Genomic DNA, 144179 nt, shown 5'->3' with positions numbered 1-144179 from the left:
CTTCAGCAAATTCTCTCCAAGAGCACAGTAAGGATGAAGATAAATAAAGGAGAGATGCCAGAATGAGAAACTAAATTGGTTACTCCTAAGATGGCCAGTGCCGATGGCTTGCTCTGGGTAGAAAGAGGACATTTCACCACTTGTTCTCCCTAGGGGTGGAAGGGGAAGATCAGGTTGCTTCTCACTCTTGCCCCACCCTGAGGAATGGGCTCGGGGACACTGCAGGCCTTTCTCTTCCCCTGTATCTTTGAGTCAAGGCGCCGTGTTGACCAAATAGGTCAGATAAAGGACTGCAAAAGCATTGTCCGAATCGCGCAGGGAGGATGTAGCCAACATTCCTAGGTGTGTTTGCAAATACGGCTGAGAGAGTAGGTGCAAAATGAGTGATGCTGGCAAAGCACACCCATATGTGCAGACCAGCAGTTCCCTCCTGGGGAACCTTCTGGTTAATGCCTTCCAATGCAGAGGTACCCACTTCCACGCTCAGCTACAGAGGGTGAATTCCACACTCCAAACTCCAGGCAGGGAGGTTCCAAAATAGGATATTGTTCATTATAACAGAATTCTGCTTTTCCTGAACTTAGTAATCCATCAACTGGCAAACTTCCCTAGTACGTATTTTTAAGATTCTAGAACATTCGACTCATTTATTTATGACTAATTCATTATTCACTCCTAAAATCATTGCAAATTCCATTTGACAATTACCCATAGAGTTATTACATCAAGGACCTCTACACAGAAGTCAGGTAACAAAATGGGTTCAAAGAAGAAAACAATTCTACCCGAAGATTAAGACTAACGAAGTAATGAAATTAAATATGCAGCTCAGCTCTGAGTTTCTTGGCAAAAAAAAACTAGAAAGGGGAAAAAGAAAGTTAGGTTGCATATGTCCTGTTATTTAATGAAAGAGAGCAGACAGATCTATCAGGAGATGTTGCCTTGATAATTTCAAGTAGGAATTATTCATAAAAACTGAACTGAAATATGATTTTTTTAGGGATTCATCTACTATGTATGTAGGACCTATCTGTATGTGTAAATGTGCCTGTGGGTATGTATAGATGTATGTATCTATCATCTATAGTCTTTTTGTGTGTGAATTTAAAAGATTTTTAAAAATCTATCAGGCATTTAGCAAGAATTCATCTGTTTCAATTTATAGGAATGGTTGCCTCTCAAGGGAAGAATCTGGTGGGGAAGATGGGGCAAAAGGTAATCCTAGATCCTGGGACATCTGACCACTTACTCTATTCAGCTAGGTGGCTGATCTGATCCTACACAAACTTATTGCTTCATAATTTGGAGCTTTTGGCCCCTAGTGGGGGGACAGGGAATGGATCAGTCTGGTCATGCCAAGCCCGGGATCCAGGTATATGAGGAAAGCTCTTGGGCACCCAGGTGCCCTGAAACCAGAGCACTTCTGTCCAAACCCACCCTGTGGGCCAAGTCTGGCATATGACTGGACACCTGCTCAGTTCCCATTTGGCATTTCAGTTCCCTGCTGGCCCTGGAACCTGGCCCCAAACCACAGCTGCCTGGCTTGGGGCCTGACAATAGACCAACGCCTTGCCAGAACACTCCTTGCTTTCCGGGGGTGGGGGGGCTGGAACTTGTCATCGTTCCCCTCCCCCAGCTGCTGTGAGGGGTCCTGCTTCCGCCATGACACCCCATACGGATCCCTCCGCCACGAGGACACTTACTTCTTGTGGATGATTCTCTGCCCAGAGGTTCTAACTATCCCACACCTCTAGCTTTCTGATTTAACATCATGGAAACTTAGACCCAAGTTCACCAAACCTTGGGTAGTCATGATGTAGATTCTAGGCTGTCCTCCTGAGAAACCAGCTCAGACCAGTCCTGGTGCCTCCCTTCTCCCCATGGATTCGCTGTCTAAAAGGGTTATGAAAGCCAATGGAGGTCTCACCATTCCTCGAGGGCAACCCACGTGGAGGGTGTGAAGGCCTCCCAGCATTAGGGGACTGTTTGTGGGACAGTGACTATGGAGAGGGCTGTCCTTCAAGCCCACAAGCAAAATCAGGAAGGATTACTCAAAATGTCCAAAGTTACCACATTAGAGTGAACAAGGTTTGCTGGCTTCACCTGGCCATGCTGCTCTACAGAGACTAGGAACATATGCCGCAGGACCTCCCCTGGGAGGGAAATGCAAAGAAGAGACCCCTCTAGGTCCCCTTTAAGGTGAGGAGAGCCTTTGAGAGAGCTGAACTATTTCCTGACCCTTGCTTGATGTGAGAGGTTAGGAATTCACGTCAATTCTGAGATAAAGCAAAGTTGGGGGGAAGGGACGACGGTGGGGCTATAACCGTCAACTGTGTCCTGCTGAGGAGTTTCAGATGTCCCCAGCCTGAAGGACTTGTGATCCTTGGGAATCCAATCTGGAAACTCTGCCAAGCCCAGCCCGTGGGGTGGTGCTGCCTGAGGCTGAGGGGTCCCAGAGAGGACCAACCACCAAGGAGGCCACAGGTGATGACTGGCACGAGTAGTCCCATCTGCTTGAAAGGAAGCCATGTTTCTGACTGACCAAAGCAATTCTGTGGTGCCTACGCCATCAAAGTCACTCAATAAACATTCATGCTTTTTCTGCCCACCAGAGAGCACTCAGCTGAGGTGGACAGAGGGACACTTCCCCTGGGCCTGGCAAGGAGCGTGTGCGTGGCAGAGCAGGGCCCCTTTGGGCAAAGTGAAAACATGCCTCACCACACCCCTTGCCAAGGCCAGGTCTCTCGGGGAGACTTTAAGAAGCCATACCCACATGGAAAGAATAGTTTTCTCTGGGTTGACTCTGCCTTCCAGGAAAATATCCCTGTGACAAGTGAGGGGACAGAAGCTGTGTGGTGGGCTGCTGGAGGCTGAGGTCAAGTGTGTGACTAAAACATTGACGGGTCACTGCAGTTTTGCTCTTCAGAGCACCTAACCCACGTGAGCTGGGGCCCTTCTTCTATTAACTTGAGATGCAAGTACACGGGTATTTATTTTCACATAATGATTGAAAAGTAGATAAAATTCAAAAATAGTAAGCCACAAGCCTTAAGTGACTTTCAACTAGAGTGGTAACAAGAAGAATTACATAAAGAAGTACATCTGATTTTAGTATTTAAAGATTTTATTTATTTATTTGACAGAGAGAGAGAGAGAGAGCGCGAGAGTGTGAGAGCAAGCACAGCACGGGGAGTGGCAGAGGGAGAGGGAGAAGCAGGCTCCCTGCTGAGCAGGGAGCGGACGTGGGACTCAATCCCTGGACCCTGGGATCACTACCTGAGCCGAAGGCGGATGCTTAACTGACTGAGCAACCCAGGCACCCCTTTTATCTTTTTAAATTTTTTTAAGGTACATCTGATTTTAGATGTACCAGAAAGCTAAACAAAGAAAAGAAAATCCATTATTTAGGCCAAATAAGACAGGGAGTGATTTTGGACCATTTCCTTATTTTCTTAAAGGAGAAATGGCACACTGACGTCAAAACCTGCAGCTAGGCTCGGAGGGCTGAAGATGGGAAAATCCTCAACCCAACCTCTCCCATCCCCTTTGCCCTGTGGCTACAAAACCATACACCGGCCCGCTGTTGTGGGCTGAGGCTTCTGCCCCGGGGTGGGGTAGAGGGGCGGTTGGTGGCCGCAGTGCTGTGGCTGGAGGCCTGCGACCCGAGGACCTTGATCACCGAAGAGGCAGGGCACCGGACAGGCGCAAAAAGGACAAGGTAGTCATTCAACAGCAAAAATAGTTTCAAAGCCAAGTTTGCTAATACTGCTCAGATTCAGAAAGATGACTGCAAAAACAATAGTTTAAAAAAATCTGGCGGGCACCCGGTGGCTCAGCTGGTTGAGCGTCTGCCTTCGGGTCCTGATCCTAGAGTCCTGGGATTGAGCTCCGTGTTGGACCCCTTGCTCAGTGGGGAGTCTGTTTCTCCCTCATCCTCTGTTCCTCCCCCTGCTCGTAACCTCTTTTGCTCTCGCTCTCGCTCTCTCTCTCAAATAAATAAATTTTAAAAATCTTAAGAAAAAAAAAACCTGGGCACCTGGGTGGCTCAGTCGGTTAAGCCTCTGACTCTTGATTTCGGCTCAGGTCATGATCTCAGGGTCATGAGACTGAGCCCCAAGTTGGGCTCCCCACTTAGCAGGGAGTCTGCTTGAGATTCTCTCTCTAGCCCTCCCCGCCCCCTCTATCCTTAAAATAAATAAATAAATCTTTTTAAAAATTGGTAAAAAAAAAAATCTATATCCATTTTTGAATCATCGTAACCCGTACTTGGAGAACAATCACCCCCATTCAGTGCTGCCTGTACATGGGAATTGGGAAAACAAGCAAGCCCCTTTCCTTACATCCCCCCAGGATGATCTGGGCGCCTCCTCCAGAAATGGACTCAGAAACTCCTACGGTGGGGGCCCAGGAATCTGTATTTGTTAGCCTGTAAGTATAGCAATTTTGAAAACCATTAACCCAAAGGGTAAGAGACCAAATCATTAACATGTATCTCCCCCTTAATCTTGCAGTCCGGCCCTGGAAAAGCACATTGGATTTGGAATCAAAATGCTTGGGTTAAAATTATGTTACTTAGCCCGGAGCCATTCACTTAATTTCCTATGGCTCCATAATTTCTCATTGGCAAAATGGAAATTCTACCCAGGGTTGTAAATATTAACCGACAAAGAATGCAAAAGTATTTGCCATGTAAACTCTACAGAAGTGTATCAATGTTTATGATTATCGTTACTCACCATCAGGGTATCAGAAGTCCTCCCCCCACCCCAGTGTCAGCCCCCTGCTCTAGGCCTACTGCATCCCCCCCCCGGGGACTTCCCTAATCATCACTCTGAAACTCACTCTTCCAGCCCTCCCTCTTAGTTATATTCCGCAGATTATGTACCTTGCTTGCTTAAAATCTTCAAAAGCTTCCTCTTGCCCTTAGAATACAGTCTAAAATCCTTAAAAAAAGGTAGCTCTTTCCCTTACCAAGACTGCTTGAGTGAGGGAACATAGTTTGAAAGGTAAAAGATCCAAAGCATCAGTGCCTGCGCAGAAAATCCCCCTGGGCTCAATGAGCCCCAGGCAACTAACACCCGGCACAGAGGACGCACCCCCCCCACCCCACTATATCAGAAGCCTGAGTCAGGGGTGGGGCATTAGAGGAAGAGCTGTGATATCCCAAGCATGGCTAAAGTCGCCCTATTGTAAAAAGGACAAAGACAGTATTAAAAATGCAAGCTTTGGGTGTGGTGGGCCTAAAAATGTGATTCTAACTCATAGTGTTTATAGTAACATGATTATGTATAATTTGAAGGGTTAGAAGTAGTTCAGTTTCCTAATCTGCAAAAATACTTCCCGATAGGTGTGTTTGTTGATGGAAGTATTTTTAATTTTTTGAAATAACTCCTAATTTTATTATAGTTTTACAGTTACAGAAAAGTTACAAAGATAGCGCCGAGGGTTCCAGTGTATCCCAGAGACTCTCCCCTAATGTTCTCATTCCTACAGAACTGTGCTACAGTCACCAAAAGGAAGACCCCAGCATTGGTCCAACACTGTTCACTCAGCTCCAGATCCTGTTCGGGTTTCTCTGGTTTTCCCACTAAGGCCCTTTTTCTGTTTGGGATCTAATTCAGGATCCCAGGTTGCTTTCATCCTTCTATCTCCTCTGGGTTGTGACCGTTTCTCAGCTCAGCCTTGTCTTTGATGACCGAGTGCTGGAGTGCTGGTCAGGTGTTTGGTTAAGATCTGTCTGCTGCTGGGGCACCTGGGTGGCTCAGTCAGTTAAGTGACTGCCTTCGGCTCAGGTCATGATCCCAGGGTTCTAGGATCGAACCCCACATCAGGCTGTCTGCTCATGCAGAGCCTGGTTCTCCCTCTGCCTACCTGTGCTCGCTCTTGCGCTTTCTCTCTCTCTCTCTCTCTGTCAAACAAATAAATAAAATCTTAAAAAAAAAAAAAAAGGATCTAGCTGACATTTTCTCAAGTGGAGACTGGGTGCTGGGTTTTTTAGGGAGGAAGACCACAGACACCAAGCGCCCACTATCATCTCATCATATCAGGGGTATATGCTGTTTATATGACTTCGCTCTGTGGCGTTGGTGGGAATCACCTTGCCCAGGGGGCACTTTCCTCCATTAAGTTACTGTTCTGCCCTTTGCAGGCTGTGCTCAGTGAACACAGCTCACCGGTTCAAAGTGGGTGGGTTTTTCTTTTATTTTCGGGGGGGGGGGGGGGGGGGTACAGGGGCAGGAGATGATTAAGCTCCACCTCCTGCAGGTTGGGTAGGATCTCTAAATTCTTTGGAGTTCTTCTATAAGGAAGAGTTGTCTCCTCCCCCAACCCCCCATTTATTTATTTCTTCAGTTATTTATATTATATTTATATTATTTATTACTATTATTTGCATCATGTTCTGAACTCATGGATATTTATTTTATACTTTGGGTTATAATTCAATACCATTTACTGTGCAACTCATACTATTCCAGACTTGGCCTCTGGAAACTCCTTCACGTTGGTGCCCAAGTCCTATAGACATGTCACTTTTTTTTTTTTTTTTTTTTGGTCTTTTTTGAGCTTTTTCTTACTCTGGTGTAGTAAGATACTCCAGGATCATCTTGAATTTGCCCTACCCCAGCCCAAGAGTTAATCTTTTTTTTTCCAAGAAGCCCAGGTTCCTTTTACTGGAGAATGGTATTAGAAACCAAGGTCTGGGTGCTAGGTGTAAATTAAAATTTAAAAACATTTTTCATTGTCTGTTTTTAATTATAAAATTAAAACATATTATTGGCAAAATTTTCAAACAATACAGAAGTATATCAACTAGGACATGAAAAAGTGCCACTATTTTTTCCCTCGATCTATTTTCCAAAACTACACCACTACGGCATATGGAATAGTATGTATTTCTGTTTTTTAAAAAATTAGTATATCTTTATAGTGCAACATTTGAAAACTACAAAGCCATAAAAATTAATTAGATTTTAGAATTTTTTCTGTGGTTTATACAAAATACTATGTATTTCACCTACAATGAAAGATTAGTTAAAAATACTGCAGTTCATCCATAAAATGTAACCCTAGGAATCCAATAACAACCATGTAAAAGAAAAATATTTAATGGCATAAGCAGTTCTTCAGAGTATCTCTACACACACACACACACACACACACACACACATATATATATGCAGTTACTAAATAGTATGCATGATTTACCCCTCCTTTTTTGTAAAAAAAAAAAAAAAGAAAGCCATGTATTTGCACAAAAAAAAGATTAACAAGAATATATATATCAAAATGTCATAGTGATTAACTCTTAATTTAATTAAGAGTGCTGTAATTGCAGGTGATTTCACCTTTCTTCCTTCTCTTTATAAGCATTTTCTAAATTGTCTAAAGTTAGCATACATTACTTTTGAATTAAGGAAACAAAGTAATACAGTCTTCACTTCTCACTTCGTGTAGTATCATGGTAACTGAAACTGCCCATTGGAACTGGTACCTTGATTTACACAGTTCTGTGATAACTGCAGCTATTATTAAAGAGAAAACTTTGGACTTAAATAAAACACAGTATGAAAAGAAACTCTAGCCCCTGGGATGGAAATCGAGTTGATATATTTGCTCATTCACTCTGCAAATATTTTAGTGTGCATTTACTAAGTGCCAGGCTCTGCTCTAGGTGCCAGAGATCCCACAGGATTTAGACCCAAGGAAATTCTCCAATGAATTACTTATGAAAGTGAAACATTGAAAACAGCTTTAATGTCAAAACTACATACAGAAATTACATGATCGCCACAGATAGAGTAATACGTAGCCATTAAAAATCATGTTCTAGATCAGAGATACTGACACCAAAAATGTTTTAACGATATTTATAATTGAAAAAGAGCAGACAACAAAAATGCATATAGAGCATAATGCCTTTTTTTTTTTTTCAACTAACAATGCATGTGTATTTAAGTTTGTGTATAAATATTTCATAGATACCCGTAGTCTATCTCTGAGTAAACCACCACTCTCTCCCCAGGTAAAAACTCAGGAAGAAGATGACCTTTGTCTAAGAATTTAATCATACTCTTTAAAGTGAAACTTCAAAGCACCTGCTGAGTCCCTGGGTGTGCAAACAGAGACCAGCAAGCAGCTCTAGGGTACAGGCTCCAGAGAATAGTATTGTTTTGCATAAGAAAAAGGGTATACGTTTGCAGGTGTTCTAAGTGAGCAGAGAAAGGATGCCTGAAGTCCATGCCATGTGCTTCCCTAAGCTTTCAGTCAAGTCACCGTGCAAAGGCTTTGACTTAATATTGTGTGTGAGTGTGTATACAAACCGAGAGTAATGGCTGAGTTCTGTATTGAGGCTAAGACCTGTCTGTCCATCAATGAAGAAAGGGCTCCAAGTGCTCATCAGAGGCAAGAAGTTGACACTAATGAGGGCCACAAGGACATAAACATCATTGAGGAAAAAGGCAATATTCCATTTGTGTTTGGATTTGTATTTCTGGCATCTAGCTAAGTGGCACATTCATTTAAATTTAATTTAATAGGGGCTGGGGTACTGGAAAGCCGATTAAGTTTGCTTTTCTCAACACTTGAGTATATAGTGGCAAGCATTGCAACAGGAAGAGCTGAAGTTCAATTTTGTATCCTTTCTGATTTCATTCTGTCTGACTAGAATCATTTGTGATAAGCACAATTGTACCTCCAGGTTATGCATTAACCCTAACTTCTGACACTTCCTGCCCCCCTTTATTAACAACATCAACAGCAGCCCTCACTCATCACGGTTAAGATATACAGTTGGCTCAATATGCAAAGTGTCGTTCTAAAAGCCTAACCTTTGTAACAACCCATGGGGTAGTTATAGATGAGGAAACTGAGATACAGAAGTTCTATTTCATTTTATTCTTGCTCTATATACAATCCCTGGGTATACTCACTTACCCATATCACCTCAAAGATCACTGATACACTGATAACTCAGACTTAAATATAAGCTCTGTAAGTCTGAAAAAGTCAGTGACTATGGAGTTCTCCCATATATCCCCATTAATCTAGTCCAGGGGCTCCCAAGAGCTAACCTTTAATAAGGACTTATTAAAAGACTGAGTGAATCTAGCCTAGAGCTTTTTGCTCACTTGTGGTTCAGGCATTTCTATTCGCATGCCCCATAGACACCCCATACTCAAAACATCCAGAACACAACTCATCTCCTCCAACTCCTCTCCACACCCAAATATGTCCTCTGTATGGTAATTCTTTTTTCTCCATGAGTGATACCATCATCTCCCTGACATGTAAGTCATGATGCCCTGATTCACCATGTTCAGCCTGTCCGCACATTCTACATCTCCCAAATCCATCTGCTCCTCTCCCTCCCCACCCTGACCTAAGAGGTAATCTAGAGCAAAGTCTCCAGAGATCAATTTCCTGGGTTTAAAGTAAACACAGCTGAGGTGCCTGGGTGGCTCAGTTGGTTAAAGCCTCTGCCTTCGGCTCGGGTCGTGGTCCCGGCGTCCTGGGATCCAGCCCTGCATAGGGCTCTCTGCTCGGCATAGAGCCTGCTTCCTCCTCTCTCTCTGTCTGCCTCTCTGCCTACTTGTGATCTCTGTCTGTCAAATAAATAAATAAATAAAGTCTTAGAAACACTTTAAAAAAAAATTAAAAAAAAAATAAAGTAAATACAGCTACTTCCTAGCTGTGGGATCTTGGGCAACTAATGTCAGTGTCCCTTAGGCTCCTCCTCATCTATATCATTTAGGAATAGTTGGGTTGCAAGTAGCAGAAAACCCAACTCAAATCAAATAGGAAAGGGAATTTTTTGGTTCATTTAACTGAGCTACGGGGGTCCAGCTAGATCTAGGAGCTCATCATGGTACTTCCTCCCTATATTTTATGGCAGATTTTCTCTGTATGGGGCTCTGCTCTCCACAGGCTCCTCCCCCATGATGGTAAGATATCTTCCAGAGCCCCAGTCATGCATCCTAGCCTTTCAACCACCCCAAAGGAAAGAAAGCTTTCCTCATTTTTTTTTTTCCTAGCAAAAAGTTCAAGATTACCTGGTATTGATTAGCCAAGACCTATGACATGGTCTTTCTGGAATCTAAAGCTGGAATCAATCTCACCCAACCTCATGGAACAGTAGTAGTGGCAAGGAGGGGGGTAGTAATCAATGAAAACAGGGTGTTCTTTCCAGGGAAAAAAGGGGGATGGGTGTTAGTGCTACAAAAACAGCAGCTACCTACAACACCACGTGCACACACACACACACACACACATTCACGTGCATATAGGTACACGTACTTGCTGTTTTCCCTATATACAGTCTGGTTGCTTTTCAATCAATTGTCCACACCATTGCTGGAAAAAGCGATCTACATTGCACGTCTAATTATCAAAACACATATGTGTCACAGAGCAGTTACCACCCTAAAGACCTTGTCTTTAGGTCTCAAGCCTTAATCCCGTGCCCAGCACAAGGTTGATGCTTAGGAAATCTGTTGAAAGCAAGCTTCGCTGGAGTGATGACCCATGTTTCATATGGCAAGATAAACCAAGAGAAAACAAATACAAGATTAATTCACTGAACACCAAGATGGGAAAGCAAGGTGGGGTTTCGATTGTATCTTGAAGGATAAAGAATATGCTTATAAATGTAATAGGGTGTCCCAGCTGTGCTGGAGGGATGCTGGGGATGGAAAGCCCAGTTACTAGCAAGAAAAGTCCTTTCCAAGTGTGTAGAATATTTGCTCAGATTCTAGCAGAGAAAGCAAACAGATGCATAGATAACTTAATAAAGTGACAAGCCCTTACCCTCCTCAGAGCTTTGCCCATGCTGGTCCTTGTGAATGAATGGTCTTTACCTTGCCAGTCTCCTTTGTCTCATTTGGGGTTCAACACTAATGTCACCCTCTTGGAGAGATTTTCCCTGATGTTGATATTTAAAGCAGCGCTAACTACATCAGAACCCAGCTGTAATTCCTTCGTTGTGTAGTCACTATCCGAAATTAACTTGTTTACTTGTTTGTTGTCTCTCTTTTTCCATAGGAACAGGAGCTTCATTAAATCAGGGATCCTCACTGTCCAAACAAATGAATTAGCAAAGGGAATCACCCTTCCGGGTTGAGGCAAAGTTCATAAATAACAGGTTTTAAACATGTTCAGCAAGGAAATAACAGAGCTTCAGAAAAAGGTAGCTGTATGGCTATGATTTACAGATATCATGAAATATCAGAAGCCCTGACTTCAATGCTTCTGACCCTTCTCAAACACAGCCCTGAGCCCAGGGCATAGAGGTTGAGCATGCAAGACAAGCAGAGGCCGGAGGGAAGGTGTGGGGTAGCTGCTGCTTTTAGCCTGGGAGAAGACCTTAGGTGGGAGTGGGGCTGGCTTATGAAGATGCAGAGCACCTGGGCTCCTGGGATTTCCACAGGAGGCTGTGGGTACTGAGGATGGGAAGGAAAAAGTCCTAATCTGAATCTTGTTTTAATTATCAATCGATGATGGCAAGGTCTTGTTCAGCTCAACTTCAAAATTCCAGAGTATAGCTACTGGGCACCTGCCATATTCAAAACACTTGTTGGCCCAACACAGGCTAGAGATTTGAGCCAGATCTGGCTCAGACCCTTTAGGAGACACATTCCCTGGGGGAGACAGAGATGCAGGTCACAGCTATCCACAGTCTGAAGATAATATGATCCCATAGTCATTCCCAGGAGTTTGGAATGATCTTACAAAAGAGAAAGATTGGCCAGCAAAGAGAGCTAGCAGGATTAAAACCACGTTGGTGACTGAAAACACAAAATTCAAGGAGAATATCTATTTCTTGGGTTGGGTTTTTTTTTGTTTTTTTCACTAAACTTGTATCAACATGTTTTAACTGGCAATGATATGGTTGGAAGATCATTTCACTAAGACAGACCACAGATCTGAGGTCAGCATAGCTATCAATAATTGGCTTTTGTCTTTTCACAAGCTGAAATATGCTGAAATTCAAGAACTGAGCCTGAATAACTATCTGTGTGACTCGCGAGAGCTGAACAACCTCCACAGGGAGCTGGGCAGAGCACGTGGTGTCCTACAGCCTTGGGACAATGTCCCGGCCCTCTCCACTGTGTCACTGCTCAGTGCCCCTGACTACCCTCTGGGTGTTTCTGACTCTGTAAAAAATAATCAGATAAAAAAAAGCCAACTTCTCATAATCACAACATATTCTCCAGTTGGACTTTACCCAGGACCTTAAATTTTAAACCGTTGAAATTCTTTATCCCTGCTGTCCTTGTCACCAACTTTTTGAAATGGAGAATTTATCTTTAAGGAAAAGCTATGCTTTATTACGTGATTGGTAAAAGTCTTCCATTAACTCTCAAAAGAAACAAATTTTTGCTTTTAAATTTATACAGATTTTTGTATATAATACCTATTATATATGTGATATATATCTCAACAAATATATTCCAGGAAAAGGAAGAATTAAGGCACACTGACATGGATCGTGTCTGTTATTAGGATTCTGCATGGCATATATGGAAGTTAATTGAAAATGAGTTACAAAAAAAAGAAAACAAATGAAAAGAACATGATAAACTTTTATAGAATAACTAATCTATCAAACATAAAGTGGTCATCGAGCACTTACCATATGTTCAAAACTATTCTGCATTTACCCAGGTACAGGACAGACTGTCTCCAGCTTTACTCAGAAGGTGTGTGCCTAAGTTCATTGGTAGGTTTTTGTTTTGTTTCTTTTTTAACTCAGAACAAATTTCTTGTAGGCATAAATCTTTGTTCCTATATGTTGTGTTTAATAGACTTTGCTGAGCCAGCCTAGGGTGTAGCCAGCATTTATTGTTTAAATGGAAATTGTTACCCACGGTTCAGTTTACAGCTCAGGACTGGGACTCACCACCCCCTCCCTCCCCCCAGCCATGAACAAAAACCCAAGGACTGCAGTGGGAGGGGCGGGATCACTACACGGCCTCTTGGCAGTCTTCCGTTTCCTCTGACCTCAACTTCCTGGGTGCTCAGCCCTTTGGTCAGCTCTTAAGGAAAGAAGTGGCCCCCTTTGAGTTTGGGCCCCCCTTTGAATTCTGGCATGGGACTCTACCCTCCTTTCCTGGTTTAGGTTGTCTTGGAGGCATTTTGAACTCCTCTCTTGGACCCATGTCCTCTCCATTGGCCCTGAGAGGTTCAAGAGTCCAAGGGCTGGTCATGATCCTGGGTTATCTGAAAAGAAGGAAATCATGGCTACCTCAGTGGTCTGGGCTAGACAGTCTTCCCTGGCTCCTCAGTTTAAAGTAGACTAGGTCTTGGAGCTCTGTCTTCAGCTTCCCACATCCAGACAGGAAACCCAGGACTCATTGCTTCAGATGACATGGAGACTGAGGCACCAACCAGGAAATGAGAAGAGTAGTCCCAGCAAAGGACCCATTTGCCCAAAGTTACCAACAATCATCAAAGTCCTCTTGGTCAGCACCCAATGTCCATTCCTAGGACAAGCTCAGAGGCAATTCCAGACACAGAGCATGAAGTCACTTCTGTCTTTAGTGGCCATTCTCCACTTCCTGCCTTGGCTGGGCCAGCATGAGGACAGGCTGGATGACTCTGGGCAGGCCTTCTTTTTGTTGGAGTAACACGTACTCCAGCTCCTCTAATTGGGCTGGACCAGTCTGTTGCAGAGATTTCCTTTGGCTGGTTTCCCAAGTAGAGTCTGGCCAGAGAACTCCTGCATGATTCTGATTTCGGGGTTGTGGGTGGGGGATAGGCACTTGGTACATGAAAAATTGAAACTTGCATTTAGTTTTAAAAAGCACATTCAAGATCCTGATATAGCCTCGCTATATCTAAGCGTAAAGATCTATAAATGAAATTGCTTTCATCACTCCTAAAGAACGGTAGAAGGGTAAGTAAGAATTGTCCAGGAGCCAGGAAAAACTGAGAAAGGAAGTTTGGTCCTATTCTGGTAGAGGAGGATGGTGGTCAGGAGTTCAAATTTGGTGTTATAGTCAGGAGTAATTCAGAGCAAGCTCCAATCCAGTGCAGGCACCAAAGTCCAAGAGAGCCAATGGTGGTTTAGGGGAGGGTGCGATTCAGGTAATATTTAAGTTTCTGCAGACAGTAAGAAATCTCGAATGAATTGGGAGGAGTTGAGTCATCAGAAAGGGTTCTACAAGGATTTATTAGAAGCGTATCCTAGCTCAAGGGTTAAAAGCCGGCATCAACCTGAACAAAAGAGCAGACTCACCTGTCAGCTACAGTTAGGTGGGCTACAGTGTTGACTGAGAGCCTAGACTCTGAAGATCCAGACTCAAGGTCTATTAGGCAGTCTAACAGAAGATGGGGTGAAGGCCATCACACAACCATATCACTGGCATTTAGCACCCTGGATCTCTTGACGCAACCATGAGTCATACATAGCTTGGCCGTGGACTCTTTATAGAGCATCTCCTTCATAGTGAGAAGTGAATCAGTCAAGGCTCTTTTCATGGCAAGTGACAGAAACTCAACTCCAAAGTCTGAAGTGGAAAAGAAATCCATGGGCTGGAGAACTAAAACGCGCACAAGTGAAACCTCAGGGGTGATGAGGCCAGGGATTCCAATGACGCAATTCAGGATCTGTTCTTCTCCATCTCCTGCTGTTCTCTCTGTTAGTTTCAATAGTTCGTTCAATAGTTAGCTTCAATAAATCAGTCTATCTGCTGGTAAGATGACCATTAGCACCTCTAGACTTACTTCCTAATGTCCTTACTTCTTCTCGTTGAAAGAGAGTCCCTGCCCAGTAAATTCCAGAGTTCAGTTTTTATTTACCTGGTTTCATCTTGAAAGAATCATTCCCGAACCAGTCACTGTGTCCAGAGGGTTTTGGTACTTTGGCCACATTTACATCACGTTGGGCAGGCCTTCTCCCATCACGTGGAATAAGGAGTAGGAAAAAGATGTCTCCATGGAAAATAATTTCACTATCATCAGAAGAAGATGTAAAGTTTTTTTGGATAGGTTAAAAAAAAAATAAAAAGATGTCTACTACCAGTGACCAAACCATTATTGTTAGAACTACAGGGACTGATAAAGTCATGGTGTAGTAAATTATCCCAGCATGTCCTCAAGGTCTTGTACTTGTTTAATGTTAGAGTTTTTACCCAGGGCTTTTCTCAAAGATTATGGTATTAAATTTTTTTAAATTAAATGAGCTATTTAATAAAAAAAAAAATACTATGGTTTCCATTTCAGGGATGGCAAAATTGAGGCTCTGAAATCTTAAACAAAAGGCCCCTTTAGTAACAAGTAATCTGGGTTGTTGACAGAGTCGGGGCAAAAACCCCAGCTCTAAATCTGCTCTTTATTTTACTCCACTACAGCCGCATTTGGGGGAAATATGATTCCGAATACTGCAGAAGGCTTGACTCTTTCTCTGTGAAGTGATAGGGAGGGTCATCTAATGAGACAGTACCGTCAAAGGAACAGTTCAAGGTTAATCTTGCTGGTCAAGATAACCATAGGGTCTGTATACATATGATGTTAAGCCTGTGTTTAAAATCCAATTAAAACAAATCATAAGGGTCAGTAGTAGTAATATAATAATAATAATAATAGGGGTATCTTATGAGCTCTTAATTGTTAATACTTTTTATGTCTGTGTGCATTTATAAGTTACAAAAAAGATACTTACTTGGTAAAAACACTGAAAACTCCCTCCCAAAATTATTGAGAGGAAAAAAAATCAAGCACTTATAAAAACATAGCTTTGAGGGAAATGGGAATTTTAAAGCTTCCTAATTAATTATCAATGCAAATGACCAAAACAGTCGATGCTATTTTCTTATTGGTAATGGGATGTCAGGAAGAAATATAACTTCATGCATATTTCTGCAGCTTATTAAGGTAGCCGTGACATGTCACATACCTGTAGACAAGTGACTCCAATACTTTGACAGCTGGACAGGAGCTTCAGAGACTCGCAGTCTGATACATGGTAAAGAGAGCTTCTTCAGAGAGCCCAGATGATGCCAAGTTGGTTCCTTGGTCCACAGAAATCGGCAGTGAGCCCGCCTAGGACACCTAAAGGTGTCCACGCTTTCGTTGTCAACTCCAATAATGCATTTACTTGAACTAAGCTCTCCTGCATTTATATATTATCATTTTCGTGAGGGCATAATGTTGCATTTGAAATTCTATAACCATATGGAGATGTTTACAATCTACCATATCCCAGCAGGTTCCCAAGTTTAATGCATTCTTTCACATTTAAATACTGTGAAAGCTGGGGGCGCCTGGGTGGCTCAGTCGGTTAAGTATCCAACTCTTGGTTTCGCCTCAGATCTTGACCTCAGGGTCCTAGGATTGAGCCCTGTGTGAGGCTGCGTTCTTGCGGGGTGGAGACGGCGTGGAATTCTCTCTCCCTCTCCCTCTGCCCCTTGCCTCCCCCCACACTCTCTCTCAAATAAATAAATCAATTTTTAAAAAAATAAATACTGTGAAAGCTTAGAATATTGTTTAAATTGGTGAGTCTTTTTGACAGTACAACAGCAAGTTGAGTCCTCATTAATGAATGTGTTCATTGTGCTTCTTCGGACTTTATCCTCTGTCAAACACAGTGCATGAGATGGTAGAACTTTCTAAAAGAGAGCTCCTGGTATGATTGCTCTGCAACATTCAAATTAGATTCTTCTTGAGGCCAACTGTTCACTTAGGCCCCTTAAAGCACCTCGGGGGCCTTTTCTACGCATGGTGCTTCTGCTCTGAATTCTCCACTTACGCTGGGTATTTTGAGTAGTTGTGCCTTTATAGGGATATAAATTCCATACTCCTCATTTTCTCTGTGACAAGGTTTTCAGCCCAGTGAAGATCATCTCCAACTTTCTTCTTGGTAGAGAACATTTCTGCAGGATAATTGCCACCCTTGGGCAATGCCTTTTGCTAAGTTGGGACCTTATATATAACAGGGACAGGCTGTATCTCTGTCATCTCATTCTGCAGGGCTCCCCACCCCTGCCAAAAAACCACCATAAAACCCCCATTCCCATCCTTCCCCTCTTCCCCACAAAAACTGAACCTAGTGTTTGCTATCTGATTCCTGAATTTTCAGTCTTGGCTTAAAGCATGATGAATAGTTGGAAGACCTGACTGCCAAAGGTGACTGGTAATGACAGATGGGTCCTGAGGCCAAATCCAGGTTCAGCAGGGAAAGTGCCGTGGGGAGGACATGGATCTCTAAAGCAAGTTCCCCAGGAAGAAAACTCTCCTGAACTGTCAACAGTCATTTGCACTTTAGTGGGCAAGAAACTCCAAAAGTAAGCAGAAACTGAAAGGAGGGGCATCAAGAGTAGGGGGAAGGACAGGGAGGGCGTCGTGGACAGCAGGGGTCAGAGAGCCTCACAGTTGTGGCTGACTGTAACAAAGTAAAGGAGCGTGCTTTCAGAACGAGACTGTTAGAGAGTGTTTCAAGGCTGGATTTGAGGTCATTAAGGGACCATGACTGTCCACTCTTGCGGTCCCAGCTGCTGACTACAGTGCTGGGGATATAGTGAGAGCTCAATGAATGTTGGTGAGGTTTTTTGTTGTTGTTTGTTTGTTTGTTTTCTTTTTTTGTTTTTAAGGTTTTATTTATTTATTTGACAGAGAAAGAGAGAGAGAGAGAGCATAAGCAGGGCGAGTGGCAGGCAGAGGGAGAGGGAGAAGCAGGCTCCTTGTTGAGCAAGGAAGCCCACTCAGGGATTGATCCCAGGACCCTGGGATCATGACCTGAGCCACAGGCAGACACTTAACCAACTGAGCCACCCAGGTGCCCCAAATGTTGGTTTTTTAATGAATCTTTAAAATTAGTGAGCATCTGTTTTTTATTCAACTAAGAAAAGCCTCTGCACTGACAAGAGACAACTCCCCAAAACCAGTGATTTTAAGGACTGTACATCTCTGGATGACGTGTGTGCACAAGTGAACAGTAGGTTCATTCTCTGCCTTGATGAGAGCTATGGTCCAAAGCAACCTTCCCTTGGATGAATAAGGGGAATGGATGCAGATGGCCTAGGGGCAGTAGGTGAAAACAGCTGCGGATGAAGCTCATTTCAGAATATCTTCTTGCTGCATCTACCATTCAAAAGGAAGCTTACAATCACTTCCTTACGGAACACCTCACCACACAGTCATACACAGCCACACACTGCTCTTTGAGTGTTTCCATTTATTATCTTCTATTAGTTAACAAAGAGATTGTCTCTACTGGGAACCTGAGGCTAAGAGAGGGGACACCATGCCCCTGTTGTCCCGTCTAGATCGTGGCAATGTTTTCTGGACCCAGTTGGGTGCTCTTCCCAACATGCAAATAGCGAAACCCTAGAAATACTGCTCCACTACACAATCCCCATCTACCCAGGTTTCTGTACATCTTAGAATAGCAATAGTGTTGGGATGCCTGGATGGCTCAGTCATTAAGCATCTGACTTTGGCTCAGGTCACGATCCCAGGGTCCTGGGATCCAGCTCTGCATCAGGCTCCCTGTTTGGTGGGAATCCTGCTTCTCCCTCTGCCACTCTCCCTGCTTGTATTCCCTCTCTCGCTCTCTCTCTGTCAAATAGATAAATAAAATCTTTAAAAGAAAAAAACAAAGAATAGCAATAATGTTGCATGTGCTTTAAAAAATATTTAAATGGAATCAGAGTGGACTTTACAGGGCTCTTAATTTAAGGCGCAGAGGAAGAGGTCAGAGGAAATTTCAAACCACCCACCATGGTTTGCTTCTTTTTCCATGTCATTGCTTCCCTCCGCTTGGTGACTAAGTTATCACCTGATAATACCAATTCCCCTTTTACCTTACAGTATCCTGCAGTTTCTATTTGAGATTATGCCATAACTAAAAAAGAGCTGAAATTGGTCACCCACCTTTCCCACATTTGCCATGTAGTCCTTCTCTACTAATACTGGACTGCGGGAGGAAATAAATAGATCCCAGGAATGTCCATGGTACTGAGATGTGGAGCTCCCTATAAGGATATCTCCACTATAAGGGGTTCATACCATATATCATTAGACACTAAGAACCAACAATAAGGAGGGAAAGGCACTGGCGAGCCCACCAAGGACAAAATCTAACTGGTTGTCAATGTCACATAAGCCAGTTTTCTCCTCTCATCATCCCAGGTCAGAGGTCAGCAAGCTTTTTCTGCAAAGGGCCGGACAGTATCTTAGCTCTGTGGGACATAACATCTCTGTCACTGTTCCACCCAGCTGTTGTGACAGGACACTTGGACGTTCCACAAACAAATGGACATATCTGGGTTTGGCCCACAGCCATAATCTGGCAACATGCACTCCAGATGATAATATAAGACATACTATTTTAAGTGTTATACACCAGATACATTATTTTACTTAACCTTCCCAGCAACATTATGAAGTGGGTACTATCATTTTCATATCCATTTTACAGATATAAAATTTCTCTATAGATTAAAGGAAGGTGCTCCCTATAACAGGCTAGAAATTTATATCGTTGGGGTTTGAATGTGGGCTGGCCAACTCAGAGCCTGCTCTGATCCTTGTAAGGGAGAAGAGTTGATGTGGTGATAGACGGGGGCAGTGGGGAGAGGGCTCGGGGGAAAGGGGCCCACCTGAGAGGAACTTGGGGGAAATGTTAGAAGATGGAAAGAGAATTTAACTGTTAACCTTTGGTTGGTGTTTATTCTATCTGGCTGGACCTGAGATGTATCATCCCCTCCTTTGAGACTGAAAGATACCATAGTCAGTCATGCCTACCCCGAAGTTCTGGAAGCTGGGAAGCTGGTCTTTTCTTAGAATCACCATGCTATTTTATTACCTAGAGGGGCCATGGCTGCTGCGGAAGGTGAATAGTGGCCCCAGTAGAGGTACCAAGTAGTATTTTATCACTGAATCGCGCCTGACAGCTAACAGACTCGTTGGATTGTCCTGGAGACCCATCAAGGTCTCATTCCAATGTCTGTGCCTTCCTCAAGGGCACCAGCCAGAATTAAAGTTTCTTTTGCTTGAATTGGGACCACTCTGCTCCCTGTCACCTAGATGATGTGATACTTTCTATTGTAAACATATATCAGTGGGTCATCCTTCCTATGCTTGTTCCCAAGTTCTGTGAATGGAGGAAGCATGCCTTTTCCTTCTTTCGTGCTTACAGACTTTGATACCATTGTGTGACACTAAATATATGCTTCATTGGCGTAAAGGTAATTCTCCTCATAACAACCTTAAGAATAAAGCAGGGGCAAATGTTATCCTCTTTTGCAGATGAGGAATCTGAGGATGAGAGAAAAAATTACTTGCCTTAGGCATCCACGAGAAGGCGTTTGGTTTAATCTTCATGCATTATATTTTTTTTAAGATTTTATGTATTTATTTGAGAGAGAGGGGGGAGAGAGGGAGCAAGGGAAGAAGCAGAGGGAGATGAACAGGCAGACCCAGTGCAGACTGTGGAGCCTGATGCCGGGCTCGATCCCATGACCCTGAGATCATGACCTGCGCTGAAATCAAGAGTCAGATGCTTAACCAGCTGAGCTCCCCAGATGCCCCCTCATGGATTCCTTACTAGATGGGTCCTGACTGCAATGAAACTGCTCCTGTGTTTTCAAGTTCCTGGTGGTAATGGGTTTCCAGTGGCTCTAACTGTGTATGCAGAAATTCCAAGTTAAAACTTGAGCATTCGTAAACTATGAAAAACGGTTGCTTATGGCAGTTTTCCTAGCCACAGGCATTGTCTTTGCACAACAATAATACCAATGGAGATATTGTTGGGAACACTGACCCCTACTTAAATCCACTCGACAGATGCTCAAACCCTCATTACATTTGCTGTAGATTTGTAAACACAAAATTTCTTTTTCTTATTGAGGTATACCTTCTACAGAACAAAACGTACAGATTTTCAGTGTGTAGCTCAATGAATTGTGGCAATTCCACACCCTCTTTTGTAAACACATAACTTCTTGTAACTCTTAAGTCAGGTATTTGTGCCAGGGAGCATATGGTACATTCGAGACAGAAAGGAGCAGAGACAGACACAAAGAGACGGACCCAGAAAGACAACATAAAGACAGATGTGTGAAAAGGACCAGAACTACTCACCAATGCTGACACAGTGAGGGGCCAAAGATGTAACAACATAAATGCCGAAACTCCTAAATAGCTTTCTTGGAAAAAGAGGTTAGGGACTGCTGAGTGATTCAGGCAGACGTGGGCAGAAAGGAAAAGATGAAGTTTCTGAGATCAAAAGCCAAGTCCCTTTCTTTGACAACTCCATACACACACGCACAAAGATAAAACCGTTCTTATCAAGGAAAAAGCAAACTCTTGGCAGCTAGATTCCTGAAAAATAATTGGTCAGAGGCCAGAACTGTCAAAATGGCCTCAAGGACAAGTCTTATATTCCAGAGGCTGAAATAATTTCTGCCCAAAGTGATAAAGAGATGTGAAAAACAGCACATTAAGACTGAATTTCTGGTCTACTGTATGGATATGCAGGGCAAGCGATCTTTTTTTCTTTATTAAAACTCTTGGGTTTTTAAACATAGACACGCAGACACACCACTACCACCACAACTTTTAAGGTTTTAATTCAACCAAACGAGTCAAAGAGTAAATCATGGTTCCATATGTCACATCCCCAGTAACCACACCGCGTGAAGTCACTAAGACGTCAGTGGTAAGGAAGGAATATTCCAGGAACACGGGCTTCAGGTTATATTATAGGATCTGAAAGTGTGACTCAGTACTTCCTTATCTTATCTGGATTGCAAGTTCCCTGGGTTGGCACACGATTTCCTTAACCAATGATTGTCCTTATATTCCACCAGTTCCATGATTCCTGTGTTATGAAATCAGTAGTATCTCAAACTGCAGTACCACATTGGATCATATTTCCAAAGTCTTTAAACAGAATGCCATTTAACCAGAGAAAAGCTGTAAATCAAACTGGCATGTTCTTTTCACAACTCTTGCCATTTTGCACACATGCCTACAGTGCGAGCTTCTGGAGTCAGACCTTTTGGGCTTAGGTGCTGATTCTACCCTCCAGCAGCTGTGTGACCTTTGGTAAATTACTTAACCCCTCTGTGCCCATTTGTTCATCGGTAGAGTAAGGCAAATAGTGGCTACTTCATAGACATGTTGTGAAGATTAAATGAATGCTATCCATTCATTCATTACAAATATGATTCATACAAATCCTATACAAATACAAATATGTACGTTTTGAGTCCCGAGTATGTGCCAGGCAGTGTTTTAAGCTCTGGGGCAAACAGCAATGAACAAAACAGTCAAAACTAGCTGCCCCAATGGAGGTTACATTCCAGCTCAAGAAATGGACAAGAAGCAATGTTGGACAGTGGTAACAGAAGAGAAAAGAAAAACAGAGTAAAGGACACAGGAGGTAGGGGTTTGCTATTCAGGGACAGCCTCACTGAGGTGACCTTTGACACTCAGCATAATGCCTACACCCACACAAGCATTTAATAAGTGTTACTGTTGTATTACTATCATTATTAATTAGACCCATACTTAGTCAAATTGACTTATGACTAACTCCCAGGGGATCTGAAGAGTGCTACATTTCTGTCTGGGAGATTCTAACTGCCGTGAAATACAACCCCAACTGCTACTATGAGATTTGGCAACAAAAAGCTGTGCTCTCTCCTTCTGCCACCACCCCCCACCCCGCTATGCCCACCATCTCCCCTGATCCTTGACATCTACACAGAAGCGTCATCCTCCCTAAGGCTCCAGTCTGGGCTATGTTGTAATCCGGCAAAGCACCTTATCTTTTTTTTAATTTTCTAGTATTTATCTCTCCTATAATGATAGTCTTACATTATCTGTCTCCCCACCAGACTGGTGTCCATGAGGACAGGGACAGTATATGCCTTGCTTCCCTCTAACCTCTCCCCACTCCGTAGCTAGCCTAGGAAGCGGGTGGCCATGGAGGTGCTCGAGGTCTCCACTCCCCTGGGCCTATGAAAGGAGTTGGTAGGGCACCCACATCGTGGACCTCTGTCCTCTGTGGATGTGTGTGTCATGTATCTCTTCTCATACTTCCACTCCGCATAGTTTGACCTTCCCAGCATTTTCACTGTAGACAAAGATCAAAGCTGATCTACAAGGAAGTCTTTGAAGAAACAGACAGTCACCATCCTAAGTTAAGACCCAAGCATATGGGCCCCTGGGTGGCTCAGTTGGTAAAAGGTCTGCTTTTGGCTCAGGTCATGATCCTAGGCTCCAGGGATCAAGTCCCACATCACACTCCCTGCTGAGCAGGGAGTCTGCTTCTTCCTATCTCTCTGCCTGCTGCCCCCCCCCCCCCACCCCTGCTTATGTGCCTCTCTCTCTTTCTCAATAATTAATTAACTAATTAATTATCAAAAAAAGACCTAAGCTTACTATTCTGGGGAAACAAAAGAAAAGAAGAAACCCCCAAGGGGAGATGGCAGTCTCCCTTGTGCAGCCTGGTATTTTGATTTCCTTGGTACAATCCTATTTGTAGTCATTATTCTGCTACAAGCATCTTGACAAGACAACCCCTCAAAAACTCAGATTTCATGACATATGGAGAAAAGAGCTATCACATTCAGATTTTGAGTTATTAACTAGAAAAGACGCCAAGATGGCTAGCCAGCATATCCCGCGTAAGTGTGCATGTGCACATACAGAGAAGGGCTCCGGGCCCCCTGCAGCCAGGCTGAACAGGTCAGGTCGAGGGGCAAAATGGGTGTGTTCTGACTATTCTCTCCAAGGCAGGTGGCTAGGAAACAGTAATGACCAGAGCCTCACCTCCTTGGGTGTCAGAGCACACACTCCAGTCATAAGAAGAGGAAATCCAGCGCCAAGCAGGCAGAGGCAAGAAATGGTTTTTGGAAGGTGGTCTGGCTCACCCAGAGCCCCAGCAAAACTATTCAGCAGGGCCAGGAGGTGAGTCAAACACAGCACAGCTAAGGGCTGTGTGCCTGGCTTGTAGATTTTCCAACCCCTTTGTCCTAGTCCCCTCTTTAGCTGCTATTTTCTTAAGGTCAGCCTTGATCATTCTCCATCAGCAGGTAAGCAGCGAGTAGAAGAAAACTATAACCTTTAGTTATATACAGGATTCACTTCTCTAAGCTGTTTTTGCTTTACTCTTGGTCCCATCCCCGAATACAATAGATCAGCAAGAACAAATTGTCAAAAGCTTTCTCTTTTCCCTGCTTCTACTTGAGGGCTGGCTCCATGGAGGCAAAGGAGAGCGTTGCTTGAGGGAAGGCAGGCCTGGGTCTGCATTGAAAAAAGAAGGCATTTCCAGGGAGATAAGGTAAAGGGGAGGGTATGGAGAACGGCCCGGGTTCAGGAACTGAGACACACTGAGAAAGTCACTAGAATGAACTGTAGTGCTCTATAGGAAACAGAGGCCAAGGCTAATGAACAGGCTGACATCAGGGAGGAGATTGGACTATTAACGGTCATGGTTTCTGTGTACCGAGCAGATGAGAATCACAGAGCGAGCTGCCAACATAAAAGAGGAAGCCCACTGAAGAGAAGCCAAGTGGGAAGTGGTAGGACGAACCACCGAGGGTAGGTGGGGTGTGGGCAGGGAAGGAGAAGGACTCAACTCATTGGCTGTGTTTCTAGAGTAAGACAAGCGTCTGCCTCCCCTGCACCATGGGGGACCCCGCGTGACATGATTGATTTCACACCCTGTAAAGGAGCATTTAAAAAGAAGCCTGGCTTGTTTTTGAAATATGAGGCCACGGTGTGGCTGACTGTACATCTCTCGCTTATTTTTTTCTGCCAGGCAATTACATTAAGTGCTTAATGTCAATCCAGAAAGAAAAAATGAGGGCACTGTGTTTTGGGGGGGAAGGTTGGGGAAGGGGGGCATACACTGTCTCCCTGCCATCGACAAACACAGCATCTATAGAAAATGAACCCCATAGATCCTGTGTTCTGATGACAATGGCAAGGGAACACATAAAGACCCGAGAGCATGAAGTAATATTAGTTGTGTCAACAATTGCATGTTACAAATGCTGAAGGTGAGTGAAACTTGCCAAGTGTTAATGGAACTGCTGGAAACAGATACAGCTGGGCACCTGCTGTGAGCCACCTGACCTGGCCCACCCTACCTGAGCTGGGGCCAAGCGAGCTGTCTCTCTCCTTTCTTTTCCCTCGTTGGGTCAAAATAAAGGTTGTTCCTGAATGTGTTTTAGAAACTGGCCTGACCCCAGAGCAACAGGCCGATGTCTGAAGCTGGGCTGGGCATCAGATGCCAGGGAAGAAATGCCCCTTGTAGTTGCAAATGCCCCCCGGGGCTTCCCTGCTCCCACGGGGATCTTTCCTCAGGCTGCTGTTGTCCCATCACAGCAGGGTCAGCACAGAAGGGTCACAGCAGAGCCACCAGAGCAATGAGAGTCCCTGGCACATTTTGTGGAACCCGTGCAAAGGGTTGATGGTGAAGGAAATACACAAGCAAATACCCCAAAACTGCTGGGGCTCTTATCTCACCCAGAAGCAAGAGAGACCACCGAACCCAAAGGAGCCCTCCACACCTGCTTGTGAAATTGATTGAATAATTCTGTCCTGCAAGAAACATCAAATAATGGAGATGACAAGGCAAGTAGGAAACCCCCCCAAAATCTATACAGAAAAATACAGGCTTATTTAAAACAGGCTCAAGGAAGGAACCTGATGACACAGAATGATCCCTTTGCATTCTTGTAACTCGATTTTTGGGTTTTGTTTGTTTGCTTGTTGTGGTGGTGGTTTTTTAGAGAGATATCGCATACGCACGTGTGTGCAGGGGTGGGGAGGGGAGGGGCAGAGGAAGAGGGAGAGAGAGAATCCTAAGCGGGCTCCAGGCACCGGGCTCAGTGCAGAGCCCAACCCCAGCCAATCTCACAACCCTGAGATCATTGACCTGAGTTAAAATCAAGAATTGGATGCATAATGAACTAAACCGCTCAGGCGTCCCTGAAACATGTTAGAGGAAAATCCCAGTCATATCAGCCATAAATATTCCAGAATATATTTATAAAAGATTATTTTGTGTTTTTTACAGAAATTTCTCTATGGAATACTGAGAATTTAAACAGAAAAACTGGGAGAGAAGGGCCTCGGGGAGGTGATGACTGAGTTTTGGAAACTCTTTCCCGCCTCCCTGCTTTCCTCTGGGGAGTTGTCCAAAGTCTGGGGTGGGCACATTGGGCTGAACGTTTTTTTTTCGGCAGCCTCCTTAATACCCACTGGTTTCCTGGTCCTGGGAACAACTCTTTCATTCATGGATGGACCTCCAGTGGTGACACCTGTGCAGAGAGCCTGGGTTGTTTCAAGGGTAGAGACTTTAGGCCAAGGCGGGGCCACTTAGATTCTCTCTCTGCTGGGGATATGAACTTGGAAACAGAAAAACATGATCTAGACTGAGAGAAAAGGTCTCCTCAGTTCCGCTGCTGAAAGCCCAGAAGCTGACCTTCCCAAACTTTGGGAATCTTGGAAAGGTTCGTGGTCATCCTAAAGCTTGGGATGGACCAACACTTGATTAGATTCTATGAGACACCCATAATCTTTATTATAAAGATTTCCCTTTTGTACCTCAGCTAGACAGAACACACGGTCACTGTTGCAGTGAAAGGAAATTTCTAGAGATCTGTGTGAAGGGAGAGCATGGCCTAGAGGTGCCAGCAGCACAAGACTATTACAGTGGTGAAATGTTATGACACAAACCTCATATGTCGCATTCACTGCTGTCTCCCCAGCACCCAGTACAGTGCCCAACATCCAGTGATCATTCATTACTATTTGTTCAATCATTCAAATATTGATCTTCCCAGGAGAGAAGATCGTGGAATCTGCCCATGGTGGAGGAAGGCCTAATGTCTTGTTAGAAACACGGGTTTGGCTCTGACTCTGCCCCTTTCTTTCTGGGCGAGTGAGTCACTTAGCCACTTTAGACCTCAATCTCCTCATCTATAAACTGGTGTTTATGAACTTAGATATAATGAGACTCGGATGAGGTCATGCTATACAAAGTGCTTTGTAAACTGTAAATTGTTTGCAAATGAAAGGTGTTATTATCTTTTCTAGCAAGGGATTCCATTCTGCCTCTCTCAGCCTTCTGGCCAGAGAAGACTTTAGGACAAAAGTGGGTGAAGAATTGCCTCCTTCATAATTTTTTTATTCCCCTGTTCCCAGTCTAAGCACTTCTCTTAAGCTTGGGTCCGCTTTGAGGACTCTGTGTTTTAGATTAAACTGTGAGAAGCCTAAGAACTAAAAAGATTATTTTTTTTCTAGAACTCACTGCTTCTCATCCATCTCATTAGGTACTCAAGATAAATCTTGGCCATGTTGCGGTGCCTGGGTGGCTCAGTGGGTTAAGCCTTTGCCTTCAACTCAGGTCATGATCCCAGGGTCCTGTGATCAAGCCCTGCATCGGGCTCTCTGCTCAGCAAGGAGCCTGCTTCTCCCTCTGCCTGCCTCTCGGCCTACTTGTGATCTCTTTCTCTCTGTCAAATAAAGAAATAAAATCTTAAAAAAAATCTTGGTCAGGTCAACTAATCCAGATGTCCCTCTGATAATCATTGGTGTAGACACAGGTAGAAATCCACGCATATCACGACCCTCCCCTTGGAAGACTCACTCATTCATCTGACTGAGTACAGGGGCCTGTGGAAAGCACGAGGTGGAGGATCAGGGGAAATAACCGTCACTCTCAGTAAGGGTTCCAGGCTCAGCTCTTCCCCACCCCCCAGCCCCAGGGGGAGCCACCATTTTGGAAAGAAGCAAGTAGGTTGTCCTAGTACCTGAGTCATGAAACAGCTTGAACTTGTCCATTATCCAAACAGCACAACACTTAGAGAACATTGCTCCATTGTTCTGTGCCCTCAGGTTTCTCGGTGGCAGGCCAACCCTGGACTGTGCCAGCAGGCGCTTAGCTGTGCTCTGTCTGCACCTCCAGTCATTCATCTAATTGAGTACACTGGGACATCATGTCATGATGTTACTACCCAAGGAAACAGGAGTGGGGCTGTGGGGGAAGGGGATTACATCATCATTATTATTGTTATTCACTTATCAGATGATTATTAATTATATTTCAATTAAAGGCTTACACTCTTCATAAGCATGAGCTCATCAGCCCTCCCAATGCCCAAAGGAGGTCAAGAACCAGGAGACGGATGATTTGCTCATGAATGCCACTGACTCGAGCTTCAGAAATTCTGTGATCTTTTCTCCCCTCACCCTACTTCCCACTGGGGACCCGCACTTGTCCCCATGTCAAAGTTGCCCACACTGCCGACCCAACACTCCACAAGTAGCAAGGATTGAATTTTCCTTTCTCAGCCCTTGCATGGGTTTAAAAAAAAAAAAAAAAAAAAAGGCAAAGAAGAAACAGTTAATCACCAGACACTCCAAAGCAGCCAGCTCGCCCTTCCAGATAAATACGCCCAGGGAGGTAACTTCACAGTGGATCCGTGAATTTCAATGAAGCCCTGCACAGTTCTTGGGTGACAGCTTGGCCCGCAGAGGCAGGTGGGGCCCAGCTTAGGTAATCAGGAAGTCATTTGTTAGTGGAAGTCAAAGAACAGGGCGTCAGAGGAAGGACAGTAAATGGTGAGTGGGTGCCCGAGCCTTTCCAAAGGGGCTGTGCCACGAAGAGACTCTAAGTTGAGGGTCAGGGGGCCACAGGCCTGTCACCTTTGCAAAATGCTTTTCCTGCCCCTGTGACAGCATCCCCAAGGTGCCATGTAGCCTGTCAACACCCAGCCAGACCCCAAGCCAGAGGAAAGGTTTCCCTTTAAGGTCAAGATCAAATAGGGGTGCCTGGGTGGCTCTGTTGGTTAAACAGCTGACTCTTGATATCAGCTCAGGTCTTGATCTCAAGGTTGTGAGTTCAAGCCCCATGTTGGGCTCCCAAAAAACAAAAAACAACAACAAAAATCAAGATCATATAGAATAACTGCAGAGTTTAGGAGGTTTTTTTCTCTTTTCCTTTCTTCCTTCTTTCTTTCTCCCTGTCTCTGTCTCTCTCCTTCTTCCACAGAGGATGGGATGGAATCCTGTGGCAGGCAGGGGAAGGAAGGTACAAATTTCCGCCTCGGGCCCAATGCCCCAGCCCACAGTTGCCTCCCTCCGCCTGGCTCCAGCTTTAATAAAACCTGAAGGAAATGGAAAAGAGAGAAGTAGAAACCTGAGGCCCGAAGTGCTTTATCTTGAGAGAGATCAGCGTTTTGGTTAGGGGGAAGGTTTACTAATTAAAAAGCCCTTGAAAGAAGTAAATAAGTAAATCCCCAGTTAGTTATCTTGTGCTAGGCTGGGGAAGGAGGGCGGGAGTCCTGGGCTTTGCTCTGTAAAAGGTATGGGTTTTGCAGAAGCATTTTAAGTAAAGGGAGTAAGGGCTTTACCCCCCCAATCCCTCCTCCCACTAGCTTTACCCAATGAGGCTTGTAGTGATCTCATCTGAAAGAGATAAAGCCCAATTTCCTCAGCCCGGGAGCTGATAAACACCAAGCCAAAGACCAGCTCCGTTCAGAGGGTGACCATTAAAGCTCTCAGGAATCCAACCAGTATGGTGTTCAAAAGGACAAGGACAAACTCATATTTCTCAATGCCATTCTGGGCAGTTGTAAGCACCTGTCCTCCTTGTGGAATTTAACCCAGTGGAATTAGCACCGCCAGCCGCCATGTCTTTATAGGTTCAGCATGTGACCAGTCCAGCGTGTGCATAACCTGCTGATCACAAACACCAAACATGCCTTCATATAGCATTCTGGAGGGAGGGAAAATTCTGCAACAATAAATACGAACACATTTTCTTGGCTGAGGAAGAATCTAAAATTCCAAAAAATTATTTAATCCCACATTGAGGTATGGTGCCTTCTCCCTAAAAAAAACAAAACAAAACAAAACAAAACAAAAAAAAACCACGTGGCAAGGTATTAAATGACACTGTCGCAATTTATTAGTTTTTCAGAGCAAATTCTGTTCTTTGGGGTGCTTGGAAATAGTACAATGTTTGTGTGTGGTAGGAGATGTGGAGACAGAGGAAACAAAGCAAAAGGAAAGAATATGCATGGTCATGCGCTCAACACCAAGAGGCTTCTCAAAGGTATAACCCCAAGAGAAGTGGGGGAAATTGGGTCGGGGATGGGGGCATCCTTGTAGGAAGTCAGCCATACCTTAGTATGTTGCCCTGAGAACATATAGGCCAACAAGACAATTCTCTGTTTGGAACAGAGCTGATCCTGGCTGGAACAGAACATGTGCCTGTGGACATCTGGCGGTTCTTTTCTCTAAGGCATCAAGATCCTTAGTAAGATCAAGAGAAGAGGGGTGCCTGGGTGGCTCAGTGGGTTAAAGCCTCTGCCATCGGCTCAGGTCATGATCACAGAATCGAGTCCTGGGATCGAGCCCTGCATCGGGCTCTCTGCTCAGTGGGTAGCTTGCTTCCCCCTCTCTCTCTGCCTATAAATAAATAAAATCTTTAAAAAAAAAAAAAAAGATCAAGAGAGGAACAGTCTTGTTGAGACTTTCATGGTTCTCACTTTTTTTTAAAGCATGAGAACGTATCTTTTTAACTGAAATTTTTCTTAGAGCTCAATTACATAAAACAGATAAATATGATATTTTACTAATACAATTTTATTTTAAACTTTTATATTTTTAGTGTTTACTTATCCATCAATGAGAACAGCAGAAAGTCTAATGAACATAAACCTGAAATTGGGTGTTAACACTTTGCTTCATATTGATTTCTGCATCCAAGTTATTTCAATTGTGTTTGGTTAAGTTTTGACCATTTAAAAAAAATGTTTATGTATTTCAGAGTAACTAGAAAACCTACTTTGCACAGAGAAATAGATGCAAAGGGAAAGTGTGAGTTTTTTTTAATAGTTTCCTTTCTATCATAGTATACCCTTCAAATGAACTAATCTAAAAACTTAGACAAGGAGCCAAAGCGATTTTATTTTCAAAGTTTAACCACAACATTATTTAACAATGGCTTGCATTTCTCATCATGATATACAAGTCAGCCACAAACACCCCAACCCTCAGTAAGTCTCTAGTAAAATATACTTTGACATGTACCAAGATGAAGAGTCTCAGTCTTTGGTATTTAATTGAACTATATAGTAATGATACACAATTTTCACCTGAGCAGAGTTTTGTTGTGGTTTTTTTTTTTTTAAACTTGGCCTTATTTAAAAAAAAAAAAAAAAAAAAGCCCATGAAAAATCACCAACTTTTTGAATCAATGATGATGCATTTGGCAGAATTTCAAGTACATACTCAAAAGAGGTAGAAATTCTGAGGGTATCTGGGTGGTTCAATCAATAAAGCATCCGACTCTTCATTTCAGCTCAGGTCATGGATCTCAGGGTCTTGGGATCAAGCCCCGTGTATGGCTTCTGGCTCAACGAGGTGTCTGCTTAAAGATTCTCTTCCTCTAGCCCTCTCCCCAACTCACACTAGCACTCTCTCTCTCTCACTAAAATAAATTAATAAATCTCAGAAAAAAAAGTCGAAGTTCCATCCTGAAGAACTAACTTATTGTCCAAATTAATATATTGATGGCCCTCAGTATACAAGACTGTGATATACATTTAAATGAATGTTTTTATTATAGTTTCTTAAATAATTAAAATATATTTAAAACATAAGTTTGTATAAAACATCTGTAGAAATCCCGAAGAGCCTTCCAAGAAATCTACATATCCAGTATGGGTCAAGTTTGGGGTTTGGGTGGTGGAAAATGAGGAGGAGAGGTATATGAATGGTAAAGAAAACAAGGGGCCAAGATTCTAAAGGACCTTATACATGATGTTAAAGAGCTTAAACTAGATCCTGAGAATCGCAGGCAAGAGAATGACATAAGATCTGCATTTTAGAGCAATCATACTGGATATGCTATGGAAAATAATGGATTTAGGGCACTGGGGTGGCTCAGTCTGTTAAGCGTCTGGCTTTGATTCAAGTCATGATCCCACGGTCCTGGGATCGAGGCTCATATTAGGCTCCCTGCTCAGTAGGAAGCCAGCTTCTCCCTCTGCCTCTCCTCCAGCTCGTGCTCTCTTTCTTACAAAAATGAATAAACCTTTAAAAGGCTTTTAATAATTAAAAAAAAAAAAGGAAATAATGGATTTGGGTGGGAGTGACAGGGAGGGCAAGAAGGGAGAGATCCTGATTGGTTAGGAGCTGCTGTGATGTATTTATTTCAGGTGAGGGGTGGTGGTAACCAGTTCTAACGTTACAGCAACATGGAAGGAAAGAACAGGGGTGCAAGTCTAAGGTTGTTAAAGAAGGCAGAGTTAACAGGACAGTGTCATTGGTTAGATGGAGGTGGAGGGATTAAGGAACAGAGGGAAAAAGCAATGCTAATTTGGCTAATTAGCTAATTTAGCAATGCTAAATGCTCTGGAACTGGCCCTGGAGTGGACAGTGTCCCCATCACCAGGACAAGAAATTCCAGAGGAGGTTGGAATGGGTGCCGAGAAAGGAGCTGTGGAGGTCAAAATGTTGGGTTTGAGATGCAAGCCAGTAAGTAGTCACTGAGTCCCTGCAAAAGTTATGCCAAGCGGAGTCTCATGCGTGAAGACAAATAAGCAGCAGATGTCTCTCTCACGGAACTTACAGAAAATGTAAACAGTCTGGTTATAAGGCAGAAAGGGGTCAAGGCTTTAAGGGAAGTACGTATCTTTGGAAAATAACAGACGGTATCTGAAAAAGTTTCCTAGGCCTTAAAAGACGAATATGATTTGGTTTTCTGGGGCTGACAAAGGAGAAAGACATTCCAGGCAGGAACAATAGCGTTAAGTCAGAGATGGAGGGGGAAAAAAATGGATGTGACATCGGTGGGGGAACTAGAGTAATTCAGTTTGGTTTGGGGTAAAGGAGTGCTAGGGAAGGCTTAAAGGCAAACTAGGGTAGATCGGGGAAGTTCCGGACTTTCCTGCTGTATTGTGGGACCTGCTCCGTCTGTGTGGGCAGCCCATGAAAGTTTTTGACAGGGAAAAGCATGAGTTCACGGGTTCCAGTCCCAGGAGGTCTGGTTTGCTCCACTGCTGAGGCGAAGGACTCTGACTGCAGGAGCTGCTGGGCAAGTAATGTCCTCCCGGTTCCCCGCCCCTCCCAGGTACATGTCACTCTTCCTACAAAGGGAAATACCAGCCAGCAAGTGAAACACCACCTCAGTGGGGCCCTATGGGTCAAATCATTCCATCTGAGTCACTAACGCTGCTCTTTAACTTATGGTGGAATCTTTGGTTTGTGGTGTGGGGGTGGGTTAATTGGCAGAAATTGCAGAAGGAGCTGTTCTCCATTCTGATTTTAGGAGCTTGTGCAGAGATTTCAGAAACTCTTACAATACTTTGGGGTCAGCGCCTCATTTGTAAACTTAGAGAGAGATCCTGACATAACAAGGTGAAGTTCACGTCCTGGGTCAGTGGTCCCAAGGGTTCCTGAAGTAGCTTGTCATCAGAATATAAAACCTGAACTTTTCTCCCAATACCAAGTAGATCGGTTGGATAAACACTGAATGAGCAGAGCATGAAAAAGAAAAAAAAAAAAAAAAGGAAGAAATTCAGTGCAGGCAGCTATGAATGCCATCTTAATTCTAACCACTGCCAATGGAAAAACCAAGAGCAAAGAGTCTGGAAAGGTCAAGGTTTTTCCAAATCAGGGAAGTTTCTCTAGGCTCCTCATTCTGTTTACTTTCTGTCTGACTACATCAGACTATGCCATACCGAGTCCCTCTATCTATGGTTAGTTTTACACACAAATACCTATGCACACACGCACGTTAGGAAGGTGACCAGAAAACCACTTGGAGAGTTTTTTTCAGAAACTGTTTATTTAAATGGACTTCAAATTCTTCAGATGATTAAAGGTTTACCCCATCTGAGATCTCTCCGAAAACATTTGGAAGCTTCAATGGATTACTAAACCCTAAATTAGTAGTCTCCAGCCAAATAAATGTATATACATTGGAGAAGAAAATTGTTAAGACTTATCACCAGAGTACTGTAAGTTGGCTAATTGAATTTAAATTTAAAAATTTAAATTCTAAAAAGAAGAAGTTATCATCACAGACACCCAATTAGAAATGACCACTGTCACGAGAGTCGGAGAAGCAGACAACCAGGTGGTGTCTTTCCAGCTAAGACAAGTCAGATGGAGCCATAAGAGGTTTTTCCTATAAGAAGCTAATGGAGAAGCAAGTATCAACCCCCCAAAAGTAATTCGGCATGTTCAGAAGGTCAATTTGTTTTCTCCAACAAGTTACAAATGATGAGCCATAGTTTTTAACCTGGTATGGAGGAAAAAAAAAAAAAAAAAAAAAAGCTTTAATTGCTTTAGCGTTCCAAAGTGCTAGAGACAAAGATGCGTGTTTTTGTCCAAAGACTTTTGACTCCACAGCGAGATTCAGGTTAACTAGGCAGGTCTCCTGGAGAGCCAGTTAGAGGAAGCAAAGGTAATTAAGTATTAATGTTAAATACCTGTCTTTGTATCTCAACTCAAAGTTGCATTTTCTTTTTTAATGCAAGGTTAGCAATGAGTGAACCAATGATGGCAGTTGCCTGCGCTGGGGGCATAGCATAGTTCTTGGGAAGCAAATACCATCTGAAGGATTATTATTGTTTTTAACTGAAACTCCTAATATTGACCCCAAGTATCAACTAGCTATTTGTGGCTTTTTGCTTGAGTTACATAGTTTGGTTCTGCCTTTCAGTGAGTGAAATCAGAATGAGCCAAGCTGCCTGCCTGGAAAATTCAGAACAAACCACAGACTGTCTTATACTGCTCTCAGTGTACGAAGGCTTAGCAAAACATTCTTGGAAACATTAGAAAAGCACCTAGATGCAACAGTGGTTAATTTTATGGAGGCAGCTGGGAGGAGAGTCGCTAGATATTTACACTCTTAGTTCCAAATTCCATCCTGAGAGGTGCTGTTTCCTTCATGACTTCTGGCAAAGGAGGCGAGCATATTAATGAAGCAAAGGCTCAGAAAATGCCCGCTGCCTGTTAGTTATCCTGGAATCTTCCTGGGATGCCTATGGAAGGCTTCAACCAAGACCACATTCCTCTTACTTTTGTTCCTTTTCACGACATTATTATTGGGTGACATGTTTTAATTTCACCAGAATGTTGTGTATTCAATTGATTGTAATCTTATTTTTTTTTAATAACCTATAATGTATTATTTGTTTCAAGGGTACAGGTCTGTGATTCATCATCAATTGATTGTAATTTTAAGGGATATTGCGATGATTTACTCTAACCAAGGAGAAAAAAAAAACCCTGTAAATAGATAAGAATAATGTGGCACAGAAAGTCTATCTGCCTTTCTGCCTATCCTCCTTCTAACGGCTCAAGTCCTACTATCATCTTAGAAGCTTCTCTGGCCAAAATCTGATTCTTGCGGAACAGTAGTCAAGAATGTGGAATTTGCCATCAAAAATACATGTCTGAGTCAAGTCTGGCCTCTACCAATTGAAAATCTGTGACCTTGAATGAGTTATGTGACTTTTCTGAACCTGTTTCCTTTTCTGTAATAATAAATAACAGTAGTCCCTTACTTGTTTCAAGAGTTTAAAGTACTTAGCACAACATCTGGTGCACAGTGAGCATTCATACGTGGTAGTCACTTAGTACTGGTGGTATATTAGGCCACTGCTTTTCAGCCTATTTAAAGTATGTGATAAACTGGAAACTCTCTGTACCAAGGATAGCAAGCAGTGACCTGTAGGTCGCATTGTGTTTAGCTGACACAATGTTTTTGAATGTATGAATGTGATTTCTACATTTAGGCTTGGCATTTACTCTTCATTCAGCTGTCATCTCCTATCATGATTTCTTGTTGCTTTCCATATCTGCATTACATCAACCGTTACTTGGTCCATGAAGGCATTTTAGTTTGTGACTACTGATCTAAATGTTTGCTTTCGTATCCTAAAAATTCAAAGGAACAGGAGGAAAGACTAGTCAACCGTCAATGGCTGTCATCAAGAAGGGGGACAGAAGAGAGAGTGGGCAGAAGAGGGTAAAAATTCACTTCACTAATCCACGTCCCAGGACTTAAGAATTTCTGTCTGTTCCACTTAATAAGCACTTAACCGTAGACTGACTTGTATTATTATCTATTTGCCCATGTTTGTTTTATCTTCCAAAGAAGCCTACAATCTTCTTGAGGACGAGAATCAAGTTATATATGTATATATTTAAGATTTTATTTATTTGAGAAAGAGAGAGTGAGAGAGCGAGAGCACAAGCAGGAGAGAGGGGTGGAGGAAGAGGGAGAAGCAGGCTCCCCACTGAGCCAGGAGCCAGATGCAGGGCTCAATCCCAGGAACCTGAGATCATGACCTGAGCCGAAGGCAGAAGCTTAATGGACTAACCTACCCAGGCATCCCGATCGTTATTTTTTTTTTTTTTTAATTTCTCACACCTACCTAATTTCCTTCCCATAGTAACATTTCGATAAATGTATTTTCAAAATAACACTACGATGCATTCACGGAGCACTTACTTTATGCCAGTATCCTATATCATAAATGCTTTGCTGCATTTATCCTGTTCAATCTTTTCAATAACCAAATGTGGCAGGCACTATTCTTAGCCCTACTTGTTAGATGAGAAAAAAGCTGAAACTTACAAAGGTTATGAAACTTGCCCCAAATAACACAGCTGGGAAAGGGCAAAGCCAAGACTGAAACCGTAGTCTGTCTGGTCCCAAAGACCATACATTTCACCACTTTTGGATATTGCCTCCCAAACAGATAAACCAACCAACATTTCTTGATTAATTAGATGCTGAATAGTTGGACCTGAATGAACTTTTTAAGCTCACTTTTAATATCTAGGTCACTTGGCAATAGCTAGATATTTACTATTGTGGACGTTGGAATTTGAGTTTTATTCAGTCAGCAGAAAGTTTTGCTAAGCTTGTGGCCCCAAGGATGAATGAATGAGATAATGTCATGGAAACAAATAATTATAAAACAAGGTACAACAGCTTTAATACCATTTGGAAAAATGCTATGGAGACATAGAAGGCAAACTCATTTTAAAATGGTTCACCACAGGGGCACCCAGCTGGCTCAGATGTTTAAGCATCTGCCTTCAGCTCAGGTCGTGATCTCCAGGTCCTAGAATGGAGCCCCACATCAGGCTCCCTGCTCAGCTCCCTCTCCCTCTGCCTCTCCCCCTGATTGTGCTCTCTCTTTCTCTCTCTCTAATAAATAAATAAAATCTTAAAAAAAAAAATAGTTCCCCATATATAGTCAGCATTTCTAGAATTTCCACTAAATGCCCGGCACTGTGCTCAGCAATTTACAAATATTTGTTCAACAATCACAACTACTTTATGAAGCAGATTTCACTGTCCTTATTTACCAATAAGTAAAATGAGGTCTGAAGTTGGGACGTGGCTTGGCCGAGGTCACACAGCTAATAACAGGTGGCGGAGCAGAGATTTAACCTCAGATCTACAAGACGCTGAGGTCCATGGTTGTTCCAGCTCACCACACTGTTATTAGCGATGCATCCTTCTGGTCCTTTGCACTACCAGCAAACATCAAGGGAAGCAGTGTGTATAAAGAAGGCTTCATATCTGTCTCTTTAAGGCACTTCTAGCCAGCGGAGCGAACCAGCAGGGTCATGTGGCTGAGTCATCATCTGACTTGGGGAAGAGATTATTTTGATATTTTGCTTCTCACTACCCCCTGCCCCCCACCTTTAGCTAGGTTTTGTGATCCCTATTGCTCTTTAGGCTGATACCAGTGTGTATGCCTGTTAATCTTGTTTAATGGTTTCTTGTCTAGTCACCTTATCCCTTTGTATTGAATGTAACGATGGTCATTTTCGTGTCTGTATTCTTCCCTGTCCTTTTAATGCATCAAACAAGAGAGTCTTGTCATTTAGTTGGTTGTTTGATTTGCCATTCTCATGATGAAGTTTCTAGATGAAAGCCAAAGCATGATCAATAACATTCAGAACATATTTTAGGAAAAGAAAAACCAAGCAAATGTGAAACAATTTCAGGAGACCCTCAGGAGATGCGTTGCAACTGCCCTCCAGCTGGAAAAATTCTAGAGCCTGGCATGTATGTCCTGCGTATCTAACTGAGGAAATGGGAGAGGCGTGCGGGGACTATGCTGCAAAAGGAGAAAGCAAAGAGTTGTTACTGATGGAGGATATTTTGGCATCCTGGAATGAACCCCTCCAATACAAGCCTATCTTCTGGCCCACCAGTTTCATTTATAGGAGTCTATTTTAAAGAAACAGAATTGTGCATAAAACAACAAATGAATGAATGAATGAATGGATGGATGAGGTTGTGTATAGTAATTTACATATCTTTTATGGCCAAAAAAGAGAAATCACTTCGCAGTTTGACAATGGAAATTGTACCAATGAATTATGATACATCCATACAATGGAATGCTACATTGAAACTTTATGTTGTAGAAAAATATTTAATGGCATGGAAAAATGTTTTCTATATATTTTAACCTTTTTATAATAGGAGGTTTCAAGCATCCACAAATTAGTGAGTCTATTATCATAATGGGCCCATTATCCAGCTTCAACAGTTATCTACTCATGACCAACCTTATTTCAACTATAATCATGCTACTTCCCTCCCTCCAAATGAGACACTGAAATCCCAGAGCTCTCATCACCGTACTTGTAAATATTTCAGCAGATTTCTCTAAAAGATAAGGATCTTATAAAAGAAAAAACCAGAACACTATTAATACACCTAAAAAATGGACAATAATGCCCTAATACCATTAATGATTTAGACAATATTTAAATCTCTTTGTCTCATAGTGCTTTTTGCTTTTTTTTTTTTTTTTGAAGTTGGTTTGTTCCAATTAAGATCCAAACAGTCTATAACTTGCATTTGGTTATAAGTCCTCCAAGTTGTTTTTTTTTAAGCTTTTATTTATATTCTTGTTCATTAACATATAGTGTAATATTGGTTTCAGAAGTAGAATTTAGTGATTCATTACTTACATACAACACCCAGTGCTCATCATCACAAGTGCCCTCCTTAATACTCATAATCCATCTAGCCCATCCTCCACCCACCTCCCCTCCAGCAACCCTCAGTTTGTTCTCTATAGTTTAGAGTCTGTTTCTTGGTTTGTCTCTCTCTCTCTCTTTCTCTCTTTTGTTTTCCTTTGCTCATTTGTTTCTTAAATTCCACTATAAGTGAAATCATATGATGTTTGTCTTTCTCTGGCTGACTTATTTCACTTAGCATAATACTTTCTAACTCCATCCATGTTGTCACAAATGGCAAGATCTCCTTCTTTTTTATGGCTGAGTAATATTCCTGTGTGTGTGTGTGTGTGTGTGTGTGTGTGTGTGTGTGTGTACACACCACATCTTCTTTATCCATTCATCAGTTGATGGACATTTGGCCTTTTTCCATAATTTCATATTGTTGATAATGCTGCTATAAATACTGAGGTGCATGTACTCTTCCAAATTAGCATTTTTGTATCCTTTAGGATAAATACCCAGTAGTATAATTGCTGGGTCATGGGGTAGCTCTATTTTCAACTTTTTGAGGACTCTCCCTACTGTTTTCCAGAGTGGCTGCGCCAGTTTGCATTCCCACCAACAGTGTAGGAGGGGTCCCGTTTTTCCACATCCTCACCAACATCTGTTGTTTCTGGTGTCGTTAATTTTCGCCATTCTGACAGGTGTGAGGTGGTATCTCATTGTGGTTTTGATCTGTATTTATTTCCCTGATGATGAGTGGTTTTGAGCACAAAATTTCTTTTGGCTTTTAGGGTCCACCTCCCTTTCCTTTTCCTTGCTATTACAATTATTTGTTGAAGAAACCAGGTTATGTGTCCTATACAGTTTTTACTCCTTAGATTTTGCTAATAGCTTCCCCATGGTACTTTAAACATGCTTCTCTGTGTCCTGTATTTTCTTGACCTCATGTGTGATTTTTGTGGGCTGAATTGTACCATCCGTTCCCCAATTAATTTATGTTCTAAATTAACATAAATTCATATGTTAAAGTCCTAAGCCCCAATATCTCAGAATGTGATTATATTTGGTGACAGGGTCTCCAAAGAGGTAAACTGAGTTAAAATGAGGTCATTAGGTTGGACCCTAATCTAATATAACTCATGTCTTTATAAGACGAAATTTGGACTCAGACTTGATAAAAGAGGAAAGGTAATGTGAAGACACAGGGAGAAGAGGGCTCTCCACAAGCCAAGGGAGGAGGCCTCAGAAGAAACTACTACCCCACCAATACTTTAACCTTGGACTTCTGGCCTTCAGGACTGTGGGAAAATAAATTTCTGCTATTTATAGACCACTTAATCTACAGTTCTTTGTAACAGCAGTCCTAAAAACTAACCCATAGATGATATTGTGCTCTTTCATCAAATGGCAAATAATCCACTCTTGAGTAGGGAATTCTACAGTGGGGGAAAAAAAAACATATTCCAACAGTTACTAAAAGGAAAAAGCCTCTCTATAATAAGAATGATTATCATTTCAGAGTACATTCTGTGCCTGGCACTGTGCTAAATACATTACATTCATTATATTACTTGATCCTTATGACAGCCCAGCAAAGCAGGTGTTTACTGGTACCATTTATAGGTAGTGAGATCAATTCAGTGAAATTTAGACACCACCCCCAGGAAACACAACTAGTTAAATGGCATTGTTGGGACTCAAAGGTTGATCTGAGCAACCAGGCCATCTGCCTACAAGATGCCTCCATCAGTCATTGAGAATCTGGGCGATATCTGTCAAAGAAGAGGACCAGCCCAAATGGCTAACCTCAAACTGGAGAAGAAGGTGGAAAGGTAGATAGGTCTCAGGGAGAAAAAGGGGAGCGGTTGCGGCGGGGGGGGGGGGGAGGGACCCGGCATCTGAGTTCCTAACCCTGATTTTCACAGTTCACTCTGCAGTTGCCAGCAGCTCTCTGATGCTGAGTGTTAGAAAGATCCTAACAGTGATTCCTCTTAGATCATGATGGAAAATCACTGAGGCATTATCTTTCACAGACCTCCTGCCTCGTCCCTTGCTCCCGTAAGCCCACTAACGACACTACACTTCACCTTCACGTTCACAGCTGTTTCCTTCTATTTTCACTTCCTTTGGATCCGATTTCTTTTCAGTTCAGAATTAAGAAGCAATGTGTGGGAGGCCATACAGTGTGGAGATTGAAAGCATAGGCTTCGGATCAAAGCAGATTTGGCATGGTGTCCCTGTTCTGTCCCTTTACCTGGGCCACTTTAGGTGAGGGCCCTCTTCCCTCGAGGCCTTGTTTCCTTGTTTTAAAAATGAAATTAATTATAACACCTACCTCACAAGGCAGCTGTGACAATGCATTCAGTGAGGTAATGCGTATAACGCATACCTCTCAGGGCCTGGAATTTAATAAGGTAGCTTTGAAGTGTGAGCCCTGAAGGAAAGAAGGATGATAGAGGGAAGTGAAGGATGTCAGTTCTCCCCAGCGCCGCCTATCTCTGCCGGGAGTGAAATCCACCAGGGAAAGGCAGGTCACGTGATTCTGAGAGCTTTTTATCACGAGCAGTGCTGGGCCCAAAAGTTTCAGGCACTCTTCCCTTTCCACCTCTGGACCCAGATCACATTTACTCTTTTTCCAGTGACTCTTTAGTTATCTTATCACTCATCAGCTCTGGACAAAGGACACTGACTTGGAAAGTTACAATCTGGTTACAGTTAACTAAGCAAGAGTGAATGTCTGAAAGAGCCTGGAGCCAGTTTCCTCCTGAAATTCCTGGCCACCCGCTTTGGCCTACAATGGGAAATTTCAGGTCTGTTAAGCACGCTAAGATTTTCTTTTCTTTTTAAGATTTGTTTATTTATTTGAGAGAGAGAAAGAAAGAGAGCACACGCAAGCCGGGGGAAGGGCTGAGGGAGAGAGAGAATCTGAAGTAGACTCCCCTGGCCCCCAGCTGAGCGAGGAACCTGACCTAGGGCTCAATCTCAGGACCCTGAGATCATGACCTGAGCCAAAGTCCCTAAGCACGCTAAGCTTTATTTTAGTGTATCAGTCTACGCCAACATTATCTCCCCCACTTCCCAGTGGGAAAAATGCATTAAATTTCAGATCAGCGGGCTGTGTTGATATTACCTTTATTGACGAGACCCAGTATGAGTCAGGGCTGCTCTAACAGCGTCTCTCCGTTGCCTCGCCATCAGCTTCTCCATGCTTGTGCTCCTGCTTGTTGGCCACGTCTCCATGATTAGTGCCAGCACGGGTTCATCTCCCACCTGCCTCATGGTGGACTCCGAGGTTGGGGAAGCGTGACGCTGACTTGGTGAGCCAACATTTCTCTGAGGGGCACTCTGCCAAGCATCCCATGGCCCTGAAATGCCTGGGGTTTTGGGAGGTGCGGCAGCCTCTAGGAAGTGTGAGTGTGGACACTTTCAGTGTGGCCCTTCTTGGCTTTCAAGACCTTCACTCTGCTTCACTCTGGGGTAGGGTGGGAGACAGAGGCTGGTACAGAGAGAGAAGCTCTAGCTTCCTTTTTCGTTTTCTGTGCTTTTTGCTGAGAAGAGTCTGAAGTGATATGTTTGAAGTCACTATTTCCAGAGAAGAGAACCATGTTGTTTTAGCTGACATCCCACAAATGCCATCAAACCCAAACATTCCTGGTAATCTTTGCAGTTCAAGTAAGATTTGGGAGGGCTGTCAGTGGTTTTTTTCTCCCTGAGTCATTTTTTTGGGCTTCATTTCTTTTTTTGTTCATTTGTTTGCTTGTTTGTTTTGTTTTGGTTTTTGTTTTTTGGGTTTTTTTTTCTTTTGCCTTTATTTCTGTTTCTAGTTTTTAACTACCCCAAAAGAGCAATAGAAATTTTTTGGTCAGCAGGTTTGAGGGCTGTCTTCCAAGTAAAATGTTAAAGTGAGAGTGACAGTCCCAGTGAAATAATATTTTATCCTATGAAAATAGTTTGCAAGAAATTTGCATTGGGTTACGTGTTGTATTTCACCAGAAATGTCCTACACAGCTTTTCTGAGGAGAAGTGATGAATAGAGCCCTGGAGGTTTTGATGTTTGATTTACTTTTGTCAACAACAATATTTCAGATGGACTCCATCTCTCATCCAAGACTCTCCAAGCACATGGCATTGACTGCCCAGCAAAATAAAATAAATCCCTCATTCCCCCATTTGGGAAGCTAACTTCAGAAAAATGAAGCATTTGTCTGGTTACTCAGTGAGACCTAGAGTGGACAAACTGAAAAAAATATGTAGCTCCCAACTTTTAGGTCTCGGTAATCAACAGTTAGCTTTCTCCCCCTTCATTTTTGGAAACTTCTGGAATTTCTGGAAATAATAGGATGTGATCCAACTTTTATTCTTTCTTGGTCGATACGAGCTAATGTTACTATGATTAGACCTTTACTTGAAATCACATTTTTCTCAAGATACAGATTCATATATTGCACCTAATTCTACTCATTGACCCATAATTCTCTTATCCTTGATTGAGTCTTAGGCATTGTTTAAAAATTCTTTTTTTTTTTTTTTAAGATTTATTTGAGAGAGCACAAGAGCACATGAGCAGAGCGTAGGGCAGAGGGAGAAGGAGATGCAAACTCCCCACTGAGCAGGAAGCCCGACCTGGGGCTCCATCCCGGGACCCCGGGATCATGTCCTGAGCTGAAGGCAGATGCACAACCAACTGAGCCACCCAAGCGTCCCTAAAAATTCTTCATACAGGGAAGGAAAAGGGAACCAAAAGACACTGTGCACCAGGATATGCAAGGTAACCCATCAGATGTCTATAAACGTGACTTCAGCCAATCCTCCCTCCTGTCTCTAAGGAAGGTATTTTTTTTCTATTATATATGAAGAGATGGGGACTCAGAAATTAAATAATAACCCACTCAACATCATACAACCAATTAGATGGTGGGAATTGGATTTTGACCCCAGGATTCTCTGACTCCAAGTCCATGCTAATTAAAAAAAAAAAATATATATATATAGTAGGCCAAATTCCTTCCTTTCATGTTCTCCCAGAGAAGGGAACATAGAGACACAATGAACCTCTCATAGCTAAAGTTCAAGTGAATACGCGGCCTCTCTGAGGACTTGACTGTTTTCTGTAGAGGATCCAAAAACAGACCAGAACCTTTGCAGAAAACAATTTTGAAATCCCGGTCGCGTGCTGGATAAGAGCTAGGTTTTCATAACTGTCTGGAAATGTTGCTGGCCAATAGTACTATTTGGTTTAAAATTTTTACTTTTCAAGCACGATCATAAGTAAAATCACTTCCAAATTTCCATATATCATCATTACCTCTGATAAAAGTAACATGGTGACATCTAGAATGGGTACTTTCATTCTAGAAGTGGGAAGTTACCAAAAATGGAAATTGGCTACCGGCACAAAATAAATGATTGAAAATCAGACTAGTGCTGGAATCCTGCTTTCCCAATTCCTGATCCCTTATGCTTTCTTTCTGACAGTGTAGTTTCTATCTCCATCATTTTACAAGCCCAAATAGTAGTAGAGAGACTTTCTGTTTTGAGAATGTAACTTGCCATAAGGTTTAATCATCTGACCAAAAAATAATTATTTACTATCTTGCCCTAGAATGGTACTGCTAGCAATTAAGTTGACACATAAAATTAACCATCACAGGAGTCATTCAAGGGCTGGAGCCTTTATTTCAACTCATGCTGCACGGTAAAGGTGATTTAAAGGGCTGGAGAGACTGTCTTTCTTCTTTTCCTATTATCACTCAAAGTTCCTAATCACAACCAACAGAAATCAAATCTGGTTAACTCATGCAAAATGTTATCTATTGGAGTGATGTCAGGTCATTGTCCACATGGATGGGAGGGCTGGTAGAGGCATCCAGACAGTAGAAATGAGCTTGCCACGACCAAATCATACACAGTCCCCACCACAGGACACCACATAACTGCCTTTGCTAAATGACCACTGCCATGGCTATGAACTGGATCTCATCACTCATCTGTCTCTCTGTCACTCATTCAAGGTTGAAGTCCCTGGTGGGAGGGTCCCACAGGTTCAAGCAAACTCTATGCCTTCATTCTGATTCCAGAGGGATGGGATAGAAAACACTAGCTTTCTATTCTGGCTTCCTTTGTGGGAAGTGGGAGCCTGCTTTCCATCTCTGCTGCCACACTGGGGGCCTCCCCACAACTAGGATGTGGATTCAGATGCTGGGAAGCCAAAAAGTAGGCATTGTGCACCACAGTCCTATTGGAACTAATCTGCTATTTACGTGAGTGGACAAAGCTTAGGATACAGTGGACCCAAGGCAAATGAGCCAATTAGCAAGCTTGGCATGGGGAATTACAATCAGAAACAGGAAGCAACATCTGAGAAAGGGCAGCTTGCTAGCTTGTTGATGGCCTTAATGTTTGAGTCCCAAGCAGAAATTTTGGAAACAGTCCCTTAATCAATTAGCTTACTGAAAAATACTTAGTGCACATTGGTTATGCACCTGGTGTGCAAAGAACAACCATTGTGAAAACAAGAGGCCTCCGTCTCAATCCCTTGCATACTGTTTTCACTTAGCAGGAGAGGAAAAGGAGGAAACTGTCATAAGCTGGCTCCTTGCTCTGTCTGGAATCTGTTTCTCCCTACTTCTTGTAATTTCCTGGCTCCTCTCTCCATGTGCCCACAGTTCCCAGGCCTGGGAGCAACACGGGACATAGAACGAAGCTAAGTGTGGGGGTGCCTGGGAAGCAGTCGGTTAAGCATCTGCTTTCAGTTCAGGTCATGATTATCAGGTTCTGGGATCAAGTCCCACATCTGGCTCCCTGCTGAGCAGGGAGTCTGCTTCTCCCTCTGCCCCTCACCCCTCACCCTAGCTCATGCTCTCTCACTCACACAAACTCTCTCTCTAAAATAAAATAAAAGTAAAGTAAAGTAAAAACTAAAGTAAAATAAAATAAAATAATGAAGCTGAGTGTGAATTGAGCCAATAACTATGCTCAGTGATCTCTCTCTGTGCAAAAGATTCTTCACCTGTTTGGAAACCAAATCTCACTGAAAATCTGATGAAAGCTGTAACCCTTCCCCCAGAAAAATCCATGTCTTCACAAAACACCAAAACTTTCGTAAAAAACTTCAAAAACTTCACAAGTTCCCTGAAACGCAAAGGAGTTCAAGAAACCCAGATTAAGAACTTGTATTCTAAGGTTAAGAAAGAAAAAAAACCACCTGCCATAAGTATTACTTCCTTCCTCTACCTTGGGGTCGAGTGTAAAATGGGGAGGAAGGTCCTCTGCAGAGGACCTCTGGGCTCAACCTCCTTCCACCAGACAAGAGTCCTTGGCAGCCAGATTTACTAACAACTCAGTAGAATTTCCTGCCCCCCCACCCCAACTTTATCAGCGCTCTAAGGGAATCATTCATTTCTTTGCCATCCTGCAGTTTTAAACTGTTCAAATGTCCAAAACTTTTTAAATTCTCTGAATAAGATAATGCATCCCAAAAGAGTAGAAGAACTAGTCTATTAGAATAGAACAGCTTTTGAAAGAATCATTTCCTTTCAAAGACCACAACCCTCCTCACCACCCAGGCTCAATACCTCAAAAGAATTCATGCCCTCCCTCTTCAATTCACCTGCTCAGCAAGCTCACTCAATTCTTCCTTTAGAATATTTCTAAATCTCGGACCTAATTTACACTTTTTCCCCCCGCAGCTCTTTCTCTGGCCTCTGTAACCCCATGTCCAGACTACTATAATCAACTTTTAGCTACACTATCTCTAGTTTCTTCTTCCTCCAGTCCATCATCTACAATATAAAGCTGATCTTCCTCAAAATACCCATTTTGTTGAATAAATGCCTCCATCAGACTCCTTTATGTTGCCATTACCTACACAACGCTGTGATGGGTTTGTGCTGAGTTAACATAGCTAATCTGGAACGATATTTCCTTGATTCCCTTCCCTCAAGGGATTCAAGGTGGGGGTTGCCCACAAAGGAAGTCTGCATAATCTTTGGAAGGCAGGGACCGAGGAGAAGCCATTTTCTATGCTCGAAAGGTCAGAGTAGGCCCAGATGATGGCAGCTCAACACATGTCACTGGGGGTTGTCTGGCTGTTGGCCTACAGTTCCCCCAGCTCCCACCAGCTCCCATCTTTCAGCTCCTCCAAGCACAGGGCTAGTCTATGTGTAGCTCTGCGACAAAGGCACCCATTCCTTTGCAGGCCACCTATGTCATGGACGCTGGAGGTGGTGAAAGACAGTGGGGTCAGTTTGTTCTTGAGAGTTTCAGTTTTTCTTCAAAGGTTTCTATTTCCTCTTGCCTTTTTCTGCTTCCTCACCAGCTCTTTTTCCCCACCTGCCAGCCTCTGACCAATGGAGATTTCAAGCCCAACACCATGACAGGCAACGGCCTTGCATGTGTCTCTCTACCAGCTCCCACAAAACAGGAACCAGACGCTCTATCGTAGCTCTCAGAAAGAACCAACCCTACACACACCTTGATTTCAGACTTCTAGCCTCTGGAATCATGAGACAATAAATTTATGTTGGTTAATTCACCCAGTTCGTGATATTTTGCTACAGAACCCTCAGGACATGAACACCTCCTGCCCTCAGTCATCTTTCCCAACCCAGAACCCCTCCATATTTCTAGTGCTCTGCTAAGATCCTATACCCCAGCCTTTTGAAAAGGAAACAGTTTGGGACACCAGACTTTGTATTAGGTACTTTACATTCCTCATCATATTTAATCCCTAGGAGGGGTTCCGTACTATCCCCATTTTAGAAATAAGCAAATAGAGACAAAGAATAGTTCGATACTTGGCTGGGGTGAGTGATGGAGGTAAGAATCAAACCCATGTCTATCTCCAAAGCCAATGCTCTGTCATCCTGCTTTCCTTTGCATTAAGCAGGAAAAGATTCAACCTTCCAAACCTCCTGTTCTCTGACTTTTCTCACCATCTACATTTCCCAAAGGAGACCCTCATGATTACAAGAAGAAACTAACACTTCATAAGTCTCAACCTCTCTTCTTTAGTATCTGGACTCCACATGCTTGTTTCTCTCGTAGAGATATTCATGGAGATCTCAGCGCATCAGACTGATTGTAGGGAATATCAGGAAGAAATGGAAGAAAACTAGGATTTACAGGCTGACTTTAAAGTTGCAATTTTAGGACTTTCACGTGTACGTAGAATACGAAATATGCCAACAAAGTACTGCTTGGGAGAGAATCCTTGGGGGAATCTGCTTTAATGAATAAATGAGTATGTTTGGAAATTAGCTTTCCATTGTCTATAGTAATTCCCCATGCAGGCTTGAAAGCAGTTTCTTTCTTACTCATGAAAAGAATTCCCTCTATTGTCTTATTTGTCTGTTGAGGGGGTGGTGGTTATAGAGAACTTGTTCAGGGAAGGCCATTGATGCTTAATCCATCAGTCAGAGCCAACATCAAAGGGCAGAGGCAGATGCTGGCAGGCTCCACCCAGGGAGGACCCACAACCCAGAACAGGTCAGCTGACCTAGCATCCTTGGATCCTCAGAAGTTAAGTTGCAGGCCTTACTGCAATGAGCACTTCAGCAAATAGAGACTTTCTTGTTACAACCAAAAAGTCCTTGACTTCACCTGTTGGTAGGCTTGGACCCAGGTTCCTGTATGTAGCTCTTGACCTATATGACCTATGACCTTGTTCCTATTGCAGCATCTTGGTCTTGTTCACCACTTTAGGCTGGCTGGTCTCTGCTTGCCCTGCCCCACTCCCAACCAGATCCATTTTCCACCCTGCCCTATCCCTATTCTTAGAACTCTTAAGAACTACATCTTCGGACTCTTACCTTCTCACTTCCATCTGGGTTTGCCGATATTCAAGGCATTTAATACCCCAGATTCCTCAGGGCTGGGCCCAAATCCGGCAGCAACTGTTTTCATCTATCAAAGACCAGCACTGCTGTCCAGAAACCCCATTCCTGGCATGATTCCTTTACCAGATTGCTTCCCCTTTCCTTCCCAGGCTTAGCAGTGGTAACAGCTTCCTCTTACTGCGATCCTGGGGGCATCCTCATCTTCTGCTCCTTCCTTTAGCTCTACATACCCTTTTGCAAGTAGCTCCTTCATTAACCTCCAAGTGTGCTACCTTCTTTCTGCTGGGACCCTGACTGATACACTACCAGGTCTTCAGGATTTAACACTTTAGCAAATAGTAGGCACTCAATTAAAAAATCTGTTGGGGAAAAAAAAGGATTGATGGATAAGGAATAGATGTTGCTTCAGATCTGAAGTAATTCTACTCTTCCTTCCCTCTCTTCTCAGTCACCCTTCCCTCCATTCTTTTCTTAAATGTTTGCCTCTTCAGCTGTTGGTTTGTGACCTGGCTCCCCAGATGTCTCTAGGAACAGTGAAATGAGTCACAGTGACTCATCACTAACCCCGAAAAGAACTTGAGTCTGAAACTTGGGGCATCCGAAATACCTGATTGCCTAAGCCAGGATTTGGATGCTGCCTAAAATGTCAGTGGAAAATGTGACACAAGTGGTTGGTGAGAGAGGATGTTGTCTGTGTATGGAAGTCAGCGAACTGATAAATTAGCGGTACTTCCATCTGGCACAAATGGGCCACGACAGAGTATAAACTGGGCTTGTGGAGGGGAATTCTGGGCCCATACATGCTGTGCCAGAGACTTTCTCATTTGGCATTTTAACATGCTGACAAGCTGTGCTGAAAGGCCATCTAATTTTCGGGGCCCATAATGAAATGATAAAGGAAAGAGAGGTCAGCTGCCCAGGGCCCTTACGTTTTTCTCCCCTTTCTTTTTTTTTTCCCCCTCTTTTAAAAATTTTTTTTAATTTATTTTTTATTGAAGCCTAGTTGAGGACCTGAATAGACATTTCCGCAAAGCAGACATCCAGATGGCCAACAGACACATGAAGAGATGCTCAGCATGACTCAGCATCAGGGAAACGCAAATCAAAACCACAATGAGGTATCACCTCACACCTGTCAGAAAGGCTGGAATCAAAAAGACAAGAAACAGCAAGTGTTGCCCCAGGCCCCTTTTTAGGGAAGGCCACAAAGGCTGAGTTGGTACATCTGGATGGGGAAGGCTGCCTGAACACTGGTCCATATGAAGTTTATCATAAGAGACTGGAACTAATCAGGATCCAGGAAGAAGGTGTTCAGTTGGAACTTCTGTCCTTTATAGGATCAATATTTGAGTATTTGAGAAATAAGGCACTGATGGCTCAATTATCAACAGGGACTTTGACCTCCATTTCTTTTTATCCTAAATTTTTTTTTTTTTTTTTAAACAAAAACCTCTGTAAACATCCTTGCATTGAGCTGGAACATCTTCTGAGGCTTTTAGAAGAAACTCTGACTTTCAATCCCCTCATGTCTTTTGGGCTTTGCTCCATTTGCTGTAAGTATTTGTCGAATGTCAGGGACATTCTGGGCCTTCCGGATCAACATTCCTGGAGGTGACAGGTTAGAGGAGGGGACTCCCTTTGGTCTATCAGACATTCATAGCAGTTATCAGTTGGGGACAGCAGTCAGCTGGGAGTGGGCCAAGCCTGACTACGCATGCTTGCCCTGCTGCGGGAACGAGCGGGGGCACCTTCCCCTCTTCACGTCTCCGTTTTCACCTGACCATAGTGGGGATGATCCCTACATCAGAGCATTGTTTGGGAGGATTAAATTAGGCAGCATGGGCCTGGTATCTAGAATAATCCCTGGCCCTTAGTAGGCCCGCAGTAAGTTGTATCTGTAAGGGTTGCTAGCTGCAAAGGCTCGTGCATTGATTGACCACAAAGACCCCGGCGAGGCCCATGATGACATGAATCACTTTTGTTTCCTGATGCTGACAAAAGAAGTCCCCTGGCTCTTGCTGGGTATAAAGCAGCCAAAGCAGAATGAGTCCTAAGAGCCCCCTTTGTCCCCACAGAGGTCCCTTTGTCGGCCACAAATGCTGCTCTGGCAGTCCTGGCCACCCGGGCCACTGTTACAAATCTGTTTGGGTTGGAGTCCCACCAGTTCACGGCCGCGATGCGTCCAAGAGCCCAGGCAGCCTGAGCGTGGCCACGAGTTCATTCAGAGTGGCCCCAGGCGGCAGGGCTCCTGGCAACTCGGGCTTTACTTCTGAGCATCATCGATTCATTTTGATGACCTCACTCCTCTCCCGGTGAGTCTTCCCCAGGGGCCCTAGCCCACCAACGGGTCAGATGACTTCTGGAAAGACTTCTGGGCCCGGGAAGCAAGCATTATTGGTGTTGGAAGTGCAGATACCTGGCAGAATTCCTTCTTGGAGCCGGTGCGTTGGACAGGGTAGTTGACAGAAAGCTGCTGTGTTTGCTCCATAAGTTGTTAAAGAGAGAAAAAATGGGAGACTTGAACAGCATTTGATAAAGGAACTCATGATGATCAGTTCCTCACTCTGCAAACGCTGACACAAGAAGAGCTGGAAGCTCCCCTCTCCCGCAAAGCATGAGGCATCCCCGAAACTGGGGTGTGGACGGGACAGGCCGGGGATCCACCGGAGCCTCACACTCATTCCCCCACCCCCGGCTCTCTGGGGCACATACCATTTCTACTCTCCTACTTGGAGTGGGGTGAATGATCAACAGAAACACAGCCACGACTCTATAGAATTTACTGCTAGTGAACTCGCAAGCTTTTTTTTTCTCTATTTTTACTTTAATTGTGGTAAAACACACACAACAAAATTTACCATCCTAGCCATTTTTTAAAAGATTTTACTTATTTATTTGAAAGAGAGAGAGGGAGCATGTGGAGGAGCAGAGGGAAAGGGGACAATCTGTGCTGAGCATAGAGCCAGACACGGGGCTCGATCTCACGACGCTGAGATCGTGACCTGAGCAAAAACTGAGTAGATGCTTCACCGACTAAGCCACCCCGGTGACTCCCATCTTAACCATTTTTGAGTGTATCAGGAGTGCTTAGTACGTCCACAGTATTGCACAGCCAGTCTCAAGAACTCTTCTCATCTTGCAAAACTGGAACTCTGTACTCAATAAACAGCAAGTCCCCACTCTCCTGACCCCCAGCCTCCAACTACTGTTGTACATTCTGATTCTATGAGTCTGACTACTCTAGGTACCTCAGCTATGTGGACTCTTACAGTATTTGTCTTTCTGTAGCTGGCTTATTTCTCTTGGCCTCAAGTTCTCAAGATTCATCCAGCTGTAGCACGTCAGAACTTCCTTCCTTTTCAAGGCTGAATAATACGACAAGTTATCTTCTGTAACTGCAGTTTTATGAGGGATCCTCTGAGTATGAGGGAGAGCAAGGTTGGGTGGCGGAGATCCTTCAGGGTCTGAAGTTTTCATAAGGCCTACAGAGATTAATCTTTTTACAGATATATTCTCCTCACCCACAGTTGATATCCACCATCATGGGTTGCCAGTCAGGCCATCCATGACCCTTGATCGCTAACCACAAAGACAGCCTTGGGTCACGCCTGGCCCTCTGTACTGAGTTCTGGGGAGGACCAAGCCTTGCATCTCAGGGGAGAGGGAGGCCCACCACCCCCACGGCGCTGACATTGATTGGTGGTGAGATCCTGAGCCAGTCACTTCATCACTACAGTACCTCTGGGATACCTCTGGGTGTTATGAACCCACACTAAGCTGAATGGACATTAAATGAAAGAGTATGTGGCAAAATTCTAAGCATGGTGCTGCATAGGTTTTCAACCAACGGATGTGAAATATTAATACACAGCAAATTAAAAATTAGATCCCTCCCCTCAACGGGGTAGCACCCACACAGACCAGTGGCTCTCTTCAAATTTTTTTGAGTCAGCGACCCCTTTGAGGATCACATACCCAAAGACTCCATTTGATGTTGGATTTCCAGGAAATTCTTGAATCTTGTGATGTCCATCCACGGACCTGAGGCTTAAGATCAGGAATCTGGGACTAGATGGTGTAGGTAACACAGATCGTGTTCTGCGCAGAGTGAATGAATGGCCCCAGTTCCATACAGGGCTGAAGAGACACTAGCACAGAGGGCCAAAAGAGTCAGGCAGATCCAACCAGGAACACACCAGCACGGATATTCTGACATTTCCCAAGAGCTCAGCAATTCCTCTTCATTCTCCTGTGAGTGGTTCATCGGTCTTAAGAATTCCCTTTCACTCACCACTCTTGGAAAGCACTTATCCTCTTGGTAGCTCCACAATGTAGATACTGAGTGGTATTCCTCTTGTGGCTGGGTTGATTCACTCTCCCACACAACTTTTGTGCCCCTTTCTCATGTCATAGGATCTCTGAAGAGTCTGTCTAGGGCTGAGTGCCTATCTCAGAGCCCCACAGACACAGTCCTTTTGATAAGCTTGGGAGTAAAAAATTGCTCCGGCTATTGTGCTAAACTTTCAGACACACCACTGTCCCATCAGGTGGACTCAGTTCTCTACAGAGATAAAGTCACCCCTTATGTGTGTTTCTATGGCTGCTTGGCATGGTGCAGACAGACACAGCCTTGGGTTTCAAAGGGAATGTTTTTAAAGGCTCAAATGGCTTAGCTCTAAGATCCAGCTACCATCATCTCACTCATAGAGTTCTCGGTCTAAAATTGGGGATCAAAGGCAACAATGCAGGGAACCATCCCGACTCCTGCCTGTCTGCCTGCCTGCCCCCTGGGCCATTCTCCTGCCAGTCCAGGACATGGGCACCTGACAAGCAACTCCGTAAGTGTGAGCTGTCAATTGCAGCCTGCCTCCACGGGCACAGCTTCAGTGCTGTTAAAGATAACACCTCTGCACCCTTCCCTCTGTGGCCTGGTGTGAGCGTTTTACTAAATTCCAGTATCCTTGTAATCACTGTTTCAAGTGTAACATTAAAGATTTATATGGTAACAAAAAGCCTCTTGTCTAAGCATGCAGGGGAAAAACATAGAGGGGGTCTAATCTTCTAATTGCCTAGGAACTGGCAGGTTACCTAGCTCTCCCATTAGAGAACCTTTGATTTAAGTCAAATAGCAAATCTATTAAATCTGACATCTTAGAATGGCTTGAGCAGCCATACTATTACAAACTGCTTCAAAATCGCAGTAATCTGAGGAATCCAGAGTAAGATAAGAAACGAGTCCATGCACACAGCCGGAACTAATAACACAACTCCCCGAAATATGTTAAGCGTTCCGAACCCAGAACTATGGGAAAGAAAGTATTGACCAAAAAGATTTCTACTGTTTCTTCCAGCCATCTCAATTCCAGCAAACTGATTCTTGGTGGCAAGAAAAAAAGTCAGGCTATACATCTGGTTCAATGTGGTTTTTGAGATAACACTTTCTCCCTAATTACAAAATGTGTTTATGCTTCATGGGGAAACCTCAGGAAACAACCTAACAAGGTAAAGGTTACTAATAATCCCACCTACAAGCAATGACAGCTTTAAGCATTTTAAAGTATGTCTGTCTTTTATATTTACGAAGATAGATAATTATTGTCGCAGAAGTGATATACTGATTCATAATGTCGCTTGGTTTACTGATCTATTTATTTCACTTAGCTAGCTAAAAATAAAAACAGGTTTTTTACCAATAGATTTTTTCCCCTTAATATGCCACCTAATGGCTCTATACAGTTTCATCATTTGAATGTATGTTAATGGCATCCAGCTAGACATTAGGGTTATTACAATCCTTTCCTTCACGAATAAGGCTTGCACGGACGTCTCTATGTGAAAAGTTTCAGCTTCATCTCTGACTGTGCTTTGGATCACTTCCTGCAAGTTTACCTCCTGTCATTAACATATACACATACTTGGCGTCTTGGACCCTCTTCAAATTCTTCCTTTGATTCTATTTATTTAAGACTAAGTTTACCACCAAACGATAACACAAATGGAGATATAAACCCAAAGGCACACATATGTCTCCTGTAGACTCAGAAACCTATCAAACATGGAAGCTGTTTGTTAAGGAACCCTGGAAGCCCAGACCAGAGATGAGCTCTTTCCTGAACAGCCAAGTAGAGAACTGAGCTCTCTGCTCATGTCAATGGAGAGACTCAAGAGAAGTTGCTAAAACGCAGTTGCAAATTGAATTTCCAACACAGCCAAAGGCAAATGCTGTTGAGGCAGGTAGTGCAGTTAGAAAAGACACAGATCCCTGTGCAAAAACAATGCATTGTTTACAGGGAGTAATGGGTGAAATTGCAATAGGTGTAGATTAAATTGTCGAAGAAAAAGCCGGTGATGGGAGAATCACATCTGGTTCCATTTGTTTCCTTTCATCCATGTTATGCACGCATACATTTAAGGAGTGAAATCGTTTTTTACGAGGCTGATTATAGAAAACAGCAGTGGGCTGGAGCATTGTCTCTCATTTTCTCCTTGCCAGAGGCAATGGCTTCCTTACCTGCTTAGCTGATTTCTCTTGTCATTTACCTCCATATTCCTAATAGCTACTTTATATGCTTTTGTCACCTAATATTTTTCTAGTGTTTTATTAAATGAGATGATTGAGATTCCTTCTTCATTTTTCCAGATAAGATCATCACACTTTTTTTTTCTTAAAGATTTTACTTAGTTACTTGACAGAGAGAGATACAGAGAGAGAGGGAACACAAGTAGGGGGAGGGGGAGAGGGGGAAGCAGGCTCCCGATGAGGGATTCAATCCCAGGATCCCAGGATCATGACCTGAGCCCAAGGCAGATGCTTAATCTACTGAGCCACCCAGGTGCCCAAGATTGTCAATACTTTCACATTCCACTCTGGAAGATAAGATTTTCACCCTCCTAGCTCCCATCCATGGATTCATGCAGGCTCTCGACAAATTATCTCTCAGTCTGTGTGTGTGTGTGTGTGTGTGTGTGTGTGTGTGTAATTTCGGTTAGATCAATAATCAGTGATCATATTATTTTACTAATACTCTCTGACTACTTTTCTGCACAATTTGTTTTCCCTGGAAATAATCATTATTCCCTTTGCTTAGCTTTGTATGTGCTTACTATTAATTCTCAACCTCAACTTTCCACCAGTTGAGTCAAGACACTCAGTTGTCTGAAGAGGACATTGACTGCATCAACCTTTCCACCATTTTCATCCTGAAGCCCCTTCTCCTGGAGATCCTGACTGTTCTAGTCTGATTTGGCCATCCTCATTTCTCACACAGATGCCTCCCCCTCAACCAGAGGAGTCCCTTTGGGTTACATTTTCTGTTCCCTAAAACTCACATCTTCCTTTTTCTTGTCAATTACCTCAGGAGATTTTCAACAAGTGCTTAAGAATTAAACATTTTGTGAGCCAGAAATTGTTTTTATACTACCCTCTCATTGGATCGATATTTGACTAGACATGGAGTTCCAGTGTAGAAATAATTTTATCTCAGAATTTTGATGGCAGTGATTCATTACTGTCTAGATTTCAGAATTGTTGAGAAACACAAAGCCGTTCAGATTTCCAATCCTTCGTATATGGCCTGTTTTTCTCCTCTGAAAGCCTATAGAAACTTCTTTTGTTTTAAATGGTCTGAAGACTCATGATGATGTACCTTAACATGGGTTTATTTTCACCCACTATGCTGGGCTCCATGCTGTGAAATTTTCTTGAATTAGTCATTATTTCATCCACTCTATTTTTCTAGTTTTATCTTTTCTCTTTTTTCCATCACTTCTGCCTTTTTGTTCTACTTTCTGAGATTTCTCTACAACTTTCTCTTCCAACCCTTAGTGAGTTTACCACTTCAGCTATGGTGTTTTTAACTTCCCCAAAATTATCTTTTATTCCCTTGGTTTTTCCTTTTTTATAGCATCCTGTTCTTCTTTCATGAATGCTTTCTCTGGGAATATTAATTATATTTGTAAGTGTTTTCTCATATGGTTTGTTTCTTCAAGTTGTTGGGGCTTCTTATTTGTTTTTTGCTTGTTTTGGTCCCCATTTTTATTTTTGAAGGCTTACCTCAATTGTCTAGTGACCTTTGGTTGTCTAATCAGATCTAAGAACAAAGCATTAAACCTCTCTTGGAAGCTCATGAGTGAAGCTTATTTGATGTCTGCTTTGGTGTGAGATAATCTGGCTGGGCCATTCCAATAGGGAAACTCTGATGTTAGTATCTTTAGGTCTTTTCTCTTGAGCTGGTCAAATTTCCCAGAGAAGGGTCATCTACTCTCTTGCCTGGAGATTATAGGATTGTGAATATTCCAGAAGGTTATAGAAGAGAGCTAGGAGTCAGTCTCCTTTTTTTATAATATGCTCACTGCCAACTGTGACTGGTATTCCTTAGGCCATAGGCCCCCTCTTTTAGCCTCTCTAGAAAATAATATTATCTTCTGCTGGAACAAGTGAGGAGCAGTCCCTGGGCTACACAGCGTAGGAGAAGATATCTGGAAATCTAATTATCTCTTAAATGAAACTCTAGTCAATATTCAGGTTTCTAGTTTCACCTTCAAATCCAATTCCACAGATAACCATATCATGGATTCCTGAGTCTTTAGGGATTCTCTATAAAAAAACAGGGCTCTTTCTACTAGGATTCCGGCCCCTCAGGTTAACCCAGTTGGTCAACATTCATCCATCTGCATAACAGGTTCCAAAATTTGTTGCTCTTATCTTTTTCATTCCTATCAAGGTTATGTCATGTAAAAATACTATTATTTTATTGAGATTTCAAAAAAAAGAAACATAGGTGCATGTATTCCTAGAAGCAGGTAACACTTTTAAGGAAGAGAAATCCCAATAGGAACAACGACGACTACGACAAACATTCAAAGGGCAATACACAAAGGGGAGGATAAGGGGACAAGATCACATCCTGTCCCAAACTCAGCTCTTTCTCCTAAAGAGTGAAGTACAATGCAACTGTATGGCAGAGGAAAAGAGAACACTTCACAGTAGCAAACCATATTTGGAGAAAAGTTGAGTATATTGTGTGATTTTATCTGCCCTTCCCAATAAAAATAGCTACCATTTCCAGACTGCGTCTCTCTAAGTGTTGGTGTAGATAATTCACCTACATTAACTCATTTGACTTTCATGATGTTATCATGCTCATTTTTCAAATGAGGAAACTGAGACAAAGAAGTTAAATTAGCATATTTAAGATTATAGAGATAAGTGCTAGATTCAAGATTTGCCCTGGAGTCATTCTGACACTAAATATTTGTCCCTGGGCCATATTCATAATATAAACACAGAGGCTATATTTCTAAGATTATACTTAAAATTGACCAGCCATCCATATTTTCCCCACAGGTCTGCACTCCCTGTCCCTCATAATAACATCCACAAACATGTGCTTTGGATTTCTTATTTTTCTTGTTGGACTATTTGCTTTCTTTTCCTTATCACCACGCTGATTTGTTTCTTCAACTTCTGGTTCTTCAATTAGTCAAGATCTGTATCCCTGACAGATGATCAAGGTGTGGTTCATACCAATGTTTGTGGACAATATAACTCAAGCAAATAATATTTTATGGCATACTTTGAGAAATTTACCAGATTAGAAAAAAAGAAACTTGGCCTTATCTTTACCAAATGGATTAATAGCTAAGGACAGGAAATGATTTCTTGTGTGTGTTATCTATAACACAAAAAAATGAGTTTTTGTCTCTTTGAGTAATTAGTTTCTGGTCCCTGCTGGGATGAACCAGGAATTAAGTGCATTGGCACTCTGGTTTTATATTCTGGTTTTACACCTTGAGGTTCTGTATTTTGCTACTCAGTTCTTCTCTTTGCTATGCTAACATCTCTTCCCAGAATTAACAATTTAAGATCTCAGGGCACCTGGATGGTTCAGTCTGACTCTTGATTTCAGCTCAGGTCATGATCTCGAGATCGTGGGATTAAGCCTCTGCACCCAGCAGGGAGTCGGCTTCAGAGTCTCTCTCCCTCTCCTTCTGCCCTCCCCCAGCTTGTGCTTGCTTGCTCTCTCTCTCAAATAAATGAACAAATCTTCAAAAAAAGGAAATAGCACTGTAAGGTATTAACATTCTGCAGTGGATATGGTCTAGTATAAGGCCAATGAACCAGTGCTGCCCTGTTCCAAATTCAGAATGTCACCACTGAATCTTTGCAGTGACTCTATGTACCACGGGCGCCATGCCAGACCTAGGGTGAGCAGAAGGGAGAAGACAAATAAGAAATGATAAAAGAAAGGAGGTCAAGAAGAAATGGAGGAAGGAAAAGGAAACAAAATAAATAAAATAAGGGATGGCCTTGGGTAAGGGTGGCTAATCTGGTGAAGGGGAAAGGTGCCTCGTATCAATTCTGGCTCCTCATCCGGGTTTCCGGATGGGGTCTGGGCAGACCATCCCAGGTTCAAAAGGCTAGAGGCTTCCCCTTTCTTTTTGGCCATAATACGGTTTCTTCAGTTCTTCTCCCCTCAATTTGTCCCATCCTATTTGCCTGTTTGCTTCAAAACTCTACAAATTACATCAGCTTCTGGGCACAATATAGCCTTTAACTGTGATTGGTATAGCCCACAGAGCATTTTTAAAAGTGAATTTGAAGGGTGCCTGGGTGGCTCAGTCAGGTAAGGGTCTGCCTTCGGCTCAGGTCATGATCTTAGGGTCCTGGGAGTCCCAAATCAGGCTCCCTGCTCAGTGGGGAGCCTGCTTCTCCCTCTCCCTTCCCTCTGCTGCTCCCCCTGCTTATGCGCTCTCTCTGTCTGTCAAATAAATAAAACTTTTTTGAAAAATAAAATACAATAAAAATAAAAGTGAATTTGAATGTCTTTAGACATACCTGTGTTTCTCAGTGTCTCCGCCCCACCCCTTGCCTCATTACACCCTCCACTTCTCTTGCTTCAGTAGCCTACCTGGCTTTGAATGCATTTGAGTATATGACCCCTGCCCCCTATACCTTGTGTGCTCTTGTCAGTTTGTTTCATATGTTCCTGTTCTTCACCCACCCCCACACAGTGAAGTTGTTGAAGGCAGGAGCCCTCGATTTGGGTACCTCCCAGCCGCTCTTCTTTTCTCAGCTGTAACAGGAACCATGTGTGTTATGTTAACTGCCATTTATTGAGTTCCTAATATGCACCAAGGCTCTGTCCTAAACATGTAATAACTCATTTACATGTAATAACTCACTTAATCCTAAAACACAATCAGGTGGGGACTCTGAGTTACAAATCTAGGCCAAATTCACTCCATAGAAAACTCAGGACTCCAAACCCTTCTGACTCCACAGCTTGTGACCAATCATCGCATCCCAAGTCAGTTGCCGCCATAGGCCATGGATCGATGGAGTTGATTAAATTGGAAAGATCATGGGGAAGACCAGGAGTCGAGGCCTCTGGATTCCAATCTACTCACTCAGTTCACTCAGCTCCTTGACTCATTTCCTCTGCATATGAAGGGGCATATTAGGCAAACAGTTTCTTGTGGGCCTCAGGTATTCTGTCTCTAAAATGGGTGGCTCAGTCAGTTGAGTGTTCAACTCTTGGTTTCAGCTCAGGTCATGATCTCAGGGTCATGAGACTGAGCCTCATGTCAGACTCCATGCTCAGCAGGGAGTCTCCCTCTCCATTGGCCCCTTTCCCTGCACACTCTCACTCTCTCTCTCTAATAAATAAATAAATCTTAAAAAATAAAATAAAATGGGGAGAACAGACCACATTATCCATCTACCACCCAGAGAAGCCTCTTTTATTTATTATGCAATTCTTCACCAAGAACCAGTTAGGACTGCAGCTCTTCTAAAGAAAGGTTAGGATAAAACACTAAGCAAAACTGGAAAAACATACCTTTCAGAGCAAAGCAATAGCTGACTTTGCAAAGGCTTGGGACTCATTTCTGGGTTTTTTTCAACCTTGTCTTTGAGCACTGTAGGAATGCAACACACTGGGCATAAGCTATTTTCTTAGACAGTCCAGAAATCTGCAATACAAAAGCCTTTGGTATTGCTTTTGAATGCTAGGTATTTAAAGTCCCCAACATAATGACTTATTAATAAAGCTCTCCACTGCTCATAAGTGAATGCTATTAACAAATCCTATTTAATCAGTCAATATAATCAGATTAACTGGAATAAAAGAGGCATCTACATTCCCAGTAATTTGCTGAACTTGCAGTGCACCAAGAGATGTCTATGCTGCAAACCAAAGTAAGAGCATTTTTTTTGAATTTGTGTATGAGAGGTATGACCCATACCCAACACCTTTCCCAGGGGGATGTTGACTTCTGGATTCATCCATCCATTCATCCAGCAAGCTCACCAGGGGACCTGCCTGTCTAGCCAACCCCTGCTGGCTGGATAACTCTCCTTCCTCTGCCTTCCACCTTCTGAAGTCATAAAAGTATTCAGTCTCCTCTAGCACCCCAGAGGCCATGATGGGGGTGGAAGGGGGTAGGGAGGGAAAGGAACAGTGGAACTAGAAGCAGCCTCTTGAGTCATAGAGACAGAGAAGCAGGGGTAGCTACCCGGGATCTATCACTCGGAGCTATCACGGGGGTCCTCCAAAGCCAGAGTTGGTCAGGAAACCTGTTACCACCTCCAGAGCTCGCGGTCTAGTAATTGCCAGCTCCCGATCCCTTCCAGCAGTCTCCTTGCTGGGGTGGGTGGGCCAAGCGGGGAGGAGTCTATCTGCACGGCTCCTTCCCTGGCCCCATGTGCTTGAATTCCTCTTCAAAATTCAGGCCAGATCTCACCTTTGGGGCTTATTCTCTGACTACTCGAAATTTTTTTCCACAAATAGGAATTTTCATCCTAAATTCTGACAACATTCCCATCAGTGAGTCATTTATTAACATGCAATGAGCCTAGATTGTTTACACTCCATCCTCAGGGCTGAGAAAACAGGTAAAGCAAGCATGGCTCCTGCATTCAGGGGGTTTCCAATCTAATGGGAAACCGACTGGTGATATTACAGCTCGGAGATGCTAAATGGCTGTACGGACAAAATTGTGGAAGTGCTTCCTGGTAGTGGGAGAAAAATTCTCTATACCAGTCAGAAATAGAAATAAAATACATCATCAGGGATGACGGTGGGTGCGCAGGCCAGCATACCTTCATGGCGGACTCAGCCATGCTCCACTTTTACCTAAGTATACTTCAACATACCATTCAAAATGCTTTTATTTAGATTTTTTTGTTTCATAATGAACCTTCCTTCTTTCCTTTTACTTCTGGAGCAGAAGCTCTTGGTGCCATATATCTCACCATCCCTCATGTGCCTTACTGGGGCTCCAATTTAGGACTTAAACAGCCACTGGACGGTAATAGGAACATTCCTAAACATTGCCATCCTGTGGCCACAGGAAGCTAGAACCAGAAATGGCCGAGCTGTTGCCATTTCAAGGGGGTAGAGGCAAGCATGTTCATCACCTGCCACCCCCAGAGGATTGCCAACAGCCCTAAAGATGAATTCCTGACTTGGGAAAGCTGTTCCTCAAAAGTAGATCCACAAGCAAAAGTAACCTAGCAATCCCAAGGTTCTGCATCTCAGGATGTGATGTCTCTCAGGAGGGCAGTCTCGGGGTACACGACAAACGAGTCACCTCTTCAGAAAGCTCTCGTTTTGAAGAAAGTTGTAAAAAGCATGTTCTCAGAGGCTGCCCCCAACTTTTCTGGGACAAAGTTGTTGCCTTTTATTTAAAAAGACTGCTTGGAACAACACCACAGATTTTCAAAGATCTCTACGAGGCCCCTTGGAACTGGTAGTTCCACCATTACACACTGACAAGCACTGACCATGGAATCGTGAATAATGCTGCTCGGCCAATGATGCTAGCAAGAGAGGGAGGGGTCTGTTTGTCTCTTGATGAATGTGGCTAATTGTCCCTGAGGGTACCTGGAATTGCACCTGGGAACCCAAGCATGAAGAGAAGAATGGACCTCAAGCTCTGTCAAGGTGCGTGATCTGCTCATGGACACCTGATAGGTAAGGGTACCCACCCGGGTCATTATGTGCCTGCCAGCACTGTACTGGTCTGGTTTAGGTAGCCTGGTCAATCCAGACTATCTTACATCTGTGACAGGCTCAGGTTTCTTTGCTGTGAGTCATTTCCCCCACTCACAGAAATGGAAAAAATTGATGAGACACCTGCCCATTTGGTCATTGCTATAGCTTATCATACAAGGTGATGGGCACATGACTTTGTTAAGCTGACTACAAATGTATCAGATTAGTTGCCAATAGACAAAGAAAGTAGTCTATGCCAACCTCTTCACCCATGGTAATGACAGAAATAGCTTACATTTTCATCACGCTTTTTAAACTATGAGATTAATTATTTGATTGGGAAATTGAGACTCAGATTATTCACATTAACTAAAATAAGAGAATGGAGAGAAGTTTCATAATTTTAAAAGCATAAGATTTGTTTTTCTAGCTTAGGGAAAAATTACTAGTAAGCGTAATATAAAAACTGATTACTTTCTCTTACCTAACAGAAAATGATAGTAGGTCATGCTCATGATTAGAACTCCACTATTTATTCAATTAAATAACCCATTTGATGAGTACTGATGAGGTAGGCTATGTAAACTCTAAAACTGTGGTGGCTTGTGACTTAAACAAGCATTTCTACCACAAGGCAGTTGTGTCACCCTGGGTCACATGCACCTACAGTGCCCCCAGAGCAAAAAGAGATGATTCCAGGCCCGATCACCACTGGCATGTGGGAAGAGGGAGGATTTTGAAATGATATTCAAGAACACTCAAAATATTTTGACAAGCAAAACCAAAAATGGGGGGGGGGAGCGCATTTCATATAGAAGGAACAGCTTGAGCATACACTTCCTGAAGTAGGAACGCATATTTGAAGGAAAACATGTGGCTTAGGTTAGCTAGAATAAAGAAATCTGGGAGATCAAGTTGAACAGATAGTTTGGGGTGATACGAAAATCCCTGAAAGCCAGTGTACCACTCAGGGCTCACTTTCAGAACCTATGGCACAGCATTGGCAGGCCATTAGAAAGAATTTAATAAAGAGGAATTAAATACAAAGATGTTGGGAAACCTGAAGAGTTATCTAGGGGTTGGTGAAGTCACCTTGGAATTAGTACCAACAGGAAGCTGTTACCACCCTTTAAAGGACTGGAGCTTAAGAGCAGAACTGCCCCCAAGGAGAGCTGGATCCCCAGCAGAGCTGCCCAGTAAGAGTGGGACCCACAGTGGGAGAATCTGTCTCATGGGACCTATAACACAGGGAGAGCACAGTCACTGCAGAGACACTGCCTGAGTTGGGTCCATCTAACCTGCTTGAGTTAGAGACACCTCGGCTTCTTCCTCCTGCCCTCCACTCTCACCAGTGCACCAGCCAAACCTAGTCCACGTAAGGGAGCCTGGAAAGACAATTTACAGGGAAAGGGCAAGAATGGATCAGGGAGCAATCCATCAGGCAAGTAACAGCTCAATCAGATTATACAAATGGACTGTATTCAATCAGCCACGAGGGGCCATCGCTGGGGTTTCTGAGGTCAAATGTAAGGGTCATAGCACTGGATGGTGACAGTAAGACCTGTTAGTTGGCTATTTCAGTTATGTAAGTGTGGCAGGCTACAGAATGGCCCCCGGAAGACACCCAAACCTGTCCCTTGGGATGTGTGAATATAACTTTCAATAGCAAAAAGACTTTGCGGCTGTGATTGCATCATGGCTCTTCATATGGGGGCTAATCCTGGACTAAGGACTCATGGGGTCCTGATAAGAGGTGGAGGGGCCACAAGCCAAGGAATACAGAGAGCTTCTAGAAGATGTAAAGGCAAGGAAACAGACTCTTCTCAAGAGCTCCCAGAAGCGACCAGCCTTGCCAATAACGCGACTGTAGCCTATTTGAAACTGATTTCAGACTTTCGGCCACCAGAACCAGGAGAGACTCAATGTGTGTTGCTTTAAGTCACTGAGTTTGTGGTCATTGACTACAGTAGCCATAGGAAACTAGGTACAGTAGCTTTGAGATACAATGGGCCAGATGAATTATAAAGACTCCATAAAGACTCCACATATAAAGACTCCATATTCCTGGGTATCGTGTCCAGCCCTCCAGACCAGAACCACTCTTTCTCTCCAGTGTAAATCTTCTGAAAAGGTAGATTACCGCACAAGCTCCCAACCATGTGGGGATGCAAGGTTCTGCGGGCACTGAGTGGTCTGTTTTCCTCTGCTCTGACTGCCGGGGCCTGCACCAGGCCTCTGTCCCACATTCCACACTGGCGGTACACTGTTCTCAAAATGGCTCCTGGCCTTCATGCCCTGGTGAAATCCCCTGCCCTGGAGTGTGGGCCAGGCTCTGTGACTTGTTTGCAACAGATAGAACTTGGCAAACATGAGGGGATGTCACCTCCAAGATGACAGGGTAAAAGACCTACAATTTCCCTCTGGCTTGTACATTCTCTCCCCCTCCTCACCTCCTCCCCTTCTCCTCACCCCCACTACCCCATTCCCCTGTAGGTACGTGTGTGTGTGTGTGTGTGTGTGTGTGTGTGTGTGTGTGTGTGTACCTCTCAGAAGCCAGCGACCAGATGCGTCCAGGAGACCTCCCTGCCTGTGAGGCCTTGTTCTCCTCCTGAGGCCTCATGCCTTCCATATTAGACCAAGAAGGGCCTGTGTTTATTTGTCTTGGGCTGCTTTATTTGCTCAGGCTGTTTTCCTGAGGTAACCCGAGGTGTCCTCTTAAGGAGCAGGGGGGAGGTGGGCCGGGAGGCAAGCTCTGCGGCCTTCTTGTCTGAGCTACCACTCCCGGTGAGAAAGTTGGCATCTGTGTGAAGGCCTCCACAGGCTCCAGGCCGTGGACTGTTTGTTGACATTCAAGAAATAAATCTGGGAAAACCAAAACCAAAACCAGCCAGAATTTAGACAGCAAAATTCTGGGTGGTGGGGAAGATTCTGTGATGATTTCCCATGCAGGATTTCAGGAAGGATTCCACGCTAGGACTGAATCATCTGGGGAATGGAATGCCACTGCCCTTGCTCACTGCTCTGGGCTTGGATTCCGGGCCCCTGCTTTTTCCTGAAGCCGCTCTAGCTTGCTTCCGGTGACAGACAAACCTCATTTTATGACACTCGCAGATATCGCACTGTTTGCACAGGGAAAGCTTGGGGCCATCCTGAGGGGAGCGCATCCATCCAGACCGTTTGCCCAAAGCATTTGCTCACTTTTTAAATTAAGGTATGCACACCATTTTTTTTAGATCTAATACTCTTGCACACTTAAGAGACCGTGGTGTGGTATCAACATAACTTTCATGAGCACCGGGAAACCAAAACATTCATTTGACTCCTGCCATTGCGTTACTTGCTATTGTGGTGGTTGGAACCAAATCCCCGGTAGCTCCCAGGTAGACATGGTCTGGGGACTTAGTAAACGCTATGCTTTATGCCAGATGCTCTTCATGCTCCCCTCATTTAATTCTCACAAAGCAATGAGGCTGGCCCGTTTTACAAATGAGGACACTGATGCTTAGAGAGGTCAAGTCATTTGCTCAAGGTCACAGAGCAGGAAAGCCCAAACCCTGGAGTCCAGCTCCTACCCATTTGACTTTACAGCTTGGCCGTGAACCACACGTTCTGTGGCCTCCCCAAAAGACAACATGCCCCCTAGCTTCTGCCCTTTTAAAAAACTTGGCTTTTTAATGTCTAAACTGATTTCGTTTGTCAACCACATTACGTATAAACCCATATCCTCCCACTCCTATTTTCAGAGTTGCTGTAGTGGTCCAGGTTTGTCAGCCTGAGTCCTGCTGGCACCTGGGGCTGGAAAGTGGCTCTGTCCGACATATTATAAGATGCGTACCTGATTCCCTGGCCTCTACCTACGACCTGTTCCCTCCCCGAGTTGTGACCATCAAAAATGTCTCCAGGTGTTCCCAGATATCGGGGAGGGGGACGAAGTCATTCCCAACCAAGGTCCACTGGGCTAGTGTTATATCCGGTCACTCCTTTAAAAGAAGCAATGGATTCCTGATGTTTCCTCCACACATTCCCCATCAGCTCATTCCAGAAAGTATTTTCAACCTTTGCTTATGTTACGTGATCCTGCCAGTAAGTTTATTTTTAAATAACCCTCAAGAAAGAAGCCCAGAAAGGACTTGAGGAGAGAAAGAAAGTCCAATTTTGGTAGGCAGGACAGCTGGGTGAGAGGTCTGTGGCCAGCCCCGAGATGGCGCGTGGGGCAGCGTGGGGCGGCCTCGGCAGTGGGGAGAGCCCACCAGCCGCCCTCTCATTTTGGCATCAGCACCCGCAGGATCCTTTGGGACCAATCACCCAGCCTCACTATTGGATTGCGCCAAAACACGCATGGCGGGTGTTTGCCACTGTCCCAAGTCCCAGGACTCCAAGCGCCACGCAGACTTACAAGATGAGAAGAAATATAAAGTGTTGCAGAAGGCGAATCCTTCTCCGTTCACCCTGGGCTACAGGAGATCTGTCATGCCTTAAATAGTGGCATGAAGCACAAACTTTTGGAGGTTGTTAGCTATCTAACTTCCTTGGCAGAACTTTTGGAACACACCATGTAGAGGTTTTATCTGAGTTTGGGTTCCTCCAATTACAGATCCTGAAAAAGGATTTGGATGTTAGTTGTTTGTTTGGGTGGTGATCCCATGGAGCCTGGTGAGCGGTAGGGGAAATAAGACAGGGAAGGGAAGAAAGCCAGTAAAGACTTGCTGTGAAGGGGTTACCTCCGGGAGGACAATAGCTCAGCTCCCCCGGGGTCCTCTAAGAGACTACATAGAACACATCTTAGAACGGTGCCCCAAGGATGAGGCAGCTGGGACATCTGTCCATCGACTTCCATAGCTGCTGGGTTGACACCTCCCGGAGACATGAACTCCAGGGCTCTTCTCGGGCTGCCGCTTCTGTGGCTGAGCATATTCTCGTGGCCAGAGAATGCCCTCTGTCAGGGAGAAGGTTGGTGTTGGAGCATTTGTTATCTATGGCAACACAACAGATTTCCCCCAAATTCAGTGGCTTAAAACAACACGCATTTGTTATACCCCAGTCTCTGCGGGCTGGGAATCCAGGCGCAGCTGAGAGGGGGGACTCTGCTCAGGTCTCTTGTAAGAGTGAGTAAGGTTTCAGCTCGAGTCTCAGGTACCTGAAGGTTCAGTCTGGGGATTGGCTTCCAGGCTCACTCAGTGGTTGCTGGTGGGATTCAGTTCCTCACAGCTTGAAGGGCTGAGGGCCTCAGGTCCTTGTTGGCTGTTGCTCAGAGAGCTCCTGCCACGTGGGCTCTCCATGGGGCTGCTCACAGCATTGCAGCAGCCCTCCCTCGGTGAGCAAGAGAGGGCAAGCCTGCCAGGCCTCACAGTATTTTTAACATCACCTCAGAAGGGACATCCATCCCCTTTGTTGGACTCTGTGCCTTGGAAATAAGTCACTAAATCCATCCCACACTTAAGGGGAAGGAGTCACACTAGGCAAGAATACCAAGAGGAGATCCCCGGGGAGCCATTGTGGAGGGTGGCCATCTTGAGAGTGGATGAGAATCTCGCACTAAAACTGTGGGTGACCTCTGGCCTGAGACGGAAGAATGTAAGCAGGGCACTGGTACATCTACCCCAGGGGCCTTACGCTGCGACATCCTCCCTGGGAAACATTCTGGTTGTCTTTGAACTGAGAGCCCATTTTTTAAAGATACGGATTACCATAGATGGGGATATTTCATGAACCCGGCACAGACTAGAGAGCCCTTCCGGTTCAAGGCAAATCTGAAACTGACTTGACCCAAGCAGTGTGCTAAGTTCCAGAGACACCAAGTTAAGACCAGAGCAGGCCCTGTGGGGGTGGGGGATGTCAGCCAATGACTGCAGAACAGGACTCTAAGAACTGTAAGTAAGCTAAGTGCTACTCTGCCCGAGGTAGGAACATCAGGCTTCGGGGACCCAGGCACCTCACTCCAGCTGGGTGTGGAAGGTGACAAGGGGCCGGGGAGGGCTTGGCAGGCAGGTTGAGGAGGGGGTGATGTGTGCCCCTGTTGCTGCTATCATGCAACATGGCTGCCTCTTCTTCCTTGGAACACCACCAGCATCCCACCCACACGACTTCCCACACGCCTTCCCACAAGCCTTCCCACGATCCCTCTTCTGTGGAGATTTGCTCGGGGCTCCAAGAGGCACAGGACACTCAGACCCTGAGGGAAACCAGGAATGAAGGGGGAAGAAGGAAAAAGGAACCGAATGACAGAACCAAACTAATAGACTCTAAATACATCAGAGGATAAGAAATCCCCCTCCTCCTGCCAGTTAGAGCCCACTAGCCCAGCCCTCCGCACCTGCTAACTGGGCCATCCCTACATCCCCACTGCAGACAGTGGTCCCCAGGTGTGAATCTAACCTACACCTTTCTACCTACAGACAACATTCCAACCCCTAATGCCTCCATAGCAAACAGCTCCCTGCTGGGTCAGCATTCCCCCTCTTTATTTAAGAATGACCTTACCTTCAAGTGATCCCCCTCCACAAGTCCCCTCATCGGAATGAAGTCCAACACCTGTTGAATAACACTGTTGCCTCCTTCCTGCCTCTTATCTGTTCACACTAAATGGGGGGAGATCCCAAAGGTCAAGGAGAGGGAGCATGGAGTTGCAGAAATTAATGACGGGACTTAACTAGTGTGCTTCCTTGGCTGAAGCTACATCTGATTTTCTCAACACCTCTCCCCTTCCTCTTCATTAACTTTTATCTCCTTTGAACTTTTTTTTTTCCTGGTCTTCTCCCACCCTTTTATCTTCTCCTTACACTTCTTTTTATTATCTTAAAAATTTTATTTATTTATTTGTTTATTTATTTATTTATGGGAGAGAGAGAGTGAGTGAGAGAGAGAAAGAGAGCAGGGGGAGGGGCAGATGGAGAAGGAGAAGCAGACTCCCACTGAGCAGGGAGCCTGATATGGGACTCCGACTCGGGATGCTGGGATCACGACTGGAACAGAAGGCAGATGCCCAATCGACTGAGCCACCCAGGAGCCCCCATTTTATTAGTTTAAAACTAGCTTCTCATCAATCACCCTCTTCAGGATGTGCTTTATGTGACTAATTAATTAATAATGAATAATTATTCGTGTGAATAATAATTTGATTCATTAAATGATTTAAATAATCCTTTGCATATTCTCACTGCTGGCTGGTGAGGACTTGAAAGCTTGTTTCAGAAGGAATGGGGAACATCCAACCTAGAAGAGACACTAGGACCCACGTGGGCAAGTGCCATGCACTGCAGCCCTTCCCGGATGTCTTCTAAATGGCGCCTCACATAACCCTGGTTAGGGAAGAACGAGGACCTTGTTTTACAGATGAAGACATGAGCCTTGATCAGACTCCCTTAAGTCATTGAGCTAAAAAGCTGAACTCATATTTGCGTGGCTCCAAAGTCCACACTTTTTCAACTATGCTGATTGCTTGAAGAGCCCAAAACAAACAGAAGAACACTACTACATTTTAGTATCTGCATTTAAGTTTAAAATCCATTGATCTTGGGGTGCCTGGGTGGCTCAGTCAGTTAGGTGTCTGCCTTCTGCTCAGGTCATGATCCCAGCATCCTGAGATCGAGTCCTGAATCCTGCTCCTTGCTCAGCAGGGACTCTGCTTCTCCTTCTCCCTCTGCCTGCCACTTCCCCTGCTTGTGTTCTCTCTTTGTCTCTCTCTCTGTGTCAAATAAATAAGTAAAATCTTTTAAAAATATAAATAAATAAAATTCATTGATCTTACCATTTTTTCATTGCCTTCACCCCCTCACATCCACGTATTCCTTTACCTTTATGAAATCCCATGGCCAATCATTAAAATCTATGGTCAATCAAGATCACTCCCTCCCATACTCCATCAACTACTTTCTCTCTCTTTTAACTAATCTTAGTTGACAAGTCTCCACTCTTGGTAAACCTCAACTCTCTAACTATTTGAAAACTGCCATCAGGCTGGAGAAGAGCACACACTGGGATGATAGCTATGGTCCACTGGGTCCTCCATATGACTCCATCTAACCATGCTCCCCCAGTCCTGTCTCTCACGCTGTTCTCTCTCCTCTTCAACCCCTTCCTCTTGCTTGGTGCTCCTGTTTCCCTGATAGACCTAAAACCCCCCAAAGAGGGCTCCCTGATGTCCCCCAGCATGCCCACCCCCCTTCTGTGACTATAGAACTGTCCTTGACCATCACTCTGCTCTTTCCCAGGGCCTAGAATTGTACCTGACCCATAGTAGGTGCTCAGTTCTCCACGTGCCCCCAAACTTCCTTGGTAATGTGGGGAACCAGGAGATACTACCCCAAAATATGCCCCCTTAGGCATATAGATTATTCTGAGCAGAAGACACTTGAGAAACAACACGTGTAGGAGGGTCTCTCTGACCCAATCCTTTTCTACCTCAAATCAGGACACAATTTCCCATGAGAAAAGAGCCCTCCATGGCCCAGGAAGAGAATGTTCTTACCACCAGAGATGGCAGCTGACTCTGAAATAAATCTGTACAAACAAACCTACTAAAATAATCCTTATCTTCCCTTAGCTCCCCCCACATATTTCCAGTCATTTTCCCACAATTTAATGCCCCTAACCCCAACTCCATCTTGGCATAGTTCCACAATTTATCATTCTTTGTTGAATTGCTACATAAGCTCTCTGCTTCTTTGGGTCTTCATGTCTTTCCTCTGAAGGCTCCTCTGCCATGTAAAACATTAACATCCAATGAAATCTGGATGTTTTTCTCCTGTTAATCTGTCTTTGGTTCATTTCTTTCTCAGGCCTAGCCCAAACTTAAAGTCAGTGAGCCCTGTTGCTCAACGATAGGCCCCAACAGTTAAAAGCAGGAAGAGACAACCCCGCTTAACTCATGTTCCAACAGAAACCCATTATGCTTATTACTTATTGTGTTTTCTCGAAGCATTGATAAAGATAATTTATAGTGACTGGGCCAGAAAGGCCCTGATAGAGGCAGAATTACCTAGAAGACCAAATACCCCAGATGTCCCCTTCCCTGCCCATGATCACTTGCCGACCACATCCCTACCCTTACCCATGATCCCATGTCCCCCTCCTGCTCCCTCGCACGTACCCCTGGACCTCTCCCTATAAAGCTCCAGTGTCCATCTTGCAGGCTGAGAGGTCTGTTGTTAAGGCTTAAATTGTTACCTCCCCAGGCTGCCCAGATAAATGTCTCCTTTTTCTCTTTTCCAAACCACCATCTCTCGAGTTACCAGCTTCTCTTGTGACAAGTTTATTCGAGTTTGTTCAGCAACCAGCCAGGGGCTGTGCTCAAGATTTGTCCAGCCCCCTCCGGATTCTCCGGGACAGAGCTGTTGGCTGAGGCAACATTTCCTGAGTTAGCCACTAGGACAGAGAGATCCGTAGTACTAAGAGAGTAGAAGAACTTTTCTCTGCTAAACAGCAAGAAGTCAGCTGCTCAGAAGTGGCCCAGTGTTTTTAAAAACAGGCTGGGGAGGCAGTCCACAATTCAACACCTCTGGCCTACGGGCCTTGTAATAATCGTGCCAGAACTCTCCAGGGAGCCCTGAGCTCCCCACTCCAGCCCCCAAGCCAGGGGCATCAATTTGAGGTTCAGTGGTGGAGACAAAGAGGGAACGCAACTGCAAGCCACCTGCCTGTGGAGCATTCCTCCGTCCGTGGGGTCTCCTCCATCTCCCCAGAATTAGAATTTATGCAAAAAGAGACTGTGGCCACCAGGAATGGCCTGGGGCTGCCCCATGACCTTAAGTAAATCCCACCTGCAGCAGGGGATCGGTGACTGCTTCCCAGTCCATACCCCCCAGACAGGACCTGTCTTGGGCCCATGAGCTATATCTTCAGCTACCGTTTGTCACAGTGGTAATAAAGCCTCCTAGTTCACCAGCTCTACCATTTCTTAATCTCTAGAACCTGGAAAGGAAGAGAGTGAAGAAACTGGAGAGGGAAGGCTAAGGAGGGCATTTAAAAGGCTGGATTTTCCCCGTTCTTTAAGGACTGTATCAGCTGTGTCTCCAGGGGATTGAAAGAATTAACCCATCAACTGATGAATGGATAAAAAAATATGGTATGTCCGTACAGTGGAATATTATTGAATGCTGCAAAGTGCAGTTGAGATACAAGTTACAATGTGGATGAATGTGGAAAAACATTATGGTAAGTGAGAGAAGCCAGTCGCAAAAGACCACATACTGTGTGTTTCCATTTCTAGAAAATACCCAGAACAGGCAAAAGGGAAAGTAAATTTGTGGATGCCTCGGGCTAGCTTTGTTGGAGGAAGTGGCTAGTGACTGCTAATGGATACAAGGCTTCTCTTCGGGGTGATAAAAATGTTCTAAAATGGATTGTAGTGATGGTTGCAAAACTGTGAATACACAAAAACCACTAAATTGTATACTTGACGTGAAAAAAAACACTAAATTGTATACTTGACGTGAACTGTAGGGTATGTGAGCTATAGCTCAATAAAGCTGTTATTTAGAAACAAAAAAGTGTTAACAGACCCTCAGGGGAAGTGGGTTGAAGGTGGTTTGTCTTCTCAATTTTCTGGAGGGACCCTCAGGGGCAGATTCGATGCAATGTTAAGTGTGAACTTCAAGCTTCTTGCTTACGTGGGCCCCTTCAAAATCAAGTCGTTAGTAATTCTGTGTTTTGTTTTGTTTTTTTAATTCTTTTCCTTAAAGATGTACCCCTAAATTAGTACACTTTAGGACCCAGAAAACCCGGAGCTGCCTAGATGCACAAACATTACTTTCAGAGTCAGAAAAAGGTAACTATCATTTTTAAAAATGTCTTTTTAAAATCGTGAATGTGGGGCACCTAGGTGGCTCAGTGGGTTAAAGCCTCTGCCTTCAGCTTGGGTCATGATCCCAGGGTCCTGGGATGGAGGCCCGCAGGCTCTCCGCTCAACAGGGAGCCTGCTTCCTCCTCTCTCTCTGCCTGCTTCTCTGCCTACTTGTGATCTCCATCTGTCAAATAAATAAATAATCTTTTTTAAAAAAATAAATTAAAAAAAAAATAAAATCGTGAATGTGCTTCCCTCGTATAATGCTAGAGCCCCAGGAAAAGAGCCCACTGAGTCTCTAAAGATTGTGTCCCACAGTCAGTCACTTGCAAACACCTGAAAATGTTGGGATCTCAGGATCCAACGGAACAAGGCAGAGTTCTCTGGGCACACAGCACTTTCTGTGTAGGCCATGGCTTTAGGGTATGTACCCTCCCCGAGGACAGGAAAAAGATCTATTATAAACCCATCCTTTCCTCAGGTCACTTGACAGCTGGGGGGGGGGGGGGGGGGGGGGGTCTGGGAGCAGGGTGTTGTTAAACAAAGGCAAGGGAAACAGAAGCAAAAATAAACTATTGAGACTTCATCAAGATAATAAGCTTTTGGGGCACCTGGGTGGCTCAGCCGTTAAACGTCTGCCTTCGGCTCAGGTCGTGATCCCAGGGTCATGGGATCGAGCCCCGCATCAGGCTCCCTGCTCTGCGGGAAGCCTGCTTCTCCCTCTCCCACTCCCCCTGCTTGTGTTCCCTCTGGCTTTCTCTCTGTCACATGAATAAAATTAAAAAAAAAAAAGATAATAAGCTTTTATACAGCAGTCAATGAAACCAAAAACAACTGACAGAATGGGAGAAGATATTTGTAAATGTCTCATTAGATAAAGGGCTAGTATCCAAGATCTATAAAGAACTTCTCAAACTCAACACCAAAAAAACCAAAATATCTAGTCAAGAAATGGACAGAAGACATGAATAGACATTTCTCCAACAAAGACACACAAATGGCCAACAGACACATGAAAAAATGCTCCATATCACCTGGCATCAGGGAAATACAAATCAAAACCACAGTGAGATACCACCTCACACCAGTCAGAATGGCTAAAATAAACAAGTCAGGAAATGACAGGTATTGGTGAGGATGTGGAGAAAGTGGAAGCCTCTTGCACTGTTGGTGGGAATGCAAGCTGGTGCAGCCACTCTGGAAAACAATATAGAGGTTCCTCAAAAAGTTACAAATAGGGGCGCCTGCATGACTCAGTGGGTTAAAGCCTCTGCCTTCGGCTCAGGTCACGATCCCAGGGTCCTGGGATTGAGCCCTGCATCAGGCTCTCTGCTTGGCAGGGAGCCTGCCTCCACCTCTCTCTCTGCCTGCCTTTCTGCCTACTTGTGATCTCTGTCTGTCAAATAAGTAAATAAAATCTTTAAAAAAAAGTTTAAAATAAAGCTACCCTACAACCCAGCAATTGCACTATTAGGTATTTAGCCAAAGGATACAAACATACTGATTCAAAGGGGACCTGCACCCCAATGTTTATGGCAGCAGTGTCCACAATAGCCAAACTATGGAAAGAGCCCAGATGTCCATCGACAGATGAATGGATAAAGATGTGGGGGGGGGGGTGTGGGTGTGTGTGCGTGTGTGTGTGTGTGTGTGTAATGGAATACTAGTCAGCCATCAAAAACATGAAATCTTACCATTTACAATGACATGAATGGAACCAGAGGGCACTATGCTAAGCAAAATAAGTCAGAGAAAGGCAATGTCCATATGGTTTCACTCACATGTGGAATTTAAGAAACAAAACAGAGAATCATAGGGGAAGGGAAAATAAAATAAGACAAAATCACAGAGAGAGGTAAACCATGAGAGACCCCTAACGCTAGGAAACAAACTGAGGGCTGCTGGAGGAGTGGTGGGTGGGGGGATGGGGTAACAGGGCGATGGACATCACAAGATGTAATGAGCACTGGGTGTTCCATGCAACTGATGAATCAGTGAACTCTACCTCTGAAACTAATAATACACTTTATGTTACTTAATTGAATTTAAATAAAATAAAATTTAAAAAAATAAATGAACATAGTCAGAACTCCAGCAGCTGGGAAAACCTATTCAGAGGGCACAGGACAGAGGGGGGCTCTTCCAGGTTCAGAGCACACAGTGTTCCTAGAACTCGAGAAAGAGGCTGAGAAGCAGGCAGAGTGACAGGACCCATGTGATTTTGCCAAAAAAGGGATGCCGTCAGAGAGAGAACTACTCTGGAGGTTGGGGTAAACACATCCCACCCCCTCACCATCTGCTTCCACTGTGCGGACCCCCTCAGTCAGCAATCACGCCACTTAAAGACTCAAGACTGCTAAACATCAAGTTCACGTAAGGAAAGCAACTGCAGTGTTTTTACATTAATATGAGATTTCACTGGTGGCCCGCAAAGAGATGTCCTTATTAAATTAATGTGTTGGAAAACTCTGGTTCCAGGATCCTGACTGTAATCCTTTACCACTGCTGGCTGGAGTCTACAGTATCATAATTTCAGAAGGAAATGCTCATCAGTATTCAGGTCGCATCTCTGTAGGCAAAACCTTTAATGCCTTTGGGATTTCCCTAGAAACCATGTATAATTTTAAATATCCAGAATGACAAAAACAGTCCCTACATTTAAATAGCCAAGTTGCACAAAATGGGAAAGAATTCAATTTAACACACCCATGGTGGGTCGTGGCAACAAACTGTGTAGAGTGTGGGAAATGGAGGGCCAGCTCTCCCCTCCGCACTCTCCCGGCACACCCCTGTAATGCCAGAGTGCATTGCCCCCTCCCCAGGGATAACCTCTTCATCCCTGGTGAGCCCCTTTGCTATAAATACCACGTAAGTGTCAGTATCAAGTGGAAAAGCTAATGTTGTTCAGCACCGTACAAGTTTATCCATCATCAGATTTTAGTTTCACACAACTCTGGAGATGTACAGCCTAATTGCCGTTTTTCTAAAAGAGACGCCCAGAGATGTTGAGTAACTTGTCCACAGTCACCCAGCCATATTATGTGGTAGAGCAGGATTCCACCAGGTCTGTCTGATGTCAAAGGCTTTTTCTTTTCTCTCTCTCTCTTTCTCTCTCTCTCTCTTTTTCTTTTTCCATCCCTTTCTGATTCTAAACAGCAATAGAGGGGCACCTGGGTTGTTCTGTTGGTTAAGTGTCTGCCTTCGGCTCAGGTCATGATCTCAAGGTGCTGGGATGGAGTCCCATGTCGAATCTCACACTGGGCTCCCATCTCAGTAGGTAGTCTACTTCTTTCTCTCTCTCACTCTCTCTCTTTCTCTGCTCCTCCCCACTGCTCTCTCTGTCAAATAAAAAAAGTAGAACTTAAAAAAAGGAAAAAAAACAGCAACAGGATTTTTGGCAATTAACAGAGGCTATGAAAGATGTTTCTGGGATTTTTACATGGGGCCCCTCACTTAACTTATAAACATTCTAGAAGCCACTGGTGGCAAAAGAGACTCCCAAATTTTTATCCAATCCAGTTTCCTCCCTGAAATTTAAACCATAGATCTGATTGACATCTCCACTTGGATGTCTGATAAATCTCTCCAATTTAAAACATCCAAACCACTCTCCTGATCATTCTCAAAGCTACTCCTCTCCAGGCCTTCCTGCCCTGGCTAAATGCTCTAGTGGCGTCCCCGCATCCCACCCATCAGCAAATAATGTCAGCCCTCCTCCCAAAAAGCATCCAGAGTCCAATCACTTCTCTCACGTTAATTCTCACTATCCTCCTCTCACCTTAATTCCCATTTTGGAAACGTAAAGGGTCAACTTTGCCCGGCTCTCCTATAATCTTAACACAGCAGCCGGTGTGATTCTGTTGAAGTGTAAGTTTTGTTTCTCATCTTAGAGTAGAGCCAGATCCTCACCTGGCCCCGTCCCTGTGCCCAACCCCCCACCCCCCACCTGCCTTTCTCCCTGGCATGGCTCCGCCCCAGCCACATGGCCCCTGTGAACTTTCATTCCAATCCACGTGATTACAGATACATGGGGTATGTATGTATGCAAGTAGTACCTAAAGTAATAGCAGCAACGAGCCAGAACCTCGTATTCATGTTCACATGCTTCCAATGGAAAATATTTTGTTTTGACTTTTTTTTTTTTTTAATTGCTCCATACTTTTCACTTCACTCAAGGCTTTTTGGTGTACTTATTTAAAAAAAAAAAAAAAAAAAAGATGGATTGCTGTAGCAACCCCAGCCAGGCATCTCCCGCATCCTGCTTTGGCCCCAAATCACCCCCCGGTGTCAGTTCTCACTCAAAAGCCACCTTCCAGAGAAGCCTTTTCCACCAGCTCTAACACTGCAACCCACCTATTCTCTTCCCTTCCCTACTTCCGTTCTGCCCGATTGTTTCTGTCTGATACACTTTGTGTAAACTTGGTTTTCTTTGTTATCTGTCTCCTCTGTTAGAATATAAGCTACAAGAGGTCAGGGAAATTCAGCTATTTGGCAAAGTATCCCTAGACTTGGAAGAATATTTGCCCATGCTAGACCCTCAATAAATATTTGTTGAGTGAATGAATGAACAAATAAATCCTCTCCTCCTAATTATACTTTTTAGTGCATATTATATAAAAAGAAATGAGAACTTCATAATCCCTAAAGAATATAATTCAGTCCATGTTGGCTATGGACCAAATTCAGGCTTAGTATGACACGATTTTTAAAAAATAATGTTTTTGGGGTGCCTGGGTGGCTCAGTGGGTTAAAGCCTCTGCCTTCGGCTTGGGTCATGATCTCAGGGTCCTGGGATCGAGCCCCGCATCAGGCTCTCTGCTCAGCAGGGAGCCTGCTTCCTCCTCTCTCTGTCTGCCTCTCTGCCTACTTGTGATCTCTGTCTGTCAAATAAGTAAATAAAATCTTTAAAAAAAATAATGTTTTATAAAATCCCTACAAAAAACACTTGTATTTAAGGCAGTAAACGGTTCTTTATAATACTCAAGATGTGTAGGAACTTAATTTTTTTATTGATAAGCTAGCGAGTGAAACACAAACAGGCAAAACTGTCATTCAAACTGAGCTCTGTTTAAATAAAACTTATTTAATATAAGTCTGTGTCATAGAGAAGACACATCATATCACTTGGGTCTCATACCAGTGAGAAAGAAATTAACATTCATCTAAAACTTGAAGCACTATAGTCTTTCTCAGAAAGGATTCCTGCCGAAGAAAATGTACCAACATCATGTCATAATTAACTGCACAAACAAAATCTACTTGTAAAGAAAAAAGTGTGGTAGAGAATTAAAGAGAAGAGGGCTGTGGGGGAAAAAATTGTGTCAGCAGTCAAATTCTGCTTTAACAAGAAAATGGAAGGGTGGAGGATATTAAGGAAAATATACATTGTAATAACCAAGCTTTTTAAAAGTCCTATCACAGAAAAGTGAAAGGAAGGTCTGCAAGGAATATGCCTAAATAAATTCCTCTCTTAAATGACTGGTGACCTTCATATGAGCTTCTAATAAAGAAAACAGAATATAAATCACCAGGGAAAGTGGGGAGCAATGATATCCTTACAGGAGGGGAATGAAGGAACTCAGAAATGTTTTTAACATTTTATCAGGATAAGTTTCCAATACACACAAAAATATGGAGTACAGTAAAGTGAACACCATCTATTTTGATAGATGTCCCATTACAACCATCATGACCAATATTGTTTTTTAAAATAGATCCCACCAGAAGGAATAATTTTGAAGCAAATCCCAGACATTACATCATTTCAACATGCATGTCTTCAAAGTGAAGGACACATTTTTCAAATCTTAAACACAATACTAGTATCACTTGAAAAAAAATTAATTGGCTGGGAGATGCTGCATGTCAACAGAAAGGAATGAGCTGCATTTTGTCCCAGCTAATATGAGTGACAGGGCATCGTAATAAAAATTCCCAGAAAAATAACAAATCCCACTGCTGGGGCACCCGGGTGGTTCAGGGCCTTAAGCGTCTGACTCTTGGTTTTGGCTCAGGTCATGGTCTCAGAGTCGTGGGATTGAGCCCTGCATTGGGCTCCACTCTCCCTCGGGACTCTACTTGAAATTCTCTCTGCCCCTGCGGCTGCCCCCCCCCCCCCCCCCAACTCACTTAGTAGCTCTCTCGATCTCTGGCTCTCTAATAAATAAATAAATAAATCTTTAAATAAAAGAGAGAGAGAGAAAATTCACACAGCCAGCCTGACTAAAAATCTCCAATTCCCCCTTCACTTACTCCTTTATGACTGAAGGCCACATGGCCACAGAGAACAGTGAGGGAGCACAGACCCCTGGAGAGGGCTCGATTCCCGCTATGTCACTTATTAGTGTGTGATACTGGGCAGAGTGCCAAAACCCTTGAAATCTAATCTGTTAAAAGGGGACAATAAGAGTATCCACCTTGTAGGATTTGTTTGTTTTTTAAGATTTTAGTTATTTATTTGAGAGCAAGAGAGAGAGGGAGAACACAGAGGGAGCATGAGAGCGCTGAGCAGAGAGCCTGATGTGGGGCTCAATCCCAGGACCCTGAGATCATGACCTGAGCTGAAGGCAGCGGCTTAACCCACTGAGCCACCCAGGCACCTCTACTTTGTAGGTTTTTAATAAGAACTAAATGAAATGGTGCTAGCATTCATTCAGTAAAGCATGAGCATATTGAAAGTATGCTCATAACAAAATCTGTTAACTTCTGTTATCACCGTTGGGAAGTATGGTGGGTAGAAATATAAAAATTGGGATTAAAAGTGATTTTTTTCTAATATATCTGACATATGCAATTTTGAACCAGTCTAAGTTCATTTCGAATATCTGAGTATCTTGTGCCCTATTGAAATACCCAACAGAAATTATTTAAGCTCAGCAAAGCACGGTCTTCAAAAGCATGTGACATTTTTTATTATAATGTCAACTTTGATATCTCGGCAAAGAACAACTTAAAAATTAGCTAAATCCGAGCAAAAACATCGTATAGGAAGGGGGATGATTAGTGTGAAACACAAGACCAAAGACAATCTTGGAGATTAAACAAGTGTTAATGTTTCTGTGACTGACAGAACAGAAAAATAAAATGAACTGATGAGACTTCAGTGGCCATCAGTTGAAGGCACGAAGAACTACAGGAAAAATGGGAGGGGAAATCTAAGACATCATAAAACGGGGAGAAAGTAAACCTAAAACAACAGATGAAGTCTACAAAGGTCAAAGAAGCTAAAACACATATTCCCCAGAAGCGGTAAATCCAAAGAGGGAGAATGCTGAAAGAGACCCCGTTGGTAGGCGATGGTGGAGGGCAGGTAAAGGAAGAGGTGAGCCAAGCACCATCTGAAGTTAGCTCAAAGAAGCAGCGTCATGTTAACCACTTTACACAAATGCAATAATCCTGGGCTTCACTTGGGACCTCTGAGAAGCAGAGAAGAACTCAAAAGAATAAAGATGCAGAAAAATAAAGTTGGTTCATTTTTTTTCAGTCTTCCTTATTGCATCAATAACTTGAGGAGGTTGGATGGCAACAGTGCCGCTGTCCTGGTCTTCCTTGCCTCTGAGAAGGAAGGTTATGCTGTTCCCACTGCTTGGAAGGCCTCGTCGGATCCCACATCACCTTGTTGGTTCCTATTCACCCTTTTAGTGTCAGCAGAGACATCAGACATCAGACATCAGACATCAGCCCTGGAAAGCCTTCCCTGACTTCTCAAAACTGGATAAGGGTTCCACTGGGTCACCCCTATGGCAAGCTCAATTCCCATTCTATGCTGCCCACTTATTTACATGCCTGTCTCCCACCTCTGTACTGTAAGCTCCCAGAGAATAAGGAATACATCTGCTTCATTACCCTGTCCTCACCATTTAACACAGTGCTTTAGCAATAGTGGACACTTATTAAATACTGTGAAAAAAATCAACTTTTTAACATATTGAATGCTTACTGTGTGCCAGCCTGAGTACCATTCATACAGTCCTCACAACCTTATAAAGTAATTAGTGTTTTTTCCCCTATTTTAGGCGGAGGGAAGGTTCAACTGAAGTACGTGATCACCCAGTTAGCAAACGATAGGGTTCGAATTCCATGGAAAGTCCGACTCCAAACCTACCCTCTCCATTGATCACACTCATGGAAGGAAGGGAGGAGTAGATGGAAGAAAATCAGGGAAAGAAATATACACATACGGCACTCAGAAGCTTCACTAAGCAGTGGTTAATGGCAAGGTGAAGTTGTTTTAAATTCTAGTACTTGAAAGAAGGCACAAATATTATTTTGCATAAACCTAAGAAATATAAAAATATATAATTCCAGGTGATTAAAAAAAAAATCTCTTATAAAATGGGTCCAAACAGATAAGGACTGTGATTTTATAATTTTTATGTTTGAAGACATGGGGTTTCCATGCCAGAAGATACTTGAAGGGTAAAACAGGATGTCGTTTCTCAAGGAGTCAGCTGTAGACCAACATCTATACCTGTAACCCCTCAGCGCCTGCGTTTACAAACCTTTAATTTCAATGTCCTAAAGTCTCACCACCTGAGGTCCTTATTGCTTGGAAGAGAACTCTCTGAACACAGAAACCAAAGGTCATATTTCTTACTTACTAGAATAATAAGGAAAGACCTTCCTCTTTGAGGAATTGATAAAGGAACCCCAAATATTCTTAGATGAGAACCAAAATACACTATAAAAACTAGCTCTGGAAATGTTAACTCTATTTCTAATCTAAACATCCAAAACATTTAAAGGAGGACAGAATTAGTAAGCTAGTTAGTTTAGCTTCTAGGGAAATGTGACCCTCCAATCACTGCTTTTTGTGAATCCTGGCACTCTAGAGACATATTTTCACTCCTACAGAGTTAAGGTATTTACACAAATATTAATTTTAAGCAACTTTGTATATATTTCTATCTTTCTATGAAAAAGTGGAGGGACTAGAAATAGCTTTGAACATTGAGTGGTTTTTCCCCTTTCCCATCAGTTCAACTGTGCGCTGAGTGACTGTCTCACACAACCCCACAAGTGAGACGGAAGCGGGCCAGCTAGAAGAGACCGGAAGCGGAAGTCCTGCTGGACAAGGGAGGTCACTGTAATGAATGGGTCAAAGTGGAGAGTCCGCAATTAGAGGCAAACCCTTCTGACCCTCTTCTGACCGGGCCCTTCCCCACGAGGTGAGAAGTCTTCAGGACTGAGGGAATGAACCCTCTTAAGCCAATGAGTCAATTATATTCCAGGTAACCAGGACCCTGAAATTTCCTGGAGCCTGTTTCCCAAGCCTAGGGGGGGTCTATTCTCTGAGTTCACCTCTCTGAGGATGCACCTTGCTGCCAACATGCAGACGGAGAGGCCCAAGTGGTGGTCATGGAACAGTGTGGATGTGTGGGATGGGATATGCATGGTTTTGAGTGTCAGACCTTTCACAGCAGAAGATAGGTACAAGGCTGGGGAAAAGCCAGGAATGGGAGGAGAAAGGGAGTGGAGACAGCTTCACACCCACCCCCTGCCACTAGCCATGCTCTGGCACAGAACACTGAGGAGTCCAGGATGTCTACATTCAAACCTGGTCCTCCTTGTCAAGGGAGAAATGAGAAGAGAAAGAGTAAAAGCAGCAGAGCCCCATCAGTTAGGCTTGGTATCACCAGGACCTGGCCTTGGCGGTGGGGGGTTCTTCCAACAGAGCATAAAAGATCTCACAGAGGCGGCCAGGTGGTGCAGTCGGTTAAGCTTCTGACTTCGATTCAGGTCATGATCCCAGGGTCCTAGGATCAAGCCCCGCATCGGACTCCCTGCTTGGTTGGGGGCCTGCTTCTCCCTCTGCCTCCTGCTCCCCCTGCTTGCTCTCTCTCTTCTCTGTCGAATAGATAAAATAAAATCTTAAAAAAAAAAACCTCACAGAATACAAGCAACAGACAGTCTACACTGTGACCATGATAGAGCAAGAGAAAACCAAGACCTCCTTGTACTCATGTGTGAGCACAGACCAAATCAAGAATGTTACTGGGGCATCTGGGTGGCTCAGTCTGTTAAGCATCCAACTCTTTACTTTGGCTCAGGCCATGGTCTCGGGGTCAGGAGACTGAGCCCCAAGTCGGGCTCCACTCTCAGCGGCGAGTCTGGTTGAGATTCTCTCTGTGTCTCTAAAAATAAAAAAATAAATCTTAAAAAAAAAAAAAATCAAAGACCTTATTCAAACCACAGCATGACCACTATCTCCCAACCATAGCTAATGAGACAGGTTTTTTTTGTTTTGTTTTGTTTTTAACCAGTCACAGCTTTCACCCACTTTGTTAAGATATCCAATCTCAGGACTACCCCCACTTCTTTAGAGCATCCATTTAATCCAGAGCAAAGCCATGCCTTCTTGAATTCTCCCCCAATCACCCATCATAAGCCCAGATCTCTATTAGGCTCTAGCTGACACTGATCGAGCTGTCCCTTGGTTCCCCACAGGGTGTGGCGTCTCCCTCATTGCTGTGAGTCAATCCACTCAACTTTGCTCCACCACAGGTATGTTCCTGGGGGACTCTGCCTAGATGGCACTGACAGGAGATATATTTGCCAAAGTAGGAGGACAGAACATAGTTTATCTAACAGCTCATAAACTTGATTTATAATGATTAAACACTTAGACATGTGGTATATGGCCTCCATTTGGACTCTTGCCCAATCCCCACAGTGTTACAGCAGGCCTGACTCTAAGGTGGGGCCCATGTCTGTGTACCTCTGGAGAGCAGATCATTCTGAAACTTTCAGGGTAAAATATTTTTTATTTGTTCTTAAGCAGGAGCTGAGGTCAAAAGCATCCCTGAAGTGAGAACCTCATGTCATTTCTTCAAGTGTCAGCATGAAATTATTTCCTGTTTAAATATGAAAACTCACCTGGATAGGTTATACAAGGCTAGGAGTTGAAAATACCTCCCCTACCCTGGAACTCCTAGTATGATTTTTAGTGAGGGAATTGATACTTTGAGATGTAATACTTCAAAGTATAGCCATAGGTATATTTCAAAGTATAGCCATAGGTATATTTAAAAAACTAAAAGAGACATGATTATTTGATGCTACACACCTACCATGTGTCCAGAACTGGGCTTGTTGACTTATATAAGTTACCTCATTTAAGTAAGGAGACAACAATGGATGGCTTGAGGAATTGAGCAATTAAAAGCAGTCTAGGGGTACCTGGGTTGCTCAGTTCCTCAAGAATCTGATTCTTGATTTGGGCTCAGGTCATGATCTCAGGGTCATGAGGTCAAGCTCTGGGTCAGGTTCTACACAAGGCATGGAGACTTCTTGAGAGTATCTCTCTCTCTCCCTCTGCCCCTCCCTGCCCTGCTCTCTCTCTTTCTCTCCTCAATCAATCAATCATCCTAGATTTGCATCTTGTGTCCTGCCCTTAATAGATCCCTAATAAGAGACCTGAGGATCCTCTAGCAAGGTCCAGGTACCCAACCATTGCAGCAATACTCTAAACCAAAGCGCCATGAACGGTTCCCAGGACAGGAAGCTCACAACGCACCTCATGTGAAAGCCTATCTTATTTTTGACTTAGTTTAAAAAAATAAAATCTACAGAAAAGTTGAAAGAAGAGTACAATAAATACACCTCACCTTGATTAACCACTTTTGCTGTGACATCTGCCTTTTCTCCCTCTTTGTTTCCCTCTTGAAACCTTCTCCCACCCTTACCCTTAGCTAAACCTTTGAAAAGAAGTTGTATACCTCCAGACACTTCACCCTAAGACCTTCCACATGCATCTCCTAGGAAAAAAGACATTCTCCTCTAGAATCACAGTGCTACTAATTATCACACACATCTAAGACATTAGCATGAATCAGGTCATGCCACCTAACATACAGTCTTTATTTAAATTTCTCCAATCACCCTGAAAATAATCTTTTTTTTCTTTCCTTCTTTTTCTCCCCAAATCTGGGATCCTCTCAAGGTTCATGTATTGCATTTGGTTGGTACATCTCCATACTATTTACAGCACCTCTGAATTTCAAAAAAGAGCTGACATTACTTCCTTGTACATTTCATCTCTTGTCATTCTCCAGCGGTTCTTAGAAAATTCTTAACACATCTGTAAATCTGTGCGGCCTGAGTGGCTCAGTCAGTTAAGCGACCAACTCTTGGTTTTGGCTCAAGCCAGGATCTCAAGGTCCTGAAATCTAACCCGACATCAGGCTCTACACTCAGCAGGGAGTCTGCTTCAGGATTCTCTCTCCCTCTGCCCTTCCCCCCACTCACATGCATGTGCTCTCTCGCTCTCTCTCTCTCTCTCTCTAAAAAAAAAAAAAAATCTGTAAATCTGAGTGTAACCTGTTTTCTGTGGCAAGATATATAAGCAGAGGTCAATACCTAGCCCATTCCAAATTTACATATGGTTCTAAGAATGTCCTCCAGCACAGGTCTCAAACTGGTGGCCTGTGGGTTGCATCCAGAAAACAGATCCATGGAATGAATTCCACTTAATGCGTGCGTATCTGTGCACACGTGTCTGTTTCCTATGAATTCATTGCCACAATTAAAAAATTAAGAGATTTTTTTGAGGGTTCAGATTCCTGGTTGTTCTTCAAAAATGAAATCAGAATCGGTAACACTGGCTCCTCTTCCCAAAACACAACTGGCAGCTGCTTCCGTCAGTGGGCCTGGCCCTTCCATTTCCGCAGTCCACAAGCTGGATAACGTCTCCTGGTATCAGTTGCCATTTCTCATTGGGATAGGATTGTGACTTTTCTTAGCCCTGGTCTCCGGCACTCATTCACATTACCTGCCTGGTCTCAGCAAGCCTGTGTAACCCACACCATGGGCTACTTTACAAAGTTGCAAACACCTTCACATCACCTTTTTATCACCACCTTTTCTTGAACCAGTCCTATGAGAGATATAGGACTGTTACTATTATTCCCATTTTCCTGATGAGGAGACTGAGGTTTGCACTCGCGGTTCCCTTCTAGTAAGACAATAAGTTACTGAGATAGAGGAATCTGGGGGGAAATGAAACGTGCAGCACTTGCGAATCAGAGGGAAGAATTCTTGCAGAGACAGACATCAGAAACTTGAGGAATCCAACTGTGCTGCAGAGACGGGACACCTATTTTAAGTATTATTACATTATTTTCATTAACCACTGTGGACAGACTTGAATGGATCCTTCAGTTGGTTGTCAAGGAAACCATGAACTAGGGAAGGTGGTCTAGTAGCCTGAGTCAAGTGAATTTAAAAGAAAGTAACTTCTGAAAATACCAAACTAGGGGCGCCTGGGTGGCTCAGTGGGTTAAAGCCTCTGCCTTCCACTTGGGTCATGATCCTGGGGTCCTGGGATCGAGCCCCCCATCAGGCTCTCTGCTCAGCAGGGAACGTGCTTCCCTCCCTCTCTCTCTGCCTTCCTCTCTGCCTACTTACGATCTCTGTCTGTCAAATAAATAAATAAAATCTTTAAAAAAAAAAAGAAAAGAAAAGAAAATACCAAACTAAAAAATTCCTGGAATGAGAGGAAGGATAAGCTATTCGAGGTGCTTATGAATTTCATCTGAAAAGCACATGGCTAATGAAATCATGACTGAAGGCTGAGGCCATGCAAATGACTATTCATTCCTTCCTGTTTAGCTCAAACGCCTGTTTGGAACCGAAATGAGGACCTCCCAGCTCAGGCCTCAGGTCTTCCTAGGCTAAGTTATTGCAAAGAGATAAAGGAGGCTTTTGTCTTCATCTTAGCTAAACACTATCTGGTTACAGGCTCCTCTCCCTGGTTTCTTGCCTCTGCTATATGGAACATCGGCTTATGTAAAAATATAATCAACAAGTGTTCACAAAAACTTTCTTGTCCGCCTAGGTGGAACAGAGATCTCAGCCTTCACCCCCAAACCCGACTTGGCTTACATGTTCTTGTTCAGATAATTAACTCTCCAATTAAACTCAGGACTGGAAAACAGGGTGACAGAGTCTTCTGAAATGCTGGAATCAGAAACCAATGGACATATCACAGAGAACACAGCATTCCAGGACAGTCAAATATAGAAACTTTAGGGGCCAAAAAATTCACCAAAACTCCTAGGTGATTTTTTTTTTTTTAAATTTAGACAAGTCTCAGGAAAAGGATTTGAAAATTCATTTATTTTTTGGGAACCACCCTCCTTACAGAAGGGGGTGCTCCCTTGCTGTTGACTGTAAGAAGTCAAACTCTGTATAGAAACAACAATGGTGAGTAAAACAGAGCAAATTTCTCAAGCCCAGCCTCCGAGACTGATTCAGGTATGCAACTGATATGCTTTATTAAAAATAGTAACCAATCTTCACAGTAATTATCTTGACAGAGAAGATCGGTGTTAGAAGTGAGAAATCAACGTGGGATGGTAAGAGCCAGTTGGGTTTGGGGGAAATGCGGACACCTGCGCACGTTGTTGTCAGATGTGGGGTCTTCAGGCGTCACCCCTCATCCACTCTGCAATTTTATAGACAGCAACAAAGGAAGCAGTGCTGTGCTTCTAAATGTTAATAGATGTAAAGATGTAAAGAAAATAGAACGATCGTACGATGGCATGCCTATAAATCTTAAATCTGGTCATCTTTTGCTGGGGCTACCGCCATGCCTAGTGGCAGAATTTTAATTTCATTTTATTTTGCTCACAAAGAAACCATGGAACCCCAAACAGGAATTCTAATCCAGTTCTCTGCTGGAAACTGGGTGAGATTTGATAAAACGCTCAGCATTGACCAATAACACCGTGCCTTGGGTCCCTCATGCAACAAATGGAAATAATACAACAGATCCTATCTACTGTCATGAGGAGGTTTCAAGAACCTGAGAGTAACAAATATCTTAGAGCTGGAAACTCAGAGTCCATCTGTCCCACCCCTCATTTTATGGATGAGGGAAGTGAGGTCCGACAGACTGAGCGACCACTGAAGGTACAGCTAGCGAGGGGCCCAGCCACCACCTGAACCCAAAGTTTGCCATCTGTGCTCTTTCTGCTGGACTACACTGTTCCCACGCAGAGTGTAGGACTGTGATCTAAATCGCTCAGAGATGGCTTCTGTGTTTTGGCTTCTAGGCTGTGTTTTTCCACTGTAAGCTGAGACTCATTTGTTCAAAAGCCCACTGGCATCAAGCATAAATATTTGAAACATTGGGTTATTTTATTTTATTTGAGAGAGAGAGAGAGAGAGAATGCACATGTGAACGAGGTGGGGGATGGTGGGTGGGGGGCAGGAGGAAAGGGAGAGAAAGGATACTAAGCAGACTCCCTGCTGAGCATGGAGTCTGACTTGGAGCTCCATCTCGTGACCCTGAGGTCATGACCTGAGCCAAAACCAAGAGTGGGACGCTTAACCGACTGAGCCACCCAGACACCCATCAGGTTATTTTTTAAATGGCCAAACAAGCAGATTTTTAGTGATCTAGAGCCCACCTCTAGAGTTTTGCACACCCCTTGAAACCTCACGCAGTGCCCGTTTGCCATTGGTAAGATAGAGACTCCTAATTACAAGACCCTTCAGAGCTCTCTGACCCAGACACCACCCACCGGATGCTGAGCCCCAGGCCTCGTGCATCCCTCTTCTGCAGGTAGGAGCTCCCCTCCCTTTCTGGACACTGGCCTCCCAGAGCCTCTGGACAGTCTCATACTATGAAAGATTCTCCCCTTCATACAATACTGCCCAAGCATGGCCCAATAAAGCCTTTGGGTTACTGCCTGCCATGGTCATATCTTTTTCCATGATCAGCCCTAAACCCCTCAAACCTCCTACAAAAGATACAAATGTGCTTTGAGCAAATGTCACAGAGATGTTTGGTGCCATCACCAAAACTAAGGGTGAAGGCAAATGGGCCCTGAATGTCAGTTTCCTGACTCCCTGTGCGTCTTCTTACTATGTGTAGCCAGTGACAGTCACACTCCTCAGTCTTGGCCATGTGCACATAAGCCCTTAGCACTTGGCCCCATCCAATCTTATGTCTCTCTTATGCTCATTCACAGGTGCCAAAGAAAAAGATTAAGAAAAAAATTCGTGTAACACTGGCTCCTGTGGCCACAGAGCACATGTTCTACTCCTCTGGTGTGCCTCTGAGTACCAAAATGAAACCCCAAGATCAGGGACAATGCACAAGTCACCCAGGATGTGACTGTCACTCCAACGCAAACCTGCTTTAGAAACCAAGGCTAGGAATTCCGGCTTAACCCAGAATGTTCTAGTTCTTTAAAAGCTCCAATATCTAAATACTGCCCCTCAAAACCTAAATACACGCGCTCTCACAAACACACAGAACTATTCAGATGCCTTAAATACTACTGACAAGGTGGGGAAACAACCCGTAGATAACTAGTTGAACTATTCTTGCTTTCTCTTGCCATAGGTGTGGATGGAAGGCCACTCTACATTTCACTGGTTTGATAAAATCAAAAACGAAAGTACTATGAGTATGTCTTCCTGGTTTGGGCTGATAAATAATCCCCCCCCACCACAACCTACTGCCCCCCAAAAGATCTAAGGTTTAAATTTAACTCCATTTCACTTGGTTTGGAAGTCCTATATTTTGGAGAAACAACAAACACTTTCCCTTTGTATACTTTTGTCAAAACTAATAATGATAGTTGACACAGATTTATCAAATATAGACCAGGCACTACACAAAGGGCTTTAAGTGTGTTTACTCAGGTTATCTGCACCACAAACCCAATAAGGCAGATTCAATTATTATTCTCATTTTACAGATGGGGAAACTGAGGCACAGGATGCCTAAGTTGCTTGCTTAAAGTCAGTCAGTTTCTAAATCCATACAATCTGGCTCTTGAGTTGTCCTGCCCAATCTTGTAGCTACTAGCCACATATAGCTACTGAGTACTTGAAATGTGTCTAGCTGGAATTGAGGTGTGCAGTTAAGTATAAAATAGACACTATATTTTGATGACTTAGCATTAAGAAAAGAATATAAAATATCTCATTAATAGTTTTAAAAATATTGATTACGTGTTGAAATATTATTTTGAATATATCAGATAAAACGAAGTGTTATTAAAGTTTGTTTTACCTGTTTGCTCTACTTTTTGTTAATGTGGCTTCTAGAAAAGTTAGCATCTCGTGTGTGGCCTGCACGTGTGGCTTACATTATACCTTTATTGGACCGCACTGCTCTGAACCCTGAATGTTTTACTATTCTGATTTACCCTCCAAAAAAAGAGAGAGAGAGAGTTTATACTCTTCGCATTAATGAAAAAGTGAGGTCTTCCTTCATCGCAAGATTTGTGTTTTGTTTGCATGTGAGCAAACCCAAGCATAAAATAGTTGGGACCCAAAGTCAAACATTAACCCTGAGACAATCTTCAAAGCCCACAAAAACAAAAGAACACACACTCTACCCTCAGTTCTACTTGCTTGACTTGCTTTCCAACCTGGACTGAAGCCACAGAGTTCAAGAAGTTCAGTGACTGTCTGAGCTTTAATGTCTAACCAAAAGCCAAATGTTTGCTGGTGTTTTTGCTCTTGTCTAAGCCCCCTTGGGCAACGTGCAGACAGAAGAACACAGCCGGCTTGGGAGGAGGCCGGTTTGTGTGGCTTTTTACCAGGGGTCATGGGTTGGTTTTCATAGGATGAATACTTCCATTATTTAATGATTATTGTTGGGTTTTCATTTTCAAGGACATGTATAAAACACATGCCTATAAGCAAATCACTGAACGGCCTGAGAAATCCTTAAGAAAGCCCAAACTATTCATTCGTAAGTTGTAACTGTGGCTCGGACGCTGGACTGGGCCAGAGTTGAGGCCGGGTTTTTAGGTTTTCCTCTGAAAGATCCCCAAGCAGAAAACATTTCCTGAAATGTGAGCAACTCCACAGGTGCCATCTAATAGAATAGGGCTTGGCGATTAAAACCAAAAACGTTCTGGTACTTTCTCTGGAGCTCTTAGTCCAACCCAGCCTCCACCCCGCTCTGGACATTTGATGTCTGTGCTTATCTACTTAGCTCCCTGCAGCAAGGAAAGGCTGTCCTCTGTCCCCACCTTCACCTGTGACAGCGCTATTTTGAGATCCTCTGTAAGGTTGCGCACGTGGACCTGCGAGCCAGGCCTTCAGCTGACCCCTGGACGGTCTCTCTCTCCTACCTTTTCTCAGTGTCTCCCCCTCTTTAGTCCTCCAGTGCTTCTCTTTTCCCTGCAGACGAGGAAAGGAAGAGGCCGGGGCACTGAAAACCTTCCCCGGGGTTCTGAAAACCTTCCCCGGGGTTGGGTGGGGGGGCGGGTAGGATTGGCCCGGCCCTCCACCCTACAACCCCTCCTTAGGTGGGATTAAGTGTTCCTCCCTGGTGTCCCAACACTGGGCAGCTGTCCCTGAGCCATTAATGGGGGATCAACCAATGAGATTCTGCAGCACCTAGGAGAGGCGCCCTGTGCCTTTTATTCACGGGGCTGCGAGTACTCATATAACCTCTCTCCCTACCGTAGCCCCAACTGTTACGTTCCCCACTTCCTCGTGGTTTCACCTCCTCTTTCTGGATTCATTAGAGGCTTAACATTCCTATCGGACAGCATTCCAATGTGTGGAATGGTGGAAGGTGCCTGAAAACCTGGAGCTTGGATTCTAGCTGCTGTTCTGCCTCTAACCAGCTGTGTGGTGGTGGCCGTGCCCTGGCACCTCTCTGGGCGGATTCTTCAGTGAAGTGAGAGTTGGAATTGGATGAGACCCAGAAGCCCTTTCTGTCCGACAATTCTAGGATCCATAAACCTTATGGATCCTCTGTAGTCATCAGTATTCATTTCCCTAAACCTTTATCTCTCGTGATTCTTGGCTCCAAGGGAATCACATTTGGGGAAGATTGTGATAAGCAAAGTACAGGTCCACTTACAAGTGACTAACAGAGCTCCCACTCAGACTCCAGACAATGTCCAAGTTACATTATTGCTGTACAGGAGTTTAAAAAAATTTTTTTTAAACTTAAAGGGGGAGAAATTACCACACAGGATAACTTGCAGGAAATGGAGTGTGAATAAGGCCTACATTTATTTGTATAAGAACTGTGTGAAGTTTTATCGTGTGTTTATATATTTGTTTCTTTGTTTTTGAATTCTTGGCTAACAGGAAGCACTTCTACCCTACAGGGTACTTCCAGAATTACTGCTGGGGGCTTCAAAACATCTCTCTCTGTTTCCGGCTCTCCCCACCTCCTCTCAGTTTATACCCTGCAGCCAGATAAATATTACAAAAGCTGTTCTCAACACTCTGCTCCTGCTCGAAAGCCTCCTAGCTCCCTCTAGGCCACCTAGACCGAGCACAACACACTCAAATGTGTCATGTCAAAGCAACCCACACCACGGCCTCCATCATCCTGACCAGCCTGTACTCCGGCTGTTCCCCAGACACGATGCCCAGGGCTCCCCCACACACCCAGCAGCCCAGGCATTCTCACAGTCATACCGGAGCCCGGTCTCTCCCCTCCCAGGGACACCCTCTGCCCTCTCCACCTGACAGATCCAGTTCTGTAAAGTTGATGTCGAAAAACCACAGCTTTCACGATAGGCTTTCTCTCTCCTTCAAAACCCCCTTGACCAACATTGTCCAAGAGGAATAAATACAAGTCACATATGTAATTTAAAGTTTTTCAGGAGTCATACTTAAAAAAACAGATGAAACAAATTTCAATAACCTATTTCATTTTACCCAGTACATCCAAAATATTATTACCTTAATATGTAACAAATATAAAATTATCAATGAAATATTTTACTGGACTGGTTTTATTTTGTTTTGTTTTGTTTTTTTCGCACCCCATCTTCTAAATCCAGGGTGCATTTTATACTTACAGAACCTCTCGTTTAGGATCCTAAATTTTCATAGAAAACACAAGATCTGTGTTTAGATCTCATAAAATCTAAATTACAAAAGATTCGTGCACCCAGATTGTTCCAAACATGCTAAAAAGTCCACCGGTACCTGTGCCCAGTCTTCTTAAATTTGAACTTAAATTAATTAAAATGAAATAATATTAAATTCTCAACTCTTCAGTCACACTGGTAGCATTGCCAGGATCCTATAAACACACGTGGCTAAGGGATGGTGCTGGACAGAGCAGCCATAGCCCATGGGCCTCCCCAGAGGCACTCAGCCCACTTGGCTTCCTTTGGGAAGGTTTCCTCTGCTAGATCACAGACCCCACAGGGCAGAACCACACCTTTTCCACTGACTGCCCTATCCCCAGGACCCAGCATGGAGCCCACACACACTGGACTCTGAATGAATACTTTATGGATAAATGGAAAACAGAGAAAATTAATAAATGATCTTATTCTTCCCATTAGGTTATTGAGTATATGTTTTATTCCCCTTAGCATTTTCTGTTGTGCAAACATAGAGCCTTGCCCATTAAGATAGCCAGCAAGTGTTTCCTCCTCCCGGAGATATTCAGGGTCCTCTGGCCACCTAAGTTTTGTTTTTCACCTAATTTTATACTCAAACCTTCAAGTACATGTGTATATATCACACAGAAAATTAGTTCTTAGGATTTAACTCTTTAAAATTCCTTATAAGAACACCTGGATGGCTCAGTCGGTTAATTGTCTGCCTTCAGCTCAGGTCATGATCCCAGAGTCCTGGGATTGAGCCCTGCATTGGACTCCCCACTCAGCGGGGAGCTTGCTTCTCTCTCTGCCTGCAGCTCCCCATGCTTGTGCTCTCTCTCTCTCTCTCCCCCTGACAAATAAATAAAATCTTTTAAAAATTAAAAAATAATAATAAAATCCCTTTTAGTGTTAGAATCAACTCATGTGACCCCCCCCCAAGGTGTGTTAGGACCACACTGCACAGCGAGCACAATGAGATTTTCTTCCTTCTCAAGCAGTGCTCTCAGCGTGGAATTCTGACAGATTCACTAGTCTCCCCTCCCTCCCTCACTCACAGGTATTCCTTGTTTGTTAAATCAAACACTTGACTTCTAAAGAAATACAAGCACTCCATAAAAAAAAGTCAGATGAGAAGGAAGGAAGGAAGGATAGAGGGAAGGAAGGAAGGAAGGGAGGAAGTGATAGGGGAGGGGGGAGGGAATGGGGGAGGAAGAGAGAAAGAGAAAGCGAGAAAAACAAGAGCCTCAGAGGGGAAAAGACCCTGGTCTTCAAGTCTGAAGAGCCGCTGATGGGGCCCCACTGAGAGCACACCATCCCAGCAGGGTGCAGGGGAAGGGATACAGCGGCAATTATACCCATTTCCAGGTTATCTGGAGCCTTGTCCAGAGATCAGTACCTGGAGAGACAAGTCCTGTTTCCATGACAAAAGAATTAGTATAAAAGATTTAGGCAGATTCTTATCAAATATCCTCATCGAAACATGAATCAGTCTCATTGCTTCATGGAAAAACTCTTGACCGGGCAAGGTAAGGGAGGGTAGTGAGGCTGAGCCTGGCACTCAAGTACAGTCCTTGAACTTTTACCACAGAACAGGAGCCCTGGGGCTCTAGGGACGTCATTCTGAGGATTCCCAACGAGTCCTGGGGTTAGAAACCTAAGTTTACAATCCCTCCCACAAGCTTTCACTGTCCCCTTGGGCTCCCAAGAAAAGGGTATCAGCCTCCCTTGCTTGCTTGCTCTTAACAAGGTGGAATTTAGGGGTGCCTGGGTAGCTCAGTGGGTTAAAGCCTCTGCCTTCAGCTCACGTCCTGATCCCAGGATCCTGGGATGGAGCCCCACATTGGGCTGTCTGCTCAGCAGGGAGCCTGCTCCCCCCCCCCCCCCCCCCCCCTTGTGATCTCTGTCAAAAAAAAAAAAAAAAAAAAAAAAAAAAAACCACCAACGTGGAATTTATGTGATTTTTTCTTATATCCCATTGCCCTCGCCCTGCAAGCCCTCCATGCGCAGCTCTGAAGTGATTGTGCTTGCACTCTGCATATTCCCTGCCTTTTATCCTAATTAAGCCCTTCTGACAGATATCCAGACTCCAGCTGAAATCCTCCTACAACATATCCCATTCGTCACTGCTCCAGTCCAGTGGTTCCTGTCTAAGATTCTGTTTATCCAACATACCTGATGTCTGAATAGGAAGGAATATCTGCTCAGGTGATCACTTGACCTGGATCTGTAATGATTCCAATATGACGGGGGCAGGAGCCTGCTCAGACCTTCCTTCTTTGTTTCCTGTCTTTTTGTTATTTCTTAAAAATGTATTTGGGGCTCTTAAAAATTTCGTTTCGAAAAAATTGAAATTACAAGAAGATCCAAGGCAGCAATTGTGAATGGAACCTCACTTTTAAATCCAAAATGTTCCACCGAATTGGAATTTCCTGTCAAGTTTCCTCCCTTGAATATTTTTCCTTATAGCTGCCTGGTTTCCAATTGATTTTATATTTAGTAGTGGTTCCCAGAATTTCTAAGACAATAGACGTCTTACCAAAAAAAGTTACATGACTAAATGAATCCTCATATTCAGAGAATTATGGCAGTGGAAGAGATGTGATTAAAAGTAACCTTTATTACCAGATGAAGAATAGTTATGACTGAGTTTCTGTAGTGCAAGTTTAAGTGACTGCCTTAAGTCAAGATACAAATGACAGAAACTCAGACTATTTAAGCAAAATGGGTGTGTATTGCCTTACGAATCTGGGATATTTGTGAATGAATGGAGCAGAGCTTCAGGAAGAGCTGGATCCAGGTGTCAAAACAAGGTTGTCAGGACTCTTACACTCAGGATCTTCATTTTTCAGCTTGACTTTCCTCTGAATTTTATTTTATTTTTTATTTTTTTTAAGGACTTATTTATTTATCTGAGAGAGAGAGAAAATGGAGGAAGGGTTAGAAGGAGAGGGAGACAGAGAACCTCAAATGGACTCCTCACCAAGCTTGGAGCCCAACACAAGGCTCCATGTCCCACTCCCAAGATCATGACCTGAGCCAAATTCAAGAGTCAGACACCCAACCAACTGACCCACATAGACACTCCTTTCCTCTGAATTAAAAAAAAAAAAAAAATTTTTTATTCTCTCCCAGTGCAGCAGTGTTCTTTAACAGTTATGAGAAAATGGCTATTGGCTATTCTAGATCACGTGCTCCTGGCTTAGAAATTCTAGCAGGAAGAGAATACTAAGAGTGCATAAATAAATCAATCTCTCAGAAGGATTCTTATTGACCCTGCTTTTGTCACGTGTCTTCCTCTACAATAAGCAGTTTGCTTTTTTTTTTTTTTTTAATAAGAAGAGGTGAAGAAGTTTTTCAGAGCACCACAACCTGCTAAAAATGAAAATCCGAGAAGGGTGAGGAGGGAAGGTAAATGATCTGGAGCTCTCTGCTACCAAACAAAGCAAATTTTACGATTTGAAGGGGAAAGAGACATACCCAGAGGACTGGTGTGGAGGTGGCTCAGAGATGGCTCGCTGCCTATATGCACCCACTGCCCCTGGCTCCCATGCCAGGAACTGCAGGTCAGTCTTCTCCAATGTCCCCAGCAGCAACACATACTCTTAGAGGTAGAGGCAGGGAGAGGAAGGAATGAGGAAAAAGAAAAGAGCGTCTGCTGGGCCATCCCATGGTCGTCCCCCTCTGAGAGTCGCAGTCCTATAGGGGTCCTTAGCCTGGCCATCCCCAGCACTGTTATGCCCCTCCCCTTCAGAGACCACAACCTGAGACAGCCCAGATCGGAATTCCTGCCCCAGGTTTACTTTATAGCCTGAATCGTCTTAGCCTCAAGCCTAACCTTGAGGCTGCAGAGGAGACTTCACCCAACCTTGCACCGAATCCTCATCACTAATCAGAGTATCTCTGGCCCCGAGAACAGGCTTAGGTCCTAACCCAGTCCGTCCCCAGGAGGTGATGGACTTCCAAGGCACTGACCCAGCTATGTACATGTGGAACCTTGAAGACCAGACAAAATGGGTTTCTTGCCCATCAAGCTGCCCTCATCCACTCAGACTTACAAGCAGGGAGCAGCCAGGGTTCTCTTTGGGTTCTACCCTCCTTTCCTCCTCTCCTCTCCCAAGACCCCTCAGGTGCTCCCACCCCAACAGCTCCAACTCCAATCTGGAGCAATCACACCTGACTCTCCAGGTGCCCAGTGCCTCCAGAGGGGCCCCAGCGTCCTTCTGATTCTTCAGCATGAAGAATGACACTGACCTGATGACACTGACCTCTTCTCATAGTTGATTCAGGCTAACCATGTTTTCATCCCTTTGCCCCCATGACTACCCCATTCTTTCAACCCTCCACTCAGTGGCAAGTTCTTTATTCAATATCTGGGCACCACCTTTTTCTGGATCTGTCTACAGGTAACAGAGCAATGGTTCCACATTTCTGGAGTCATTTTCTCAGGGTGAATCATGGGTGAGATGAGGTCAATTCAGGTGAATTTCTTTCTTCTGAGGTGTCAACTAAGTTCTACTCATCGGTTTTCCAGCTTATCATATCATCTGGGCAACGTAGAAAAAAATAATAGTGCATCGACTATAAAGTTTTAGTACATTTTAAAGAATTTTGTTACTGGGACGCCTGGGTGGCTCAGTTGGTTAAGCGACTGCCTTCAGCTCAGGTCATGATCCTGGAGTCCCGGGATCGAGGCCCATATCGGGCTCCCTGCTCAGCAGGGAGTCTGATTCTCCCTCTGACCCTCCCACTTCTCATGCTCATTCTCTCTCTCACACACTCTCTCTCAAATAAATAAACAAAATCTTAAAAAAAAAAAAAAGAATTTTGTTACTTATTCTTGTACCAAATATGCATTGAGTATCTACTATATGCCAGGCCCTCACAGTTTAGTGATAAACTAAGCAAACATGATCACTACTATTATGGCAAATTAATAGCAAATTCCCAGTTGCCTTTTATGACTCCTCAAGAAATCATATGGCAAGACAGCAAACAGCTAAAACCATCTGGTAACAAGAGATAAAAGGGATGTCTTACCTCTGCTATAATAAATTACTGCAATGGTGGCATAACAATTATTATCCTACAGCTCTGGAGGTGAAAGGTCTAAAATGGGTCTCTTGGGGCTACATCAGAGTGTCAGCAGAGCCATGTTCCTTCTGGAGGCTCCAGGGAAGAATCCATTCTCTTGTCTTTTCCAGATTCTAAAGGCTTCCTGCCTCCCTCCGCTGATGTCTTCCTTCCTCCACCTTCAAAGCCAGCCATGGTAGGCTGGGTCTTTCCCATGCTGCCATCTCTCTTGCTCCCCTCTCCACTCCTTGTTCCACTTTTAAGGGCCCCTGCATTTACATTGGGCCTACCCGGATAATTCAGGATGATCTCCCTATCTTAACAAGCTGATTAGCAGGCTTCTCCCTCACCACAAAATTAAACACACTCACAGGTGCCAGAGATAAGAATATGGACACCTTTGGGAAGCCATGATTCTGCCAAATCCCCTACTTCCAAATCCCCTCTTGAAGACACCAAAAAAGATCTGGATCCCAGCCTACCATGTTGAGGTGGCAGGACCAAGGGTGCTGTGTCTCCCCTAGCCTCTTCCACTACCTCCACAACGACACTCTGGTCAATGTGCTGAGCTGGGCCACTCCTGGAGACCTCAGCCTCCACTTCATTACCTCTCAGAGAGTGGGTGGCTGGCCCTGATTCCTCAGGCTCTTTAATTATCTGGTGTTCCTAAAGGGCTCTTCCATTCCAAACCCCAGACTTAGACTGAAGCAAGAGAAAAAACAAGAATCCAACTGACCTCCTGTGACCTCAGTCTCCCCTACCTAACTTGTAACTCTCACAACCTCAACAGAAGGCTCCAGACTGCTCTCTTCCCCACACCCCCTACCCCCTCAGGGCTGGTGACAGACAGTCTCAGGCTTAACCCATCACAGACAAAGGGGAAAAAAGCTTCTCCATGATCTTCTGAAGAGATCCATAGTTCTTCCCTGCTAAATTAGTGTGAACATTCTTCACTTCACACTCCCTCCCTTCCTCATTCCCCCAAGACCAGGATCTGATGGGGGACCCAGTCAAAACCATTTTAATCATGAAAACTGACCAAAGATTTTGGGGTTCTGCCAGCTCTCTGACCTCCTCCTAAAGTTCCCCAAGCCCACTGCTTCACTAGATGTCAAGACCCCAGAAGAACAAGATTTACAGGCTGTGGAAACACATCTGAAAATGTTTTTAAAAAGTGTTCCAAGTCTTCTCATGACATGGAGAGGTAGGAGTAGGGGGATTAAGCTAGAATCCAATCAGAAAAGTGGTGAAAGTAGTTTCTAGCAAAGTCCTGAAGAGAAAAGAGAAACTTCTCCACCAATGGCACACCACATGGTTTTCCTACCAGGCTACAGGCATGGGGGGCTTAGTTACACACTGAGAACAGTGCAGGAGAGAGTACTAGAAATCTTAGGCCTCTTGTTGACACTCACAAATGCTCCAAAACCTCCAACATAACCCTTGGCCAAGTCATGAAGTTTCTGAATTCATTTGGCTGAATGTACTGTGTACTCGAATTTAAAAGCAAGAGCAGGAAGAGGAGCAAAATATCATCAGGTCCTAAATATCACCCTAAATATCATTAGGTCTCAGGAGTTCAGCTAGATAGTTATCAAACCATTCTGAACACCTACAAACCCAACAAGAGATTGAAAAGAAGAAGAGCAGCAATTCTAGGAACAGAAAATCTACCACTTTCTGGAAGGTAGGATGTGTGGAGAAGTGAATCCAAAGCAACGGGAAGATAGACTTCGGGGGAGGGGCCGGCTCCTGGCAAGCAGCGGAGCAGATGAGCACAAAATCGGGACTTTTACAAGTCTGCTCCTCTGAGGGACATCGCTCCAGAGGCTAAGCAGGGTGGAGCCCTTGCAGGGACAGTGTAGTCCCAGGACCTGCGGGGTCACAGAAAGACCAGGGCTGAGTGCAGCAGAGCTCCCAGGTATCAGAGCTGAGGAAGCCGGCTACAGAGATGGAGCCAAGGAGTGAGCTCTCAGCTCGGGGTTACCTTAAATCGTGATCCGAGGCACAGTCAGGCCACTGAACTTCGAGGAGGGACCCCACAAGCAGCAGATCCAGGAAGACTCAGCTTCCTCCTCTAGAGGCAGGAATCTGCTGGGTTTGGAGACTCCAAACAGGGCCATGTGCCTGTGATAGAAAGGCTCATTCACAGGCCAGGTGCGCATGGAGTGCAGCCGGAGACCAGGGAGATGGGAGTGATTGAGCGCTTTTCTCTTAGGGCGCACTGAAGAGTGCAGCCCGAGCCCTTGGCTCCTCCAGCCAGAGATTGGGAGGCCGCCATCTTCATTCCCGTCCTCCAGAGCTCTACGGAAAGTGTTCAGGGAACAAAAGCTCCTGAGAGCAAACCCGAGCAGATTACTTAGCCCGGCCCCTGGCAAGAGCGGCACAATTCCACTTCAGGCAAAGACATTTGAGAATCACTGCAACAGGCTCCTCCCACAGAAGATCACCAAGAACATCCAGCCAATACCAAGCTCACCGATCAAGGAGAACAGTGGAACTCCAGAGATAGAGGAAAGTAACGCATAGAATTCATGGCTTTTTCCCTATGATCCTTTAGTCTTTCAAAGTTAAATTTTTTTAATTTTATTTTTTCTTATTCTATTTTTTAAATTTTTCCTCTTTCTTATTTTAAAATTTTTAAACTATTTTATCTTATTAATACCTTTTCAAAAACTTTTTAAATTTTTATTGTTATAGTCATAGTTTATCCCTTCATTGTATTTAACCTTATTTTTTGTATACATATAGGGTTTTTTTCTTTAAGAAACCTATATAATTTCTTCTAATAGATCAAAATATACCCTAAATCTAGCACATGGCTTTGTTCTAGTCTCCAGCCTGATCACATTATGTCCTCTTTTTTTTTTCTTTTTTTCAACTAACTTCTTATCAATTCTTTTTTAGAATCTTTTTTAAATTTTTATCTTTACCATCATATACCATCCCTTCATCATGTTTACCCTTATTTTTGTATATATATAAGTTTTTCTTTCTTTAAAATTTTGGGAAGTAGTTTCCTCTAACGAACCAAAATACACCCAAATTCAAATGTGTGGCTCTGTTCTATTCACCAGTCTAATATATATATATATTTTTTCTCCCCCCCTTCCTCTCCCCCGAGTTTTGGGTCTCTTCTGATTTGGTTAGTGTATATTTTTCTTGGTTGTTGCTACCCTTTTAGTATTTTGTTCTCTTATTCATCTATTCTTATCTGGATAAAATGACAAGGTGGAAAACCTCACCACAAAAAAAGCAAGAGGCAGTATTGAAGGTTGGGAACCTAATCAATATGGACATTAGTAAGATGACAGAACTAGAGTTTAGAATGATGATTCTCAAGGTGCTAGCTGGGTGCAAAAAAAAGCATGGAAGATATTAGATAATCCCTTTCTAGAAAAATAAAATCCCTTTCTGGAGAAGTAAAAGAACTAAAATCTAACCAAGTTGAAATAAAAAAAGTTATTAATGAGGTGTAATCAAAAATGGAGGCTCTTACTGCTAGGATAAATGAGACAGAAGAAAGAACTAGTTGAGAAGACCAAATGATGGGGAATAAAGAAACAGAGAAAAAGAGAGACAAACAACAACTGGACCATGAGGTGAGAATTCCAGAGATAAGTGATACTGTAATATGAATCAATATTGGAATAATTGGGATCCCAGAAGAAGAAGAAAAGAGAGAGAGGAACAGAAGGTATATTGGACCAAATTGTGCAGAGAATTTCCAAAATTTGGTGAAGGGAACAATCATCAAAATCCAGGAAGCACAGAGAACCCCCCTCAAAATCAATAAAAATAGGTCCACACCCCACCATCTAATAGTAAAACTTACAAATCTCAGTGACAAAGAGAAAATCTTGAAAGCAGCTCGGGACAAGAAGTCTATAACATACAATGGTAGAAATATTAGACTGGCAGCAGACCTATCCGCAGAGACCTGGCAGGCCAGAAAGGACTGGCATCATATATTCAGAGCACTAAACGAGAAAAATACACAGCCAAGAATACTATACCCAGCTAGGCTGTCCTTGAAAATAGGAGGAGACATAAAAGCTTCCAGGACAAACAAAAATGAAAAGAATTTTCAAACACCAAACCAGTCCTACAGGAAATATTGAAAGGGGTCATCTAAGCAAAGAGAGAGCCTAAAAGTAACAGACCAGAAAGGAACAGAGACAATATACAGTAACAGTCACCTTATAGGTAAAGGGAAGCAAAGGCAAAAAAGAACTATTGGGACTTCATCAAGATCAAAAGCTTTTACACAGCAAAAGAAACAGTCAACAAAACCAAAAGACAACTGACAGAATGGGAGAAGATATCTACAAATGACATATCAGACAAAGGGCTAGTATCCAAAATCTACAAAGAACTTCTCAAACTCAACACCCAAAGAACAAATAATCCAGCAAGAAATGGGCAGAGGACATGAACAGACATTTCTTCAAAGAAGACATCCAAATAGCCAACAGACACATGAAAAAGTGCTCAACATCACTCAGCATCAGGGAAATGCAAATCAAAACCTCAATGAGATACCAACTCACACCAGTCAGAATGGCTAAAATTAACAAGTCAGGAAACGACAGATGTTGGTGAGGATGTGGAGAAATGGGAAACTTCCTAAACTGTTAGTGGGAATGCAAGCTGGTGCACTTTGGAAAATAGCATGGAGGCTCCTCAAAACCTTGAAAATAGAGCTACCCTATGACCAAGCAATCGCATACTGGGTATTTACCCTAAAGATACAAATGTAGTGATCCGAAGGGGCACGTGTACCCTAATATTTATAGCAGCAATGTCTACAATAGCCAAACTATGGAAGGAACCTGGATGTCCATCAACAGATGAATGGATAAAGAAGATGCAGTATATATATACAATGGAATACCACGCAGCCATCAGAAAACCACAAAACCTTGCCATTTGCGATGACATGGATGGAACTAGAGGGCATTATGCTAAGCGAAATAAGTTAATCCAAGAAAGACAATTATCATATGATCTCTCTGATATGAGGAATTTGAAAGGCGGGATGAGGGGTTGTGGGGGGTAAGGGAGGGAAAAAATGAAACAAGATAGGATCAGGAGGGAGACAAACCATAAGAGATTCTTAATCTCACAAAACAAACTGACGGTTGCTGGGAGGTGGGGGTGGGGGTAAGGATAGGGTGATAGGGTTATGGACACTGGAGGGGCTATGGTGAGTGCTGTGAAATGTTTAAACCTGATGATTCACAGACCTATACCCCTGGGGCAAATAATATATTATATGTTAATATACAAAATTTTTTTAATTTAAAAAATTTTAAAAAATAAAAGCAAGAACACTTTCCTTTGAGACATTGTGAGGGAGGTAACAGGGTTTGGTCTATTATTAAAAATCCAATTCAAAGTCCCATCATTCAGGAAGTCTGCCCTGAATGATGCCAAACCAACTTTTTATGCAAAAGGGCTTTCAACAGAGTTGCACACATTTTCATGGCAGGAGAGCTGAGGGAGGAGTGTAGTACTATGGCCTCCCCTAAAGGGAAAGTCTGGAGCCCTGAGAGTCAGCACTTGCAGATGGAAGAGAAAGACTAGAGGATGTATACACAGGTTTTGGAGGAACCCTTTGTGGTGGGGCACACCCCCAGACATAGGGTGCAGGAGAACTTGGGGGGCACTCAGTATAATTCTATTACTAAGGAGGAAAAGAGATTTCTGAGCCTTCCACTTCCTGTGGGTTCCGTTTCTTCAGGCTGCATTGCTAAGATGCCACTGAGTGGGGTCTTCTCAGGGGGAATTTCCTAGGGAGTTTTCACAATTTATTCCCTCACCAGTTTGTCTCCTCTGTTGGCTTTCTAGTACAATGTGGAATCCATCACGCAGAATTGTTAAAAGTCTGCTGAGCTTAAGCTATAGAGACATGCCCACGACATACTGCTTAGAGGAAAAAAAAAAAAAAAACAGCTTACAATATAGTCTCTACTCCAATGCTTATCTTGTTATGACAAGCATGTCTATGGATATGCTTTTTACATGCGAGTATCATGTTGGAAGGAAATACATACAAATCTTGGGGGGTAAAGCTTATGAGTGAACTTTTCATCACCTTTTTTTAATTTTCTAATTTTTCTACAATCAACATATATTGCTTTCATTATCCTAAAATAAAGATTCATTAAAACAAAATGTCAGGTAAACCTCTTGCTATGGAGACCAAAGTTTAAATGTCCCCACCTTCTGCTCCTTGGCATATGATCCTGTCTTCTAATGCACTGAAACGAAACTATGCAGAAAAGGAGAGAAAGGATGGGAATTCTTGGGTGAACCTCCAAGGACGTTGGTAACCAAAGGAATGGTGAGGCTGTGGAGTCAGCAGGACTGAGGGGTCTTGGATGGAGCGGGTCGCCATTTTGCTAAGAACCTGCTCTTCTCTCTGTGGCTTTAGAAGGTGTTCATCCGGGGATCTTTGTTGGACAGAGAGGTTCTTAACCAAGGTCTGCATGACCCAGGAGATCTGTCCACAGGATGGGGAGGCCAAGACCCTGGGCTGGACTTGTTGGGTCTTTCCAGTGTCAGGTGTAAAGCAGGGAGACTGAAGTCACTGCCCGTGTTTGCCCAGCATGGCCAGTTCTGTCTGGCAGGTGGGTGTGGAGCAAGGTGCCCACTGTGGCTGGGAGCAGGGCAGGCCAGTTCCGGCACAGGTGGCTCCCATAGCTGCCTCCTCCCCAAGGACAACACCTTGCCCAAGACCAGCCTTTCAGAACAGCACTCCCCGACCCACTGCCCCCACTCCACGTTTTATGATGTGATGGAAGGAACGAAACAGAAATCAAATCACTACATTGGAATCTGCGACCTCCTAGCTATGTGACCTTGGGTGGTACTTAGCTTCCTGAACCTGTGTCCTTATCCCTAGAAATGGAAAGAATATAGTAAAGATTGGATTTGGTTGTGAGTTTTCATTGAGAACATGTATAGGAAAGACACCTTGTATTGTATAGCTGGAAACACAGGCTTGTCTTTCCCAAAGGGAGACGGGACCTAACCTTCTGCACCCTTGTTCCCATCATGGCAGGATCTGGAAGACAAGAGTCACAGTCATAAACCACCAGGATGAAGGAGTCCCCGCCCACCTTTGCCATCTCATCTGCCACCTTCCCGACAGGTGCTCCTGCCAGCGACCCACCCCCTCGTAGCACCCAGTGGTGATGTTGGTGACTAACAGTTGTGGAGGAAGTTAGAATGAAGGTTGCAGCTGTGACACTGAAGGAATAGATAAGACATGGAATTGTGCTGTGAGGGGGACCATCCTGGAGCCCTGGGAAAGGAAGAGTGGCTGCGAACTTCAGACAGTCAAACTCCCCATACCCGTGGGGGGCATAGGGGTCCTGGGAGGGAGGATTAGCACAGAGGACTGTCACTTTAGGTTTAGGAGAGCTGGTGCCAGAGGCAAGAGAATGTTCCCACTCCCCTCATGGCCTCTCCCTGCAGCCCATCCCAGGGAGGATAGAAAACCACCACTGGTGAGTATGGGAGGAGGTGAGCAAGAAGGAGAAAGAAGGGACTGTCTCCCAGCCCTGCCCAGGCAGTCAGCCCCCTCTGGAGCAGAGACAGAAAGACTGGAACATCCACCCGTATATGAGAGCACACATCGTGATGTAGATGTGAAAATGACTCCATGGCTTTCCTCAGAGCCCCCAGGAAAGTCTGGAGATGTTTCCTCCAGGTGCATGGGTCAGTGAGGGAGAAAACAAAGCTGTTTTGTGACTACACCCCAATAATGTGTGATTCAATGTATTGATACATGTTTGCTGAGCACTACTGAACACTATTGCAAGAATTCACGTTTATTAAATCATTACAGTCTTACAACAACCGTATAAGGCATAATCGCCAGGCTACCAATGAGGACACTGACGCAGAGTAGCTAAGTAACTTATTCAAAATCCACACAGGCTGGGTTTGAACCCTGATTCATAGTTCCAGCCTTAGCTAGAGCTCCCTCCCTGTTCCATCTTGGATCTCTTCAGAATCCTACAGCCCCTCACCTCTCACGCTGAATTGTGGTCGCCTGTCTGGTGCTATCTCCAGTCGCGATGGCCTTCTCTAGGATAAGAGCTAGATCTCTGTCGTTTGTGTGGGGGAAGGACCAAGATGCAGAATGTCCTGCCTCAGCTCATGCCTGTCCCACCTGAAGAAGAGCAGAGGAGAGCTCTGAAGAGAACTCTGGTTCTACATGTTGGTGCTCTGCCTTGGCCCAGACCTGAGAGCAGGGACAGGGACAAGCAGAAGCAGCCTGAAGGTGAGTCCCAAGGAGCAGGTTTCTGGGGAATTAGAAAGAGGCATGGGACAACTGTGGGGTGTGGAGGAGAGAGAGGAGGGTGTTCAGAGATAAGGACCTGAATCCCACTTACAGATGTCTGAGAGTCACATATATACGCGTTTGCTTGAAACTACATCCTCGGTGGCCGGAATGTGGCTTTTGTTGTGGCGATTTATTTTATATCCTATGTTTCCAACACTGCTCTGAGATTAAACTTTGTCTTGGCATCCCGGCCGGAGGACTGTCTCTATTCCTGGAACCTGGTCTCTGATGCATAGTAGGTGTTTGGTCAATAATTATTGAATTGAATGGAAAGGAAATTGCAAAGTATCCTGTAGCTCTTAGTCATCTGCCTGCTTCTGAGGGTGAACATGTACTCAGGGAGGAGCCGGCAAAGCAGTCCCAGAAATACACACTGAAGGGCAGCTTTGGGCAATTTGACCTCAGAAAAAAACCAAATACCATTGGTGTGTGGTTCATGGATCAGGTGGGGCAGCTGACAAGAGCCTGAGCTAGTGCTCAAAGTGTTAGAGCTTGGGCAGAATATGTGAATGTAAGGTACCCCTGACCCCCTAGGGCTCAGATGAACAGTTGCTTCTCGGGGTGTGAGTCAGAGGTGAAAGCTGGAGATTTGACATAGTCCTGGCCTTGTCTATCACCTCCGTTTGGTTAGAGGGCGTCCTTCCAGCCCTTTTTGATTAAACTCTATTTACCATTTTCTACTTTTAGATGATCTTTGACAATACCCACCCTTTGAAATGGTCTTCCCAAAGGATTTCAAAAGGTCAACATCTTGTATCCGGTATTTTATGAAAGGGCCCTCCTTTTCTACATGTGGAACCCAGCTGGGTGGAAGTTTTTTCAGAACTTTCAGAGTTTCAGAATTTTTTTACAGAAGCCAACCCTGAAATACCCGTCTAACTCATAACCAATTCAAGACTGGTCCTCGGGTTTTCTCCTGCTTCCTTGGGGGAATTCCTCTGACGCTGTAGAGCAGAGGGGGCTGGGAAGGGAGTTGATGCCCTTTGTACAGAGAGTTTAGTTCAAAGTCTTATCATTGCCGGCCTTGAAAGGAAGGTGGAGAGACGGGAGTCTCTCCGTTTATAGCTGGACAGTTGTGGCCTCAAGAATACATGTGAACTTGCCAAGACTCTCTAATGAGGACCAGAATGGGCCTCCTCAGAGAGCATCAGTTCTGTGGGTCTTCAGCACAGCCTTGGTCCACAAGAAAGTTATCGACTTCCAACTAAACTCTCCCTTGTCACTGCACAAGTGAGGGCTACCAAAAAAATGCCTTGAGGCAGAATAGCCAAGTAAGACAAATTAGGACAAAATGAGACCTCAGACTTCCCTTACCCCTTGGGGCAACAATTCCTTCTCCTCTGCAAGTTTTCAAGAATTCCAGGCCTGAGATAGGGGTGCCTGGGTGGCTTAGTCGTTAAGCCTCTGCCTCTGGCTCAGGTCATGATCCCAAGGTCCTCAGATCAAGCCCCACATAGGGCTCCCTGCTCAGCAGAAGGCCTGTTTCTCCCTCTCCCACTGCCTCTGCTTGTGTTCCCTCTCTTGCTGTGTTTCTCCCTGTCAAATAAATAAATAAAATCTTAAAAAAAAAAAAAAAAAGAATTCCAGGCCCGTGAGCTTACTCCTTACATCTAGACTAGACTAGCCAGGGGCTCTTTGTAAACACAAACAATAGAGAAACATGTGAACAGGCACTTTGTTAACTTTTATCAGAATGGTTTTAAATGTTTGATACGGATGATAAGAAACAGGGATTTTGTTTACCAACTCATGTAATTTCAGCATGAGTTTGATGTCTACTTTTCTTTTTTAAGATTTTATTTATTTATTTATTTATTTGACAGAGATCACAAGTAGGCAGAGAGGCAGGCAGAAAGAGATGGGGAAGCAGGCTCCCTGCTGAGCAGAGAGCCCGATGTGGGGCTCAATCCCAGGACCCCAGGATCATGACCTGAGCTGAAGACAGAGGCTTTAATCCACTTAGCCACCCAGGTGCCCCTGATGTCTACTTTTCTGCTGGATGTGGTTCTTCTTAATGCAGCATAGTTCCCGTTGAGGCAGAGATTAAATAGGTACCTGCCTTGGTATAAATTATGGCAGCCATCCCATGCCTGCAGAGAGCTCCTGGTCACCTCATGGGGAATCATCATTCCCCCACCCTTGCCACCAACACTGAGAATCCTATCTGGGGTCTATTCTTGGTTATGTAAGTTACACACAAATTCTATAGAGACAGAAAGCATCTGCTGCCCAGAGGGAAGGGGACAATGGTACCATCTGTGGTCAGTCAGACACAGGGCTCTGAACAACAAATACCAAACGATATGACCAGCACTTCTCTAGGGACACAATGAGCCAACTTTCGGGTTTCACAACAACAAGCCAAATGGAAAATGCAAAAGCATGCTTCAAAATGGTGCTCAGTGGGAAAGCCAGGGAAGTGTGGGTGAGGATGTGGGCTCAGCCCAAGGGCAGAAAGGTGTTCAGTCAGGCTCATGGCACCCCTGATGTCAACAGGGGTTGACAACAGCACTAACCCTCCCAGGACCCAGCCACCCTACACAGTAGCCCTGCCTGGGGCGTCTGGGTGAGCACAGACATGTGCATTGATGAACACAAGCAGCCCATATAGAATACCTTGGCTGAGCACAGCACCAAACAAGGAATGGGGCTGCCATCTTTCCAGTCTCCCCTGAAGCCTGTGCAGGGTGAGGACAGGCCACCTCTGGGGAGAAGCAAACCACGTGAGACTCGTCTCCAACAGCGATACCACGTGGCCCCCAGTGCAACTGCGAGAGTGACTGCTTAGGGTCTCTTGCCCCAGTCTGCAGACCCAGGACTGAAGTCACCGGTCTTAACCTGGATTTCCAAGAATGGAGAATCTGAGGCAGAGGGCTCATAAGATTCAAAACATTGTTAGGGAATATAATCCCCCAAGTATTACAAGGAGCAGGAGTGAGGAAGAAGGGGAGGGAAGCAGAGAAGGAAGGAGAACCAATCCAAGGAAGCTAGTCACTGAGCTACCTTCCTCTACTAAGTACAAATGCTGGTTACACAGGTGGCATTCATTCAAAATATATTTCTTTAATAGTCATTAAACCCCAGGCATTACGCAAAAATCTATAGAGTTCAGTCCCTGTCCTCACCCCATGGTGGGAGTTGGGGAGGGAGTAATTAACCCACCAGCTCTTACCTCCCATTGGCCAAAGCCTCACCCCCACAGGACTCCCCCTGCCCCCACCCACTTCCAGCTTGCACAACGGTGGGCATCCACCGAGGTGCCCTGAGCAGGGAGATGAGAGGTGACCGGCATGCACATAGACAAGGCCCTGCTGGGCCCACGGGAAGTCAGCTGGAGCCCAAGGAGCTGGGCGCTTGTCCACTGGGACAAGAGACCGGCAAGGCCAAGAGGATGGGTAACACTAGCCACGGGAATAGTGTGGAGGATGGGATGGGAGCAGCAATCTGCAGCTCCACACTGGGGCATCTCGAGCTTAGTGTCTCGGCCACACCAGCCCCACGTGAAAGAACCAGACTCTGAGAAAGAAGGAAAGGACAATAAGCACATTCTAAGTCTGGGGAGTGAATGGCATTTCACAGGCGTCCAGGGCTTCTCTAAAGGTGCTATGCTCTGATTCATAGTCCATGTCCTCTACCATTTTGGGACCCGGCGAAATCACATTTCACTCCTCCTGAGGAGGCTGTCAACAGAGAGACCTCACCAGTTTGCCCACAGCCTGTGTTCCAACCCCAGGCCTGCCACCTACTGGCTTTGTGACCTTCTGCAAGCTTCTGTGACCTTCCCAAACGACCTCAGTCTCGGTTTTTGTATCTGTAGAAGGGGAAATTGAAAAAAAAAAAATTAATTAAATAAAAGGGGAAGTCAATATATCCAATGAGGTCACTCAGTGGAAGGGTCTCCCACTCAGTGGAAGGGTCAGCCCATTGTCTGGTACACAATAAATTTTCCCAAAATAGTAGCTTCTGTGGTTATTATGCCACCAAACTCTGTGCCTCCAGGAGTATCATGTTTCTCTGGGAAAAATTAGGATGGTAGGACACTCTGAGAGGGCTCTAAATCCTTAAATATTATCAACTGCTTCTATTTTAACACCGCTGTGAGCAAATAAAAAACTTGGCAAAATCACCTGAAACAAAAATATAATCAAGTAGTAAAATTAGCATCACATGTTTCCATCTTCACTCCAGGGCCCCCAGGGCTCACCAATCCCCTCCCCCCAGCCCCAGGAGTGAGTCAGTACTGGCAGAAGAGAAATGAATTCATCCTGAAAGAGAATCTCTTATTCTTTACCCCACTGATCCTTTTCTTTCAGACTCCGTGTTTCAGCCTCAAGGAGGACACTGGTGAATGACTATGTAGGCTTATGACATGGCCCCGTGTTTTATAACTTGTCATAAGCAGATGTACCTACTTTTTGACACTCCATGGTCCCACTCTGCATTGGTCTTTGACTGCTTAAGGCTCTTCTTATGGCTTTTTTCTTGCTTTCAGTGACAGAAGAGGAATCTCTATTTCATCAGTGATGAGTTCATCCCTTGGTGAGCCTCCCCCCGGACATCTGCAGAGCCCTGAATTTGTGCCAGGCCCTTGGGGATACAGAGGTGGATCTCCAGGGGAACACATCCCTTACCAAGCCCAAGCACCGTGGTAAGAGCCACAGCCTCCATGCCTGCCCTCAGGGAGCTTGTGAGCTACAGGGAGAAACTGACGAACGACAGAGGACTGCAATGCACGGAGACGGGCAGTGCGTGTGGTGGAATGTGACCAGTGCCCTTTCTAGAAATCTACTCCAGGAGCCCACCCTGGACTGCCCTACAGCTAAGACACTCAACACCCAATTCCTCAGCACATCTCAACCTTTCAGGCTCTGGGTATCTGTTCAGAGCATTCTTCTCTCTTGGATGAGATTTCTACGTTTATCAAATAAGGCAAAGACTATTTTTTAAGGGGTTGATAAACATTCCTCTACAAGAGACTTTCCTATCTAGCTAAAAGCCACCAGCCTGGATTACCAAAATGTCTCAGAGCTCAGGGCCTAAGAGAGGGAGAAGGTTCTTCTCACTCCATAGAAAGCTCACCTAGCAAATTCCCATTTCCAGACTGCTTCTTCCCAGGTGATGACAGTGGAAAAGTCTACTCCCTTCAGTGGAGACCCCTCCTCCCTATCAAGCCTTTCTCAGACTAATTAATACCCATGCAGTGGCTGAGATGAGGGATATATATCTACCTCCCTAAATTACCAAGAATTAGGGTGCCTGGGTGGCTGTCGTTAAGCATCTGCCTTCGGTTCAGGTCATGATTCCAGGATCCTGAGATCGAGTTCCTCGTTGGGCTCCCTGCTCCACAGAAAGACTGCTTCTCTCTAACTCATTTGCCCTGCTTGTGTTCCTTCTCTCGCTGTGTCTCTCTCTGTCAAATAAATAAATAAAATCTTTCTAAAAATAAATTACCAAAAATTACCCCCAAATGGTCAGCTCCTTTTCTAATATTAGAAAGTCTTTATTGATACATATAGAAAATTGCATATCTCCAAGGAACACCTCCCTCCCATGACAATGACCTAAGTCATCAGCTATGTGTTCGGTTTTGATATGTCTTAAAATCTAGAATGTTCCGAGACCTCGAGTTGAGATTCACCAAACCCAGTCCATGTCTTTGCTGTGGCCTCTTCTCTAGCAGGGAGCCGAGGGACTGCCAGCGTTCTCTTCCCCTGTCATGCCCTATGAGCATCAGAGCCAAACCCAACGGTCCCCAGAATAACAGTCTGAGGGCACTGCACAGTCCAGATCCACCGCAGAACAGAAGTCATTTCCCAAAAGCAACATCGGCGGCAGAGAGACATCTCTGCCTGCCTCCTGGACAGCCTTTGGATCGTTACACAGAGCAGCCATCACCTGCTCCAGCTGTAGCTTCTCAATGTAAGAGCTGGTTCAGCTGGGCTTCCCTAAAAGACAACAGTTTCTATCAAAACTGTAGTCAAGACCCTACCTTTTGCATGACTGAAAACTACTGAGAGTGCAGAAATGACCTTTTCCCCACCCATGACCCCTCCCAAAAGGGTTTCAAAGAATAATCATTAAACTGCACTTTCCCACAGAGGGCTCGCTGAGAAGGAGGCTTCTTCCCAGCACAGGGCCAAGGACAGGGAGCTTCAAGATCAGCCCAAATCCCACCTCGCCCAGCTTCTTGTGCCCGCTCCAAGGGCCACATTTGCTATTTGTCGTCTACTTTTTCATATGCCATAGCATCCCACTTGTCCTGGCACCCGATGGCCATCTGAGGCTTAGACAAAATAATTGACCCCACAGGCATTCCTAAACATCAACTTTGGTGTCAGACACCAGGTTAGGAGCTAGGAATACAAAAGTCAATATGTCCGGGATAGCTAGCTGACCGCCAGATTTTGTGTGTCCCCCGCCCCCCAGCCCCTTCATAAAGTTGTCACAGAGAACTGGCTTCCCAACCAGGAACAACGTCTCCCAGTGTCCCCTGTTTTTACACAGGACTCAACAACGGAAAGTGAGCAGAAGTCATGCATGTCATTTCCGAGCCACAACGCTAAGAAGTATGGGTTCCTCGCCCTCTCTTCCCTTATCCTCTGGCTGTATACAGGATTCCCAAGACTTAAGCCATGGGAGATCCCAGAAAGGAAGGAGTCAGAGTCCCTGCATTGCCACACAGCGGGAAACCCCCCATCAACCAGGAGTATCTATTATGTGATTGTGAGAGATGAATTTCTGCTGTGTTAAGCCACTGAGATGTGGGAGATGGTTATAGCAGGTGACGTTACTCTCTTACAGTGAACAATATATAGGCTCTATCCCCAAGAAGCTAATATACCAGAATGTTTGGACTGGCATTTTAGAAATCTCTTTCCAGCAATAGGAGGTAGAAGAGACCGAAATGAGATCAATTTAGAAAGAAATCTTGTATATAATTTTATATGTATTTTTAAATGCATGATAATATATTTTTATAATTACAATGTATATGTATCAGCTATTATTTTCATCTTTACAGGCCCAGCATTTCCCCCTTCTTCTTACAACACCACCCTAATTTTCCTGGATCCCTGTAGTTTAAGTAAGAACTGAGTCACCATTGTCCTAAATGTTGGTTTGGACAATCAGAGCCAGCCAGTGCTATAATGAGACTCTTTCTCAAAGAGCAAGAGAAAGGCATTCTCTTTTCTGTTGGTTTACTGACAGGGTAAACAGGGACTAGGGCTCAAGATAGACATCTTGCCTCTATCAGAAGAGAAATTGCTCAGTGGAATGGTTGAGGAAGAAAGAGTTAAGTCTGTGATCCATTTCTCTCCCGACGACTAGGGGGACCCTTAGGGAAGAAAAGACCTAGTCTCTCTGTAAATGTGATAACATTTAACAACATTTCAGGAAGGAAAGACCTTATTGATGGAAGTGTCTTAGCAGGAAGTCCCTGATTTGGCTTGCTTGTGGTAAGCGATTCTAGAATCTATGGATATCTGAGGCATGGCTCCTTGGAAAAGGTCACCCAAGCTCAGTAAGGATCTTGTAAAATGAAGTATTCATAACAGGAACGCTCCCTGCTGTGTAAGATGAGTATAAATATTACTTATAGACCTCATTTTGTTAAAAGCATGTCTTAAGCAGGAAGAAAGAAACCTGGGGGCCACATAGGATGTCCACATGGGATGCTTTTCTGTGTATTCATTTATCTATTACTGTGCAACAAATTCCCTCAAAATGTAGTGGTTTAAAATATCATCTTATTATCTCTGATGGTCTCTGTGGGCCAGGAAGTTGGGCAGGCGGAAAAAGGGTCAACATGTCTTTGCTTCGTAATGTTTTACGGGATGCAGGGTGCGCAGCACCGCTGGGAGGACTCAAAGACTGGAGGGGACTTTAGTGGCTGGTGCTGAAATCACCTGGAGTCTCATTCACTCACCTACCTGAAGATCTGTGCTGCCTGGGGAGTCAGCCATCACCGAGGTGGGTTTCCCCTCCATAGCTTGCTGGGTTTCTTCATGGCTTGATGGCTGGGCTCCAAAAAGAACAGATAGAAGCCTTATCACCTTTTATGACCTAAACTCAAAAGTCATATAGCATGGGGCACCTGGGTGGCTCAGTCCATTAAGCGCCTGCCTTTGGGTCGGGTCATGATCCCAGAGTCCTGGGATCGAGCCCTGCTCAGGGGGGAGCCTGCTTTTCCCTCTGCCTCTGCCCCCGCAACTTGTGTGCTCACCCTCTCTCTCTGTCTCCCTAGCATGTGCTCTCTCTCACTCAAATAAATAAATAAAATCTGTTTTAAAAAAAAGTCATATAGCATCACTTAACATTCACAAACATTCACAAACCTATGCAAATGCAGTAAGAGGGAATTTAGACTCCACCCCTTAAAGGGGAAAAGTGACAAAGTCATATCACAAGAGCAGCGTGTAAGATAGGTGGTCTTCTTGGAAAAATGCAATCTGCTTATGCTGTTTGATTATATTTTTTTTAAGTCACTAGTAAAGATTACTGATCAAGGTAAGATCTCTGATTTGACAGAGGAAATCAGAGCCAACAGGTGAGGAACCAGAGAGAGCCATGATGACTGTGTCTGTACTCTCTATTTGGCCACGTTTGAAGGCGAAATCATTCTTGTGCTAACTGCATGAGCCAAAAGTGTCCTCCTTTTTTATTTAAGCTGGTTTGAGTTTTCTTTCACTTGGAATCAAAAGATTTCAAAATAACATAGTGTGTATATATTATTTACCACTTTGTTCGGTGGTATTTTAGGCTGCTTATAAAAATACACCCGTACTATGCAGCAAGATAAAAGTGGTTTTTTAAAAACTGAGGAAATTAAGCCCAAGAGAAAACAACAATAACAAAAAATGTTGAGTTAAAATAAGGATGAGGCTGGAACTCACAATTCATGCTGGAATATCATGAACACTTAAGAGAAGGAGAGGAGAGCAGCTAAGAAATTGTGGAAATAATCCAGGTGAGGTGGGAAAGGATACGAGCAGATGGATCCATTCGGATTTGTTGATTGACTGAATGTGAAGAGTAAAGGAAAGAGTAGGGCACAGTAGAAGTCTGAGAAAGTTCTTATGTTTCTGCTTAGGTGATTGGGGCAGACAGAAGTAGGACTCACCGAGATAGGGCTATCCCAATGGAAAAATGAGTTTGGGGGAGGATTACTTGGAGGTAAGCCGTCCTTTCTGGACACTTTGAGTATAAGATGTCATGAGCATGCAAAACGGGGTTGCAAATGGGCAGTTGGTTTTCTAGGACAACAAATGGGGAAGAACTCTGAACTAGAGATACAGATTTAATTAACTATACCTCCTTTTTTAAAGATTTATAATGAGCAAGGCACTGTGCGAATTACTGGAAATAACTATGGAGAAGCACAATAGGCCAGATTTGTGTCCTCATGGAGCTGACATTTCCAGCAAGCATGGAGCTGACGTCCCAGCATGCATCAGCAGCAGGTACGTGATGGCTGAGGTCAGTAAGTCACCAGGGGGATCACTGTCTGGGGCAAGTTAAGGAAAAGTTTGCACAGAGGAGACTGAGGAAGACGGCTTGGGAAGTGGAAGCCAAACCAGAAGGAATGGTCTAGATGCCACCTAGGAGAGAGGATGTGCACTGTGTACAAAAGGACTTAGTAAATAAAGCCCAGTGTAAATATGTTTTATTATTACCACTTTGGCTCTCCTCTCTCTCTCTGCCTTTTCTATGATCCTTGTTCAGGTACTTGCCTTACCGAAGTTTCTTGAGGGCAGGGACGCTCTTCACCGTGGTAGCCCTGAGGGGCCAGGCTAACGTCCTGCGTTAAACTCAGTTAGTGCTTTGGGAAGTATCGTGTCTACTAATTATCATGAATGTGTGAGTGTGTGTGTGCTTCCATGCACATGCACACACATGTGGCCGCTCCTGCTCTCCCTAACCCGGGCCCGTCGCTCGAGGACAGGGGCTGGACAGGGCCTTGTGTCCTTGGTCATCAGATCTCCGTTCAGTCTCTCCCACGTTCAGTCACTCGATCAATACACATTGAATGGAATTTTCTCCCCTGTTGCAGCAGCTAAGAATTCATGTCTGATCTCTGAGCATACATGTACTGTGTGTAGGGAAATAATTTGTTTTCTTCTCTCTGATCCCTGTTGTTCCTTTGCACAATGTGTTCTCACAGGGCTATTTTTATTCCAGTGTTGGACTAAAGGTTTCCAAGGTAGTAAGCAGGGCACTTAGCCTCAAACAAACTAGGTCTGCTGGGATCTGAAAAGGCAGCCCTAGCAACACAGAATTTAGGACCAGGGGAACCTAAAAGATCATCTAGCAATGGTGCGAGTCTTTGAGAATTTCCAAAACTTATCCAAGGACATAGCTAATTAATGGCAGAGCTGGGATTAGACCCAAGTTCCTAGACTCCCAAGTCTTTGATCCTCGCACTATAGGCAAGGTTTTCTCTTAGACTGAGTTTTACCTGCAAACCTAGATGGCTTTGCCCTAAGCTATCCTCCCTATCACATAGGATTTGAACAGGGCTGCAGAGGGACAGCTGGTAGCCTGTTCTTGGGGTGAACCCAAACAGAAGCACACGTGAAGACTCTTCATAGCACCACAAGGCATCCCACCTCGTACTTCCGTAACATACATACTAGTGTTTCTACGCAACAGTCACTACGGCATAACATTTGTGAAGCCCAGAGATTAGAAGTTTCTCCAGACTCTTTTTGCAAGACCTTCAGACTGTCATCTCTCTTTAACTGGCTGTCACTAGAACGGCAGGGCGAGGGAAAATATCAGTAACAAATCCAAAAACCCAAACCTCTTGAAAATGGTCACCCGCTCCCATTTACATTCTGCTTGAAGCCCTAATCTTCTCTCTGCGACATCAGAATCCTCTCCAGTGACAGCTAATTGTGTGTCACAAAGGATTATAAGTATTTGAGGAATATGCAGCGGAGAGGAAAGATCCTGTTTCCATGTCAGTGTTTCTGGCAATTTGTTCTTCAAGATACAAAAGACGGCATACACTTGATCCTCACACTGAAGCAAAACAATAATGCCTAATATCTCTTGAGTCTCTTGGTGAATGCTTTTTCCCATACATGACCCCCAATTAATGTTTGTAACAATCTTTCGAAACAGAAATGATTCATAATTCCCCACAATGGAAAAGCCGAGCTAAAAAGGTTAAATAAATTGCCCAGTGTTGTTACAGACGGTGCACGGCAAGGTCCACACTTCCTACAAGACAGCGGAAGGATTAAATGCAATATTCAAAATATGAAATACTATATGGACAAATTCCATAGCCTTATGGGTTCTTAAAGAAACCACAGATGTCCGATAGAAACATATCATCCCTTGTGGCGCCTGGGTGGCACAGTGGGCTAAGCATCTGATGTTTGGTTTCAGCTCAGGTCATGGTCTCAGGGTCCTGAGATGCAGCCCCGGGTTGGACTTTACATTCCGTGCTCAGGACAGAGACTGAGATTTTCTCTCCCTCTCCCTGCCCTTCCTGCTGTGCTCTCTCTCTCAAGTTATCAGCCCTTTTACAGACAAAGCTCACAAGATCTGGAGAAGTTAAGGGACTCTTTCCCAAATTCCCAGAGCCAGCAAGTAGCAGAAGATTAAACTCCTCGTCTCTTACTCATGCTCTCGCACACTGACCGTGGGAACTTCAATTATTACCAAGCACCCAATAGGTGCCAAGGACAGTTCTGGGCATATCATTTATCTCATTGAATCCTTGCAGTAATCTTAGAGGACAACTATTACAATCCCCATCTTACAAAAAGAAACTCAGGCCAAGAGAAATGGAAAGTTAGAACATACCAGAGCCTGAATGCAAAGTCAAGTCTCGCCACTGCTGGCTTGTTCCCTTTGTCTAGATCAAAGTATGTACCAAAACAAATTTTTTTAAAGACTCTGAATCACCTCTATCATCCAAAAAAAGCGCAGGGGTGGAGGGATTGTGCCTGGGTGGCTCAGTCAGTTAAGCATCTGCCTTTGGCTCAGGTCATGATCCCAAGGTCGTGGGACCGAGTCCCACATCTGACTCCCTGCTCAGTGGGGAGCCTACTTCTCCCTCTACCCCTCCCCACACTGCTCGTGATCTCTTTCTCTTTCATTCTCTCTCTCTCAAATAAATAAAGTCTTTTAAAAAACAAAAAAGATTTTCCACCTACCTATTCCTCTGTTTCAAATTTCCACTATCTAATTCATTCCTTCAAAATGATATTATGAAGGGACCGCTAATTGTCCACCAGTGTCCACCTTCCCCTCCACACTACCTAGCCACCCCTCCCTGCAGTCAGCAGTGCAATGTGAGAAATGGGCACATACCATTCTGGCCTGAGCCCCAAGACCGCAGGTGTGTCTCCCTTGCACACTTTTCCTTTCTTGCTGGCTGGACGTTGGCACGGACACAACCAGGCCCAGATGAGGGCCACACCCTAGGGCATGGCAGACAAGTGAAACAAAAAAGTGTAAATCCTTGAATGACTGTGTGGAGCAGACCCACATGCCAATCTGGGACATTTACCTCATACCATCATCTGGGAGAAAAATGAAATTCTATCCTCTTTCAGCCACCAAATTATTGAGCAATAATAAATACCCATTGTTTCAAGCCACTGAGCCATACTGTCACACAGCAATCTCTGCTGACTCGAGAAGCATGGGGAACATCTCTCAGGAGGCCTTTCCGTGGTTCTGACAACAGGAAGTGGCAGACCGGGTTAAGCAGGAAATAATCTATCTAGAGAAGAGTGAGTTGCTGACAAAATCGAGAGAAGGCTAGAGAGGCAGCCTCAGGATAATAAAGGGAAGTTGGGCAACTGAACCCAGGGCCCAAATTACACCCCAGCACCACCCAGGGACACACTCCTGTGGTCACTGCTGGTCACTGACTGGACACCAAAGCTGGCACCGGGAAGACAACACCAATGGGGCGACCATGGCTGCAACCACTCTGGAATCCATGGCTGCTGCTACCGGAAAAAACTCCCCCACCATCCTCCCTTCCTTGCCTTTCTCAATCCAGAGTCCAAGTCCAAGCCAGAGACCCTGATTGGCCACACCTCGATTAAGTACCCAAGCCTGGCCTTCTTGGGAAGGGGGGACAGATCTGGCTGTTCCAGCAACTCTAGTTCCACTACGACTCCTATAGGAAAGAGGTTCAGATGTTGGACAGGCAAAAATGATAATAATAATAAATAAAAGCTGCAAAGCATCCTCCCTAAAGAAAAATGCTTCTAGAGCAATATGGTTCTATGGAAACTCTGAGGTTTGGGAAGTGCTCTCAGAGGGCTCCTGCTTCCTCCCAGCTTCTGTATCCAACCTCCTGGTTTGTAACTGTTACAAAGGACAGAAACACAATTAAAGCTATTTTATGCTTTTTAACAAGGAGGAGAGTTATTGGCTCAAATAAGTAAAGAGTACAGACGTATTTGGGTGGGTGGCCTGAATGGTGTCACTGGGGCTCACTACTTCTCTGTTCTGTCCTCCCTGGAAGGCTGTCCATTACTACAGACCTCCTTGTATGTGAGTACGGTACCTTCGGCATCGTGAGGCATGTATCCTCTCTTCTCAGCCCACCCAGAGGAAACCCTCCCCCACAGTTCCTGGAAGCTCTGTCATTAACTGGCCCATGTCCTTTGCTGAACCAGCCACGGCGGGCAGTCGGTACAATGGTCACATCCCCACACCTGCAGTCAGCTCCACCCAAACCACAGGGACAGTGAGTACAAGAGGGCGGTTTCGCAAGGAAAATCAGGATCCTGCTCCCAGAAGGAGGGGGAGAGGCAACAAGAGGTGTCTCTTGAAGGGTCAAATTGACGTCCTGGCCTAGGACACCTGTAGGTTACAGAGGAGGTTGGAAAAAAATCACCATACACTCCAAACTCAATAAAGAAGCTGTCCGCTAAGTCAGAGCTCTTTCTCCCATTTTTTGTGAAGCTTCGTTTTGCATCCCCAAGACAGACCTGAATATTTGCCTAACAGGATAAACACCAGCTGTGTAGTAAAACAGGGTTTCTCAACCTCGACACTGTTGACATTTGGGGCTGGGTCATTCTTTGTTATGGGAGGTCCGCTCCGGACATTGTGGAACGCTTGGTAGAATCCTGGTCTCCACCTTACCCCCAGTTATGGAACTAAAAATGTCTCCAGAAATTGCCAAATGGGGGCACCTGGGTGGCTCAGTAGGTCGAGCATCTGCCTTCGGCTTAGGTCATGATCCCAGGGTCCTGGGATCAAGGCCCATGTCGGGCTCTCTGCTCAGTGGGGAGTCTGCTTCTCCCTCTCTGCCTGCTTGTTTGCTCACTCTCTCTCTCTCTCAAATAAATAAATAAAATCTTTTTTAAAAAAGGAAAGGAGGGAGGAAGGGAGAAAGGAAGGAAGGAAGGAAGGAAGGGAAGGAGGAAAGAAAGAAAGAAGAAGAAAGAAAGAGAGGAAGAAAGAAATTGCCAAATGTCCCCTGGGGGCAAAACTGCGCATGTGCTAAGGCACATACCAACCACCTGATTAGAAAGCAGGAGAACAGAGAGGAAGGGGCTCTAAAGCCTCACCAGGAAGGACAAACCTGTGTCACCTGGTCCAGCCTGGGCCCCTCCACAGTCCTGGGGACCGAGCAAAACTGGGCTATGAGACCCCAGAGACGGAGCCAGAAATCTTCTAGTCCAGCTCCAGAACTTTTGCTGGGGCGGGGGGGCAGCCTCAGTGTGCCAGGGTCTGCCCTGCAAGTCAAGTGAAATGTCACACCTCTCAGCACTTACTGAGCACCTGTTGCGTACAAGACACCACTGGGTGCCTATGGGGACTTTTTTCACTCAGTTGCCACATCCATACTCCAATACAGAGGAGGAAACCAAAACTCTGGGAAATGAACCGCCCCAGAGTCACACTGAGTAAATGTTAAAACTGAGATGTGCGGGCGCCTGGGTGGCTCAGTGGGTTAAGCCGCTGCCTTCAGCTCAGGTCATGATCCCAGGGTCCTGGGATCGAGTCCCACATTGGGCTCTCTGCTCAGCAGGGAGCCTGCTTCCCTTCCTCTCTCTCTGCCTGCCTCTCTGCCTACTTATGATCTCTGTCTGTCAAATAAATAAATAAAATTAAAAAAAAAAACAAAACTGAGATGTGCAGTGGTGTCTGTGGGACTCCGGAGTCCTGGCGTTTCCCGATGGGCCCTGCGGCCGCTCTGTATTCCACTGACGGCGTTCTCCGTGCAAACAACAGTAACTTAGGACTTACATGCCAGGTTCTATTTTCCTTGAGGTTTTATTTGCTATGTTCTCTTTTTCTCCCTGTGCCTTCGGTTTCTGCTTTGAAAGTTTAATCCTTTTATCACTACAGATCTAAAACAACAAAGAACCAAATAATAATAAAGACTATTACTCTCTCCACGGATGGCCGCACTCCAGTGTTTCTCTTAGAGATTTGGTCCCTTGAGAGGTTTCATGATTTCATTTGGAATTGGGGGTTGAGAGGGTTTGGGCCCTCGCCTGGATTTAGATGTATCATCTTAGACACCTCACAGTGTGATGATGGCGCTTATGCTTGGCACTCAGACAACTCAGGTTTTAATTTGGGCCCTACCACAGTCTTGCTGTGTGACCTTGGGAAAATGACTTAACATCTCTGAGTCTCCTTTTTTTTCAACTATAAGATTAAAGGCCCAGACTTAACTAATCCACCGGTATACTTCTAACAAGCTGATGGAAGGCACTAAATCTGAAATCAATCCCATGAACTATTTCAAATAGGCTTCAAATAAGTAGCAGGTGTTCCTTGGAAGGGAGGAGAGTGGAGAGCGCTCCTCTGTGTGGAAAAACAGCTCACAGCTGACTTCAGCTATGTTCCATGAGGACAAAGAAGGGGGTAGGGCTGTGTCACCTGAGTCTTGATATAAAAGTTAATTAAAAATGCATGTCCAGGCTGAAGGAAGACACCTAGTGAATTAGTGATGGCCCTCGGATGTCTCCGTTTCAGGGGTTACAGCGTCCGGACAGAAGGCAGGAGGTGGGACCTGGAGTGGGGCCCTGCCGAGGAAGAGAGAGGCTGGCTCAGAAGGTCCTCCTTGCCTGCTTTTGGGTATAGCCATGGTGCACGCAGGAGGAGGCTGCCTCCAAGTATTAGGTTAACGTGATTCATTTAGCAGGAATCGTGGGGCAAACGCTGAGCCTCCCACACCAACAGAACACACACAGGCCAACCCCGCCGCCTTCTGTCTCCCTTCTGCTGGCTACAGAGAAAATACCAACATGAGGGTCAAAAGCGGGGGTCCTGCGGCAGGAGTGCAAACTCTACCGAGATGACAGAGTAGCCTGATACCCCCACCCCTGCCAGAAGCCCATAACCTCTGAGGGGAGGAGGGCGGCCCCCTCTCCCTGGCACATTCAGACCTAGCACAGCTGCTGTCGAAATGTTTCTTCTTCTGTCCTGAGTCCTTGGAGGGAGAGTCTAGTGGATCCTCACAGCCCAAGAACTTGAAATCCACCAGAGCTGGAGGGAACCCACCTGCTTTTCATAGCAAGCCTAGTAGGAGAGCTCAAGAAACCCTCCGGGGAGTGATCGGGGAAAGGAGCCTCTTCCTCTCCCTGCCAGTGAACTTCATGCCCTGCCTGTAAAGGGAAGTCCCCGAGGCGTTGGGGAGACAACCAGGTTCTCCCTGGCTTCTCCCACCCTGGCCAAATACACCAGCTCTGGTCATAGGCACAGGGGGAGTCCGTCCCAAGCAGTGGTACGGAGGAGGCAGTTCAGAGAACAAGTCAGCATGAGGACAGTGAGGAGAGGAAGGCCGGGTGGCCCCAAGCTAGCAAGATGCCTGGAAGACACCAGTCACCGAGGTTGGGAGGTGGCCACAAGCAGCCAGCAGGTGGACAGAAAACCTGGAGTTCAGGGATCACACCTTTGGGGCCATCAGCCACAGGAGAGAACACTTGCAGGGTGGACGAATCTGGACAGAAGGAATGAGCAGATAGATTACCAAACAACCTCATCTTAAGGTCCTTCCTTTGTTGAAGATGCTGGTTGGCTCAACCAGGTCACTTTGCAGTGATTAGGAAGTGCAAATGTGATGCTATCATGAAACAATGTTAAAGTCTCAGTTAAAAGGACAGCCAGAAGTCAGTCCTCAGCACCTTCCAGGCTTTGACAGATGTGCTGGGATAGCTTCCCTGACCACCCCCGCAGGCCCGATGGGGGCCTCCTCCATCCACTCAACACATACCTCCTCGATTTCAGGCCTTCATCTGCTCAGCCTACCCCTACCCCGAGAGCTAGAACAGTCTCTGGCACATGCAAGGGAGTCAAGAATTGAATGAATGAATGAATGAATGAATTTAATCATCAATCTTTCTACTAGACGCTAGACCCCTTCCTAAAAACCATTTCTGTATCCAAAGCCTTATTCCAGTGCCTGACCCATGAAAGGTGCTGGATAAATATATCTAAATGAGGTAAAATTTTCCAATGCCAACAGCAGGCCATGTTTGCACTCTGGCTGCCCTGGGGAATGTGAGCTCCTACCCAACACCCCCCCACACCCCCTCTCATTTGTCACCTAAAGTTGAGATGAGTTTCTGAGTTGTTTTCTAGACAAGCAATATATTCACTTATTTCTCATCTAAAAACATGTGTGCAAATCATTTCTTTTGGCTAGATCATGCCAAGCAAGTGTCCACCCACCTCCAACAGCAGGAAAGTAAACACAGGATGTAGTAAGGACACAGCTTGGAGGAGAAAATATCTACCTGTTTTAGTTCGTTTGAAGAGCTTATTTCATAAGAAACTACGTGTTTGCAGAATGATAAAATGGGAACATCCAGACTCCCAGGCTCTATGTGATTGAGACAAAACCTCCTCCATGAATCCCCTCGCTAGCCCCAGCTAGTAGGACAACACCTTCACCATCATATCTGCATAATAGACATAATTACTGCTATCAGGGTGAGTGACAGAAACACTGTCATTAAAGATGTTGTGTAATCTTCCTTTTTTGTTTTTGCCTGTGGCAAATTAAGACCATTTTCCTCTCCTCTTGAAAGGATTCAGCTGTCCTGCCTCTCATTCTCTTCCCCCACTCCCCAGTCACCCCCTCCACGCACCCCATTCCCTGACATTCCACTCTTACATCTCCCACCACCACCCCACCACCCCACCCCCTACACCTCCCCCACACCCCACCCCTGCCAACACCTTCATGCTTTGCTTCTCCCTCCTATTCCCGCCCCCATTATCCATGGACTCACCTCCCACTGTTTTTCTCCGGGATCTGACCAGATGCCTCCCCCTTTCCCCTTTTAATTTAGAGTTGCTGGATCCCCTCCTCTAGTTAGGAGACTTGAGCCGTGACCCACCACCACCCACCGCAGAGGACTGCCTGACCCTCCCGTCTTGGAATCTGGTCTCAAGGAAGCATTACTGCTCCGACAGGAAACCAGTTCGTCACACAGAATTCGGGCTGTGTTTGGGTGCCATGGGAATGAACTTGCAGCAGTCATGTTAAAAGCGGTCCAGCAGCAGTGAAGCATGTGGCCAAAGGTTAACCTTTCCCTGCAGGTTCACATCAGCTCCGAAAAGCAAGGAGTCTGAAGCAGAAACTAGCGAGCCCACATGTTAATGAAAAACTAAACCCGATTATAAAATAACCATTTGTATTCGTTTCCTAGGGCTGTAATTACTGCAAATTACCACAAACTGCATGGCTTAAAACAACAGAGATCTATTCTGTCAGGGTGCTGGAGGCCACACGTCCAAAATCAAAGTGTCAGGTGGCTGTAGGGGGAAATACGTCCTTGCCTCTTCTCAGCTTCAGCCGCCTCCCAGTCCTTGGTGTTCGGGGGCTTATACTGACTCCAACCTCTGCCCCCTTCTTCATGTAGCCTCCTTCCCAGTGTGTCTCCGTGTGTTCCCTCCTCTTCTTTCTTTCTAAGATTTTATTTGTCAGAGGGAGAGAGCACAAGCAGGGGGAGGCAGAGGGAGAAGCAGGCTCCCCACTGAGCAAATACCCAGACGGGGGACTCGATCCCAAGATCCTAGGATCATGACCCAGGCCGAAGGCAGACCCTTAACGGATTGAGCCACCCAGGTGTCCCTCCCCTCCTCTTCCTTTAAGCACCATTCTTGGCGGTTAGGATCCACTTTCATCCCGTCTGATCTCACCTTAACGAATTACATCTGCAAAGACTATTTCCAAATATGATTTTCCAAGAGGACATGAATCTGGGGAGGGGGGCGGGGTGGCAGTGCGGGAGGGGACTCAACCTGGTGGGCTATTGAAAAGACATAGAGACATAAACAGATTTTAAAAATAAATTTTCTCTGGATATCTTCATTTGGGTGTCTTTCATATATCGTCTAGAGAAGGGAAGCAATGGAAGGATGTATCTTAGGAGGTGTTTTAAGGGGGAGTTAATCCCAGAAACTTCCTACAAAACTAATGTAAATGTAGGGACCTGAAGAAAAAAAATTCAAAACAATCCTTCTTAATGTTTTTTCAGCTCAGGGTCCACATCTTCTCACAGGAAAAGGGCCCTTCCTTCTGTGCCTCACCTCCCCTCCCCCTTCCCAGATTCAAGGGCTGAAGAGGGAGGGGGGAAAACTGGAAGAAGAGCAGAAATGTCAAGGGATGGAAGTACAGAAGAAAGATCTCTCAGGACTTCCAAAGCCTCATTTTGGAGTGAATTAAAACTTATTTGTATATAAGCTTTGTACAAGTGTTTCTTAAAATTTAAGTAAAAAAATATTCAGCAACTAGAACTAAGGTTGCCTTCCTATTTAAATGGGCAGCTCCGGGGTGCCTGGGTGGCTCAGTGGGTTAAAGGTTAAAGCCTCTGCCCTCAGCTCAGGTCATGATCCCAGGGTCCTGGAATCAAGCCCCACATCGGGCAGTGGCGGGGCGGGGGGGGGGGTAGGGGGGTTGGCATCAGGCTCTCTGCTCCACAGGGAGCCTGCTTCCCCCTCCCCTCTCTCTGCCTTGTGATCTGTCAAATAAATAAATAAATAAGTCTTTAAAAAATAATAAAAATAAACGGGAAGTTCTTATGTCCATGCAATCCTAGTGTAAGGAAACAGTCAATTATCAAGATATTTCAGGTCCAAAATCTGATTTCAAAAACAAAAACATAAAGATAAACAAAACCAGTTTAAAAAAAAAAAACAAAACAAGTATTGGTTTCAACCAGAAGCGATTTTGCCCTTCCCCCACCCCCCAGAACATTTGGCCTTATCTGGAGACACTTTCAGTCATCGTGACTAGGAGGGCTGCTACTGGCATCTAGAGACCAGGGATGTTGCTGGACATCCTGCAATGCACAGGAAAGCCCTTCACAACAAAGAAAGATCTGGCCCAAAACGTGAACAGTGTTAAGATCAAAAAGCCACTATCTAGCTTAGAGAAAATCTTTCTAAAACCACGCTTTGATCATGTCTCTCTCCTGCTCAGATGGCTGTACACTGTCCTTGAGAATTCAAGCTCCTTGGCTTATAAGACCTTCCAGAATTTTCCTGAGGTTGCCTTTCCAGACTTTTCTCTCACTATTCCCACTACAAACCCTTCTTATCCACCACCTTGAACCAGTATGTACCAGGCTCAAGCCCTCTACAGCTCATCCTACTTTGCGAACCTTTCCCTCTCTGACTCAAACCTTACCTGTCCTGCAAGGATCAGCTCAAGCTCCACGCGTTCCAGAAACTCTAGGACCGGCCCTTCCCTGTCCGTCTCATCTTTCATCAGTGTCCCCTCAATACACTCCAGCAACAACTGGTCTCCTTGCTGTCCCACTAACACACAAGCTCTTTCCCACCTTCCCGCTCATGGGTGGCTTCTCATCCTTTAGGTTTCATCCATTACCTCAGAAAGGCCCTCATGAACCCTCCTATTCACTCCCCAAGTTCTCCGTCATCACTCTGTTTCGTTCCTTCATGGTATTTATCACCATATAGTAACCTGTCTGTTCACATGCTTGCTTTCTTCTTTCCTGCCTTTTTCCTCACGCTAGAATATACACTCTGAGGCAGAAAACTTGTCTTGCTTCTTCATCAATATGTCCCAGCCTTGTCATAATACCATGAGTCTGACCCAAAGGAGGTGTTCAAGGGGCACCTAGGTGGCTCAGTCAGTTAAGCGTGCGACTCTTGATTTCTGCTCAAGTCATGATCTCAGGGTCATGAGATCAAGCCCCACATCGGGCTCTGCATTCGGCATGGAATCAGCTTGAGATTTTCTGCCTCTCCCTCTGCCCCTCCTCCTGCTCATGCTCTCTCTCAAATAAATAAATAAAAAAAATTTTTTAAGTAGGTATTCAACAAATATTTGTTGAATGAATGAATGCCCTCATTCATATGCAGGTTTTCTGTTACTGAACTCTTGACGTGCATCTCTGTCCTTCTCAAGAGCATAGCTGCCCTGCCCCCATAGTACATCATGGTGCATTTGATACCTAGTAGTTAGACATCGAATGAATAAGTGCCTGCCTAAATTTAATATCTCCGGAGCTTACACTCCAGTACTTCTGGATTTAGACTCCGCAGGAGACCCACTTTATAGTTAATTCCAACTGGCTGATGGTGAAGGCAGGAAGTACTATTCTGACTGATTATGTAAATGACCTGGTCGGTGCTACATTCTGATGAAGACTTCAAACTTCCTACACGTATGTTTCATGGCACTAATACTCTTTATTATCACTGGGCTTTATATTCTGGCTAGGGAGAAATTTTCATTGGTCCGTTTGTCAAAATCTATAGTTTGCTCTGCAAAGACCTGTCAGAGAGACTCTTAATTTCCAGCTGATTTCCCTCCCTAGGACAGTCACAAAGGAAAACCATCTCTGTATTTGCAAGGTGTTTTGGCATCATTTCCTCCAGTCCCCTGGGGCAGAGATTCTGCTTCCAGATACATCTTTTCCTCCTCTTGCATAGTTGTAGAATTTTTAGCTGAGGTGTGGCCACCCCATTCAAGACCACATTTCCCAGACTCCTTTGCAGTGAGCTACATCACGGACTAAGTTCTGGCCAATGGAATGTGAATGGAGAATATGCATGTACCTTCTTCACAGTGAGCTTGAAAGCTGAGTACCTTCCCTTTCTTTTCCTCTTCTGGCTTAAATGTGGACGTGGTAGTCTGGATGAGGGCAATATCGAAAACGGCAGAACAATGAGGAAAAGGCAAGTGGATCAATTACATCCTAGCTGCTGTGCGCCCTGCATTAGAGTTTGAAGTTCACAATTTCACTTAACTCACTGTTAGTTGGGATCTTGTTCCAAAAGATGGCGTGATTGCGTCATCACTTCCTACCTTCCCCACTAAGAAAGTCAGCAGTAACACCCCCCATCCCGTTTAGTCAAAATGAGGTTAAGAGGGGGCATGCCCACACTGGGCAGTAAAATCAGTGGAAATGCTTAGCTTTAAGCCAGAACCTGCTGGGTCTCATTTTCTTCAGCTTCCTCACCCAAGCTTCTCTCTTACTGCCTATCCTTGGCCTTCTCCTAGCTCCTTCGGACCTCAATCTCGCCCATGGACACCGATCAGTGGCACAGCATGATCTGAAGAAAGAATATTTTGAGAGACCCTGAGCAGGCTTATCTCCTGCTAGCAGTGTTTTTTGCATTCCCAGATGGACTCACCCCATTCCCTTTCCTCAGCTTTCCCTGAGGTGTCATTTACTGCAAGACAGAAGCACAGTTCTTTCTGCCTTAAAGAGGCTTCCAGAACTGGTGATCTGAGCCTGTCCCTGTGGATTGTTTTCAGGTTATCAGAGACCCCTAGAACATTAAGACTATTTACTGATAGCAAAGTACTTTCAAATGATCTCCATTTCCCTTCCCTCATTTACCCTTTGTTGAAAATTGATGATCTACTCTCTGCAAGTGCTCTAAGTGGAAGTAGCTGAGAAGGAAGGTGGGGCGAGTCAAGGTGTTCACACAACAAATGTATGCTGAGCACCTGCTCTGGTGCCTTCCCAGGCACTGAGATCCACCTGTGGGCAAGACAGATAAGGGGCCTGCCTCGTGGAGCTCCCATTTTAGTGAGGGAGACAAAGAGGTGGCACAGGAAGGAAGGAGAGAGGAAAGGGGGAGGGAGAAGGGAGAGAAGAGAAGTGAAACAATTTTGTGTTGTGAAGAAAGTACTATGAGGAAAATACAAGGGGAATGGGTCAGGCAGGTCTCTCTGGGGAGATTCTGAACTGAGACCTGAAGGACACCAAGCTAGGGGTGGGGATAACAATGTAGGGAACAGACCCCGGAGAGGGAACAGCAGGTGCCAGGATTCTGGGGTAAAGGGAAGGGCCCTGTGACTACTGTGAAATGAAGGAGGAGAAGGCTTGAGACAGACTCAGCTCAAGGTCTTCGAGCCCCAGGAAAGGTCATTCACGGAGCTGAAAAGGTATGCCTGGAGGTCAGGAAAAGAGATGAGAAGCTTAACCTTAACTAGTGTCCTTCCATAGAGAAGAGAGGAGCTTAAGAAATCTCTGGAAATCTGGCTTCAGTTGAGCCCATCCTCCTCTAGAGAGCATTCTGCCTGTGTTCACAATTGGGTGAGTGGTACTTATGGTCATGATGGTAAGTATTGATAACTGACAGTGTCACTCAGCTTTGGTGTTAAACACAGCCTTGGGGTGCCTGGGTGGCTCAGTCAGTTGAGTGTCTTCCGCTCAGCTCATGATCCTGGAGTCCTGGGATCAAGTCCCGTATCCCGCTCCCTACTCAGCAGGAAGTATGCTTCTCCCTCTGCCCTTCACCCCACTTATGCTCTCTCTGGCTCTCTCTCTCTCTCAAATAAATAAATAGTCTTTTTAAAAAAAGGATCCTCTCCCATCTTCTCTAAAATAAGTACCTTCTAGCACAAGCAGAAAATAAAACTTCTTCTACTAAGCCTGAATACTTACTAAAACAACTCATTCTAAAAGCAGATCCTCAAATCTAAAACAAAAGATTCTTGCCCTGAAACTCTTTCCTTCCTGCATTTATGACACTGCGGCCCCAATGGCCCAATCTCAGCCTTGACTGACCCGAAACAGAGGTTTTGATCAGGCCTCTGGGATGACCGAGACGAGCTCATGTGACTCACTTTATATATTTGGGCCTCAGTTTTATCATTGAAATGAACAGAAATACTTTAGAGACTAATGTCAGCTCACTGGCAAGTAGACTCTAGAATCTGCATTTTCTCTCTTTTGGTAAATCATGATGACTTCTGCCTCTCTCTGTGGCATACCTCCCATTCTCCATAATTTCACAGAAATTACTGCTGGTGGGTCTGTGGTTATTTACTCATTGACTGGGCACCCAAAGGGGATACCATGATGAACAGGATGGCCACAGTCCTCGCCTTCAAGACACCAAATCTAGTGGAGAACACAGAAGCCGAACGAGTAATTTCTGGAGGCAAGTGCCATACAAGAGAGACTCGGGTCCCTTTGGGAACAGCTATCTACAATGGCCAGTTCTGGCTGGGACAAATCAAGTCTCCTCGAAGGTCTCATCCATCTTAAGAAATATATTCTATCTTCTGAAGAGTGTGTTGTTTCGTAACAAATTGAAAAAACTATAGAAGCAACTAGTTTTGCTTTCTATCATCACCTGCCTGTGGTATACCATCTCTGGAATCATGGCCTCGCCCCACCTTTCTCTACAGTACTCGGGAGCGTGTAACAGAAAGTGAGGTGGTGTGGTCGAAAGACCCAGCATTTGGCCCAAGATGATCTGGGCTCATATCCCAGCTTTGCCTCTGAGAAGTCCCCACACACTCTGAGGATAATAACTCCTCTCCCCCCCCCCCCCCCCCCCCACAGGATTATTGTGAGGGTCCATGTGATCATTTACATGAAAATGCTTTGCAAACTACAGAGCATTATTCTCATGTCAGCTGCTATTTCACAAGTCTTAGCATATTAGGGGGCAGGGAGGGTGGCTTCAGTTTTCCTGACACTAATATACAGATTCCCACTACTCTTTTGTGACACCCTTCATCACGGGCCCCTCCTTCCATCTTTTGTTTGTGTTCATTTAAAATCCAGCTATGACGGCTTTCCCTCTACACCACGTTCGTTGGCTGCTTCCACCTTTTCTCTCTTGTGATCTCTTTTATTTTTTTTTTTTTTGTAATGGTACAGATAGGATGTCATTTAAAAGTTCATAACCTTCCCAGGTCCTTTTAGGTCACCCTCAAATCCCAACTTCCCAGACATCCCCCTCCCCACCGTTTCATACTACAACTTAGAAAATCAGAAAACCCCTTTTAAACCAGATCAAAATGATCTCTCTCAGCCTGATGCCAAGGAAGGATCAGCATACCCCTCAGCTTTTCCTTGAAATCTGTCCCATTTAGTGGTGACCCCAGAAGAACTCTATGAAAGCCACAGGGCCAGAATTTCATCGAAAGCCTGATAGGGCAGCTCAGACAACCTAGAAGCTGTTTATCTGGGATCATCCCAAAGTTGTCTTGGGCCTCCCAGACACACCTCCCCATACACATCATCAAACCCAGAAGCTGGGCCTCTGTTGGCTGGCCTGCCACTCTAGACCGCTGCCTCAGCCTCCTGGGCAGTTCAAGGCAGGACAGAAGCCAAACAGAAGCCAACTTACACCGGGTGAAGGAGGCAGGCCATTTCTCCCAGCGCGCTCAAGCGTGAGCTTCCCTTCTTCGTCCAGGCAAGGAGAGGCTGTGGATTAATCCAGAGACTAAGTACAAACACGTGAAAACTCAAGCCGATGGAAAGGAAATTCACATCACTTATTCCCCCTTCAGTGGAAGAGGTCACTGGGTAATAATGGCAGCTCAGACTCAACTTCTTCTTTGGAAGTGTCTTGCTGCCCATGACAGTGACCAGGGAAGCCAGTGGAATGGATGACCAAACCCCAGGTCGTTACCGTGAGGAAAGGGGGCAAGTTGGTGATGCCAGCCTGCGCACGGCTATGGACCAGCCCCTTCCACACCGCAGGCACCTCAGCCGAGGATCCACAGCTTGCCTCTCTGGCCAAGGCAGTGTGGCCCCTGGAAACACACCCAAAGAGACATACACAAAGGGCATCTCATTAAAAAGGATTCAGCCCTTGAGCAAAGAACCGAACATGGAGGGGCCGTGGCCTCACCCCAGCTCTCAGCCTCTGACCTCTGCTTTACCAGGCGACAGCACCTTTCTCTGGAGTGACTTAGAGGCCATCCTGGGAGAGGGTGCATGTGTTTTCTTTCTTTTTTTTTTTTTTTTTTTTTGCATGTGTTTTCAAACAAAGACACTTTGGTTCCTGCGCAGGACCCAGGCTTCTTTCCTTTTTTAGCCTTCTTCAATCAATCTACCCATCTTCCATAGTCATTCCCAAGTGTCACCGAATCCTCTGTGTCAGAAACAACCACTGTTTGCTTGAAACACAAGTTCGTTGAGATGGGGGAATATGACACATCCTAGAAATGGCAGATCAAGACGCACGCTAAAAACCAAGCACAGGCGAGAAAACAAAACGTAACTTTATATCGTCCAAAACACTCAACTGGGAAATACCATCTTTCACACTTGCTGCTGTCAGAGCCATTAATGGACCTCATCTTTCTAATTCGGAGTACTGTTTGAAAATGTGTGCCCTTTAAGTCCCCGCCATTAAAGCCTGGGCATTCTGTTGTTTTGGTGATGACTGCCGGATTGTTTAAGGATTTCTTGGAGTTGTTTAAGGGTGGCCTTATTTTCTCTTTTTCCTTCTCACTCTCTCTCTTTCTCTCTTTTCTTGGAGGCTGGGGGGAGGGGGCGTGCAGTGAGGTGGGGTGCGGTATGGAAATATTGACCCACGAGGATTTACTTAAATCCTCCTTGGTTAGAGGCCTCCAAAGACAAAGCCATATCCATGGCAACCGCAGGCGACCCAGCAGAAGAGAGAGCACACGAGACACAGAGCATAATAGCTCTGTTTACTGATGACTAAGGTCTTGAAAGCACTACTGTACATTCCAAGTCCCGGCTCAGGGCAGGACTCCAGGCTGTCCTCATCCTCCAGACCCAGCAATCTATAATCATAGACACAAAGAGGAAAAGAAGCCCTTTCCCAGCCCTCAAACAGTCCTCCTCCTCCCTGGGAGGGAGGACTGTGCCCCTTCTCACAAGCCTCCACATAGATGATCCTGCGGGGAAAGGAAATGGAGAGCAACCCGGGGAGGAGGCAGAGGTGGGGCAAGTCATGGGGGTGGGGTGGGGGCACAGCTGCCAGAGCCCTTATGGCTCATGGTAGTCCCACTGTCCCTCCAAAAAGTGAGTTCATCTGAGAAAACACCAGCATAGAAAGAACTCTGACCCAAAGTGCTTACATTTAAACCCAAGATGCACAGGAGCCCTCCACGGGGAGATTACAGTTGCCCGGACCTGGAAGGAATGAGAGAAGTGGAAGGTGGGGAGCGGTGATCGACAGTGTCCGTGTTCCCCAGGATCTCCCAACAGACAAGAAAGCCAGCCCGATGGCATTGAAACTGCAGAAAGCTTCCACTAAGAAGAAATGGACACAAGACAGGGCCTTCCTTGGTAGCTGCTTGGGGCATTTGTTTTCTATGTTGGGTTTCTACCTACACATTTATTTGAAAAAAAATTTTTTTTTAAGTTCCAGCAGTTAGGGACATCTGGGTGGCTCAGTCAGTGAAGCATCTGCCTTCGGCTCAGGTCATGATCCCAGGGTCCTGGAATCGAGCCCCACATCCGGCTCCCTAATCAGCAAAAAGCCTATTTCTCCCTCTGCCTGCCACTCCCCCTGCTTGTGCTTTCTCTCTCTCTCTCTGACAAATAATTAAATAAAATCTTTATTAAAAAAATTAGAAAGATAAAGTTCCAGCAGTTAAAATAGTTTGAAAATCATAGCTCTAGAAACAGGAGAAAGGGGTGGAGAGCCGGAGGGGAGAGAGACGGCTAAGAATCTGGGAGTGCCTCCTGGACACCTCTCCTATTTATTCAGCTATCCTCACGTTGACCTTACTACGCAGGCACTGCCTTTTCTATTGCTTTTCAGATGAAGAAGTAGGATTTAAAGAAAATACAGAATTTGCCCCTAAGGTCACACATCGGCAGAATCGATTCTGAGCCTGTCCAAGTTGAAGCTGTGCTCCCAGGGTCTACTTGACCGCCCCCCGCCCCACAACACCCCCAGCTTTATTCCTCTGGAAAGCTAGGAGCGATTTGCCTCTCCTCCCAGATGACACAGGTTACACAGTCTGGGACAGCTTTGCCAAGAAATTCAAAATATTCAGGGACCCACTAACGAACATTCCAACAGGCCCGGAGTTGAAGTAGTTGCTGTGACCGAACCTTTGAGGCCAGATTTCTTCTAAATTCTGAAAGCTCCGGGCCGCCAAGGGAGCCCCCCTTCTTGTCAGAGGGCCCTGGGGAGTCTTTGTTTCAGATTCCAGTGATCTGCAGAAGTTCAGGCTGCTCCCATTTTACCATCATGGGGACAGAACTTCGTAGAATTGCTAGGAAATCAAGCCAGCTATGTCCGGGGAATTTTCCACAGTGTCCTTGCCAGAGAGGGAGCCTGAACTCGCATTACAGAGTGAAGCGAAAGGGATTTGCCAAGCGCGCCATTCAGAGCTGTGTGCTGGGCAACCACTCGCCGTGGGGGACCAGCTTTTGTGCTTCCAAGAGGCTCGTGGAAGCAGCCAAGTTTCCCTGACCAGAAACGCTGGCTTTTTCCGAGTTTTGGCTGGTGGATTATCTTGCCTGAAAAAGTCTGGTCTCGCCATAGCACCCAGGGCCAGCAGAAACCGGGAAGCAACATTGTCCTGTGGGCAAGGCCTTCTGCTCAGCATCTGGTCACTGCGGTCGTTTTACTCGTCAGTGGCTGGTGGCCCAAGCGACACTGGCGCACAAGTCCATGACACGAACTTCAGAAAGAATCTTCTGTTGGCGGCACACTGGATCCCTCAGAACGTCCCCAAGAGTCATTGCACTTGGGTGACCCAACTCAGCCCTGGGCAACTGGGCAAGTCAATGGTGAGGAAATGACCTGGAGTGTCTATACTGGAATTCAGCTGCAACGCCAGGGACAGACACCCACGCCGAGTCATCTAAAGTCAACAACAACAGAAGAAGAAGAAATAACCCCACACAACCAAAGCTAGGACCGCCCCTCTCCCCACCCCACTCCAAAAGTGTTCAAGGAAGACACAAGTGTTGCTTCCTTGGTCTGGTGATGGAAAGGTCGAACCCACAGCTTTCACTTCTGATGTCTGTGCACATGCTCCACCCTCCCCTCACCAACATCTGCCTCTACCTCTGGGTCACCCACCAAAGGATGGCGGCAGACTTGGCAATCCGTGCCTTGAATCTACATAATCCCCAGCTCCTTAACTTCCTTTTTTTCTTTTTTTAAGATTTTTATTTATTTATTTGAGAGAGAGAGAGCACAAGCAGGGGGAGCGGCAGGCAGAGGGAGAAGGAGAAGCAGGCTCCCCACTGAGCAGGAAACCCAATGCAGGACTCGATCCCAGGACCCCAGGATCATGACCCAAGCCGAAGGCAGACGCTTAACCAACTGAGCCACCCAGGGGCCCTTCATTTAACTTTTTGTTTTGAAATAGTTATAGACTCAGCAGAAGTGGCACAACATTTAAATCTGAATTGAAATTTACCTGAGGGAAAAGCTGTAGCCTTACTTGCTCTGCCTCCCTCTCCTAGAAGTCTCTTGGCCCTGTGGTGGACACCACCTGAGAAAAGGAGTAATTGGACAGGAGACTGGAAATTTAAGAACCCTTGGGGTCTAACTGTCTTGGAAGCAGAATGACTTTCTATGTAGATATGCACATACATAGAGGAATATTTCTATCATGCCCTCAGAAGATCAAGTTTAAAAGGTAGAGAGCTCTCTCTAAATATGCAAGTTTTTCATTATGTTTTTATCATTGCTGAGCCTCATATGGAATGAATTCTATTTTCCCTTTTTATTGTCGTATTTGTAATACCTGACATTGGCCTCTTTACAGCTTGTGGAAGTACCGGTTGTTTCTGCTAACCCTCAAATAAGAACTCAAATAGAAATTCATTTTGATGAATCTCCCCAGGGCCTTCCATATCCAGCGAAGGAGTCATGGGTCAAAACTCAACCTGAAAATAATTTTAAAAGGGAAAATGACTTTGATTTTCATTTGCGACAGAGCAATAAGACAAGGCAGCGCCATGTCAAGAGGAAGTTACCGGATAAAGAAAATCTAATGAGATCCAAATTGTGCACTTAAACAGTCTTTAAATTCTGGCGAAGAGCATCTCGTGAAAGGTTACCAGATAACTGGTTTACTCAAAGAACCTCACATATGACTAACCTGGCATTTCCTGTGTGAGGCCTGGGGTACCCAGGTTTTGTTTCTGGATGAGAAGATGGACTGCCCACCCCCACCCTAGGGGAGGACATGGGGGCTGGTGTAGCGGGGCCTGGAGCTTCATCCCTTTGCTGCCCGCACTGCCCCCTGGAGGGGTCAGCCCGGAGCCCCAAGTCTGGAGGGTGAGAACAGCAAGTAAAGACTGACAGAAGGCTGGATGGCTCTTAAATCTCCTTGCCCTGAGGGTGCCGAGAGACCAGGAAAGGACCTCTCCTAACCCTTAACAGAGACTCCCAATATGTATGGATTTATTTCACGGAAGAAAGCTTGTGACTATGAAAGCAATTATATACTCATTTCAAAGAAGTTGGATAGTTAAAATAAGCGTAAAGGGACAGAATCACTTGTAATTCTACCATCCAGAAATAATCACTGTTAATATTTTAGTATATTTCTTTCCAGTTTCTATGTGTGTGTGTTTACTTATACAAACATATTAATATGGGACACAAAGTTGGGCCCACACTACACATATAGTTTGGGATCCTGCTTTCTTCTGTATCCTAAAATAATCCTGACTGTAAATAACACCAGCTGTACAATATCCCATCATATGGATATACCATTTGTTCATCCATTCTCCTATTTTTATCATTTTATTGCTTCCCATATTTTTTAATGATAGATGCTGCTGTAAGGAAAAATATCCTTGCTCATAAATCTATCCTCGTTCATAAATCTATTTCTTTGCTCTTCTCTCATTCCTCCCTCAAAATCGATTTCTGGAAGTAGAATTACCAGGTGAAAGGAAGAACCACGTTTTTGGTTCTTGCTCTGTATTATATGCTAAGCGGCATTGCATGAAATTTGTCCAACTCACCTTCCCAGTGTGTCCAACAATCACACACAAAGCATGTGCAAGAAGCTATGTGCCGACACGAATGTGCCCAACTTACAAAATAAGTAGTGGCCCGGGGCTTTGACTGATTCCCCACATAATGTAACAAGATCAGAAGGGATGGAAAAATTGGCAAGACTTACAAAAAATAACCTAACAGGTACCCGCAGAGCCTCTGCCAGCTCATAGAGTACCTTTGCACAAATTAGGAAAAGTCACACCTTCCTCAAGACATTTTGCCCCCACCTGCCAGAAAATCGTCATCCACAGCGTCACATCTATGCCGGCTGCCCCACGACCAGAGGCCCGTGGAGCTAGGCAGGGCACAGCTGGTGCTCCTGGGATGTCTTGTCACGGTAGGTCAGCTATGCGACAGAACTTCGAACACGTTCCCGTGCACACCCTCCTCCCTCTCCTCCCTTTCTACCCCCGCCACCTGCTGCAGCCACCCCCACTCCAACTTCCAACCCCGGCTCCCTGAAAAAATCCCTCAGTCTCCTATTGGCCTGAAAATGACAATTGTCCCCAGGTAGGTGTCTGGAACACCCTGGATGTCTTGCACCCTTACATTGCTCCATTTAGATGTCCCCGCAGTGCCTCGGATTTGTCAGAGGAGACAAATCTCATTCTCTCTGCCCCACTTCTCTGTCTCTCTGGGGATGCTTATCATCTTGGGGTTGTCAACAAATCATCCCTTCCCTTCACACCCCACCGCTGAGCTGTTGCCAGCTTCTGATTATGCCTCCTTTCCTTCCCTCCGTGCGCCACTCTCTCTGCCTCCCTTGAATCCATTAACCCCAATCAGGACATTAACAAGCACATGTTATGGAAAATTACTCCGGCTTCTGATAACTGTCAGGTTCACCATTTCCACCTCCACTCAATGAACACATTGGATGCTTACAAAATCTCCTGCCTTCTTCTTCACTCCCCCACTTCCAATTTGTCTATATTAGAGCTTAGAATGGAAAATAGCATTAGACCAGGAAGCACCCGAGGCAAGAAATAAATGGTGGGGGTTACTGTCTATGCCAGATGGACTCGCTAAGTTTATATACAATGAGAAGGTCAGGACAGAAGGTGATGCACCCAGACTCCCGCAGATGTCAGCCAACATAGCCAAGACCCACTGGGGATGGGGGTGCAGGGCGGGGGGGGGAGCTCCCCAGGTCCACTCTCAAATGCTGCCAGATCTGGACAAATTCCTTATAAAGCCTCCATTTTCCACATGCAATTCTGTAACTTTGCTTTTCAGCTTTCCAGTGGAAATCCTAACGCAGGTGATGTTCCTCAATCTAACCTGGGCTTCTCTTAAACATCAGACACACCCCAAGGGCCCACAGTTTCCATTTTAAAATCAGAGCACGGGGCTATGAGGCAGCCAGCCAAAGAGCATGGGCCCTGGAGAAAACCTGCTATTCCCCACAGCCCCTCCAAACCCTTCTTTTTGGAACTTCCCCATGGGAAGTCTGGAGAGAAGCAAGAGGTGCCCAGAGCCAGCGTGAGCTGCTGTCCTGAACACTTAACCATGTTTTGGCCATTTGTGACAATAACCAATCCTCTCTCCTCCATATCTAATGAGGAGAAGATTAGAAAAAAAAAAAATGTAATGCATAGTAAAGAATTTGGACTTGCCCGGAAAGAGGTCTGGCCTTTGCCCTCAGCTTCTTGGAGGTCATCTATGTCATACCTGCTTGGAGTATCTTTCCTTAGGACAGGTGTTGGACACACCTGATAGTTTTAGGAGGGAACTGACCATGTCAGAAAGACCATGTGACTTAGGGTCAGGGCTCTGGGTCACTTGTTACCAGTCAACTTAGAGACTGAGTTCAATCACGTGGGTGATCAATCAATCATGCCTACATAATAAAGCCCCAATAAAAACTAAGATGAGCTTCTCTGGTTGGCAATGCATATTGTCACACACCAGTAAGGGGAAGGTAAAGCAACCTGATTCCCTGGAGAGAGAAGGCAATGGAAGCTTGGCATTTGGAACATTCCCAGACTCTGCCCTCCGTGTCTCTTCCTTTGAATGATTTCCTTCTGTATCCTTACTCTGTAATAAACCATAACCACGAGTACTACAGGTTTCAGTGGGTTCTGTGGGTCCTTCCAGCACAGCATCAAACCTAACGGTGGTTTTGGCAAGCCCCCCAAACTTGCAACTGGTGTCCAAAGTGAGGGCGACTGTGGGGACCATGGCTTCAAACTTTGCAGTCTGACTAACTTCAGGCAAATGGGTTGAAAGAAAGCCAAGTATGGTGTGATCTAGGTTAGCCCAAAAAGAAACTTTCTTTTATGACAAAGTGGCCATATTCTGAAAATGAGGTTATAAGCCATCTTGAGCGAACTGTCAAAACATTCTCTTCTTCCTACAAAAGTGTTGTTAGCGCTGACCATGAGCAGAGGGCCAGGCCAGAAGATTCTCGAAGGCCCTCCAATCCAGGGAGTCACCCTGGGATGGAGCTCTCTCCACGCTTAACCCTCCATAGGTTTCCCGTCCCACTGAGAATGAAATCCAAGCTTCTTACCTGATGTGTGTGAGAGAGAGAGAGAGAGTGTGTGTGTGTGTGTGTGTGTGTGTGTGTGTGTGTGTGTTCCCCCAACTAAACCGTCAATCTAGATCAGTGGGGGCGCATAATAAGCTCACTATAAATGGTGGCTGAATAAATGAATGCCTTGAATAAAGAGAACATAAAAATGTTTGTTTTGCCAGCAAGATTTTACTTCTGGTTTACTTTTTCATTACTTTTTTAAATTGAGATACAACCCACATACCATAAAATTCAGTCTTTCACAGCAGAGAAGTTTTTCGGACATTCACAGAATGGTGCGACCATCACCACTCTTTAATTTATCTGACTTACTTCTGAATCCCTGTTCCCCCTTCCTCTCCACCATGGGATTCTGACGAGGGCTGCCAACCACAATACCCCACTTGCATCAACCATCAGGAGGGTGCAGGGCCCGGGTGAGGCCTAATTCGTCTCTAGCACTTTCCAACAGAAACTGAGAAAGGCCTTCGTCTCAGTAGGGGAAGCTTGCAGAATGAACATGGAGCTGGCAGGGCCCAGATCCCTTGCCATGTGGAAGCAGCTGGCCCGTGAGAGATGAGAAGAAATCTGACAGAGAGAGAGAGAGAGAGGGAGAGAGAAAACACTGGTTCTGGTTGTTCTTGAGGCCAGTCACACTATCCCGCTTCCCACAGTTCAGTTACCTAAGACACTGATTCCCTCGGGCCCTAACTAGTTGCGGTGACATTCTATAACTCGGAGCCTAAGGTGTTCCTCGGGATAATACAGTCCTTGTCCGGCTCACACCTTCCCTCAGCACACGTTTATGAAGTATTTACTGTGTGCAGGGCGCTGGCCTTGCAGCACATAATCTAGGGGTGCCACAGCAGGTGTGGGGAAGGCCGTGAGAGAGAAACGTGCAGAGCCAAGCATGTCCCCTGTCAGTGGGGCAAGGCAAACCTTTGGAGGAAATGAGATGAGACCTGAAGTTAGAGGAATAACTATCAGAAGGCAAGTATGCCAGACACTAACGGGAATCAGAAGACATCCCTGGGGCAGGAAAGGTAGGGGAAGCTCCGAGAAGGACATGACATCTGAAGTAAGCCTCAAAGGATAAGTAAGATGCAGATATTTGGAGAAAGGACACAAGAGCATTTCACAGAGGAAATACAGAGTAAAGGCGGATGCAGGACCCAGTGAGAAATTAACGGGAATCTGTGATGCATGGAGGGAAGAGGTAGGAATTAGGCTGCAGAGGTGGGCTGGGAGCTCACAGCAGGCGAAGCCCTACGGGTGTCAGGTGTAGGCGCAGGGCAGCAAGAGCTCAGCTGCGAGCTGTGACAAGCGAAAGAATGTGAGACGAAAGAGGTGGGTGAGTTGGGGACAGAGAAACTCGTTTGGCACCTCTTCCCACAGTTCATGGAGCAAGATGATCTGACCCAGCGACAGGGGAAATAGATGTCAACATACGTGGGCACCACTGAAAAGGTAGAAACGATCAGATTTAATGTTGTGCTGGGAGGTAGAAGAGAAAGAGGAACCAAATGTGGTAACAATGGTGATGCTCCGGCTAATGGTAAGGGCCACAAGGGGCTACTGGTGCCGCCCAGGGCCAAGCCCTTTGTGTGGACTTTATGATCTCATCTCCTTAACGCCATGAAGCAGGTCCTAGTATTACCCCCATTCTAGAGTCCAGAAACTGAGGGACGGATGAAGTAATTTGCATCGACACCACCTGAATGACATTTTAAGGAGTCAAGCAGAGCCTTGGGAAAGGACAAGGTCATTTTTGCACAGACTGAGTGTAAGATGCCCGTCTAGGGGAAGTCCGGCCTTGAACTTTGCTTTGACGTGTCCTTGCCACACGTCAATAGCCGTCTTCCTGAGTACACAACAAAGGGCAAGATCCCAAAGTTTCTTCAATTGAGATGCATTATCGTGACCACCCCCACACCCCTGCCCCACTGTGCCTGTCACTCTGTGACAGAAGGAAATTAGATTTACCTGCTAAGCTTTGTTTTTCACAAAGCTATGTGCGATGACTACCCAGGACCCCATGGTCTTCTAGGTGTTTGCAAATTGATTTTCTGATTATTTGTTCCGGTGATTTTCCAGGTATCCAGTGTTTTTCCAAGTTGTTCAGCTTTACAACGGGGGTGAGTTCAATTGTGTATTTTCCTTCCCTTTCCAGTATTAATATGAAGATTTAATGTTATGATTATTTAAGATCTCTTTCGCATGCAGCATATATCTCTGAGGGAACATACATACAAATCTCTAGGACTATAAATACACACGTGGACAGGCACACCGTAATCTTAATGCACACTCCCGCAGACTTTATAACCCCGTACAGCGAGAACCTGCGACTAGCTCAAATAACCAAAATAAAGATCCTCACTGTCTAGAAACATTTATAGGGCAAATTAAAAAAAAAAAAAAGCCTCAACATTTGTTATGACTATGTTCATGTAGCTATTCTGTGAACACTGACCAAAAGCCAGATACAACAAAACTTTAAAATTCATCTTTTCTGCACCCAACCCCCTTTTCTGAAGCCAGGATTTGGAGAGAGTGGTGTCTGGACAGGACACTATGCAGAGACTCCATTTCTCATGGGTAAATCTAAAGCCCAATACCAAGGAATGAGAGGAATAAAATCCCAGACCCATCGTTCCATACTAAAATGACCAGCTCAATGAAATAATGGCTAAGGACCTCTGTAGCTCAAATAGTCACTGAATCTAAAGACTGATTATGAGAATGATTAATGAAAATCATGGCAAAATGCTTTGCAAAAACGCAAGGCTATAAAGAGTGCCGAATGTAACTCAACCATTTCCCCACAACGTTAAACTCTTTCGTTTTATTAAACACATCTTTAGAAGTATGTACTTTGCTCTGAGCCTCAAGCATCATAGGCATCTAAAGAAAGCTTTTGTCAAATCTGTGAGCCCCAAAATCTATTTTATGAAAATGAATTATTCAAAGGTTGAGTGCATTTGACAGCCTTCGTGTGAATAGAACTCACCTGCTAGATCAAAGCAAATTTTGAACCAAACAAACAAAAAATCACAACTTCTCACTGGCAGCCCTCTCCATAAGCAACACTCCCTCCCCTTACCGGTTTAGACCCAGGAGCTGAGAGGATTGACCGCATTATCCTTTGTTTCCCTAAACTCTAAATAAACCTGCAGTAGTCCCTTTATTAAATTCCCTACTAAGAATCTGTCATCAGTTTCCTACTGCGCCACTGGCTGATAGAGGCATAATAATATTACCTAATAACAAAATAAGGATTGAATAGAAAAGGGCACGCTAAAGCATTTAGCCTGGTTCATAGCAAGTGCTCAAAAAATATTACCTATTTTTATTTTCCCATCAGTTCTGTCCTACTTGATTCCATAAATGCCGATTATCAGCTGATGATCAATTTCTCCTCCAAGCCCTTTATTAGGAATTTTGAATAAATGAACATTTTCGCCTAGTAATATTCTCATGAGGGAGGACATTTGCTTTCGCGTCCCTTAGAATCCCAAAGGACTTTTAAAGGAGAGCAAATTTCAAAGTCACAAGGACACCAAGTCTTTTTCACAGTCATTTCTCAGTGTTGGTGGCAGTCTGCGAACAACTGGGGAAGCTTCCAAAAATTCAGTACC

Source organism: Enhydra lutris, unplaced genomic scaffold, assembly GCF_002288905.1.
Source record: "Enhydra lutris kenyoni isolate GAN:26980312 unplaced genomic scaffold, ASM228890v2 scaffoldscaffold15, whole genome shotgun sequence".
Classification (NCBI taxonomy): Eukaryota; Metazoa; Chordata; class Mammalia; order Carnivora; family Mustelidae; genus Enhydra; species Enhydra lutris.
The sequence above is the reverse complement of the archived record's forward strand: the minus strand, read 5'-3'. Positions refer to the sequence as shown.